The following is a 144,179-nucleotide window of genomic DNA, read 5'->3' as shown; positions in this document are numbered from 1 at the left end:
AATGGAACTGAACCATCAAAGTGCTGAAGTTCACACGAAAGATGCCATAAACAAAAATCCTCAAGTAAGCTAATAGGTTGGAAAAAAGATTAAAAGATATGTAAAAAGCAAATAAATAATAGGTGACTATCCACTGAGTAGAAGTTTACCAAATACACATTGTGGCTGCATAATAAATATTTGGCTAGCTCTGAATGCAAGTATCTTAGAACCAATTTCTTAGGTATAAGATTAAATCTGATTTTTTTTCCAATTTGACTGTGACAACTTACTTATGGAGAATTTGAATGGTTAAAATTAAAAGTTGAACATCGTGGTGCTGGAACAGAATTTTTTTCTGCAGTGTTGACTACTAATGGCTCTTACAGTCACACTGACACATTAAAAGCAAAGTTCACTTGCAGCAGGCATGTCACAACACCCCTAACATATTTATAAATACTAAAATGTAATTCAGAGGAAAAATCAATAACATATTTAGAAGATTGTTTATGAGATTAGGCATGTTGCAAACATCCTTTGACAGCTGATATTGAAAGTAGAAGTCTCCAAAAAATTGCTTCAACAATGCTAATTTTTTGGCTTCCATAGATTCAAAAGGATAAGGCATTGTCTTCTTAATGAGTACTTTTAAAGAACAATATTTTGAAGTTGTATAAATGAGAGGAAAATTTGAGTTATTTTTATTTTCCTTCCATTCTTTCTTCTAGTGTGTATACTTCTTAGAGCCGTCACTGTGTTGAGACCAAGCACGACTTGAGCAAAAGTACTGCTCACACCAATACTTCCATGCATGATTTTGCAATCTTTCCTCCCCATGACATTTAGAGGTGGCGAAGTTGAAATTCTGCTTTTAATTCATCCTCACAAGATATGGAGACTTCTCAAATAGAATTTTTTTCTGGAAAACTCTTGGCTTCCACTGAATCAAATAACAAAAATTAAATATAGCTCTTAATGCTTCTAAAGATTAACATTGTGATATAATCTAATGACTATTATCATGCCTTTTTATTAACATTTAATTTTTTATAAACATTTGCTGGCTCAAAACGGATATTATGTTCTTGTTAATGTTATCTATCTAATATACCCTCTCTTATTCATAATAACTGCTAATATTGTTTAGCTCTTTGAAAGTTCTTAATAATTTTTGTATGCCACATTAACAGCTTTCAAAATCAGCATTATTTCAATATATTATTGTAATAAATAAGTTTGCTTAAAATCCAGCTGCCTGAAGAAATGAATAGAGTTTTTCATTCTAAGTTGTATTTAGAATCCTCACCTGAATTTGCAAATGAATATATTAATGAACATCAGATGTTGACCATCAATTCAAGGGCCACACCATGTTCGCATCCCTGGCCCTGCTGTACTGATTACAGGTGGCAGGAGTGTGTGGCCTTGCCCTTCCTCAGCAGGCAGATAATCCAGGTGCCTGAAATAAAAGAGGTCTTTGGTTACTTTATCTTTCAAAGCCTGAGACAGGCTGAAACAAGGCATCATATTTTTTTTTCTGAACACTGAAGCCAAAGCTAAACTTCAGAGCATCTCTTTGTAAAAAAAGAATTCCTACATAAAATTAGGCAGAAAGAAAACCATATAAAAATGGCCTATGTCTATAAGTAATCCCCAGAGAGGAGACTTGAATCATCGAGAAACCTATGGAAAGCTGCTTAACCCTGCCAGGAATCAGCTAATGAAACTGAAACAGCAATAAGATGCCATTTCATGCCCAACTAGTTGTGTGTGTGTGGGGGGGGACCCTGATATTAAATATTAGACATTGGTGAGATACATGTAACTGGAAAACAATGTCAATTCAATAATACACAATAAATGTGAAGATTATATACATAGCAGCCAGCAGTTTCATTTCTAGCCTATACACTAGGGAAACATTTGCATAGGTAAATCAGAGGAAATGCAAGAGTTGGGTTGTATCCAAACAAGGAAATACTATATAGCAAGCAAAAAGAATGACGGGATCTACTTTGCCAAATTTGATCTTTAAAAATAATGAGTAAAAAGAGCAAGTTGTGGGTGATAACTAAAAATAATATTTATGTTGTGTTTTAAAAGATGGCAAATATGTATTTGTGGTTACAAATACATAGTAAATACAATACATAAAGAAAATGCTAGAAAGGCTGTGTAACAATTGTATGATGCTGATTACCTCAGAGGAGAAAACAAAACATAGCTATTTTTATTTTACTACTTATAAAATAGATCTAAGAAATAAAATATCTGGAAACAAAACCATATACTATTGCCCTCTTGTTACAGAGAGGAAACCAAGGTTCAGACTAGTGAAGTCACTGCCTCACAAAAGCACAGGTCATTAGGGGTGAAGCAGGGACTTGGCCTAAGGCCATCTGGCTCCAGCCCCTATGCTTTTAACACAACACACTGTGCCGAGTGGTTCAAGTGTTCCAGCACATACCAAAAAAAAAGCTCTTTCATTACTTCATAGTGACTCGACATGAACCCGTTTCTAACTGATTCAAAACACTCTACCCCTATAGCCTCAGGAATTAAACAGAGGAGAGGATATCCAGATATTTAGCTCAAAGGAAGGAAGAAATTACTCTTACAAAGAAATTAACAATTTACCGTGAACCGTAAAGTCTGAGGAACTTCTAGGCAGCCAGTCAACCCAGGGGGTTTGTTGCTCTGCTAATCAGTGTTTCTGTGTTAGAATCAAGCCAGGCGTGTCTCAGAAAATTTAGATGGCTTTTCGTGTTCTGAGAAAAATCAGTTAAAAATTTGGGAAAATGGGAAGAGTATTATAACTTGGTGAGATTTAACATTTACCAATCAGCATTGAGACTTTACTTAACTTAAAGTAATTGGCATACGTGAAGTACAAGCAAGCCTAAGAAATGGAGACCAGTACGATGGAAGGGAAATGCGGCTGTTCTGGGGGGGTCAGGACAGGGGTGCGAGGAGAGAATAGTAGAAATCCAATCAGTCTTCTTATTTGGAATTGATACTGTGTTTTAAGTATGTGTTTGTGGCCCTGTCTGTGATCATTTTATTCTTGTAAATAAAACATTATGTGCAGCATAGATACTATACAAATCCTATGAGTAATGTTCTAAACAAATCGGAAGCAAAATAAGTCCTTAAATTGCCCATTTCAACAGGTGAGTTTCTGTGATTTTCCTTCTTTCTTTCATTGTTGTTCAAGCACAGTTGTCTCCACTCTCACCCCACCTCAGCCCCCACCCCATCCATTCCTGCCTCCCACCCACAAAACTACCCCTTTTGGCTTTGTCCATGTGTCCTTTATATGGGTACTTTGATGGACCTTTCCCCCTTTTCCCCCATTAGCGATTTCCTTAATGATGTAGGACATCTATACGTTGCATTATCAAATGTTGCCCAATCATGTTTCTGGTGTTCGAGTATTTGTTACAAGCTAAAATTCTTTGGAAAGGAGGCACACTACTTTCATCACTGAAAAGAGATTGAGCTTGTGGTAGGTAATCCAAGCTGTGGTAGGCCAATCATAATGGCCCCCCAAAATGCCCGAATCTTAATCCTCCAAAGTATGACTATGTTCCTTTATGTGGCAAATGGGGAAACCACAGATGTGGTTAAATTAGAGATCTTGAGAAGCTCATCCTGAATCATACAACGAGGCCCAATATAATTACAGGAGCCAAACAAAAGAAGAGGGAGGCCACAGATGGGCAGCGAGAACAAGATCTGCAAGGTTTCACTGTTGGCTTTGAAGGTAATGAAAGGGACCACTAGCCAAGGACTACAGGTGGCCTCCAGAAGATAGAAAACGCCAAGAAAGGGATGTTCCACCGCGGTCTCTCAAACAAATGCAGTTCTGCGGATGTGTTCATTTTAGCCCAGTCACACTTCTGACTTTCAAACTGTAAGATAACAAACTGTGCTATCTTAGGCCAGTAATTTTAAGGTAATCTGTTACAACAACAATAGGAAGGTGATACAGAGTTTATATAAAACTCGAAGATGCTTTCAATTCACTCTTAACATTGATATTCTTCAACTGCTACATCAATGGAAAATGAAATATAAGTTTCCACATTTGCCATATTCATCACAAATCAAAAATCAAGAATATGGAACGGGGAGATTAACAATTACCATGTTTTTAAAGTTCTGTCTTAAAAGTGGCTTTTCAATCTTGTGTTATGTCTTTCAATATGTTAAATTATTTGATCTTTATTTTGTGTGAAGAGTTCCTTTTTTTTAAATGACTTCTATTCTCAAGTGACAACATCAGGTAGACACCATTTGTTTGTTACCATAATTTTATCAAAATATATGGGTTAATAATAATACAAAACTATGCATTTATTATTATATCTTTTTTAAACAGATAATTTCTTAAGATTATATATAATTCTGTCACAGAGAACTAGTTCCTTGTTTATTACTATTGTTGTGGCTCACTACAATTCTAAAATATGTAAATAAATTGCTATGAAAAATGTGGAGTCTCTTATAATTCCAGGAAATTCTGAGGCTTCCTAGAAATTTTAATTTACTTTTCCTGATACCTGAAGATAAATACATGTTCATAATTTGGCCACACGAGATAGCAGTATGTGGGGACATGACTCCTCTTAGAGATACAAAACTGGTATATCCGTCTTTGAGTCCATACATTCAAGGCTATGTATTCTGAAAACAACAGACTATCAGATTTGTAGTGTCATCCAATCAACACTGACAAAAAGCAAATTGAGTGCCATAAACAATAAAGATGAATCGCTGGAAAACTGTGATGCACCAATAATTATAATCATACTGATTCCATTGTCTCCACAGTATAAGAACAATAGTTAAAACATTTTGCACTTATGGTGCCACTGCTTGGAATAAGGAATGACTGGAGTCGATCTGAGAGAGCTAGCCATACTGAATGACTCTCTACTCCTGAAACTGATTTCGTAGTATTATCATGTGAGTCTCCCATTATTATAAATGGGAAGGCACGGAGTTGGAGTATCTATGTTACTGACACCAATCCCCCAATTCTTATGTTATTTGATACACTGAGTCATCACACACATAATAGCTAATGAAACATAAGCATAGTCTTTGAATGAAACATTTCTGGCCTTGGAATTGCTCATTGTGTTCTATTTTTAATGATAAAGTGAACATAATGTAAACCAATCACTGGCAGACTAAAGCTTTAAAGGGGCCACTGTTTACATTGTGTTCCTCATTTTTGTGGATCCCCAAATCAGAGTGATCATACACATGGCCAGAGATTTCAGAGATCGTAGGAAAATGATGTAAGCTATTCAGACAAAAGCTTGTGGTCTGACACCTGCTCTACCAGGGTGAGATGATGTCTTTCATGTCACAATGAAGTGTATACTAGGCCTGAGTGTTCCTTAGCAGCTGGGGTGGAGATGAGGACCTCTGGGAATGATTTCATGATAATCCCATCTCCAACAAAGAAAATAACCTTCCGTTCCAATGTCCTAATTAAGGCTTCTGAAATTGCGATAGTGAAGGAAAAAGCAGAATCTGTTCTCTTTATTTAGACATTCTGACAGAAAACTGTAGCAGAGCATCTGTTGTACACTAGCTTTAAAACAAAATCACAACAGAAACACATTTTTTTCTCTGTTACTGAGCTAGAGCCTGCGTTTTGGACCTTGACCAGACCAAGCCCCCAGTTGCTCTGCATTCACCTGGCTGTAGTTGGTGGGGTCTCTCCTGTCTCTGTCAGTCTGAAGAGCTTCTACACTCCTGACTTCTACCTCCTGTCGTTTCTCTCTTGTGCTCAGAAAAGTAATACCAATGAGACAAATAGCATGTTCTTTAATTTGAATAATTAAACTTTAATCATGAATATTTAAGCTGAAAGAATCCTTAGTGATTATGTGTTTCAACCACTTCCATTTTTAGAGTCAAAAAATAAAATCAAATTGATTTTGGCCTCAGTGCATATTACTTTTAATTTAGAGTCCTTTCTACTAATCAATCAATGTTATGTAAATCCTTATTTTCTATTTTTTCCCTTTATTTTGCTAAATTTCAGAATGTTAAAATCCAACATGGGCTTACATTCACATTGCTAACTATCACATTTTATTTAAAGCCACAATCAATCTTTGGAGAAGAAAAAAGCAAATCTTCAGTTAGGATTTAATTGCATAAGAAATCAACAAATATGAGGTTTTCATAATGCCATAATGGTTCAGTTTGTTGCAAATCATCAAAAATATATCTGGAGATGTACTTCATAAAATTAATTTAACTACAATGATAATTTTTCTGAGGAATTCTACAGAGAATACTTTTAAATTCATATGCATTTAATTTCTTGCATTCTCTCATGCCAAAGTTCATTCTTCAATGAGATGAAAGTTTGTGACCTAGCACATTTATGACCAGTGAAATGCTTTTCTTCTTTATAGCATTTGTCACTCTCCTAACAGTACACTATATGTGCACTTATTTGTTTAGTGTGTCTAAATTCCATATGGGCAGAGTCCAGTCTGAAATCATTCATTTGTTTTTGAATGATGAATGCAATGGGATGAATCACAGGAGTACGAGCTAATTTTTTTCTGCAAGAGAAAACTCTTTGATTTCTTTTTACAATTGTAGACTCAGGAGATATGTTGGGACTAATTTCATCTTCTATTGCATGAAGTTTTTGTGCTAGTGAAGGTAGTGATATTCATCACGGATTTTTTCAAGCATCTATTATGTNTGTTTAGTGTGTCTAAATTCCATATGGGCAGAGTCCAGTCTGAAATCATTCATTTGTTTTTGAATGATGAATGCAATGGGATGAATCACAGGAGTACGAGCTAATTTTTTTCTGCAAGAGAAAACTCTTTGATTTCTTTTTACAATTGTAGACTCAGGAGATATGTTGGGACTAATTTCATCTTCTATTGCATGAAGTTGTTGTGTCAGTGAAGGTAGTGATATTCATCACGGATTTTTTCAAGCATCTATTATGTGCCAGATTATGTGTTTTAAAGAGCTCTCACACTTTTTTAATTTAAGCGCAAATTTGAAGAAGACAATATAGAGCAGCTATGAGGAATGTTATAGGTTAATTTTGTCCTTCAAAGAGATGTGTTGTAATGCTAATCCCTAGTACCTAGATATGTGATTGTATTAGGAAATAGGTAATTTGAAGATGTAATCAAGCTAAAATGAGATCATACTGGATAAAGGTGAGCCCTAATCCAACATAATTGGTCTCCTTGTAACAAGAGGAGAAGAAACACAGGCACAAGCAAGGCAGAGAATCCATGTGAAAATAGAGGCAGTGATTGGGGTTATGCCTTGGAGGTCAAGGCATGCCAAGGATCACCTGCAACCACCGGCTAGGAGAGCATGGGATAGAATCTCCCATAGACTGTCTAATGGGAATCAATCCTGCTGACAGATTGATCTCAGACATCCAGCCCCCGGAAGTGTGAGAAGATACATTTCTGTTGTCTAAGCCACCGAGTTTAGGTACCTTGTTACAGAAACCCTAGGAAACGGATACAAAAAGTGAACGCGGTGTGTTGGAATCCATACGTAAGGGGAACACAAATGGGAGTTTGCATCCCAGCTCCTCTACTCCATGACTGTGTGACGGGGCAAGTTGCTTAACTACTTCTGCTCATTACTTTCTTCGCTTATGATAAGAATTGCTATACACACTCTAAAACTATCACGGTAAGAAATAAAATTAAGATATTTAATACAATATCTGGCAATGCTGTGTATTCAATGCATTTTTTTATCATTTTTACTCATTACCAAAAGCATTTAACTATGTCCAGCTTTAATACTGCTTAAGAGCAGAGTCACAGTGTATATTATTTTGCAATGAGTATTAGTTTACACTGCTGGTGCTGCTGGGATATGCACATTTCAGCTACCAAATAAATACTTTTTGATTGATTTAATGGTTTTGAAAGCAATTGCAAAAGTGAATAAAAGGCGTCTAAGCCGCCTTCTTTCTCCATATTTTAAAAAATTATGGGGAAAGAGATTGTTCTGTCAGTACGGATTTGCTTGAAATTCACAAAAACATGCAGCCATTTAGGAAAAGCATGGGAAGGTTTCAACTGGGCTTTGACTAGGGAGCATCTGACCAGAAGGTACCACTTAGAAATGGTGAGCCCCATCCTCACTGGCTGTCCAATTAAACCAGGCACAGGTTGTTCTTCAGAGTATTAGTATCTGCCCGTGGGTTTTTGAACATTTCTTTCTAGAAATTATAAAGCCCAGTGAAATTGAACATTTGTGAGTAGTGCTTGCTCATTAGTTCATTTCCCTCTCTGACAATATCATTTAATATGCATTGGGGAGGATTCCAGTCCCGTCTTGATTGATCATCTGTAAACTACTGGAGACAATTCCTGTTGGTGAATGAGAAACATAAATTCCTTTATCTTTATATTATATTTGTGACAAATTAAAGTGAAACATGGAATTTGCCCACTAAAATGGTGCTACCGTGGAGCAATGTGGCTATAAAACAGCATGCTAACAAGCATGACATGATGAATGGAATACAATAAACTGCCATGATTTCCATTACTCACCCAGCCAGTCTCAGGAGTCTCACCTACTGGGACACAATAACAATACTCCAGGGAGCCCAGTAAACCACACTGAGGGCAATGATCCTCAGCTTTCCCAGGATAGCTGTTCAACCAGGAGGGGAGGCATGCGGCCTCACAGCACACCATTTCCACACATTTCCTCCAACTTTATTTGAATGCAGATCCTGACAACCACAAAATGCGCGATATTGGCAAGGGGTAGGAGTAGTGTTAGAACATGTCTTGAGGTGGCATGATGCAAAAGGAAGAAGGACCAAGGACTAGGAACTTCCTCAGACTTCCCAACAAGGGGTGGAGGATGAATGACTCATCCCTTTCCTACTTTTCAGGCACTGCTTTAATAAGAGTTGGAGAGTAATTACTCTGGAGAGATTTTAAGTTTGAAAAGAGCACCCCACGTAGCTCAAAACCAATTTAATAAACTCCTTTATTTTGGATTCTATCAGTGCTTTATAGAAACTTGTGACTTGGCAAATGTGAAATATATAGGGGTAAATCCTCTTACGAAGTACTTCACTGTACTATAGGTTTTTTAAAATAATATAGGTCAAGTTTCAAGTTCTACAGTGAACTTGAAAATGTACAATTTCAAGAGTACCCAGCAGTATTGAAGTGTGTCACTCACACTGCACCAGAAGGAGTCCATCTTACCCCCTTCCTTAGACCTTTCACCATCTAAACTCTGTACATCATATCTCCCTGTCATATCTAAAATGTGCATTTACCTGGCCAATTTCTTCATTTTCCTAGAATATTAAAGGTATCTTTCAGTTGGATAATACAGCATTAACCATTCATTCTAAATTTTTTGCATTGACTTTATGTTCAAGTTTAGTCTAAGAAAGAAAGAAGGAAGCAGGGAAGAAAAGCCCCCTTTCAACGGATACTGGTCTCTCTAGTTGACTTCCAAGAAATACTTAAACAAACTGATGGTAAAGACATAAACTTCATAGCAAATTAAATAAATAGTTTGTTGATTTTAATTGTGATCCAAGTGGCATGAGGGTTGTCAAAAAGTCTTGTCGGAAATACTGTGACTTGTGTAATTTTTCCTTTAGACAGTGATGGCTAGATTTACACTTCCACTTAAAATAACACATAGAAAGAACATAAACAAGGTTCTCAAGATGCTTAGCATCACCTTATAAATTGTAGCAATCTTAGTATAGGAGAATCATATATGATTAACTCCTTTGTGTCTATTTACTGCTGGAAGAGAATTTCCTGGCTGCAATGCAAGAACGGAGAATCCAGAAAGAGCTCAGTGCAGTGTTTTAGTTGAGGAGATGAAGCCGAGAGTCCAGAGAAGCCAGAGGGCTAACGTGTGCAGGGCAGAATACTTGAGAGGAGAGAGCTACACGCAGGGAGACAACTCAGGAGACCTATAGAGGGATCCACTCTGAATATTTAGCTGAGTGCTGATCAGCACATGAATATGAAGAAAGTCCCTAGAGCTGGGGCAAAAGTGCTCCAGAAGGTTAGAGGGAAGAACCTGTAGAGCTCACACAGGGCCAGAAATAATTTGTGTACACAGTAGCAGAGTTAAATTCTTTGAGAAGGGCTTTGCCTCAGTCTAGAGAAAAATTAACTCTAGACTGAGTGTTGCTTTTGTTTTACCTAACAAACTTAAAAGCAAGACCTGATGATCAAAATGTTTCAAAGTAACTTGACCATATCCCAGAATGAAACTCAATGCATTCACAGGAATACAGAAAAACGAAAAATTCAGTACTAACAAGTTAAAATGCATACTGTCTGGCGTATGATCAAAACTATTAGGCATGCAAGAGACAAGAAAGTAAAATTCATAATGAAAAGAAAAATCAGTCAAAGAAAACTGACTCAGAAATTATACAGATGAAAGAATTAGTGGGTCAGGACACTGAAACAGTTATAACTGTATTCATATGTTCAAGAGGTAGGAGGAATATTGAACATGTAAGCATAGACATGAAAGATAAGAACATGAGTTAAATGGGACTTGAGAGATAAAAAGTACAAAGTCCACAATGAAAAATATATTACATGGTATTAGTGGCAACTTTAACATTGAAGAAGAAAGTGAATTTAAAGTTATTGAAATAGAAACTTGGTGAAGTGAAGTAGGGGGGTGGGGAAGAGAGAGAGAACCATGACTTAAAAAAGTAAAGTGGGGATAAATGAGCACTGCTTGAAAATTAGTTAGATAAATAGAAATACTTCTTATTATTTAAATCTTTTAAAAATATGCTGGGCTGCTTAAAGCAATAATAATAATGCAGTATAGGGTTAAAATGTGTGGAAGTTATATGTATGACAAAACTAATTTAAAGTCCACAAAGCAAGATATGAAATTATATAGTTAAATTGGTCTTCAGATAAAAAACATTCTGGATCATATGATAATTTATTCTTAAGTTTCTTTGAGGAAACTCCACATTGTTTTCCATACTAGCTATACCAACTTCCCTTTTATCTATACCCTACTCAATTGTCATTTCTTCCTTTTTGATAATAGCCATTCTAGCAGGTATGAGATGACATCTAATATCTCATTGTGCATTTCTCTAATAATTGGTGATGTTGAGCATATCTTCACGTGCCTGTTAGTCATTTGTATGTCTCCCTTGGACAAATGCCTACACAGAGCCTCTGCTCATTTTAAAATTCAGATTATTTCTTTTTTGTTGTTGAGTTGTATGAGTTTTTTTAAAAATATATTTTGGATATTAACCCTTTATTAGAAGTATCATTTGCGAATATCTTCTCTCATTTGGTTGCACCCTTCCTGGTTTGTTGGTGGCTTCTTATGCTGTGAAGAAGCTTTTTGGTCTCATCTGTTTATTTTTGGTTTTGTTTTCTTTGCCATTGGGGTCAAATCCACAAAAACATTGCTAAGACTGATGTCCCAAATTTTAGCACCAGTTCTCTTCCATATATTTTATGTTTCCAAGCCTTTTATTCAAGTTTTCAATTGATTTGGGGTTAATTTTTATGTATAGTGTAAGATGGTGGGCTAGTTTCATTCTTTTGAATGTGACTGCATTTTTCCCAACCCATTTACTGATGAAACTTTCCTTTCTCTACTGTATGTTCTTGGCTCTTTTGTTGTAAATTAGCTGTCTAAATATGTGTGATTTCATATCTGGTCCCTCAATTCTATTTCATCGGTCAGTCTGCCTGTTTTCCTGCCAATACCATACTGTTTTGATGATTACAGCTTTGTAGTATAGTCATGGAAATGACCTAAGTGTCCATCAACCAATAAATGGATAAAATGTTGTATGTATACACACACATATAATGGAATACTCCTTGGCCAAAAATACTGTCATTTGCAACAAAATAGGGACCTGGAGGGTATTATGCCAAGCAAAATAATCAGATGGAAAAGTAGAAAAACCATGATTTCACCCATGCATGGAATGGAAAAAGAAACAAACAAAAATAAAACAAAACCAAAATAAACTTACAGATACAGATGACAAATTGGTGGTTACCAGAGGAGAAGGGGGAAGAAAAATTGGTAAAGAGGGTAAAATGTATGGTGACAGATAAAAAAACTAGATTTTTGGTGGCGAGTAGACTATAATGTATACAGGTATTAAACAATATTTCTGTACACTTCAAAGTTATGTGGTGTTATATATCAGTTATCTCAAAGCAAACAGAAAAAAAAAACCAACAACCCCCTCATGTAAATTTGGTATACCTACTGCCTTATTTTCTTTAAGTAGTGTCTACCAAACAACATGTATAAAATACATAATTTAGTTAACCCCTAATAGCTGGCTTCCACTTTCATAATTGTAGTATAGTTTACCCATAAAAAGAAAAGATAAGCCCTGGCTGGTGTAGCTCAGTGGATTGAGTACGAGCCTGCAAACCAAAGGATCATGGTTCAATTCCCAGTCGGGGCACATGCCTGGGTTGCAGGCCAGTTCCCAGCAGGAGACTCACGAGAGGCAACCATACATTGATGTTTCTCTCCCTCTCTCCTTCCCTTCCCCTCTAAAGATAAATAAATAAATAAATTTTTAAAAAAGGAAAGATAATAATGCTCGACTTTTCTTAGTCAATGGAATTAAATAAAATTGCAACTTAAAATTTTAGAGGTGTGAAGTTTTTAAAAATAATATAAAATATTTGGGATGGGAGGCAATATGAATTCAGAGAAAATATTATGAGTTAAGAGGCGAATGTCAAGATTTGGTTGGCCTTCAGTACTACCAATCAGAACACCCTAAAACATGAAGCCAATTTCTCAAAAAGATTACTGTTTTTCTCTATCAGTCTACACTGATAGAGTCTACCATCCTCATTTAATAAAATATTCAGTCCATTTTCACTCTGGGTAGCCAAATTCCTCTTACAGCATGTATATTTCAGAATCTCACATTTCAAGAGACAAATGGAGAAACTCATTTGCCTGGAGGAGGGTCATAGCAGTAGTAACGTATCAGAATCCTAAAAAGATTTTCAATTTATAAAAGCCACTCCAATGAGAACAAGGTTTTGAAATTACTTAAGATGAAATATTTTTAAAGATAATGAAGCATTCAACTTTAAGAAGACTTAGAGATTTTTTATGGTTTTCTTTACCTATATACAAGAGTGATTAAATCTATTCTAAATGTATCTTGTGGTCAGAGAGCTAAAAAGAAGGAACCAAATGTGGACACCACAGCAATTTCAACTTAATATAAGAAATAAAATTTTTTTAAAGATTTTATTTATTTATCTTTAGAGGGGAAGAGAAGGAGAGAAGGAGAGAAATGTCAATGTATGGTTGCCTCTCATGAGTCCCCTGCTGGGAACTGGCCTGCAACCCAGGCATGTGCCCTGACTGGGAATCAAACTGTGATCGTGTGGTTCATGGGCCTGTGCTCAATCCACTGAGCTACACCAGCCAGGGCATAAGAAAGAAAATTTTAATAAATGGAACTGCCATTGGATATCTTAATATAGTGGATTGTCCATTCCTGTGAAGTTTAAAATAGAATAAATAATAATGTGATCCTCAACATCACAGAAGATCAATCTATAGGTGAGTAATTTAACCAAATGAATTTCATGGTTCTTTCTCAAGCTGAGATTTAATGAGTACTGATAAGATGTTTCTACAGTCATGGAGACTCTAAGAACTAGATGCCAGCTCCGTGATTTGTAAGTACAGAATGGGTTTGGAGCTCCTTAAATTATATTCCAGTCAAAGTCTTAGCATTCCCATCAGTATTAGAAAGCCTACCTGACTTATTGCAACATATATAATCTCTCCTTCCAATTTAACCAATATACTCAAAGATGATTATTTGCCAGTTCCAGATACTTTATTTCACTATTGAATTATTGTAATCATTAGACATTTCATTGTTTTATTATTCTGAACATGAGCGAGTGAGTCCCCCTTCTTGAATGTCTGTTCCTGTCTCTAAAATGAGGGATTTAGATTCCAATGTCTGTGCACCTGTGCACAAGGTGATGGAACCTCGTCACCACCGAAGGCCAGTCTACTAGTTAAAGAAAATCTATTGGCTTAGTCTTTGACCCCTGTTCAGAAATTCCTCTCAGAGCACAAGAATGCAAATCCCATTAGGTTATAATCAAATCAAGTTTTCCACGCAAAGTGCATCACACTGCCCGATCACTCATCTTATTCACCACACTTAGCTCTGAACGTCTTTTAGCTATTTTCAAACATTTAAGCCATCTGCAAGAGATGAAGATTTACCACTATTGAGGTCTTCTAAAAAAAGTGCTACAGGCTTTGAAGAAAACTGAAAAGGAAGAGTTCAAACAGCATTCTGAGCTATAGTAACATCACTAAAATAATTGTACAGTTGCCTGCGGGACAAAAGTTATTTGCAAGTGTAACTTTTTTTATTGTTGTTCAAGTGCAGTTGTCCCCATTTTCCCACCACCATTCACTCGCCCCTACCCTACTTACCCCCAATCCTGATCCCCTTTGGCTTTGTCCATGGGTCCTTTATACGTGTTTCTTGATGACCTTTCCCATTTTTTCCCTATTACCCTCTTCTCCCTACCCTCTGGTTACTGTCAGTTTCTTTTTAATTTCAAGGTTTCTGGTTATATTTTCTTGCTTGTTTTGTTGATTAGGTTCCACTTATAGGTGAGATCATATGGTATTCATCTTTCACTGCCTGGTTTACTTCATTAGCATAATGCTCTCCAGTTTCATCCATGCTTCTGATATGACCAAAAACAGTGACATAGCATATTTCCTTTGCAAAGATACTAAGAAACAATACCATCTGAATGTGTTATCATAAGCTCTACAGCAGCTTAAATAGTCAGAGAGGGCTAAATGGAGAAGGTAAAATTTGTTCTAGACTTTGAAGAGTAAACAGATTATTAGATTCTATTATTATCTAAATAAAAATGTATTTTTACTTCATCAGAAAGTACAACAAAAAGGAGTGATTGTGAGGGATTAGACAAAAGACAAGCTACGCTTTTGCCTTGGCAGAGGTCCAAAAGGGCATGGCAAGGAGCCCCAGCCAGAGCACACTGAAGTGCAGAGAATACCAGAAGGATGGCCACGCACTCAGTTCTCTTGCCTATGAAGCTCTGTATTTTCCTAAAGGAGCAAAATCTCACTCACCACCACACATCACCACCAAGGAAGCCCAGGAACAACTTAGGTTAAAAATGGAAGCAGTGTCCATTCTTCCTGTCAGGGAGGCAAGAGAGGACTCCAAGGACCCAGACACTGGCTACCATAAGCAGCTATTTGGTCCTTAAATCCAATGTACTGACCTGAATTTATAGGGTTGGGTTTGTTTTTCCTAGAATGATGCTACAGAACAGGACTCAAATCTGACTTTTATAACCATACCAGAATAAGGGCTATTAAATCACGTGGTTATCTGGACATTTAAAAACATAGTGATGAGTTCACAAAAAGAGACTGGAGATGATGAAAATGATCTTTTCCTGCTTATGAGTGTCACTCAAGTGAAATCTACATGAACTTCCTATGCCTCAAACAGCATGGGGAGGAGAGTGTCAGTAAACACACGTGCCATACATATTGCAATTTCTAAGTATCTAAAAGTTATTTGTAATTCACATGGCTTGGCATTTGCCTTCCACAACCATAAAAAAAAGTAATTTAATTGATTCTTCAAAAGAAACATAATCAGACTTCACTGGAATTTGTGCTGATCAAAATATTTGAGTCTAGAATATGGGTAATTGGAAAATAAATGATACAAAAGACATTTGTTAGTTGGTGTCAATAAATTCAAGTTGAGAAGTACTTGGAAAGAAAATCAGAACTTAATATACAAGAATTGGCACTGTACATGAATTCAAATTTAGTTCTCTACTAGTTTTTTTTTCTTGGTCCCTCTTCCCAGAGTTTTAATCTGTAGAAAATGTATAGAAAGCAAGTCAATAACAAATACTGCCCAACTGCCATTGTTTAAGCTGCAGTTTACTCATGAGCAATTGAATCTCATTATTTCAGCCAAATTATGTTTTACCACAGTGAGAAGCCAGAAAAATAATTTAAAATGTTTGTCTCCACTTCTGGTTTCAGTGACATGGAAAAATGTTGAGCTCTCAGGAAAAAGGAACATCTTTTTAGCCAAGAAGAATATTCCAGAGACGGTAACCAGAAAGTTTTGCTGACCTAGAAATTAAAGGGGAAAAATAGCATTTTAGCCAGTTACCATCCATATAGTTAATTTAGAGAGTGATTATTGCTGTTACAGAGAGTAAACAGTGAATGTTTCTAAAAGTTGTGTGTGTTTGGCAGAAAAAAGATGAGGAATGTTCTATCTTTCAGAACATTTGCCTTCAAACTACTATAAATGTAGTGAGGCGATGTGTCAAATTACTTGCATGGATTATCTGTTTTGTTACAAAAACATTGTGAGGTGCTTCTACAGATGAAAAAAACTGAGAGGCGAAACGATAAGTAATTCCCTTGCAGCTAGCTACCCAGTTAGTGAGATTTTCCCTGCTGTAATCCAAACTGGCTGAGAGTTAAACAAATAAATAAATAAAGCAAATAAAGAGGAATGTATTTTTTCATGAACCTCAGCAGTCCTGTGGCAGATTTATGCTCGGTAGGGCAAAGATACCACTGGATTAGGTCTCTTTTCTCCATCTCTGTGGTCCTCATTCTCAGGCAAGATTCCCCTGTGACAGCAAAGATAGTCACTGGAATCCTAGGTTCTACCTGTGAAGATAGACATTACTTACACTCCGAGATGCAGAGAAGTGAAATTATGCTGCATGCATGCTGCATGAAAATATACTGCTATAATTTTTCTCTGAAGTCTCTGTTTGGCATTAATAGAGATTTCAGATTCTATTAATGCCAAATAGACTCTGGCACTGGGTGTTGATAAGGTGGCACTTTCTCTACCTTATCAACACCTATTAAAAATACCACTGGTCCCTGCCACTGTAAACCAATCTATTTCAGGATATTTCAAGGTGCTATAGGAAAATATTTATTGACTTCAAAGTTCAAATATTATTCTCAACACAGAGATTGGTTCATCTATTTTCTCCTATCCCAAATGGTGGCTGGGTTTAGAGAACGCTCATGCATTCATTTGGGTTATGGGTAGAGTGGCTGGTTTGCTTGCCACCTTCATTGTCCTTTGTAAGGATGTTCTTCACCTGCTCAACCAAGGCTGTTGCTGCTCCACTCCCAGCTTCCTCCTGCCTCCTTCATCAAAGCTTACTCCACATTGTTCACAAGCTTGGGGAACGGACACAGGCGCCCTGGGGCCAGCTGCTTTCAACTAGACACCATCATCCATTGTTTTACTGCTCATTTCAGTCAATGGTGGTTCCAAACACTGTGTGAATCAGTCTCCTCCACCAATTCCAACTGGGAAGCAGAATACAAATTCTCCCTCTTTAGGATTCTCCCCCCAACTTGCATGATATTTCAAAAGGTACCTTCTCCCTTGCTTCAAATCCACTTGAGGGATAGACAGCAATGGCCATGCACTATTTATTTCATGTATTTCTCCCAGAATCTAAGGCCTTTTTTCCTTCCCTGTTTTTTGGTGAGGTAAATTTCTTTTATGTAATACCCTTTCCCTTCCTGGGAGACAGAAATGCATAAATGCAACAAAGAAAGAAAGCACATTTGGGAGAAGGGAAAATACATCATCAACCTGTAGAGAAGAGAGTTCTTTCTTGATGGCTTTAGTAATGTTAGGAGCATGACTCATAGTAATTCCATGTGGATTCTCTATCCAATCTGAACCAGTCATTCTGGAAAAGAAAGGGATTTCTCTAATTAGCCAGACCTGAGTCAAATGTTAGCATAGCAGAGGTGGTAGGAGTAACATAGAAATAGGATTGCTTCCATCCAAACATGAACAGAGTTTCAAACAGGAGAGTTTAAAGAGAAGAGATTTGGTGAAGCCTACACATAATCATAGTCTGCATAACAGATGGAGTGGAATGTCTCATTTTATAATTATTTGACATGAATTTCACTCTACATTCTTGGAAAAATCAAGATATAAAAGTATGTAAACCAAGATCTATCCATTTATCCATCATCTATGTATATCTATTTATCCCTTTATGTCCCAGAAACCTGACTTCTACAGTCCTAAGGAAATATAGTTCTTAAACGAAAGACAAAGTTGTAAGTTAATTCAATGCTTTGACTATCAATTGTCCCAGTTTCTAATGATAGGTTGTTCAAGCAAGTTTAAATAGTAGATTTCCCTATATGAGATTTAACCAGAAATCAAACAAACTTATACCTTAACTTTTTAGTCTAATTGCCAAGTAACTTATCTCTTACCTTATATACCTTTAACACATGTGCAAACTTAAAAAGCTATTCTTCTGTATTCAAAGACTCATAACTAAGGATACAGTTCAAATGTCTAGCATAGTGAAATTCTTTCCTGAGTAGTGGCAATAGTCTCTAATTGTAGCACTGAGGGGTTTTTGTTTGTTTGTTTGTTTGTTTGCTTGTTTAATTTTGGTGGATTTGGGGGGGAACTCTTGTTTTGTTTTTGTACCTATACTCTCTTCTGTAGTACCTAAGGAGTACAAATGCCTTTTGCTCAATTATATGCAATCTTTTTGTTAACAGAGAAACCCAGTTCTTCTTGACAACGCAGTAAAGAATTACAGATCAGCAAGTCTATTAGCATGCAAACAGGGTTTGTTGGTGGTACATTCTCATGGAAGAGAAGAGGTCTTGCCAAGGTGGAGAGAAAGGCAGGGCAAGGTAAGGGCAGCAAGAGGAAGGAGCCAGGGTAGCAAGAGCAGGGTTGGCAAGAACATCAGGTCTTTTGTTCTGAGGATGTATATAGCTGGCAAAATGGGGGTTAAGAAGCTACATACTGATTGATGGGTAAAAGTGGTGCCCGCTCTCCTGGTGAGGGGTGTGACTACCCAAATGTAAGTATGTGTGGAGGTCTGTTAGCCCAGAACCTTATCTTGCTCCGGACTCTGTTTGTTCATCTTGTTGTAAAACAGATATGTGACAGGAGGCAGTTAATTCAAATTAAGGCAGTTACCAAAAGTTATTTATGGGCTCATTCTGTAAGCATTAGGGACTCCCTTGTATAACAGATAGTGACCAGAGGTAGGCAATTAACTAGTTATTTTATCGGTTTCTCCTTTGGGCACTATGGATTCTTTCCCACCTTCCAGGTTTTGGGATGAAAACACATTTTCAAAGCTTTCTTTTCCAGATAGTGGAAACCATACATAGAATTTCAAGGACTTCACTCCTCCTGTGCTAGTATGATGCTTCTTGTTGGAACATCTAGCAACATTATCAGACCAGGCTCAGGACTGCTGAGATAGTGAGTGAGAGTAGGTGCCCCCCTTCTCCTTCCCGCCTTGATTTACTATCCATCTTACCTGAGTGCTAAAAGGCATTTCCTAGCAACTGGGACACTAGGACTAGCCACCAAGGGCAATGCAGTCTCAGAGTTTTTCCCATGCTGCTTCCTGCCTCATTTCTGCTCTCTTAAGGTTAGAAGTCAAAGTTGAGCTTAATACTTAAGACATTTTATAATTTGGACTTCATATATATATATATATATATATATATATATATATAATAGGATATATACTATTTCTGTATATTTAAATAGAAATTTATATATAAATATAAATACAATATATAATGACATAATCTAAATATATAATAAATACATTATATAAAATATATTATCTATTATATATATCCAAGAGATAGGACCCAGAAATCTATATTTTAAATAAAGATTTTTGCTAGTCAGGATATTTTAGGTTCCACTGCAATAACAAACAAACCTTCAAATCTTAGGGGCTTGGAACAATCAGGGTTGATTTTCTGCTTGACAAAATACACAACATATATCAGCTAAAGGCTCTTCTCCAGAAGAAAGGCAGCAATGCCACCATTCAACTAAACTGAGGAAAAGAGAATGTGTTGCACTGCTCTCTGGCTCTTAAACCTTCTACTAGAGGTTTGAGAGCTTCCTGTTTGTACATTTTTGGGTAAGAAGTATGAGCACTTACAAACGAGTATTGTGGTCCCATTTAAATTCAAGGTGATAAAGAACTACTTTGTGAATTACAATGTTTAACAAAGGTTGCAAGACGTGCCTTCAGTTTTCCTCTGTGCACTTGGATATCCATTACTGATGCTGAATTTGTCTTCCCTGTGTCCAGGTACAATAGTAAATCCAACTACAGTTTTACCTGCTGGAACTAAAAAGACAAAAAAGGCATGTTCTGCTCAATAATTTATTTGCTTTTATTGTATTTTGAATACTAAACTTATTCAAAAATCACTTAAAGTATACAATATACAATATAATCTTATTTTTAAGGAAAAATGTATTTCAGCAATCAAACTGGGGCAAAAAGAATAGCTGGGAAGTTAACTTTATCTGCTCAGCAGAATAAAACTACTAATGAATTACTTTTTAAAATTTTCTCTATAAATCAGTTGTTTGAAAATCTTTTATATTTCTCTACTGGGGCAATATTATAGTGATTGAGATTTCTGGCGACTAGTCAAATGCCTAATTAACTGATTAGGCTGTATGTTCAAAATGAAACAATGTAGAATACAACTGTATAAAATAAAATACGACACCTTTACAATGCTAGTAGTTCAATAAAACAAAAAATGCTGAAATTCAAACCGTATGTTTATTATGTATAATTTAAGCTAATACTGAGACAAATTCATTTAATTAGAGACAAGTGAAAAGGTAAGTAGAGATTTTGCAGATATTTTGAAGGAAACTTAGGAGTGTTTTCAAGGGTTTGTATGTTATTGGCAGTGGATCTTAATTGTTCCTAATTGCCCCTTCAACATGCATGATGGCCTTGCCTTTACGACAGGTGTGCCGCTAATACTACTTTAAAATTTCAAGCTGTGATTAGTCCACTGTTGAGGTGATGATTGCAAGAACGAGGTGAGGATGAAAAATGTAATGTGGAAGACAAAGGGAGAGAGAGAATATACTGTGCTGACTGGGAAAGAATTTTAACAGAAAAAAGAAGGAAACAACAAAACTGAAGTGTATGCATTTACATTGTGAAAAGTTGTCTGGTGGGGAATACCTGAGCTAATACTGGTAAACAAGGTGAATTAAAAAGGGAGAATAAGGTCTGTTCATGGTCCATATGAGAGAAAAATAACGTTGGGTGTGGTATAGAAATATTTGAGTCAGATAACTTACATAACCTAGGGCAGAAGAAAAAGGGGAGCATAGAATGACTTGCTTGCTTTTTAAAGTAGTGAGTCTGAGTGAAACTCGAGTTTGTGAGGTGACGGGAGCAGGGGTGAGAAGGTAAAGAAGGAGACAGCGAAATGGGCTGAGATATTTTCTTTAATGTTTAAGAATGACACAGGGTAAGTGTCATTGCTCCATTTGAGCTTCCTAAAGATGAGCTAGGAGTCCCCACAATCCTACACTCTCATAAGGAGCCTCCCCCAGATTATAGATCCATTTATCATTTGTTGGTCAGTGATTTCTGGCAATTTTCCGGTAGTTAAGTTTACTGAACTATGTTGCATTAGCCCTCCAAATTCTTTTCCCTCCTGCTTTGTCTCAACAGGCTAAATCCTGGGAATTTTCTCAGAGTAGATTGCAAACTAGGTGAGAATTTAGATCATTAACAAAAACAGCCATGGAAAAACAGGATTAGCAACAATGTAAGGAGGACAGTGCTTTGCTTCAAATGAATCAAGTGTAAATTGAATAATAATTAAATGTATAGTACAGGTCAAATGCTGTGCTATGAAGTTACACACATAATTTCTAGTTCAGATACAATTCCTAGTTCATATATAATTTTGCTTTAGCATTTAAGGGGTCTTTCAGTGATCATATTCTCAACAACCAGAGACAGGAGCCAGAACCCTAACTAGCCTAGTTTCAGGCCAGTTTCAAGACAAAGGAGACAGAAAACTAGAGCAGGATCATAACAGGTATGGACTACTGGAGAGGTAAGCCTCAGGGTCAACTCCAGGGTCTCTGTGTCTGTATTTCTGTCTTTCGTACTTCCATCTTGAATACCAAGGAAGCATTGCATATAAAACAGACCTTGGAGCCTTCATCACATTGACACCAGCCTTAGGTGCCAGAAATCTAAGAGCATCAGACAATTTATTTTGAATCAAAGCTTTGTAATAAGTAAATCCACCCCTTTATATATTATTCAGTCATGTATTGACTACCTTCTACATGTCATGAACTACAGTAGGCTTTATTGTTACATGTCAGTAAAAGGTATAAATGGCACAATACAATTCCAGATTTCAGTTAGGAAATGTGAGTTTAGAGGATGGAGATATCCAGGCCTTCATTCTCCTCTGAAATCAGACCATATGCATTATTTTCTCAATTTTCCCATCTTGATACATGTCCAGGAACAGTGGTGGTTTAACAACAACTAGTACAATTGACCAATACAGGTTGACTATACCTGAAATGAGTAGCCAGACAGCACAGACCGAAACCCTGAAGGGAGAAGGCAACAGCAGGGCCACACAAAGGAGTCAGTGCAGCACCTGGTTCATACAAATACAAGAACACATCCACATAAATTAGAAGGGATTAGTCTAAAACTAAAATAAGCCTTCTTCCAAGAGATTGTCAACAGCGATAAACACATTCATGAAATGTAATTTTATGCAATGGGGGGAAGTTCAAAGCATTATTTTGTATTTTTAAGAGCATATTTATATTAACTGTATATCTATGTTATATATGAGTGGCAATCACATAAAATTTTAGACACGACAATATCCCATGATACCCCAGTGTTTTCTTGAAGCATAGAGGTGTGTGTTGATTCTCTTCTGTGACGGGCAGTGGTGTGCAAGAGCCTCAAAAGATGGGTATTGCTATAGGAGAGTCCAGGTTTGGGATGAAGGGTCACCCCTTAGGTCTTCTTTGTCCAGAGATATTTTCTAACTTCTTCTATCATGGAACTGTACCCCAAGACATTCATTATTTTCCTGTATCAGGACCCACCGTGGTCACTTCTCTTGGAAACAGACATTTATAGGAGGAACAGCAATCTGCTGGAAGTCACTCCAACTGTGAATTAGGTTCTCTGAGAGCTATTCTCCTGCATGGCATCCCAGAACCTTTAAAGTAAGGCACAGAGGGAAGAAAGGCCAGTTCCAGTCGAGGCTTTTCTGTGAAGTCAGCTTGTATCCCACTAGGCTAATATTTGAAGATGGCAGGCACAGCATTAGCTCACTAGTGCTCACTGTGTGGCCCTCAAATCAATGCCATCAGCTTTACCTCAGAACTTGGTAGAAATGAAAATTCTTAGGCCCCGCCTCAAGAATGCTGAATGAGAAACCCTAGGATGGGAACCCAACAATGTGTTTCAACAGGCTTTCCAGGTAAGTCTAATTCATGTCAAGTTTAGGAAACACTGACCCACCTGGCAGTTCCACTAAGGGCTCACTCAATATGTACATTCAGTTAATGAGTTTCTGATGCTTTCCTGAAATCAGATTTGCATAATATCATGGAGGAAGATCTAGAATAAAATCTTTGCATGCTGGGAGTTGGGAGCGAGTGACAAAGGGTGAGCAGAGTGAGATGGAGGGGGCAGATGGACGATATAAAAAAAAAAGTCTCAAAAGAAAAGGTTGAGAGATTACAGGAAGTCAAATACATTACCCTTTTCCTAACATGACTCCAGCTTAGCTTCAGTATTTTCCACGACTGCACTTTACACGGGTGACTAATAGATGACCTCAGGATTAGGGCTGCACTGGGCACCATCATATCCTGTTTTTCTGTCTTTAAATACAGTAACAGCAAGTTAAGCTACCTTCCATATGTGAGCTTTCTTCTGCCCCAACTTATGTTTTTTTTTTTCCCTCTTTTTGTTATGAATTCTAATGTACTTACATCTTAGGTAGGAGAGTAACAGCCCACAACCAAATGATCATTAGGTCATACAACAAGATATGAGGAAGAATGAGCTACAGTTAAGCCAACATAATTGCATACAAGCAACACTCTCCAAAGTAGGAAACTATAAATCTTTGACTCAGGGTAATGAGGGACTTGGAGATGAGAACATTGGAGTGGCTAACTCAAGCGGTCTTAACACTCATAACGAAAGAAGAAATGCACAACAAAAATCACTACATATTACAAGTCTCAAGAAATCAGCCTTTCCCCCCAAATGCAAGACTTGTATGTTCAAAAGTGCATCATTATTGCCAAGCACTTAATTCCCCCCTGGCTTGTGGAATGAACAGTGGTCCTACATTCATTACTGGAACCAGTGTTCAATTACTAGGGTGATGGGAAGACCCATAGAATTACCCAAATTAGTAGAATTAGAAGAATTACCCAAACCCAAAGCTAATCAGTACAATAGTCAAATTAAGTCACAATTCATCCCGTTTATTAATATTTTCATTACAGCAGCCAATTGACTTTATACTTTCTGCAAATGATTTTTAAAACTCTCCAGTCTCTGTAGGACAGAGAAAGGTTTTTTGTTTAAGTAGTTTTTCCTACTGCAAGTCATCTAGAAAATTGACCTAGGCTGAGAGAGGAAATGTGACTGCGAGGGACTTAAAGGTCCATGCTAAAATGAATATGCTTATTATTTCTTATCTCTTCCTTGTAGAGGAGCAGAGAGGCCATTGCATTGTCAAAGTTTTAAAAAAGGACAGAGATAGGAACTCCCTTTTTGTTTGGAAATTGTTGTCAACTTGGGACTCTACAGCACAGTATTAAGTAACTATGGCTGATTCTATTTTGTACCTATAGTTCTCGTATCATTAAAAAAACACCTTCATAATTAGGACATTGGTGAACTAACAACTCACTGAAAAAAATATTTAATGAGTTTTTGCTAGACTCCTAAATATGGTCTAGTCATTATCCAAACAGGTCATGGTATCATCCATTCTACCAAAGAATACATATTCCATTGTAGGGGTAGGTGGGCTTAAGATTAAGAAATTTGACAAATCATAGACTAGCTAAGTGCCTAATTATGAGGTACAGATTATCAAATAAGTTGGGAACTTATGTAGAGATAAATTACATAGAAGAGAGAAGCTGAAAATACTGGAATTAAACTTATAGGTAAAAAAAAGGTGGGGAGGGCTACAGACAGCAACCTCACAGGGTGATCTGATCACCACCCCTAACTGGGCATGCCATGCTGGGTAGTCATGCCACAGGCGGATACTTTCTTTTCTGAAAGGTTTTTAAACCAGTTCTGTCCATTGTTCTTATACATCTAGGTTAACAGACCTTTATAATACTAGAAGTAATACCCCTCAAAAGGGGTATGAACCCTAAAGAGAGCATACCATCTGGTTAACTCTCCTATAATCCAATCCCCATCTTGCTTTTTCCAATCTTCTTTATGTTCCCTCCTTAATTTGAAATGCATGAAAAACTTTTATTTGGGGGGGTGGGGGGTTCAAGATTTTGTTCCTTGTCATATGTCTTTAGTTTGGCTCAGAAAAACTCAAGAAATTTCTGCAGGTTTGGATGTTTCTTACATAGACAAACTTGACTTGAAATGGAATTCTTTGCAAAACAAGAAAGATCCTCGTTTCCACCTTCTTTCCTGTACTTTTCCTGCAAACCTACAAAAACGGGCACCAAGATTTTAGTCTCCTTGTAAACCAGCTGGACCATAATCTCACTAGGGATTGGGCTTTATCATACTAGCTTATGACAGAATACCCAGGAAATCATTCAAAATTCTTACCAATAAAAAATCTAGGTAGAAAAAGAGTAGTTGGAGATTTTAAAAATCTCTCAAAATAAATAAAAATGAGGTAGAAAGAAAAGCACAGAGAAACAGAGGTAGAGAGAGAAATAATGAGAGAAAAAAGAGACAAAGAAAGGAGGAGAACCAAAGGAGAGGGCAAGATATTTAAAAAATTGCAGAAAAGGAAAAAATCGGGATATTTGAAATGTTTTGTTTTTTTTTCCTGTGAGTTTTTACATTTTGGAAGCACATAGGGCATGTTTGTGAGTTTGCATGTATGTTTATGCAATGGTGGCAGTTCCGTAATTGATCTCTCACCTTATTTGTGATTTGTTTAACTGTGATCGACTGTGAAGAGGAACAGAATAGGACACCCCCAAATCTGCCACTTTAGCATACGAATTATTTTGAGCTGAAGGCAATCAAGCCCTAGATGACTCAAGAAAAACTTTTAACTCTCTCTTACCTACCTAAAATAATTAAATAGGGGTCCTGTCTCAGACACAAAACTATGACCAGAGCTAACTTGCAAATGACCTATCTGTAGAGCCAAATAAACCCCTAATTCCCAAATATCTGATCTTCTTACTCTCCCGTGAAGGACCCACCTCCCCTTTGAAGTCCCAAACCTTTATTTCTCTCCTTAGCTCAAGGCCTTATAAGTCTTAACTGCTGGACTTGAGTCTTGTATTTTTATGAGTTCCCATACATTAACAACTTAAAAATTGTTTTTCTCCCATTAATCTGTTTATGTCAATTTAATTATTAGACTGGCCAAAGAATGTAAAATGGCAGGTGGAAAAATGGTCCTTCCCAACAGCTGTTTGTATTTGAAAATCGGTGCTATTAGGAAGACGTTTTCTGCTCAGTATAACAGGAAGAGCAGGGTCATATGTCTTTTGGTTTTACTATAGTGACAAACATAATTCTAGACCCAGTGCCTATGCATTCTAGCAGCTAACCTATTGACCTGAGTACACAGGGTCAGTGCAAGCTTTTTTTTGGCAGAGACAAATGAGGCTGAAGCTGTGAGGACAAAAGAAATCAAGGGACTCCGTCCCACCCCCCAAATGAAGCTGGCATGTGCTAGAAAGCTTGTGCTTATTAATTAAATACATTTACTTTTACATCTTTTTTGCTTAACTAAGGAGAAAATGTGCATTATTTTTTAAACCAAATATAATGAAAACACAAAAAGAAAAGAAACCATTTTGATTCAAATCTTGGCAAATATCCAACTTGCAATAGCTTGAAGATTTAATATTATTACATGCAAAAAAAATAAAGCCTAATGCTCATCCAAGCATATTTCAATCAAAACTCTCTGGGAACCTTCCTACTGACAATACAGTTTCGTACAAAATAAACAATAAGATGCAAAAACTCCAGTAAGCAGTTTAGGAAATTACATATCAAATATCTTCCTATGAGCCTGGGGGTCTTACTGAGCAGAAGTTTTGCCTAACAGGTCTCATTGCATATGCAGATTTAAATAATTCACTTGTTTAAGAAATCTCTTCTCTATTTATTCAAGCACTTCAGCAGTGGGTTGTTGCCAGTAGTCATGCCAAGAGTCAAAGGGAAAAATAAGGTTATTTTTCTAGTTTTGAAGGAAGGAATATGAAAATGAGTAGCAAGCCTAGGATTTTTGCAGTAAAGTCAGGTAACAATAGGACATTCACTTAAATCTATTCTCCATAAGGTAAGGGCAATTTCAGAAACTCAGTTTGGGGGCAAATTTAGCTACTTAGCCAAGTGGTCTGCAATTGTCCTATTATGTAGTGAAGATCCCAGAGAGATGCTGCCCAGGGTCAGAATACCAGGGAGTATAAGCAATGAAATAAGAAGACAGAACTTCCAAAGGTCGGTTCCCCTTTTCATTACTCCAACTGACCATGCATGGCATCCTGTACATCTGAATAAATATATGCACATAAAGTCTTAAGTGTGGTGTGTGTGTATCCTGCCAGACTTCCAAGTTGTTTAGACTTGGATCAAATTGAATCAATCTCCAGTTTTCTCACTCACTCACAGATTTTCTCTGATGATTTAGCCAATAATAAAATAATAAAATAAAAAGACAACAACAATAAACTAACCATATCTTCTCTGAGAGAGGAAATTAGAAAAATCAAAGTCTACAATACAAGCTGAACTGAGGCTGCTATTCAGAGGCTTTCTTCTGAAAGTTTGAATAGAAATGGTTTGATTGCTAACATTCTTAAACTTTCAAAAGATGCATTTTTATTTTAGTCCTGTTTTTTAAAGAATTGTTCAATTAAACATGTACTGGAGGGGATATGAAACACTCTTTACCACCTCTTTTTTAGATAAATGTGGCCTACAGAATCTAAAGCAATTGTTGACAATAAAAGCACATAATAGGTTGCGGTGTACTTTTGTCATTCCCAGACTCTCTACTACACTTTCTGTTTTTCTCTGTAAAATTCTCACAGGCATTCTAAGTCACCAACTTTCTTTATATAAGAAAATCACTATGCCTGGGACCATAGTCAGTGCAAAGAGGAAGAAATCGGCCTACCTCTAGTGAAGTTCACATTCTTGCTGCAATAAAATGACCTTTTACAATATAGGAGGTTAGCTTCCAGTTCAAGGCAAATCAGTGACAAAAGACTAGCAGGGAGGAAAAGGTGAATTTGATCCAGTGTTGGAGACCTGTCCTGAGCTCTGGGGTCAGGGAAGTTTCCTGAGAAGAGACTTGCATGGGGTAGATATTGATGAGGAAATAAACCTTTCATTGAAACAAAGAAAAATTAACAAGTCTAAAAGGATAAAAGCCAATTATTAATAGTGTTTTCCTCTGATAAGAGCTGTGAGATTACGGTGTTCAAATGAGAAGAGACTTCAAATTGGTTATATGTACATCATCAGTGATTGAGATTTTTATAATAAAATATTAATTTATCTAATGCTGGTACAGTTTTAAGAAAAAGAGTAAGTTAGGATTTACAGGCCAGGTGGACAGGTTGACCAACGTAGCAAGCACTAGATGTCTTCACACCACTATAAAAATGGTGAGCAGGGCTGGTGCCCAGGGTCCATTACGAGTGGTGGCAGGATGCAGAGATAAAATAATTTGCACTCCAGTTTAAGAAATGTTAGATGTGGAAATTCATCAACTAATATAAATCACACAATGACCCATATTCATTAAGTAATTCACCACTTTGCAACAAATATTTATTGAACATTGACTCCATCACAGGTACCGATCTTGAGGGAAATAGCTAAACTTTCTTGCAACGTGCATTCCATCTGGGGAAAAGGTATGGTATGTAATGAATGAGGTAATTTTTTAATCAGATGAAGTAATGTTCTATGAAGAAAATTAAATAAAGGGATGAAAAGAAGATAACATATGTGGCTACCGTTGCTGACTGTGAATGTCTTTCTGAGAGGGTGACATAGTTTGATATTAATGATGGTGAATGGTCATGAAGAAAAATAAAGTGACCCTCATCTAAGTAAGGTATAAGTGCCAACCAGATACACTAGGTCATCCATATACAGAGATAAAACCCGACAGCTGAAATCTCAAGACTTTTCAGAATACCCTGAAAAACAACACAAAACAAAAATAATATGCCTTTCTTGACAACTCTGCTAAGCCTACTCCAGGGCAAATTGTCCAGTTAATGACCTTCATCCCATCAGTTTATTCGAGGAGAAAAAAACAAAAAGCAAAAACAGACCAACAAACACAGAATTCTGTTCTGCAGATAGCCTACAGTTTTCACCTTTACAAGCTTAACAAGCTCTATCTTTGCTTGGAGAGACCATCTACACAGGATTGCTCTCCCTCAGATGTAAATAGATGCTCAACTACACTCCAATTACGTATCTGGCAGTTATTTCTTGATGGGGTTAAGAAGAAATCAGTCATGTCGATTTTTTAATTCAGAGAAACTAGATGACATTAGGGGGATGCAAACAGGTTGGTTGAGTAAAGCATGAAGTTATCTTTTTGGTATTTTCACTGGAGTTAACGTGAGAGTACAGGTCTTGTTCTCAGTCTCTAGACTGGCAATATTTTTGTTTAATTCATGGTTAAGTGTATCTTGGCATATTGATTGACATTAATCAGTATTACAAGAAAATGTTTTCACAGCCAAAATTCCTGTTTGTTACTTGGAATGAAAATTTATCCTCGTACAACATCCTCAACTCATCCACCAAGGCACAACTTGGTCAAAATGTTAAAATTGACCAAGAATACTGGTCAAAATGTTAAAATTGACCAATTTCACAGAATACGTCTTTGTACTTTATAGTCTTTTACTATGAATGGAAGCTCGACCACTAGATTTTGTTGCAATGAGTTGAGCAGTAATTCTCAGTTCCTTAAAGTAATGAATTTTACCAAGAAAAATGCCTTTAATTCAAACAAACCTGGTTTGAATCTCAATACTATAAATTACTAGTGACTTCAGGCAAGCTACTTAACATTTTTTATGAGTTTCCACACCCTGAAAATGGGAGTAACACCTACCTACTTCCTGGGGTTATTGTAATAATTAAGAAACATAATGAATGTGTGGATTAAGCATGTGACTGGCACACAATAATCAATGAATGTTATCAATTATTTGGTTAAAGTTAGTGGAGTGGCAGCATGCACTATTAGAAATCACACATATGGACTTAAGCAATTGGGTGCACACACTTAGGTTTGCTTTTGAGAGCTTTCTCTTTAAGTCTTGTAATGAATTTTAAAATGCTTTGTGCATTTCTATTTCTCCCCAGAGGAACCTTTGCTGATATAAAGTTTTTCTTCTACAATTAATGGAATATGTTGACCCTTCAAGGAAAGTGTGGTTCCACACGCCAACTAGAATTATTACTCCATACCACCTGGATCCTATGCTTTGATGTAGAGAGCCCACCTCACTCTCTCAATGCAGTTAATTAATGTTAATGTGGCACTCACATTTGTGACATACACCTTTAGAGGGTTAGAAATATCCCAAAATTTGCCGTATTTACCCATCATCTCTTGTAATAGACTATTTTCTTAACAGGTTTTCACAGAAGGATGGATGGTCCCACCCACCTATATGAATTGGTGTGATCTGATGTGGGGGTGACTTTTCCCGCAAGTCCCCCCATCCGCCATGGATGAAAGTAAACACTACCAAGACGTGATCTGCTTGGGGAGGAGAGATGTCCGATCCCTCAAAAGGGAAGGGCCAGGAGCAGTGGCCAGTTTCCCAGAGGGAAAAGGCAGTGAGCCCCTTTCTCCAGGGGCCTTTATTGGATTGTAATACACAGGAATAAAGGGTGGCAAGGATCAAAGAATAGATAACATTTCAAAGAAATCTGAGGGCTTAGTCTGAGTCAGATTCTGTGAGGAAGGGGTTCTTGCAGAAACTTTAGGGTTTCCTGCTCAGACCCTTATTATGAATGAAAACACTCTTAGCAGAGCGGGCACAGGTTTTGGGGGAATTCTTTGTGATGCCAGATTTTCCCCCCTGGGATCTGCTCTGGCAAAGCAAGGAGCTGCACCCCTCCCCAACAGGTATTCAGGCTTAAATGGATTCAGCCAGGACATGGGGACTCGGGCTATTTCACATAGCTGGGGCGGGGGGCATGGGTCCATTGCTCACTCTTTGTTGCAGCCCCCTGAGTCCCTCCATGATGGCCTCCCAAGTGATCATGTCTGGCTTAGTTGCTCCCCGCTGTGAGGAGACTCACCTGTCAACAACACTGACCATACTATGGGAGCAGGGAGAGGAAACTGAGGCAGCTTTTGCTAACAGAGACAATCCTTGTCTCCTGTGGCTCGCATGCCAGAAGTCACTCACTCACCCTTAGCCACAGGAGGTAGATTTACAATTCCTGAAACCAAGCAGATCGGTCCCTTTACTAACCCGTCCCTAAACCTAGAAATATGCTCTACAAACACAGACTCAGTGTGAGAGAAAATTTAAATTCACATCTGAGCTACAGTGTTTGGGGAAAATTTATGAAGAGTTTAGTATGGAAGATGATGCACTTACGGTTGTGGTTCTGTTTTATACACACATAAACACACACACACTATTTTCCCCCCAAGTCTTGCATGTTTTAAATAATTCTTATCAACAGTACGATTTTTGACATTTTCACCAGTCATAGGTAGTAGCTTTCCAAAGTTCATGATTAGCACAAGATAACTTACTTCATCCAGGGTTCCTTCTTGAGTTGATGTTATTTTATCCAAGGCACAAAAAATTGACCCTCCATTTAAATGTGAGCAGAACAGCCTATATTGGTTACCTAAAAAGGGATTTTTTTGCATGTTATAGATGACTTTTGTGCACCTTTATCACTTTCTTTGAACTTTGATCATTTAGCCTTATAAATAAAAAATACCCAGATTATAATTACTAACCAGGGGCATAATCTTTCCTCTGGGGCGGCCAATGTCAGAAGAGTGTTTGGAAGTGGGGCAGGCCTGGTAATCAGTCCCTCAGGAGGTGTCTGGGAGCTCCCTTAATCAAAAGATTAGTCTACAACGGCTTAGCCGTCTTTTGTTGAACTTCCAACATGTTTGAGATGTTACATGGGAGCACGTTTTCACAATATTAAAATGCAAGTAAATTCAATGCAACAATAATGCAGTCCTTTTAAAAAATCAATTTTACTAAACTAAAAAAAAAAGAAGAAGAAGGATCAGTTGAGCCTGCCTCTTGTAAGCCCCAATTTCACAGAATACTTCTTTGTACTTTATAGTCTTTTACTATCTCTCGCTGCACTTAGCATAGAATTGCAAATTCCTATTGATTGATTAAACCAATTTAGACTGGTTCACTTGCAGATGGCCCAAAGGGAAAAACACAAAAACAAACAAAACAGAAAAAAAAAAATCCCAGTTCTTTTACTTTCAGAGCCTTTGGATGCTTTGTAATACAAGGAACAAAGCTCTTTGGTTCCTTTTCCAAGATTCCATATAGGTGGTTATTGTTTTTTTTTTAATTTTCCACACAATTTGTAAACAGCTGAAAATAAAACAGGCAGTTTTCTTAGTAATTTACAGTCTCAGACCATCTTCATGCCTTTTCTCCCTGAGTTATTAATTACAGCATCCTAGAACAAAATCCTAAACACACACTCCTTCAAATGAAAATGACAAGCTTCACAGTTTTAAGAAAGTAGCCAACTCTCTTTCCTTTAGAACTTTACGAATTGTGGACACACCCGATCCAACTTTAACTCTTGTTCTAAAATGTTTGTGAACCAGGTGGGTTGGGGAGACAAAAACTAAAACTAAGGTGTGACGGCTCATACTCTGGTTGGCTCTGTCCACAGTGACCCCAATAAAAAAAGAAAAAAGTCACATTTTGTTTTAGTGCAGAAAAAGAGAAAAGAGCAGTTGGAAGTAAAAAGCTGTGGCAATGTTTCTATCCATGGTAACATTAATTTCTCAATCTCTAAACAATCAGAACATAGAAAATGACCCCTAGTTCACCACATGGTTCGTTCAGCCTCAGCATGTGACCCTCGTGAGCATCATACCCCTGTCTCGCTCGGGAAAGGATTGTTGCTCTTGGCAAATACATCAGTGCTTGGAGGGGTGTTCTTATGGATATATTTCTTGATGGTCCATGTTAGTGTTATCTTAAACTAGTCAAATGTATTAATCATTATTTACTTATATCACTTCTTGGGATAGTGATATTCATCTCTATTTTCTAACAGTCAAAGAGAACGCCATATATTTTATTAAGTTTAAAATGTAATTTAACCTCATAATAATGGGAGGGGGCAATAATATTCCAGATCATGCACTTCATTATTACACGGACATACTCTTACTTCAACTACTTAGTCATCATGATTTAACAGAATATTTAAATGTCCACTCTAAGTCTTTGTTTTGTCAATAGGTTTTAAATTATGCTTCTAGATTCCTTTCCAGAGTCAAAGCAAAGAAGAAGGAAAGGGAAATGGGTCCCTTCCTCCCGACCTAACCAGAGAGCATTCCCACTTCCAATATTTGACACATTGGGTTACATGTTGGAAACACAAAAATTAAATAATCACCACTCAAGACTACAGAATTTTTAATCTCTAATTCAACAATACATTTATTTATTTGATAGATGCTGATAGTTTTTCCCCCCAGGTTCCATTTATATGCAAGGAAAGAATGAGAACTTAATGATTAATCCTTCCCTCCCAGCTCCTCCCTTGCCCATTCCAGGGCATATCCCAGGATGTTTCTTGTTCTGTTCCCAACATCTTGTTTCACATGCCTTTTTAAAAGCACCTTTGTAGCACTGCAGTCATTTATTTCCTTATTTCCTGTCCTCCACGCTGCAATATGAGCTCATTGAAAGCAAAAACTTTTGGCATTTTTCACTGTATACATAATATCCAGCAGGGAAGAAGCGCCTAATAGGTGTGTAAATCAAGGTGCCAATTGAATTTGATCTAATCTGAGCAGGAGACCTCAAGAAATGATGTAAATTTCACTGAAAATAGGTAATCAAGTGGGAGAAATACTTTGCTAATCACACAGATTGTATATTCTCTTCACAAAAGAATGTGTGAAAGACAATTATCATATCTTTGAAATAGTAACCCTTTGCCACTGAGTTAAAGACCCAATTACCTGAGTGATGAATGAATTCTTTCCTTCATTCTTTTATCAAATGTTCATTATACAGATACTTTATACACAGGGCTGTGCTAAGCACCGTAGGGGTACAAAGAGGAGCAAACTGTGGTATATATCTCTGAGGTTCTCATGATGTAAGTAAGGAAATAAGACCTACAAAAAGAAAAAAAAAAACAGAGTCAAATTGTAACTCAAGGCAGAATACAGGTGGTGAATTAGTTCGAAGAAGAGAATGTATTCCAGGAGAGCTCAGAGGAAGACAGAATACTTGAGAACAGGGGCTTTGATTGAGTGGAGACTAACGAATGCCTTGGGAATGGTTGGGAATGAGAGAGCCAAACATGCTGTGTGCATGCACCTACATGGAAATACGAGCTGTGGAGGGAGCCTGCCTGGGCAGGGAGGGGAGATGTAGATGACTGCCAAGCTTAGAATGATCAAGAAACCACCTCAATAAGCTAGGCAGCCTGATGGGACCAAAGGACGTGGGTTCAATTGTTTAGAATTATAGTATGCTTTGGGGGTTATCACTCCTCCTAATACCTTCACTGAAACACACACACACACACACACACACACACCCCGATTGAGATTGAGAATCCCCAGGTCCTCACACCTTTCACCTCTGCAAACAAAGAAAACATGAGCATTACGCTTCGGCAGCAGGAAGGGAACAGAAAATAAAGTGTAAAAACACAAATGAACTCCTTAAACTTTGATATGAGTTAGCAAAAGAAGATATAAAATCTATTCTTTTTTGTCTGGTGGTTTGTTTAATGTTCACCTGCTTAGCTTGGAGGCAAGAAAATGAAACTTTCAAGGTTTCTTCATGTAATTCTAAGACACTGAAATCAAAAATTGTATTTCTTCTTTTGTTTTGCTATTTTTTGATATTGTGGGGGGAGAAAAACATAATTTTACTTCAGCCCATTTACATTTTTCTGGCTGTACGAGTAATCAAATTAAAATGAGACAGATTAAGAGGAAAAAAGGCCAAATTTATTATGTATGCACATACAGCTGTTCCTAAGAAATATGGGGCCTGCGGGTACATAAGCAGTTGAGGCTTATATGCCATTGTGGGGTGGTGAGCTCAGCTTCCCCTCAATGTATATAAGTGTGGGTATCTGAACGACCAAAGTAAAAAAAAAATGAAATGAATAAATTTGGCATTTAGATGTTTCAGTCATCTATTTTTTCCCTAACTAAAAAATATTGGCTGCTCATTCAAAATTAGATGTATGTGTTTAAAGCATTAATGGATGAGATTTTTCAATTTAAATACAGAGATCAAATCATCCTTAAAAAACAAAAGCTTCCATGGTGACATTATAAACATCACTGAATTTGTATTCAGTGTTTCTGAAAACAGACTGAGTGGGCAATCTGCTTGTCTTTCAAGTGGAACAGTTAATGCTCCTAAGACTCAGTCAGACCAGGTACATTTATCTGGAACAGAGTTTTTACCTTCCTGGTTCTCACCCTAAGAGACTCACTCTGTACCAGCAATGGTTGGGTCTGCTTCCAGGAAGGCACATGTTTAGTTCTTTGATGCTACCTTGCCTATTACTGTTAAAACAAAAACTTTGACCAAATAGAAAACTTTGACACATCAGAAAGAAGACTTTTATGATCTGCAATTTAGGACAGGTCAATTTTTTAAATTCTTCTTCCAAATCTAAACACTCTCCCTTTAAACATTTCTCTGTTTTCTTTTTTGTCACACAGGTTCTTTTTCTTCTCCTTTCTTTTTAGCTTATACTATATCTTTCCCAGGAGCGTGCTGGTAATACAGCAACCAAGTCTCTGGAAAAGAAACAAACAACAGACCTGATGTGTTAGTGTTTGTGGCATTGCCAATTTCCATGGTGTAAATGCTCTCATAATGGCTAATTTGGCTTGCATGAGTATGTAATGAATAAGCAGGCTCCAGTGCACACCACTAATCTCTCTCTCTCTCTCTCTCTCTCTCTCTCTCGCACACACACATACACACACACACACACAAATGCACCCATAAGAAAGATAAATAGATCGATAGAAAAGAAAACCCTCTAACCAAAGAATGCACTCAAGGATTTCTCCACTTATTGAAGAGTCATTTTGGTCTCCCAGTTTTTGAAGTTTGGGGTCAGCAATGTTCTGCCTCTTTTTCTGTACAGTTGTGGAAAAAATTTAGATCTCAGGTAGGTTCTTACATTTTTTTCCTTCTAAGAAAACGTCAGCCCTGGGGAAGATGGGAAATCTGAGGAAGTTTATGTGTGTGTTTTCATGAGTTGCTTTGAGATTCAGAACTTCTGTTCTTTGCCACTTTAAAAAATATTTTTTCTTTTTAAGTCATCAGGGAACTGGAGATGATGAGCCTAGGACTCAGTTTCAGCCCTGGGGCACAACATCATAAGATTTAAATAATGTCTTACAGGTTTTCATACTTTTTCCCCCCAGAGAGTTCTAAGCATGTTGAGATGTACAAGTTTTGCTCTTAGTATTCATTTCCCACTCCCAGAGAGTTCTAAGCATGTTGAGATGTACAAGTTTTGCTCTTAGTATTCATTTCCCACTGGCTTTCTTTTCTTTCAACATTTTCTCTCCTCTTTCATTCCTCTTCCTTCTTTTCATTCCCTCTCTTCTCTAAACCAGAATTTTATTCAATCCCCTTTTCCCTGTGCTTTTCTTCAGTCCTCTAACTTGCCTTAACTCTGATTTCACTCTTTTAAAAATCTTCACCCAAACTTTTCTTCAGGTACCATCATCACGCAATAATTTCTTAAAGCAATGTATTGAAACATTTTGGAGCAAGGAAAAAGATCCCTAACATAAGTGATGAGAATAGCCCAAATAGGAGTGGAAGCCACAGAAGGAGAAGAAACATTCAAGTCAAAATCTTAAACAACTTTTGGGGTCAAAGACAATGTAACTGTGGTTGTCATTAGTATCACTCACTACATAGTTCTGTTTTCTCTGTTTCCTCTTCCTGACACGTGATCATGTTGCATTTCCCTCTTACCTACAGCTGGGTGTGACTGTAGGGCACGCACAGGCATGGAAATGAGAGTGAGAGCAATACTATTTCAAGACAAATGTTTCAAGAGCAGCTGCCATGACAATTTACAATGTTCAGTCAAGGTAGTGAAGGTTATGTCAGCCTGGGTCCCAGAGTGAGGATAGAGCAGGGCAAAACCTCCAGAAGACTTGTAGTGGAAATGTAAAATGAGCAAAGCCATAAAATCTGTTTTAAGACTGAGATTTGGAGCTTCCTTGTTGCACGAAGGGGCATAACATAGCCTATTCTGAAGAGTAGAGTAACTAAGAGTAGAAAACACAAAATAAGCTATTGGCTTTCAGAGGTAGGAGTATAGAGGCTCAAAAGAAAATGAAGAATTAGGTTAAATTATTGTCACTTCAAGGAAAACTTGCCCAAGACGATAAAAGATGGCTGAAACTAATCCTGTATTTTGGATGAAGGCAGAGAGTGCTAATTCCTGTTGTCCATGCAGATGACATGTTTAAGGCCCAACAAATACTTCAGAGCCTTTGCAAATGTTGCTGTAGCCAGCCAAGAGGAAAATGTGTCTTGTTGAAAGCGTTCCCATCCATGATTGGAAAATCTTCACTAGATCCAAACCTAGACCCGTGCCAACCTAAGACGTAAGTGAACATATTCCTTTCTTATGATATGGGACAGGCAATATTCCTTCACTGTTTTCATGCTTTATTCATTAAAAATGTATTTATTGAATATCTACTTGAAACTAAAGTAGACTTTTTAATATTATTTTATTATAGTTAATAAAAATATATTGGGAAGCATATCAAATAGGAAATAAGAAAGACTGGAACCTGCTCAAATCCTGCCAATAAATAGCAATATTTTCTTTGGTAAATAAACCTAAGCCTCAATTTTTCTCATCTGGAGAATGAAGGATAGACTGGAAGATCACATCCAGACTGAATACCCCCTGATAGCACGTATGGAAGCCACAGCCTATAAGGAATATACTGATGCACTTGATCCTCAAAATGACTGTGGTTGGCCAGAAGGAGACGGCCTTTTACTATTCCAGGAGGGACTGTCAAGAACTATGAATAGGATGTGATTTTACCCTATTTGCCAGCTAACAAGTTAGCCTGCCCCAGTTTCATGAATATGGGCACAAGATATGACACTCCTGAGTCAGAGACAAAAGGCTTTATTACTCCCAGCAATAGAAGTAGTGACGAAATGTAGAAATCAACATTTCTTGTGCTGGTTCCTTAAGCCCCAATCCCACAGGGTGATGTAATGAGGGCCGAGTGACCCTACATAGGCACTGAGTTGCATTTTAAGAGAAAAACTTTCAGCTTTGGGAAGTCATGTCTTTTATAATGGACATTAAGCAAGCCTGCCCTTAGCCCCAGAGGGAATCATTATCTTTATTACACTGGGCAGGAAGCATGCCAACCCTTTGTTCTGGAAGGAGACTCTATGCCTGTCTTCCATGGCAGTAAGTAAACTTGCCTTTTGTTCAGGAGGGAAATAGCAGCTCTGTTTTCCAAAGCAGTTCCCTATACGATCATCCCTGGAAAGATAATCCAGAATAAAATCAGTGTGTTTGCTTCTAACACATGCAGAAATATGTGAGACCCACTGAGAAAATAAGTCTCCCCCAAATAGTAGCCATTGTTTTTACATCATCTTGGCTTCTGGAAAAATTTCCCAAGAGTATGTTACTCCAGCAACCACTTTGATTAACCTGGAGTCAAATTTTCAATTTATGTCATATGACATTTAATTAATGACTCCAATGGGATGCTAAGCAGGAGGATGGTATCAACTTGCAATATTTGACCTCAACAATATACCCAGGTTCTCAACCCCAGACAGTTTGGGCCACATATGATTAAAAGGAGACCATTAAAGTCTACCTTAGAAAGCCAAGTAGCTCTCCTTACACTTCTGAAGTGCCCTTTCCACTTGGCCCAGGTTGGAAGGCAGGCACAGCAGATTGTTTTAGTGATTGCACAGACTCCTCCTTGGTTTGCAACAAGGATGCCTACGGCAATCCCATCATCCATAAACATGGCTGATGGATATGTCTCCCAGGCAAGAGAACAAAAGAAAAAATAAACAAATGGGACTTCATCAAACTAAAGTTTTTGCACAGTAAAGGAAATCATCAAAAAAATTAAAAAGACAACTCACAGAAAGGAAGAACATACTTGCTGATATATTTGATAAGGGATTGATGTCCAAAATTTATGAAGTACTATAAAACTCAATACCAAGAAAACAAACAACCCAGTTAAAAAATGGGCAAAGGACCTGAATAGACACTTCTCCAAAGAAGATATGCAGATGGCTAATAGGCACATGAAAAGATGCTCAACATCACTAATCCTCAGAGAAATGTATCATCGTACCCCAGTCAGAGTGGCTATCATTAATAAATCAACAAACAACAAGTGCTCATAAGGATGTGGACAAAAGGGAACTCTTTTGCACTGTTGGTAGGAATGTAGACTGATGCAGCCACTGTGGAGAGCAGTATGGAGACATCTCAAAAAATTAAAAATAGATATGCATTAAGACCCAGCAATCCCACTTCTTGGAATATATCAAAAGGAACCTAAACATTAATCTGAAAGAATATAAGCACTCCTATGTTCATCACAGTGTTATTTACAATCACCAAGATATGGAAGGTGCCCAAGCGTCCATCAGTGGATGAGTGGATAAAACAACTCTGGGACATTTACGCAATGGAATACTACTGTACTATAAAAAAGAAGAAAATTTTACCCTTTGCAATGGTATGGATAGATCTGGAGAATATTATGATAAGTGAAATAAACCAGTTAGAGAAAGAAAAATACCATATTATTTCACTCAAATGTGGAATCTAATGAATGAACTGAACTAATAAGCAAAACAGAGAAAGTCTCATAGATGGAGAAGATGGCAGTTAGTGGGGAGGGGGGAAGTTAGGGAGTAAAGGGATTGAGCAAAATGGATAAAGGACTCATGGACATGGACAACAGTGAGGTGATTACTGGTGGGAGGTGAGGATAAGAGAGTTAAAGGGTAATGGAAAAAAAGAATTAAGATTATATAGAAATATATAAAAAATGGCTGATGGATTGAGGCTGATCTGAATGCCTCCTAAGCTTCAAGTGGTATTATTGAGCACTTCAGATAAAGTAAGGGACAAATTTTGCACTTGTTTTTTGACTGAGAAATTCCAAAACCATATCTGATTATGAAATTGCTAGGACAATGACAAACTATAGTATTGTAAATGATATATTTCATTTACTATCTAAATATTATAATTGAAAGCTTCTGCCAAGGCTACTAAGTGCAAGTCTTATTCTTTTGTAACCTTTGGGTCTCTTTATTTTTAAAAAAATGAGAACAAATGTTTATAAAACATCAAATTGGGCAAAATCCCTACTTGCAGGCAGAATAGTTATTTTTCTTACATGGTGTGCAGATAAGCAATGCTAATGAAATAAATTCCTGCCACTTGCTTGCCATTGTGTCTGAAATTCCACCATTAATATAAATGTGTTTATATCTAAAAATAAGATATATCTTTTTATTTTATTTTTCGAAGATTTTATTTATGTATCTTTAGAGGGTAAGAGAAGGAAAGAGGGAGAGAAATATCAATGTATGGTTGACTTTGGTGTGTCCCCTGCCGGGAACTGGCCTGCAACCCAGGCATGTGCCCTGACTGGGAAATGAACCTCAATTGCCTGGTTCACAGGCCCGCGTTCAATCCACTGAGCTACACCAGCCAGGGAAAGATATATCTTTTTAAAATATTTACTGTATTTTTCCATTACCCTTTAGTCCCCTTATGCTCCCTCCCCCCACCCACAATCACTAACTGCACTGTTGTCCATGTCTATGAGTCCTTTTTCCTTTTTGCTCAGTTCCTCCAAGTTATAGCTCTATATAGCTATATCTTGTCTACATCTATATATAAGGGAGAGATTCTTATGCAAAGCAAATATCCTTAATAAAAGAATAGCTCTCGGTCAGTGTTTATTATCCACACATTTTCAATTAATATGATGCTTTTTCCACTGTGACAGCACCCATTTAAAAGAAGTTTCTTATAAAATGAAATCCATAAGAAATCAGTCTTGAAGAGAGCATAATAAAGAGAGAAAGCTCTAATGGGGTAAATATAAAAATGGAGGGATGATGGGCAGGGAGGAAAAGAGTGAAAATTGCACTCTAAGGGCACAAGGCTTCAAGAGACAACCCCCCAGGGCCAAAAAAAAGATATTGTGGAGATCAGATTGTGTCAAAATCTCAGTTTTGCCTAATAATGCTCTTTTAAGACATAAGGGATTGTAAACGACTGCAGACTGGAAGCAGAGCCTTTTCGGTGATGGAGTGTACCATTAAAACACACTGGCTCCTTTTATTTCAGAACAACGTTGACCCAGGTCCAATGAGATCCATCAACATCTTATCTCTGCTGACTCATTTAGCAGCAAAAAGAGGTTCACAAATCAATTCAGAATAGAAAAACAGGAATGTGCACAAAATGACGAAGAATTGAAAGAGACATCATGTAAGACTTCTAGTACCCTTTAAAAAAATTAAAACAAACAAAAAAAGAAAGAAAGAAAGAAATGCCTGTTTGGAACCACTGGGGCAGGATGGGGGAGTCTCAGAGCACACCACCCCTGTACCAGGTGCACAGTTAGCAAAAGATATAGCCTTTCATCTCTGGGAGCGATAGATGGGTGATGGTGAAATTGTACAATCTGGAAATGGTTTTCCCCACCACTGCCTGAATACCTGGCACTTGCATCCCACATCCATAGCCCAGATTTTATATCACAGAAGCTAAAGGGAGGCAGCGGGGCTCAGCTGTCAGCCAGTGTTGACACCACGCAGCAAAAGCTTTTAAGTGGACAGATCTTCCCTGGGATTGTGCCTAACTCAGTCATTAGTCACTCACCCTCCCTGGCTTATCTGCTTTAATTTGTTTATCTTGTTTGTTCATTAGTTTTGTCTAGATTTTATATTCATTATTCTGCATCGTATCTCTGACATTTCAGTTTAGAAGGTGATTGTTTACCATATACATTGATTCTCCCAGGCCCTCAAATATTCCACAATCGATGCTAACAAGATAGTAACTATGGATAGTCATTATTTGGCTATTTTGGGACACATTCTCTAGCTCATTTTAATGCATTCTTATGCTTCCTGTCTCCTGGGGACACTCACATATTCCTTTTGAACCTTTACTCTTTAATGCTACCCAGACAGCCTTTGTACCTCTTTGGAATGAATAAATACAGACTATCTCTGGTGATTTAAATCTCCCTCTCATGTGCCTTTAAAAATGCACACTTTGCTTTTTATCAACCCCGTATTGTGCACTTTCAAGAGAAAACACTGCAATTGGCATAGGTTCCCTTATCAGCCAGTATTATAGATGAGGGGACCAAGTAGGAACAGGCTTGTCTTCTGGGCTCCTAACAAGTCACAAACACAGAAGGAATGTATTATGGATGTTGTAGATCATTTGTCTGGCGTGTTCACTATTGTAGTTTTTGTTGCTAGTTTATCTATTTACTGCACCTGGAGTTTCCATGTGGCCTTTAATTGGGGCTGAGCAGGAACAGTTACTCCTGGGGCCTGAGAAATATGCAGAGCCTGGGAGTTTGCTGTGCCTGGTGCAACCAAAACCCTGGTGACAAAGCAGAGAGCTCGGACACCACTGGAAAGACTGCCCCTTCTGTTCTCCTTCTTTGTGCCTTTCTGGCTTTACTTGACAGTTTTTTCCATAACAGAGTTAGTTAGCACTTGTGTAATTGTCACTGCTTCACAGTTAAAGTAGTCTGTGGAAGCCTTTTGGGATGTTTAGATATATTCCATATATTGGCAAAACTGACGCTGCTGCTTTCATAATTATAATATAATATAATATAATATAATATAATATAATATAATATAATAATAAGCTGATATGAAAATAGAGAAGCTAACTTTCAATGGCCATGGCTTCACTAGTCAACCTAAAACAGGTTCTGCTTCATGCTATTCTAAAAAAAAATCTTACCTGTTTATGCCAAAATGGTAAGACATACCGACCAAGCAGTGAATGTACTATGCATATGGCTTCCACAGGATTGTGCAAGCAGTCAAGTCCTTCCGCCCATGTGCCAGACCATCCAATGTGTAACACAAGGTCTGTTACATTGTGTCTCATTGCACTGCACCCCGAGATTTGCTTTGGAAGAAACAGAAGGTGGAAGAAAAGGAGGGGAAAAAGAGTCTTTCTCAGCATCGTGTGAAGCCCATGCACTGGTGATTGAATTCTGAGCACACATGAGCCACCTAGCCATAGCCAAGCTTTTGTTTGCAATATTCTGTTATCATCTCTCCCACAACAACCAAATTATAAAAACGCTTTCAAGGAAATGATAAACCTCAACGTAGAACACAACTCAGTGTATGAGGAATCCAGATTAACTCAGTTAGATGTCTAGTCCGGGGAACAAAATATTCAACCTTTAAATAAATACACAATAAAAATAGCACACTCTTACTATAGGGTTACTGGACTGTAGCAGTAAATGAACTGAATAAAATTTTATGGCTTCTTAACATGCTGAGGTTTTTGCAGTGTCTTCCATCTTGGAGCTTAACAACATTTTGCAGTCTGCTATCAGTGAAACTAATAGTGCAGATGAAAATTTTATGAAAAATGGGGAATCTGCATTGGTTTTATATTATGTCGGTGAAATGAATAAAGATCATATTTTGGCATTAACAGCTAATGGTGAGAAAAGGAGTGGGGGCTGGTTACTCCAATTTGGCCCTGAAATTGATGACTTTTAAAGAGTCGGCTGTAATTATGATATTTGAATGTCATTATCATTAAACTGATGAATTATTTAGAAAGAAGGTGAACAAGGCAAACAGTCCCTCGGTGTGTTCATGCATTTAGTTGTATTTTGCCAGTTGAGGTGCTCTTTTCAGAGGGCGGTGTTAATCACACGGATGGTGCAGGGACGGTGTGCTATTGTTTCTCTTAGCAAGGTCAAAGTTTTCTCCTCCAGAGCATTGGGGGATAAGAATAGAGGACCAGGGGAACTAGCAATTGCCAAATGATCAATTATATTGCAAATGGTGATAGGAAACGGTCCCTGCTTTTTGAAGTGGATTGCTTTCTGTCTTCCACTTGAATTGTTATCATGGCTTCCTTGTTCACTTTCTAGCCTGCCATATTGACTTCAAGAAAGCTTTTTGATAAGAAAAAAATAATTTCAGAAAAGACTATTAGAATAACATCATGTGGATGAAAAAAATTCAGATTAAAACATAAGCAACTTCAGCTGAAAACATTTGGCAAATGGCAAATTAGTAATGAGCAACTTTTATTTTCTCATTCCTCTCTCTTCCTCTCTTTCTGCACAAAGGTTGTTTTCAGTGACTTTATTTTTTAGAAGTCTACAAAGTAATTTTCTCTCTAGAAACACTTTAAAAATTGTTTCATTTACCTGGCTTACGTTATATGTCACCGACTTCAAAAAAACCTTGCCAGTGAGAGTTCTTCATGCCAGGCTTTGCCTGGTATTTACTGCATGTCAAGGTACATAATTTTGCATGGCATATGAGATGGAACAGACAGAATATATTTACTTCTGATGCTATAAAACATGTTAATTTTCTTGTGTCCTACAACAGGGGTGTCAAACTCATTTTCACCAGGGGCCACATCAGTCTCGTGGTTGCCTTCAAAGGCCCGAATGCAACGTGAGGACTGTATAAATGTAACTATTCCTTAATGTTTAAGCGAGAGCTCAGCACTTCCACTGGGTAGAAACAAGGTGCCCAGCCAGATAAAACAAGGTGGAGGGCTGGATTTGGCCCACAGGGCTTGTGTTTGCCACCTGTGTCCTCCAGACTTTTGTGTATTCTCATAGCTTTTACTATGAATACATTGTTCTAAATCATTCCAAATGCTATGTTGGTAATGGACATCCTGTTTTCCCCCCAAAACTTGTAAAATCACGTGATTCCAGTGATATGACCTCTCCCACTGCCTTTATTTTTGTCATTTTTTATTGGGGTTTGAGATCATTTTCATTATGTGTTTTCCTTGGAGTCAGGTCCCCAAAGGAGAATAAGCAAGGAGATGCTCTCTAGGAGTGGACTTTGAGTTGTGTGATTTTAGGGAGCACTGTAAATATAACTTCCTCCTATGTTTTGTCTATTCAGTTCAATTCATTCAGAAAAGGTCCAGAAATGCAAAGGTCCAGACAATTTCTGAATAGTATAATGAATATGCATTGAATGGACTATTGTTTTCTACTTTAGATTAAAAAAATACGGAAATGGAGTCTACGAAGTTAAGAGACATTCAACATCCAAATAAATGTTCCATCAATATGGCAAGAATTAAAACAGAGAAACACAAATCAAAACCATACTGAGATACCATCTTATACTTTTAGAATGCAAATCATCAAAAACACAACAAGTGACAAGTGTTAATGAGGATGTAAAAAAGATGGAACCCTTGTGCACTCTTGATGGGAAATGTAAACCGGTATAGCCAACCACTATGGAAACAGCATGGAGATTCCTCAAAAAAGTAAAAATAGAATTACCATGTAATCCATTGCTTTCACTTCTGGGTGTTTATTCAGAAGAAACAAAAACACTAATTTGTAAAGACATACACACCCCCACATTCGCTGCAGTACTATTATTGTGGCATAATTTAATACAGTATCCAAGACCAAAAAACAGCCTAAATGTCCATGAATGAATAAAGAAAATGTGTATGTGTATATATAAAATATTTTTCAGCCACAAAAAATGAATGAAATCTGGACATTTGTGGCAACATGGATGGGCTTGATATTATTATGCCAAATGAAATAAGTTGGAAGACAAATAGCATATGATCTGTCTTACATGTGAAATCTAACGCAAAAATAAAAACACAAACACTAAAAGCAAAACAAAACAAAAAACTGAGCTTGTGGATATAGAGAACAGATTGGTGGTTTCCTGAGGTGGGGGACAAAACGGGTAAAGATTGTCAAAAGGTACAAATTTCCAGCTATAAAATGAGTAAGTCGTGGAAGGTAATGTAGAACCTGGTGACTATAGTTAATAATGGGTTGCATATTTGTGTGTGTAGCTGGGAGAGTGGATCTTGAGAGTTTTTATCACAGGAAAAATTGTTGTAACTATGTATGGTGATAGATTTAACTGTACTTAGTGTGTTGATCATTTTGCAATACATACAAATACCAAATTATTGCATTGTATATCTGAAATTAATAAATGTTATGTCAATTATACCTCAATAAAACAAAACAAAAAATAATTGTTTTCTTGCATTAATCTTTTTGTAGATTTATTTTCCTATAGTTCAGTCTTCATTATTTATGGTAAAGAACTTTTGGTACATTACCTTGAACAAATATTCTATTACCCAATTATTACTTGGTAAGAGAATTTCTCAATTTTTTTAAACCAATGTTCTTTACTTATGTCCCTTTTTTTGTAGTAAGGTAGATTCTTTTATCTCTTTAAGCAAGGTCTTTTTCTTTCTAGTGCTTCAAATATTTTATGTGTTCACATACATAGAGACCCACTCAAATGCACACATACACTCTTATCACAAATGATTATCAAAGAGAGGCCAGTTAATTTATTAACTTATTCAGTGTTATTTACATTAGATGAATGAGATTTTATTTTCTCCAATAGTATTTACATTTCATACTGTTTAATTTATAATAAGGAGTAAAGATCAGCCACACATTTCATTCACATGTGAATTTTTACACGCTGGAGCTTACACAAATTAACAAATGATTAGCTTTGACTAAAGAGTAAAAGCTGAATATTTAAAATGTGGTAACACTTTGTTCCTTATTACCGAACATGAATTTCTGTAAGATGTTTAACTGTTGTGTGTCTCTTTTCTCTATTTATTTTTTATTAACAAATGCCTTTAGCAATGTTATAAATCACTCAGTTTTGATTCTAGACACAACCCAAGGCTAGTTCTACCTGCACTTTCGACAAAAGTGAAACCACATGCTAAAATATGAATACTTTACACATGGATGCCAACCACTTAGTGCTTGAGAGCCATTTATACACCCAATGGGTTTACAATCTTCTGCATTAACATTGTGCAGCCAATACATCAAGTTGGGAGACTAAAAACACTTCCTAGGAAATAATATTTTGATTCCACTGACATTATTTGCAATTGTTTATTTGTTATATCCTTACTGTTTTGCTCTCCATGCTCATTTATATATTTACTTTTATTCAGTCCTAATTTAGTGGCTCAAATCACATTACCTTATTCATTTCAAAGTTGTGATAACTGACTTTGCTAACTTGAGAATTATAAAAGAAGGAACACAATTTTTATTTACTTCTCACATTGCTTGATGTGGAGTAGGGAAGACAAGAACAGAGACCACATCTTTCTTTCTGGAACATTTCAGAGTCAGAGTTAAAAAAAGTATTTCTTTGGGATTTCATCAATCAATATTTACAAGATTTCCATGAAATGGTTAGAACTGAGACGCCATGCTGAACAAGTCAAATGTGGCTGAAATTCACCCGGGGACGAATGTTGCAGGTATTAAATTATCCATGGGCTCCAGTCAAGCAATTCAATTCTCAATCTGCTCAAAGCCCAAGGAAATAAAAATCACATAAGGAATTCCAGTTTGAAAGAATATTTTCTTTTTAATTTCTGACGTACAATGGCAGGCCATCTGACATCATGTCACATCAGCTTAACTCCCTGGCTGCAACAGACCTGTTGTGCCTTATCAGTGGAGGAAACGTACAAAGAGATTCTTGTCCTCCATCAGATTTCTCTGGTATCAGCCTGGACAGCAAGCAGTCAATCCCAATTGAGCAGGCAGATGGAGACAGAGCAGATTAATAAGTGGATCCTCTTTATCTGAAGAGCTGGCAGGCATCATGGTTCGCCAGGCACCTGAGTTATATTTTTAAATAGGTCAGCACATGAAGCGTTTACAAAGGGGAAATGGAGTTAGCTGGAAGATTGGCACCAGTGGGGAACACAATGTGGGAGGTGGAGCTCGAGGTGCGCTTTGATGGAGTCTGAGGATTTGCGACAATGGGGGATAGAAAATAAGGAGTTGCTGTTTCTGTTCTACCGTCTTATTTGAAAAAAAAATGGAATGTACTGTGGAAAGCATACAAAATGTGTCTGGGTAAGGTCTCTGAGCCTGGTCAAGCATTTAGTTAAAAAATTTTCCAACAGTATCGTCACTGCCCCTACACAATTATCGTCAGGGCAAAAACCAGGGGTTTTGTTTGTTTTGTACTTTGTAAGGCATAAAGTCCACTGAAAACTACCCAGGAAGTAGAGGAGTTGCACCTAAACAGAGACAACATATAAATAACACATTTGTAATGATCCCCAAGATTTTCAAATCATGCTACCTATAAAAAGATCTTTTTATATCGTAGTCAACAATGTGATCAATAGCTTACATGCTGAACATTAACCTGTATCAGCCAGGAAGTTTTAGTCCCTACAAGAAACAGACAAACCTTGAGACCACATTTTCCACAGTATGGCTTCCCAACAATGAAATTACAGTGAAGTCCAAGTTCAGTTCTTAAACTGCGGGGCCAAGGTGGTCAACTTATAGTACTTACTTCCAAATTTCCCATATCAAAGAAGTCCAAAGAACTTAATAAGAATTCATTATTTAGCTACCAGTTTGTGTGTGAATACGTATTGTATAATTAAAATAAATACATTTTCCAACACTTTGAAATTATACTATTTGTCTTTGACTCCTTTCTCACGTGGTGGTAGGGGAGCATTCTTGAGACTGTGCCACCTTACCCCAATTGAACAAGGCAAGATTGAGTGATTCACACTCACAGGGTTTGCCTCAACACTTGATTTGACAGCTGGAAGTCAAACTCCATTTGCTTGTGTTGTTTCCAAGGATAGATAAAAAAGACATCTGAAAAGAATAATTTGGGATCTCTCGGGAGAATAGTGTATTGATTGAGATAAAGTGTGCAAGGCTAAAAGGGTGAATTTCTCCTAAAATGAGACTCAGGAAAATTAAGTAGCAAGGGAGCAATAAAATAACAAGAAATGCTTAATTTGGAAATTTTTCTTTTTCTTGTGCACAATTTCACAACACATCATCTGTACATTGTATTGTGTGTTCACCACCCCAAGTTAAGTCTGCTTCCACCACCATTTATCAACACTATACTCCACCACCCCACCCCCACCAGCCATAATTCTACACTGTTGTCCTTGTTAATTTGGAAAGGTTTTAAAAGTCTCCCACAGTTCTTGAATCTTCTAATCTCAGTGCCTCAGATTTAGTTAGTGATTATATGATTACCTGATCTGACAGACCAGTGTGGTGGCAGTTTGCTCTAAGTTCTCTGTGGGCACAACCATATTCTTCCCTTGGAAGATAGGAGAATAAGTATTGGTATTATATATCTAAGATATATTGGGATATAAAGAGAGTCCAAATATTATGGACTCTCATGCCATTTGAGAAACTGAAGAAAACGGAGGAAGTGGAAACAGTCTTGGCACTGACAGCTGAAGCCATCCCCTAATTCATAGAGGAGAAAGGACCGGGAAGACTGCTGTCACTGTGGAGCGCCATCTTGGATCAGGGGGATGCCACAGAGCTCGGCGGGCAGCCTAGTAGGATCACTAGATTTAGAAGTGTCTCAAAGATGTCCACTTCTGATTAGAAATGAAAACAGCTTTATTGTTTTTCTACTCTTTTCATGCCCAGCACAAAACTTTTCTCCTGTTTTTGGTTCTCATAAACTACTTCTCCTTCTCAAACTCCATCTCAATCCTTGAGCAACCTTGCTCTTGCATAGACCAATAAAGGATGGACTCCGTCTCTGGGGAAAAAATTCCTATTCTAATTTCTGATGTGAATACAGCTAGATAGACACAAGCTAAGAAAGAGCCATACAGCTTTTAACAAAATATAATAAAAATAAAATTTAGAAGTAAAAATGAGATCCCCACTACTGTAACATAATACTTTCCATTTCCTGCAGTCTCAATTGTTCAATTTAATCAGTGTATCAGACATACAGTCAGCTCCATGGCAAAAATAGAAAGGTGACGAAGACATTACACCTGTCAACAATGTTTCAAATTTTATACGTGAAGAAACTATTCAGCTATAATTATAGAGATGTATTAAATATTACTTGATCTGAGAAATAGTCTACAGAAAAAAGAGGAGGATATTTTAATAGTTTCTTACACTAGCTGAAAATATTTCTCATATTTTAGCATAGGCTTTATGTTTATTTTTTATTGTTGTTTAACTACAGTTGTCTCCATTTTTTTCCCACCACTTCCCTGCGCCCGAGCCACCCCCACCTCCTACACTAGATCCCACACCGCTTTGGCTTTGTCTGTGTGTCCTTTATACATCAATCATGAGATACGTAGACATTGTGGTCATATACCATCCTTTTCTTGGAAACATTCTTATTATAAATATAGTTCTCATAAACATCTTTTAATTATTATTCTTTTATTCTCTTGTATTATATTTTTATACTCAATCACCAATAATAGATTTTGGTTTTCCTATAAAGAAGCAAATATCGAACCTTTAAAATACATTTAGCTTTCTTTAGTTTCTCACCCTGGTAAGAACTGGCTGGTGGCTCAGAGAGAAAACAAACATTCCGAGGTGGCTTTGACTGAGAGTTCTAACATCACCTAGTGGGATTTATTTTATGTATTAATACCCTCACTCTGGAACTTAGAACAGTTTTGCTAGTTTTCTCTTCTTATTTTATCTTTTATCTTTTCCAAGTTTTAACTTCTCCTGGCTTTACTAATTTAGTTAATGTTAAGGTTTTGACACCACTGCTCTAGCAAACTCTCCCTCTGAACAATATTGAGAACTTCCTCTGCTTGTTTTATACAGGGTAAATACCAAAACACCTAGCCCCAAACTTACTTGTCTCCTGTAGCCCCCTGCAGTAGGGCAAGACCATAGGTGAGTTCAATTCTTACAGTAATTATTCAAGCTGCCTTATTTCCAGGAAATGTGTGAATGGCACAAAAGTGTTCAGTATGTAATAAACCTCAGAAAAATTTCCAGGGAATGTCTATACCTATCATTGTTAGCTCAGCTGAAGGTGCTAACCCATTGTCACTTATCATGAAAAAAAAAAGGCTTCAATTTGCATTCATCTCTCAATGTTCCCTCTTCCATCCTTTCACCTGGCCCTCCTAGTCATACTTACACAGAGAATGAGCATGACTTGCTTAGAGTAAAAATCTCTATCTAACAGTATACCTTCATGTTGAGAAGATTTGTAACTATTCCTTAATTATGTTTTAGGACATAATATGCTTTTGCAAGATATACATACATATATATATATATATACACACATATATACATATATATATATATACACACATATATACATATATATATATATATCAAACAGAAAAAAATTTTCTCAGCCTCTTAAGATCATTTTTTAAATACTTTGTCCAGCAATAATGGCTCCTTCCTTTCTCTTAACTGAGGGCAGAGGTTGTGAGTTGTATGTGTGTGTGTATTCCCCTAAGTATCAGATTAGCACTAACTACAGTAAGTATTAGTTGGTGGGCGGATTGATGTTAAATGTTGGATATACCACTAAGTGTTTTTAGTCTATTACCACAAATGACCCTAAAGTTGCACTTTCTACTTACAGATTCCCTAAATATTTTACTACCATTCACAATCAATTGGATGACCACCAAGAAGCAGATGCACTTATAGGAGCTCTTAATAAAATTAAAGTTGTCAAAGAAAGCTGTTTTTAAGGAACAAGAAAGAAAGGCTCATGATGTGACCAGAATCAGCTCTGTTACACCAAAATAGGCAGAAACCACAGCATGAAATCAATCCTGAGGCCACCCCACCCCAGAAACTGTGGCAGCCTCCACTTCTCACTAACTACTGGTGTTCACCTTCTTCCCAACATAGAAGCCACTTCATTATCTCTCTGTCTTCTGCCCTTGATCAGTGATTCCATTTTACCCCAACTTTGTTGGCAAAGGGCCAACATCAGATGTTCATTTGCTTAATTAAAAGAGTGTGGTCAGTTTATTCCCAAGAGAAGAGAAAAAACCCAAACATGTCTAAAATGGCATTATTTAAGAACACAGTCAATTCATTGTTTTTTTTATAAAGTTCGCACATGTATGCATTAGTCATTATGGCATGGCACTGGGCAGGAAGTTCCTATGTAAGCAAGCTCTGCTTCACAATAGATCTTTAGCATGCAATGGCCTTTGCAACTTTGATTTTATTGGGTGCTTATTCATCTTTTGTTTTATGAGTCAGTCTATGTCTTTGTGATGAACTGATTAAGCAACTGGTTTTGAAGTTAAATTCATAGGCAAGTCACCACTCCAACCATATCTTGCTAAGGCCTCTGGCCAATACAACCTCATCTTTTCTCTACTATATACAGTGTCAGGGAAAATCTTGTGGAAAAACTTAGGGCTGCTTAATAAATTCAGCAGTTGAAAATTCTAGATGATGACTGAAAAAAACAGAATATTATGTGAATATCTTGGTGGCCATCTTCACGTATGTGAAGTGTTATCTATGTTAAAGTAAAAATTAAAGACACTATGTACTGCTCCAGAAAAAAATATATACATTAGTCCTATGAAAAAGAATAAGGATTAAGATAAGAAATAACTTCCTCAGCATGAAACAAATTGAGGAAACATTGTGATTTTTATCAACAAGATGATTCGAGAGAAATTTGGATGAAGATCTGCCTGGGGTATTAAAGTGAATTATGCATTTGCAGTGAGACTGGCCTTGGCGACCTGTACAGTTATAATCCATGATGTTAGCATAATGTGAAGCATTATTTGACATCTAATGATTTTCACCATCACAAATTAAACAATCAGTCTGGTCAAATCACCAATTTAGTTGTTTTCTGCCTTCTTCATCTTTCCTCTTTTCTTTCTTTTCTCCTTCTATTTCTTTCTTTCTGTTTGTATTTGTTGAATTTTTTTAGTTCAACTTACGCCTTTTAATAATGGTTTTATTAATTGATAGCTTATACATAAGCATAGGTACAGATGCAAATATCCCACAAAGAGAATTAGACCTAACTTGGGTACCAGAGGATACCTTTAACCCTTCTATGTTAGGCTACCTTCCCTGGTTTTAGTGTGATGTTACTCTTCTAATATTATCAAAATTCAGAATAGTTCACCTTATTTTTCCTAAATAAGGAATTAAAATTGCTTTAATTGTGTTATGTTTAATACATTAGCTGTTAAATAAATAAGTACTTTGATGAAATAAATACTTGCTGGTCACCAGCCAAAAATCAGTTAATCAATGGAAAATCTAACTCTTAGTACTAATCAGTTTAAAGGGCTTCATTTGCTTTTCACTATTATTATGTGGAAAGGTATTATTGCAAACACTCAAAGTCCCTGATGCTAAATGTGGAAAATGACTCCCCAGGCAAAGGTATTGAGGAGAATATTTTAAGAAGGTAGTGAGGAGAATATTTTAAGAAAATAGGACCAGGTCCCCCAGGAGGCCAATAAAGTTTTGTTGCCTCAGCCTCATGATTCAGTGTTTATCAGTGAGATCATTTGAGTAACAAATGCAAGAGAACAGCTGCAAGTTTGCATGGGGTGGAGGTAAATTTAGGTGCTCAGGGAAGCTAATTGCCTTAGTGTGTGCCAAACTTTTCAGGTGCTAACAAGATCCTGCTCAAGGACCCTGGGGGGAGCTGGAAGAAGAACCTGGAATGCACTTGAACTCAGCTACTGACTCACATCCTAAAACCAGTCATAAAAAAAAAGACCTTGATGGAAGTTAAAGATAACAAAGGTTAATCTATCAAATGTCAACCTGTAGAGATAAAATAAACTTGATTTAGTTAATTTGACTAAATCTTTCCGGAGAAATGTAGATTGTGTCTAAATCAAATACTTTGACCAGGGTGGATACTTAGAACAAGATTTAGAGTTTCTAAAATCTCTGTTCATGTCAAATGAGTGATAAATATATGTTGTCCACAATTTCGACAGTATTTTGGGAAAAGAAGCTTCTAAATTGGACATAAAGTAAAAGTCATTTCAGTGCTTTAGTGACTTTGAATGCATACTGCTTGGCTATGTGTGCTTGTGAGTGTGTGTGTTTAAACTTTCTGGGTAAGAATTAAATTAAAAAGTACTCAATGCTTAATTCTATATACTTAACAGTTAGTTAAATATCTTCTCATAATGTTCTGAGGAGATAAAGAGAAAAAGCAACATGTTGAAGAAATCAACTAGTTCTCAATTAGATAGTTCAGTGACATGGGAAAAATAGATTCATTTCTGAAGTGATTAAGTTGTTTGACAGTATCTGCCACCTATTGGTTGGCATAGTACCTGTTCCTATTGGTTGTTTGGTGATGGGACTACCCATATGAGCCATCCCTACCTGTGCTATCACAGGTTGACTATGGGTAAGGCTTAATAAAAAGACAGATTTCCAACTCTGGGGTCTTAAAAAATCTACTTACCTATTACTATCCTTCCCAGCTTTAGTACTGGACTATTTTCAAGTAATAACACACATAGATGGTATTATCCTGTAATTTTCCTCCTATGCAAATGACACACCACCATTTCCATCAGTTCTTTACTCTTAATTGGTTCAAAGCTTTTTTAGTGAGGGCTAGAGGGCAATGATGAGCCTGACATTTTTTAAAGCTGACATTTGAGCCTGATCTACTGCACACAGCCTTAACTGGTACTTCCAGAAAAGGAAAAACACTTTCTAGAATTTTTCTAAGTTTGCACATTCCCCAAATGTATTTGCTAAACTTTCTTCTCTATATTTGGTCAAAAGCTACTTCTTCCTAGGAGTCCTCCTAGATTCCCTCACTCATTCTTGTGGTATATTGTTTTGTTCACATTTAAAGTAATTCACCCCCAGTCTTAAAGCTGCCTATATTTTCCTATGTCCCTCTGGGGGCTCCATGGGGTGCTTTCTACTTCTCAACACAGGGCCAACAGTTTCTAAGTCTCTGCCACCTTCTATTCATGGAAGGCCATAACACTTAGGCAACTTTTCTTCTTTCCAGGTTTCTACACTAATCCCTTCTCTCCCCATGGTTTTCTTTTCTCCTAGGCCTGATGTTGGCAGCAGACACATTTTCCTTAGGTTCTGCTTTCTTGTGGCTTGTTTATTCAAGCACACTAACCATTTTTGCATTTGAGGTTTTACTGGTTATAGGAAGGCAGATTTAGGGAAAAGTTAAGAAATACATAGGACAAGTTTATCCTAATTTCTAAAGCTCTTTCAATCCTGCCCACTCTTTTTTCTTCCTGCTGGTTGTTTTGAATGAGCTTCTGCGATGGTGTGGAGACAACTTTGCCCCAAAAGTCCCGCCGTCCTGTCCGCCATGGATGAAAGTGAAACTACCAAGACATGATCTGCTTGGGGAGGAGAGGTGGCCAATCTCTCAGAGGAGGAAGGCCAAGAACCCCTTCCTCAATGGCTTTTATTGGGTTGTAATACACAGGAATACAGGTGGCAAGGATCAAACAGTAGATAACATTTCAAAGAAATCTGAGGGCTTAGTCTGAGTCATGTCTGTCAGGTAAGGGGTCGCAGAAACTTTGGGAGACATACACATTTCCTGCTCGGACCTTTATCATATGAATGAAAGCACTCTTAGCTAAGCAAGCTTCACAGGACTTTAGAAAATCTTTCTTATGCCCGATCACCCTGGATCTTACTCTAGCCTGCAAGGGGCTGCACTGCCTCTCCCATCATAGGTTTTAGGCTTAAGTGGATTAGAGCCAGAAATGGGGACTTGGGCTATGTCAGAATAGCTGGGGCGAGGGTCCATTACTCCCTCTTTGTTGCAGCCCCCCAAGTCTTTACATGATGGCCTCCCAAATGATTGTGTCTGGCTTAGGTTTCTCCTCCTCTGAGGAGTTGTACCCATCTCTGACTATCTGGCCATGCATTGGGGGCAGGGGAAGAAGCAAAAGCAGTGCTTGCTACCAGAGACAAGCTTTGTCTCCTTAGTGCCTCTTGTTCCAGAGGTCGCTCACTCAACCTTAGCCATGGAGGGCAACTACAACTCCTGAAACCAGCAGAGCAGTTCCCAACACAATGGGATTTAATTCCTGAAAGCAGGGATTATCAAATCTCCGGTCTAGTTTCTGACTTGCCTGTGGGGCAAGCAATGTGAGCCTCTTCTTACGGAGGGCCTCATTTCCTCATCTTTGGTCTCAAAGTTGTAATCCATGATGCTCCCTTTGTTTCCAATGATGAATTATACTTTCAGAAAACCTTCATTGTCTGCTCAGCCTCTTTCTCAAACTGGAATATTCTCAGTTGAGAGTTTCTTCCTCCTCCTCTGAAGGGTAAGTTCTAAAGAGGAGGCATCAGATCTCTTTTGTATCTATATTTAATATATTTAATAGTTTATCATTATATTATACATAACAGGTTTGCTGTATATTTACCGAATTATATGATTTGGGTGTAATTAATATTCCACAAAAAGTAACATGATATTCCAGGCTTCTCTTCTGTCCTGTAGGAATGCTTTGTCTTGGAAGATGGTGCATGGCTGATAAATGTTGTGATATTTTAGGACTCAAGAAATGAGCAAGTGCTCTCTGTGGGGCACATACGTGGTGAGTTGGTGGTGTGATGAAGAGAGATGCTTGTTGGTGTTCAGCTTACTGGGAGAGTCTGAGAAGTTTAGGTTTGTTTTGTAACATAAAGTTTTAGGACACCAAATAGACCACAAGGACGATGGTTTACGCCATTGGGTTGCTTAGTGACGAACTGGAAATAAATCCTATATACTAAATTTAGCTCATGGCAAGTATTCAATATGCTTCTTAATACATAAAAACTAAAATATCTCAGGTAGAATTATAAAATAGAAATATTAATATGTGTAGGTTGTGCACAATATTCTGAGACCCACGTCTCTGGCTGAAGGATAATGTACTGTTCAAAAGGAGCGGGATCAATTAGAAAAGCCCTATTAGACCCAAATCTAAATCTTCCATTGATTCCATTTCCTATTCTCTCCTCACTAGAGATGAAGAGCAGCTGGTTCTTGCCCTCCATTTAATAGATCATCATATCTCAAACACAATTCTCAGAGCACCCTTTAGTCTCCTCTTTGCCAAGCTAAACAACATCACTTTCTTAAACTTTTCTTATGGGACCTATTTATCTTTGAATCACCGTACATGTACTCAAAGTATATCATCTTCCAAAATCCACAAGTTGAGCCTGTTAAATTTAGGAAAACAGAAAAGAAAAAAATGTATTGTGACAACAACTGGTATGCCTTTAGTATTCCATTATCAAGAAAAAAATACTTGCACCATGGACACATCAAAGACAATTTATCTTGAAGGAGATACATTTATGTTTTCAAACACATTCTCACAATACACTTGTCAGATAATGAGAATTGTGGTTGCCTTGGCCATCACAGTGGCCTTTCTGGCCCCTAGAAACAGCTCTGCATGAATGTACCATGTGATGATCCATTTGGATCAACAATAGGATTAGGTTGGACAATCTATTAACTTAAAAAAAGTAGACTATTTTTAGACCAGTTTTAGGTTTGCAAAATATTAATAAGAAAGTAAAGAGAGTTCCTATTTCCCCCTTTCCACCTTCATTCACAGTTTCTCTCATTATTAATGTCTTGCATTCACTGTGGTACATTTGTTCCAATTAATGAGCCCAAATGACCTTTTCTCCATTTAGTTACAAGCTATTTCCTACCAGAAAGCTTGAATCTGAGCCCCCTAAGGCTATTCTGAAAGGGAGGATGGGCCAACACAATGGCAGTAAATAGGTTGAATCCCATTTTCCAACCGGATTGTTTAACTATTTGGATGAAATGTAATGTTTTCTGAAGCTGCTTCCACACATCATGGAAAAACAAGTCCACTGTTGATTAATAATGACTAAGTACATGGATGAAGACATACTAAGCACACAGATGAAGACAACAGTAACATATATCATCTCTATTTGTTATACTGGCATACCCAAAATATGCTATATTATGAAGTTGAACCCTAAAGTCTAGATCTCTCCAACATAATTTTATGACCTCAAGGTGCTAATCTAACCATTCATTCTGAACTTCAGGTACAGCAGAACATAAATATTATTTTAACTTCCTGAAAGCAACACTCTGAACTATATGAAACCTTAAAACTACTTATAGCTCTAAAATACCTGATTTTTTGTGTCTTTGAAGAACATTACTGACTTAGTTTTCACCAACTCAACCAACAGACATGCAGCTGGTATTTTACCGCCATATAGTCTTCTTGGCTGAAAGGAACTATTTCCATAATTGAATCCAATAATTTATTCCTGGACTAAGAAAATGCAAAATTAGACACTTAAAAAATCACAAACCATAAAACAAGATGGGGAAGGAAAATAACATTTCCCACTTGATCATTACACTCTATTTTGGTGACTGTCAAAAACAATATATAATTTACAGTACTTTATATTTAAGCATCTGGCAGTTTGATTAATTTTATTAATTAATTTCTTAGAATTTTATCAACTGTGCTTCACCATAACTTGTATTAAAAAAAAAGTACACAGTGAAAAATAGCTTTGAGAGGAATTAAAGATGTCATTGTCAGAGATTTGATGTTATTAAGTTATCATCTGGAAAGGGCAAGTTGAAGCAAAATTAGAAATTTAAGAGACAAAAAAAACCAATTTTCAAGCTAAATGTTCATTTCAATGATATGTAACAAGCACTTAAATTTAAGGTGTTCAAAATTACATAGCTTCTGAAAGTTACTAAATTATTGGCTTCTTTAAAGAAATATTTGCTGGGAAATACGTTCTTATATTTTGGAGCTAGTCTTTAAATTCCAGTTAAAAATGTGGGTGCCTGGTACTTTGGATTCTGCCTCCTGCTTGGCACTCAGTGGGCTAAGTCCTGCAGGACCTGCACGGAGAAATTCTGCTCAAGCTCTGGATCAGCTCCTTGGGTCAGAGATCTTCCTCTAGGGGGAGAAAATCAATCCATTTGCTGCACTAGTTGTTATGCAGTCTGCTATCTGGACATCATACCGCTGATATGTTGAAAACATCTCTCAACTGACAGCTTTCTGAAACTGGTTTTCCCAGTTATCCAGCTGATGAGCTTATAGCCACCCCACATTTTCCTGACCACTGCAATTTCACAAGCAGGGTCTAGTGAGGCAATCACCTGACCTCAGCAAAACCACTGCCGAAAGGAAATTTCGTGAACATTGTTGTCAGCACAGCTGGATGGACTCACATTGCTTTCCTTTGCAGATTTGTGAATTCCAGCAGCCAGCAATGGTGTTCCTGGGTTCTTGCTGGCATGTGTCTGCATCTGGCTCACGCTTCTTTCTCAGGTGGTTAAGCAAACTGCCCATTTCCGGAAAAGTTCAGCAGTACAGGAGAAAATTTGCATGTGGCCTCTGTCTCATGACAAGGAATTGCAGAAATGACCTGTTATTTCAAAATTGGGGTAGAAAAGTATGCTGCAGGGCAAAATCCACACACATAACTCTTTTTGAGTGCCCACACACGCGTATACATGCTGCTTAGGTCTGTGTGATCAATTGAATAAAGGTTGCATAAATTTTCTTATTTTATTCTTACCCATATACATTGCTACATAGTGTAAGGCAAGATTACCATCCAGAATAATAGTATCTTACTACAAATTTTGTTTTGAATAATCTCACGTGTGTTTTGAAATATCTTTTATATTGATGAGTGCTTCCTGAACATTGAGTTAGGAATGGTTATACACACAAACTGAGGGGAGGTTAAAAAGGGCAAAGACCCCAGAGACTCCAGCAAAGGGAAAGAAAGCCTAAAATCCACTCGTGCGGGCAAAGAGGAAGGAAAAGTTGGGAACCCGGACTGATGGAGTGGTACAAGCGTTTGCAAATTTTGAGATTAGTATTTATCTTCTCCCACCTCCCTTTGCTCCCATCAGCTCCTTGTGTCCCATCTAAACTCCAAGTTCCCAACTGTTTTTTCCCCCTTAATATCATAGTCTGGCTGCAGAATAATCCAATGATTTCCTTCTGCCCCGCAGATTCAACAGTTCAGCCCTTTAGTTGTACTATAAGAGATGAACTTATTAACCAATAAGCCAAAAACAGTGATTACCTAACAGTGCCTTAGAATCTTAGATTTCAGTGAGATGTTTATAACTAAAGAATAAATTGGCAGAGACTGAGGTACCTTAATTGAAATAAACAGTGAGGGAAAAATCAGTCTTCAGTGCTGTGGAGGGAGGGAAACATTGGTCAGAGAGACTATGAAATCAAGACACAGGCGTCCAAAATTATAAGGCAATGTCCAGTGTTGTTAACAAATTACAGGTACTGTAATCAAGAGGTGCTCACTAAAGTTGAAATAATTGGTTTGATGCTTAATAAAAGGAATCTGTCTTATCTCATTATACTAGTAACCAGACATGGTCTCCAAAATAAAGACAAAACCAGATTCATGAGAAACAAAAAGGAGCTTACGGGCAGCCTTATGAGATACATGGGTGTTAGGGGATCGTTTCACTATCCAAAGCCAACACAGTGAAATGAACCTTGACCACCCATCAACCACCCATCCGCGGTTCTAAATCATATGGCTCACTGTGCAGAAATGGAACAGTTGCAATGTGACTGCACTCTAACTGCATTTGGAAAAAATATACATAAACCCTGAAATATCTTGCAGTCAAACAATGGCTCTCAGGATCCACTTTCCATCATGAGACCATCCGAGACCACCTGCGAGCTCCAGGACTTCGAAGCACGGGGTTGGTTACACTCTTCCTCAGATAGTTAAGAAATCTTGTGCAGAGTTGTAAATCAGGACAGAAAAATACTGCTCTTGTTCTGGGCCTGAACTTCCAAGGAAAAAGAGCTAGAATAGCTAGCCTGCCTCTGCCAACAGGGCTGGTGATATATTTTTCATCTAATCTATATTTGCTTTCAGTAATACAAGGCCAGTCTCCCTGAGTTCTCTCACCCTTTGACCACTCCAATCGAGGTCTCTTGAATATTATTCTTCATATATGGAATGTTCAATAAAGTAGAGTGCCTTGGCCCATTGAATCATCTTGGGTTATTTGCTCCCCAAGCCATTCCAACCAAGCCTCTATGAGGTAGCTCTGGAACCCCTTGGAATCCTGGCCTGGGATGAATTTACCTCTTTATTGTTTGGTCCTTAACTCAGCTTATTTTATTAATTGCAATGAACAACGGTGCTGGACCCTGCATCTTTGTTTTAAGGAATTCAAGTAAGCAAATGAGAACATTTGATGACTGACCACTATAAATAGGGCACTCTACTGGAATTTGAATTTCTTCAATATAAGCAAAGCAATTAAATAATAAACACACAAACATTGCTTTCCTGGTTCTAAAGTTGGACTAGAGGAGGTATGTTATAGGTAAAGTTAATTCACACATCCTATTCTAAATCACAATCAGAACTCTAATTAAAAATCATCTTCTGAGAAATGAGTCCCTCTTCTCACTAAGATTCAGATTTTCCCTCAGGTCATTGTCACTGCTCTGTGTTCTAGTGCATTCTATTCTCTCTCTCTCCTCTCCCCCTCTCTTCCCACCCCTCAGATCCAATTTGATGAAACATCCAATAACTTTCCCAGGATTGATATTTACTTTTTTGTGCATGCCCCTCCTCCATACTTATATGGTGAAATTTCTGAGATCAGGAATCTAGATTGACACCTTCTGGTACTACTCAACCTTGACATAACATCCCCAACCAAATGAATCAGTAATGCTCTCTTTTTCAGGCTGCTACAAGACTAGCCACTTTTCAGACTTCAGGTCTCAATTTAAATGTCATCTTATCAATGAGGCCTTATGGGGCAGAGTATATCTGAAACATTGCTCAGCATTGCCAAGGAGTTAATCTACCTTTCAGCATCCCATTTGTTTGCTTCAGAGCAGCTCAGTTGTAATAATTTATGTGTTTCTTTATATTTTTTTATTTTTCTACTGGATCAACATATATCCATGAAAGAAGGGACTTTGCTGGTTTTATTCCCTACCATACAAACAGAGTTTAGTTCATTCTCTACCACATTCATTCATTCAAAAATGTTTATTTCAGTAAAAAAGTTGCTGCATGAAATATCTGAGATTTTCTTCCAATGTTCTCCTCCAGGACTTTAATGGTGTCACAGCTTATATTTAAGTCTTTTATCCACCTTGAATTTATTTTGGTGTATGGTGTAAGTTGGTGCTCGAGTTGCACTTTTTTTGCACCTAGCTGTCCAGTTCTCCCAACACCATTTGTTGAAGAGGCTGTTATTAGTCCATTTTATGTTGTGGCCCACTTTGTCAAACATTAATTGGCTGTAGAGATTTGGGTTTATTTCTGGGCTCTCTGTTCTGTTCCATTGGTCTATGTACCTGTTTTTTATGCAAGTACCAGGCTGTTCTGATTAAAGTAGCCTTGTAATACAGTTTGGTATCAGGTATTGTGATCCCTCCTATTTTCTTCTTCTTTCTCAAAATGGCAGCTGCTATTCGGGGTCATTTATGGTTCCATGTAAATTTCTGAAGTGTTTGTTCTATGTCTGCAAAGTATGTCATTGGTACTTTAATAGGTATTGCATTGAATCTGTAAATTCCTTTGGGTAGTATGGGCATTTTGATTATGATAATTCTTCCAATTCATGAACATGGCATATATGTCCCCTAGAGCAAGGGACACAAAGGAAAGAATAAACAAATGGGATCTCATCAAAATTAAAAGCTTTTGCACAGCTAAAGAAAACAGTATTAAAATAAAAAGCGGACCAACTGTATGGGAAAACATATTTGCCAATGATACCTCAGACAAGAGTTTAATCTCAAAAATATACAAAGGCCTTACATGACTCCACTCTAAGAAGACAAGCAACCCAATTAAAAAGTGGGCAAAGGACTTAAACAGACATTTCTCCAAGGAGGATATACAGAAGATCCAGAGACACATGAAAAGATGCTCAATATTGCTAGCTATCAGAGAGATGCAAATTAAAACCACAATGAGATACCACTTTACAATGGTCAGAATGGCCATTATAAACAAAACAATAAACAAGTGTTGGAGAGATTATGGAGAAGAAGGGACACTAATTCACTATTGGTGGGATTGCAGACTGGTACAACCACTTTGGAAAATAGTATGGAATTTTCTCAGAAAACTAAATATGGACCTGTCTTTGGACCCAGCAATTCCATTGCTAGGATTATACCCTAAGAACCCTGAAACACCAATCCAAAAGAACCTATGCACCCCAATGTTCATAGCAGCAAAACTTACAATAGCCAAGACCTGGAAGCAACCTAGATGGCTGTCAGTAAATGAATGGATCAAAAAACTATGGTACATTTACACAATGGAATTCTATGCAGCATAAAGAAAGAAGGAGCTCCTGCCCTTTGCAACAGCATGGTTGGAACTGGAAAGCATTATGCTGAATGAAATAAGCCAGGCAGTGAAAGACAAATACCATATGATCTCCCCTTTAAGAGGAAGCTAAACAACAAAACAAACAAGCAAGCAAAATAAAAACAAAGACGGTGAAATAGAGAACAGGAGGACAGTGACCAGAGGGGAGGGGGGAGGGAATTTCAGGAGAAAAAGGGGAAGGATTTACTGGAACTAGTATAAAGGACACATGGACAACAACTAAGGGGGGTGGAAATGGGAAGGAGGTGAGGACCACTGAGGGGGTGGGCTGGGATGGGAGTACAAGACAGAAAACTGTACTTGAACAATAATTAAATTAAAAAAATTTAAATGTTTATTTCAATTTTATATTTCAAATATAAATAACAAATATTTGAAAAAAGATTTATTATTGAATTATATTTTATCCATCCATCTGGATTCTCAAGATGATGATGAAGAAGATAATGATAGAAATAAACCTTTGGGGAAATCTCATATATGTAATAAATTAACTCCAAATAGAGTTTTGATTCCCATTTAAAAACAAAATTAAAAACTTTAATTAATTTTAAATTAAAAGCAACATTTGCTAAAACAATTAGTACATTTAAAATAGACAGAAATGAGTGTACTTTTTGGTGAGTTGGGCACAAAAACGATGTTGAATAGAGGTGATCGATTTATTGAGTTCCATGGAATGAGTCAGTCCAGGCTTTACAGGCTCTGGGCAGGTGAGCATGGCCTGGAGTTACAGTTGACTAATGAGAAAAGGTGATATTAGGAGTAGTTCTACTCAGATCATTGCCTTTATTTCAGGTTGTGTAATCTATTTCTTGACTGTCAACCATCTTGACATTGGAAATAACCATCCCTTTTTTCCCTCCAATTCAGTTGACAGGCATGACTGTTTTTATTCCTGCTGCCAGTGGTTAAATAGCTACTTGCATGGAGTTCTTGCCAAAATGGTAATGTTATCAGGTACCACCCGGGTAACCAACTTCTAAAACCCATGTATTTGGCAGCAGTTTGGCAGCAACGTTTCATGTCTTTCTCTTTCTTTTTTGTGCTTTGCTTTTATTTCTGTCTATAGAAAAATGACGTCAAAGGGAAAGGACCTTAACATTTCATCAGAATAACACACTAACTTTCTTCCCAGTATTTCTTTGGTTATAGTTAAATGTCCTCACAATGGCTTTCACAATATTTTTGAACCAATATGGAAAGATCAAAATCAAATCCCCAGGTCATGTATATGGGGTCATTTCCATTGCTTGTCTCTTATCAGTATAACCTTAGGAAAAGCCAATGGTTTGATTCAGTGATTACCATAATTGTCATCAAAGTAATCAATGAATCAGAACTATACGTTTAGGAGACTCTTAGGATACAATGAAATACAAGAAATTGTTAGAGAGCTCAAGGAACTCAGAAGGCGTGGGAAGGAGGTGCTTTATTGGTCAACTAATGGTGTGGACTATATAACCTTAGGACTGGAGGCATCATTAGAAATCATCTAATCAAGACCCTCACTTTATAGCTATGCAAGCAGAGCCCAGAAAATGTAAGTGACTTGTTCGAGGTTATTAAATGTGCCAATGGCAGAGTCAGAGCCAGGGCCCTTGATTCCCCACCAGGTATCAATTTAGAAGGAATTAATTGACATCCACCGAACACAGAGTGGGAACTGGGACAACACCTTGGGGAGTACAGAAATGCTTCGGAACTGCCAAATAGGAACCTGGAGAAGGGAATTACAATAACAGCCACCATTTATTGAGAAGCTATTATGTGAGAGGCACATTCTTGACATTTTATAAAGTGATCTCTAATGTTCACAACAGCTCTGAAAAGCGGATATTTTTCATTTTATTTTCAAAATGAGGAAATGAATTCAGCAAAGTTAATGAACTAGCCTAAGGTCACAGAGTCAGAAATATGATTCACAATGAACTACGCTGAACCAAAGCTCGCATTCTTTCTGCGAAACCAAATTTTCCCAAGAGAATATTAAAGGTGTAGGGGCCATGTCTGATCTGACCAGAGGGCTCCTCTAATGGAAGCATGTGAAGGGTAGGGTCAAATGGTCCCGTGATTATAGGAGACTCGCACGCTGCACTAATGACTGAAGACTTCAGAGGATTCATTAACTAACTAATATCAGTTTTGAAACTCAGTGCTTCAGGAATGGGCCTCTTGTAGTGAAGGCCAGGTGATCAATTTGGTTAGAAGACTGATGAAGACGGATACCAATAATGCAGGGCCCTCCTGTTTACTCACAATGCTACAACATATTCAGACAGGAGGACTTGAAAAATGATCCCAAGTCCTCAGCGGCAGTTTTCCCTCCTGTATGGCCAGTATTGATTTTCAGTGTAGACTTACTGCTATCGGCTGCTGATTGGTTACACACCTGTTCTGTTGGAGGTAGCCATGCCAAAGCCGATGTTCCAATTTTGTAAAGAACTCCTTTATGTGTCTAAGATAAACCTAGATTACCCTTCAAAGATACAGTTCCCTGGCATCATGTGTGTCTCTCCAAATACTTCAAATCCAGCATCTTCATTAGTAAATCCAATATTAGTTAACCTAATGTCAGTGTTGTAGAAGGCCCTGGAAATTTATATTTTGTTCAACAGCAAATACGTCTGTTCAGTATTTCGCTAGTGTTTACCTTTCACCCTCTATCTTCCTACCACTCATTAACAGGTGTCAGCCATTGCTAACCACTCAGAGAGCTCTTGGTTTTGCTACTCTGGCTGCATGAACTCCCCCTGGAACTCTCCTGCTCAATTTTCAAATACCCTTGAAGACGGCCTCCTGCAGTAACTCACCCTATTTATGCTACGGCAGAATCCTGTGCTGAAATATCTCAGATCAATTATATTTTACGACTATTGTTGAATTGATTGCATGGTTACCCTCTATACTGAACATTTCTCATAGATGCAATTTTGATTTTCAACTTAGGTTTGATTGTTCCAAGCTACAAAAGACTAAGGACTGCTTTATAAGTATTTTACAAGAAAATATTGGAGAAAGAAAGAATAGAAAAAGGAAGAAGAAGGTGGAAGAAGAAATAGCTATGTGTGGGTGAATTAAATCTACAAGTAATTGTGATTGTTCTGGGATTTCTAGTTTATCAATTTGTGGTTGATTAAAGAGTTAGGTTGACCCTGGCTGGTGTAGCTCAGTGGATTGAGCGCGGGCCTGCGAACCAGACGATCGCGGTTCGATTCCCAGTCAGGGCACATTGCCTGGGTTGCAGGCAGGTTCCCTGCAGGCCAACTCCCAGCAGGGGACACACGAAAGGCAACCATACATTGATGTTTCTCTCCCTCTCCTTCCCCTCTAAAGATAAATAAATAAATAAAATCTTAAAAAAAATAAAATAAAAAAATAAAGAGTTAGGTTGGTTATGTTACCTCAACAGAGAGACCATTTAGTTACCCAATCACATCAACCAAGAAAAATATCTAAAAAACTGTCAACCCTTGTGCACAAGGATGTGTTACTTGTGCACAAAAGCACATCAATCATGTATAAATATTAAATAAATAAAGAAGAATACAGATTCAAGTAAAGTTAGATCATTGTTTACTCTGAAACCATTAATATTCTTAGCAGTCACCCAGTGCCTAGCAAAAGGCTGGGGACATGCTACACGGGAAGAGATGATAATGGCTCACTCATCATATTTTTTAACCTCTGTGCATAGCACAGTGTCTGGCACATAGCAAATTTTAAATTGAAATTTTGGTAAATGTTAAAATGATATTCCATACTTTATGCCTGTTGACAGAACCCTGGTTTCCTTATTTATAGTCTTGTGACCTCTGTGAGCCCCAGTTTCCTCTTCTGGAAACAGAAGCAAATACATATCTACTCACTTTTGCTATTCAGATTACCAAAGATGATACATTTTAGGAGACTTGATATCAGTTGACCACAAAGCACAAATGCCTATGAAATATTTGTTATCAATTACTATAGGAAATGTTCTTTTAAAAACCAAGATTTATCAATATGTGTCTGATTGGATGCAATTCTATGAAATCTATTACTAGAAAATTACTGTTCCATTGCTAGTTTATTCATTTGGTTTAGTGTTGATCTGATGAAGCTATTGTTGTGGGTTTAATTATTGAACAAGTACCTTCGTATTTTCTCAGGAAGACATCTTCTTTGTATATAACTGATGTCTGTCAAAGGAGAAACCAGGGAGAAAGTAACACTCATTATATACAACCCATTGCTGCTTAGAAAGGGATTACAGAGGGAGAAACTCATCTTTTCATTCTTCCTCTACTCTAGGCACTGGCCTTGGTGATACGCACATGGTCTCTCATTTAACCACTGCAAGGGAGTGATTAGAGTCTTCACACGACAGAGGAGGAAACTAGGGCTTAGTTAGCCCAGGTAATTTGCCTAAGGTAACTCCCATGCTAAGTGCCAGAGTCAGTATTAAAACCAGTGTGTCATACGGGTTATGCCAAAAAATCTTCCATTTGCCTCTGTACCCTCACTCCACCTTCTCCATCTTTCTTTCAGCCCTGCAAGGCTGATATGTGATGGAACACATTAAGAGTCTCCCGTGACCTCTGATATCTATGGGGTTTAATTGACAAAAGCCTCCAAAGGAGATGAGAGGAAAGAGGAGGGAGAAGGAAGCGAGGTATTTATTACCCAGCTCCTTCCCTATCAGATCTCTTCTGGACATCTGTGTTTCTCAACAGAAGACCACTGCTTTGGTGGTTTGTTTAACACAACAGTGTGCTTCTGCACCCTGGTAACTTCTTCCTGTCCTTGTCCTTCAGGCCTAGGGGTGATGACACCTCTCGGGTGCTCCTCTTAGGTGCCTGTACTATTTGCGTTTCCTCTGTAGCAGCCCACACCTTTGTGTTAGATCCTTCTGGAATTATGTAATCAGAATACACCATCTATTTCCTACTGATGCTCTGACTGAAACAGGTATATCTGGAATGTGTTACTTGTGCACAAAAGTTGCATGAAAATTCAATCACACAAATTCGTAGTGACACATTCTGTTGCTAAACCTATGTATCTTGAAGTGAATCAAAGTTTAAAACCATTTGTGACTTAGGAACTTGTAGCTCAGAATGCCTGCTCTCCTAGAACTATGTTCCCCAGACAAAAAGCAAGCTGTGAGTTTTAATCATGAAAAATGCATCCACTGCAGAAACTGAACACTAGTTCCATGAAGTTTATGTGGAGAATGTTTTCAGTCCACAAAATGCATCGGAGCAGTGAGTAAAGTTTTAGAGGGAAGGCTGAGTTTGGGGATGCTGGGGGAAATACAAATTGGGGATCATACATTTTGCAATGTCTGTCTCAGACTACAGCAAACAAATGTATCCTTTGGGAGTTTACAATAATGTAGAAAAATCATTTTATCTACTGTTAAATGCTTGTGATGATCACTTGCTTTGTAATAAAATCAATTTCTTTAAAAAACTGAAAAAAATATTTTTAAACAAGTTTTTCTAACACAAACTACATGTGTTCCCTGGTAAAAAAGTAAATGAATAAAGAGAAGTGGTTCTTGGATAAGCTGGGTTTTTTTTTTTCCTTTGTTTGTTTATCTCTTCTTTTCTCTTTCTTATAAAAGTCTTTAGAAAAAGGGGCAAAAGCATTAAGTGAAAATTATTAGTGCTTATTAGATACACCATTATTAGTTTCAGGGGAGTTCCAATTAAGCTTAAAAACAGGTAGGTTTAATGTAGAGATGGCTATTGTAATTCACTCATTAAGGAGTAAATATTTGGACTTTGCCTTTGAGGATTTAGACAAATTCACATGTTGAGCTCCTTTAAAGGAAGGAAGGAAGTTTATTTTCTTAGATTCATGTCAAGAAAGTTAATCATGTTTTAATGCTTCTTAGAAATAGAACCCAAGGCTAATTATCTAAGCCAGTGTTATATTTTTATTTAAAAATTTACTTGCCTTTTGAGTTATTTTTAAAAGCTATAAAATCCCAAAAGACAAAAGCAAGAAATAAGTAAATCTGAATTACTTTTAAGAATGTATATGACAATTGCAATAGTATTGCCCAGTGGAGCCGCCATGCCCGCCCACGTCCTCACACCTGGTGCTGGACGCTCCCTTTGCAGGTACCCATCCCCTTGCCAGTGTTTTTGGAGACCTTCCTGAAAGTTGAGCTCAATGGTTCTCAAACTCCAGTGTCCACATGGAAGTTGTAGAGGATTTATTATAAAGTCTCCTGAACTCCCCCTCATTGATTCTAATTCAATAAAGGTCTAGGGACATGTGTTTGAATTTCAGGTTCCCCAGTGCAGATGTTTGGAGAACCAGACCACCGGTAACTATGAGTCCGTAATCCCTAGGAGATTAGGTTCATCTTGGCCACAGGCACATGTGAGTGGACCGAGGTACTTTACCCAGCACAAGTCTTGACTCATCAATAAGACTCACCTTCTGCAAATGTAGCTTTATCAGAGTGCCCTCATCCTAAACACTGGAATTCTACTTTGTTCTCAAGGAGTACAAAGTCACCAACGGTAACTGTAGTATGTAGTCTGATATGCCCAAGGTACCTCTGGGACCAGTGCTCTGCCTTACTCTTGCCAGTCTCTCTTAGAAATTGAAGTTCTTACTGAGAACTTGGTAGCTGCTTCAAAGACTTGGCTCATGCAAGTCTCTGCAAATCATATCTTCTCAGTTCTTTCTTCCCTTGCTTTAGCATTAGTTCATGCCGGGTTCTCTCTAGAACTGTTGTGAGAATTAAACGTGGTAATATACATAATGCACTTAACACAGTTCCTGGCACATAGTAAACACTAAATTAAATGTTAGCTACTACTATTGTCAAAGAGATTACTTTACTGCATTAGGCTATTCTCATCTTGTGACAGAATGGACTCTCTCTAGCTGGATCTGGTGTCACTTTGTGTCTCAGCCTAGCAGAAATGCAGAGCTACCCCTGGCCTGTCTCACGCCACCTCAGACAATTGGCTGATTGAAGCCTCAACTACTTAAGATCATCAATAATGTCTTCATATTGTTATCCTTTGCATCGGCCTGAAAAGAAAGCTAGTAATCCTTTATTAACTTAATAAATGAGCAAATTGATAACCTTCCTAAAATGTCAAACTGGTTGTTCATGTGTTTCTTCGTTTGTTGGTTTGTCAGAGTTATTGTGCTATCTTAAATTATTTGACTAGAGTTATTGATTCCTTTGACCAAAGAAGGAAAGTGAAGAAAGCTGAGGTGAAAACGATGAAGAAGAAGAGCGTCACCAAGAGGAGAAGTGGCAGAGACTGCCCCTGACCCTTAGTCACTCAAGGAAGGTCTTTTTATGTCTCTGGCGTGGACATGAGCACTGAAAAGCATGGGCTCTGCATAACCAGCTTGTGCTGGACTCCTGAATTGTGAGCTGATGCATGACCGCAGGTGAGGCTGTTGCTGAATTCTCTCCTTTGGAAAGCAAACTGTCGTTGTTCACGCATTTCACCACTGTGTAGATCCTTCCGCAGACCGGGCTTCAGAGTTAGAGCAAAGAGTGGGTGATATCCTGACCCTGCATCCTGACCGAGCACAGTGACCATTTGCCTGCCCCTCTCTTCAGGTCTGAGTCTGTGATGTAAGCTGTGGTGAAGATCACATTACGGATCCTGGGGATTTCTGAGAAGTGTTGATGCTATCTTCTTCTCATACTTCGGTGACTCTGAATGGCCTTATTCTCTCCCCCTTGCTGAGGAGGCAGCTGTGTGGTGGAGATGTGGGTCCATCTGACTTTGCAGCAGCCTGGGAGGCCTCCCGTGACATGGAATAATGTTCCAGAAATCCGAACAGAAGGCAAGGGCTGCAGATCAGCAGAGCATTTGTGGTTCTTGGGGCCCTGGTCTGACTGGGACATCTCTATGCAAATGAACACTGCAGATGTCTGGGCAGCGTAATCCTGCATTGCAAGAAAGGCTGAAGTGAACATGAGCTCCAGACTGGCTTTCATTCAGAATGAAAATAAAATTTGACCATCTCAACTTTTATTTCTCATTATCTCCCCAAGACCTGAAACACTTTACTACAAAAATGGAGGGTGGCGCGGGGGGGGGGGGGCGGGAAGAGGTGAGAAGAGAGGAAATCAGACCAGTCTATTTCCCCTCCGGAATCCCGTTCAGAGGATTTGAGGCAATGGCATTCCAGCTCAAATAAGACTGATTAAAATAAAATTACGCAGTCTCCTGACCCATAGCAAATTTCATGAGCTGCAATTTGTCCAGCAGTTGAGCTGTGAGTACAATCTGATTGGCCATAATTTAGGTTTATAGTTCCTTTCCCCGCTTCAAACGCAGTAGAATGCAGCGATCCTGAAATAAAGAACTAGAAGGGAAAAGGCTTAGTATAAGCTAAGAAAAAATACAAAGGAAAAAATTAAATACAATCCCATTGTTTGTTTTTCAGAAAGCTTGAGTTCTCAATGTCTCTGGAGCTTTGCAGTGGGAGACTGTCCTTTCGTTTGCGCTTGCGCATTCCAGTCTCAACTTCCTAGCCGTGTTTGCCCGGATACACTGCCCTTGTCTTTTTCCCCTTGTAGTCTCTCATTTTTAGGTCTGTGACTCATGAGGATGTTCAACTCTGAAAACGCTAAAGCTCCACCGGGCCAAGCATTTCCCCACCCGTTACCCAGAGGGAACGGCTCTTCCTCTCCAAGTCCTGCCCTTCTGCCTCCTCCCAAGGTTATCAGTGATCTTGATAACCCACGGGTTTCTTTTCCAAAGGCCCAGGAAGGTGCAGCAGCAGCTCTGGCTGGAGGAAACTGGAGAGTACATTTGGACTCCTCCTGTCTGGGACTGATGGGATGAAGCTTTTCAAAATCCAGCAAGGAACATGTATGCTAATGGAAAGAGAAATAATAGGCAGCAGGCATCCGTTTAACTCCCTTCTTACCAAGCAAAACCACGGAGGTTATATAATATACAGAGTAGGCCTTCTCTGGCTTCAGAACGTCAGCCCTGCTACTCAGATCTCTCAGATGAGTTAGAGGGAGATGTGCTGCTTCGAAAGGTAGAGTAGAGAGAGAATTTGAAACCCAGGCAGGTGTTTAGACTTCTCAGTAATGCATCAAGGCCTGCACCATGATTATATACACTTTTGGCAACAGAATTTCTTTAATTCTCTGTAAGATGTGGAGATACTCCAACTCGCCCTTTTCCTACCTGAAGCTCAGTTCCTGGGAGTTCAGGAACGAATTGCTTACCGGGCTGTCGGGGCTAAGAGCCAATGGATGGGAGCACAAACTCCTGTCACTATGCTGATCTCCTCGGAATTCTAAGAGGAGGGTCAGCAAGGCCTTCCTTACTTCCCAGTTAGAGGCATGTGTGGTATTTCTGCTGACACGTAAAGAGTTTTGAAGAAACAACTCCAGTCTCACTTTACTGTCCTGGGAGGATCTGGCTCTCAGTAGATGCTCAACCAAAGTCTGTGGAAAGAAGAATGAGTGAGCGGAGCTGCTTCCTTGTGGATCTGACTTTGCTAATGGGGAGGGGAGAGCCCTGAGGGCACCTCACTGCCAGGGAGGCAAAGCAAGGACGCTGCATTGTCTGCTTTTGGGACTTTGTGAAACCATCTGTTGCTAAGAAAAGACATCTCGAACTGCTGGGCTAGAACAATGGGTTCAGGAGTTTTTTCTCTTCCCTTCTTTGCTCTCTAAATGAAAACAGGTTACTTCTAAGGGAAGAAAAACAGCTTGGATTCAGACAAGACTCGGTCTGAATATTAGCGCCACAGGTTGTGTGTTAACTGGGACAAATTGCTTTGTATCTCTGAGGCTTAGTTTCCTTTTCTACAAAATGAGAATAATAAATTCTACCTTGCAAGAACATTAGGAGGATTAAATAAAATGAAGTATCTAAAACTCTTGGTACCTAGTAGGATCTTAATAAGTGAGCACTGTTATAATAAAAATATATGAAGAGCATTTGGTGCTTCTCTGCAGAAATCTCTCTCTCTCTCTAATTCGCTTCTTCTCATATATTGCTTAAGGCCACTCTAAAAAAGGGGAAAGTTTATTGAACTACCAATGCTTATTTTAAAGTATCGAATCACAAGAGAGTCTAAAATGAGAATCCACCATTCTTCTTATGTTTCAGGATTACCACTGAGTCTCATTAATTTGATATTCAGGAGAACATGGAAATTGATTCCAACTGTAAGTTATTTAACTTTTTTTTATTATGAAGAGATCCAAACATATGCACAAGTAGATAATTAAATCTCTGTTTCTATCCATCTTCTCTGGATCATATGGAAACCCAAACCCTAACAACCCCAGAGAATCTTAGATTTTCATTATTTTAACGCATGATGATAAAGAAGACCTATACTTACATTCTTATTTTATAGTTGAGAAAACAAATTCATAGAGATTGTAAGGTATCCAAAGTCACACTTCAACCTGAAAAAAACAGCAAGCCCAGGACCCAAATCTGATTACCACTTCATAACATTTCTCTTTTATGACACTCTCCAGTAGATAAAAGTGGGGAGCAGGACTCTTAAGAAAAAAATCACTATGCTAGGTCGGTGAGTACCTCTTTAGCCCTTCCATCCTCTTATTGGAGCACTTCGCATAGTTAAGGATTCCATTATAAACACTTTCTATAGAAAATTTTACGTTGTGTAACGGAAAATAAATTTCAGATTTTACAGCAGGCAATTTTCACATTAGCAAGTCACAAAAATGCACTGCTTAGGTGATACTAGTTCCCCTCAGATGCCAGCTAAAAGGTTTTTCCCTCTTGTTGTATTCTTTAGCCAACATGAATGGTGAAGTCAGTTAAAAGAAAGTCTCTCTGGATTCCTGAACATCACAAGGAGGTACATACCTTTGGGCAGGAATGATCTGTTACCTTTTAAAAAAACCCAGGGGAATTTGGGGTTTTTGGAAGACTGGACACCAGAGGGTGCTAAAGAGCTGCATAATTTACTTTTGGGTCTTTCTCCACCAAGTTTCTATGGTAATGGGGGTCAGCTGGCACTAAGAAAGGAGGTTGGGGGTGTTTAGTTCCAGGAGATGTGTTCCCTGGCCCAGGGTTTGTTGGAGGTGTACCCCCATCTGGAGCCACAGGCCACATTAATGGGTCTCAGTGTGGTTGGCCTCTTGTTGCTGCTGACTTGACTATTGGTTTGGTCAATCCCATTGATTGTGAGGAAGTCAACTGTTAAAAATAGAATCAATGGTGCTACCACCAGTCACTAGCCACTTACAGACACACATAAATACTGAAAATGACTGCCCAGAAGCTGAGTTCCCAGGCTTCTTTTAGCTTTACTTTAAATTTGCTGCTTCTCACTACCTCAGCAGAAGAGAGGGCTTCAACGAGCTGGAAACAGCCCAGGCTGCATGAATTTCTCAAGAAAGATGTTATTAATAAAATGTCAACTCCTATGCACTGTGCCTCTTTTACAAAACTTCCCTCAATTCATGTGCTGCTTTGGGCCTGCTCTATATTCCTGGAACCCACTCTCCTGATTTTCAAGAACAAATTGCCCCTTTCCTCATGAGATCAAGTTCATCTCCTCACATGAATATAACTACTGAGGGCTTAACACAATGCTTGGCACAACACGGAATGTCAAGTAATAACAGACTTTGATCTCAAGAATCTTACAATGACTTAAATAGCAAAATTTGTAATGAGAAACGAAGACTATTTCATAAACTGCAGGTCTGGTTGGTATATGGAGTTTGTGCGCTAGTGAAAATCAGTCTAACTTATACATTAAGTGTATGGGAAATGTGTGTGTCTACACATGTATATACAAAATGTGGATACACTCAGTCCTTGAACAATGTAGGGGTTAAGAGCACTGACCTGGATGTAGTAGAAAACCCACTTATAACTTTTGACTCCTTCAAAACCTAACTAAAGATCGCCTACTATTGAGCAGAAGCTCCACTGATAACACAGATAATCAATTAACACACATTTTGTTTGTTAAAAGTTTATATTCTGTATTCTTAAAACAAGATAAGCTAGAGAAAATGTTAAGAGAATCAGAAGGATAGAAAATCCCTAGACGGTACTGTACATATTTATTGAAAAAATCCGCCTGTAAGTGGACCTGTACAGCTCAAACCCATGTTGTTCAAGGGTCAACTATATATGTATACATATAGAGTACACACAAATATTTATACAATCAACACATGAACGACTATAATTTGTGTGACTTGAACACTAAGTAAGAGGCAATTTTGAGAAAACTTTGGTATCATACTCTAATCATTTGATATTCCCTTATAGAGTCATTTAATTCTACGTCTATGATGGCACACACATTTCAATGATTTTATTCACACAGTATACTCTTCACTACTCATTTATTTATTTATTTATTTATTTATCCATTCAGGTTCGAATTTAACAACATTTGGGGAAAATCACCATCTACTGGCCAAACATCTGCCTTAGGATACCACAATGAATAAGATGTAATTCCTGACCCCATGGAATTGACAGTGCACCTGGCAAAACAAGTGAACTGTTTCATAGACAGACCCTAAAATAGAGGTACATGTGGGGTGTTACAGGAGAGATGCAAGTCTATCAATCCTTGAAATGTGAGGTCAGATGAAACACCCAGGAAGAGGTGGCATCTGGACCGAGTCATCGACAATGAATTGAAGGTAACCAGGTGATAAAGGAAGTGGGAGGATATCGATGGGGGCGGGGTGTCAGTGTGTAAAGGGCCCCACGGTGACACGCGTCTGCTACATGCTGGGAATAACAAATCATTCAGGATGAAGAGATGAAGTGTCAGGGACCAGCAGAGATGAGCCTGGAGGGACAAGGAGAGAGGATTGATTACAAAGAAATCTGTGTGTCATCCTAAACGGTTAGGGGATTATGCTCTTGGAAATGGGGAGTCATTGAAGTATTTTAGGGAGGAGATCGGTAGGTTCAGAGGTGGATTTTAGGAAGATCACACTGGGTAGACTGATTAGAAGAGGACAAAGCAAGAGGCAGAAATAGCAGTTAGGCAACTGCTTCAATAATTCAACCAAGACTTTACAGACAACTGCACTCAAGTAATAGCAGCGGCAATGAAGATGAGTAAAGGTTTTCTGAGACGTGGAGCTTTGGGTTGCTACTGAAGAACTCTGGGGCACCGGCGAGCAGTGGGAAGTCAGCAATTAAGCCCTGGACTCTGGATCAGTCCATTCTCTAGGTGACTGGTTGTGCTATTCTCTTGAAAATAGGAGGCCACAGGCCTTTTGGAAGATTCACTTTCTTGATGAAGTTTTCTGTGCTTCACATTATTACATCTTTGAATTTATCTCAACTAAATCATACCACTGGACACCTACCAAACATTATTTTGTATTATTCTTTAATTGTGTATAAAGGGGGGGGATCACGTCTCCACATCAAGAGAATAACAAAGAAGAATCCTCTACTTTTTGCTTATCTGCACAGCTGGATTTTTTTTCACTGCAGCACCATAATCATATTCAATATTTGTCTGATTTCAGCTTAGGGCTAAGGTTCAGAGTGGGTGATTATTGGTTACAAAAAAAGACAACCTTTTAACCATGGGATATGTATCTGCAAGTACCTTTTAAGGTCTTCCTAATGGACTTCCAAGTGGACTCTTTTTTTCTCATGCCATCCTGACGTTTTACACGTCCCATACTCTTGTGTTCTTTGGATTATAAAAAAAGAGGAAAAATAAGTTACAGTCAATAATAGCTTGGAGAGCTTAAATTCAATAAATACCATGTATTCACAAATCCAACTAAAGTGATGGTTTGGGGGGACAATTTTAAGTTTCTTCCCCCATTTTCTCACAAATGCATTTGAAGAATTCTTCAGTGTTGCATCAGCACTTACTGGCAGATAGCAGTCTCCCCCACACCTCTGCACTGTGTCCCTCCCCCACACCCTTGCATTGTGTCCCTCCCACGCACACCCCTGCACTTTGACCCTCCTCCACACTTCTGCACTGTGTCCCTCCCCCACACCCCTTCACTCTGTCCCTCCCCCACACCCCTACACTTTGACCCTCCTCCATACCTCTGCATTGTGTCCCTCCCCCCCACTCCTGCACTGTGTCCCTCCCCCACACAGGGCAGCATCCTTTCCTTAGTGCTCTGCTCGCTGGCCTTGTGGGTGGATTAACTAGAGGCATAAAATCACAGTCAGAATCCTTTCCTTCTGTGGGCAGAACTATAGATGATTTTTCCGGTTAATACAGAGACTAGGAGATTGATACGCAATTTAAGTTCCCCAAATAAAAGTTTTTGCCTAATAATATGTTAAGCTATTCTTTTCTTTGAAAGGCTAAAAAGTGTAAAAAAGGAAGCAAAAAACCTTACCTCAATCTTGTCAGCTATTATAATGCTGTTAACTTTTTTGAGACTACCTTACAACTATCTTCTTGTCTCTAAGACGTATTAGACATCTTAAAGAGAGAAGTAGGTGTGTAAATTTGTGTATACATATACCAATTACTATTTTAAAATGTGAACATACCCTGATTTCCATTGTATAATCTTATTTTCCTTGGTCAGAAATGTTAAAAATACCTCTCCATGTCAATAAATACCTATCTACACCAGGATTTAATGACTACATAGAATACCAATGTGTGTGAGCACAAGGCAATTTATTTAACCAATGCCCATTGGAAGGTTTTTAGTCTTTGGCTAAACTTTTGCAAATCTACACTCTGATGCCATGAACACATGTGTACACTCACATTTGTACCCTTCCTCACAATATTTTTAAGACTAATGTTTGGTTGTGAAATTTAAGAGTCAAAAGATGTACATAGGTTTTAATAATAGATTCACTTTACCAAATGTTCCTCTGGCAATGTTGAGTCAACTCACTGCCCCATGGTGAGAACACACCGTGAGGACACACTCACAGTGCTCCCACAGTCACAACACAAAGCCCGGTCCATCTCTTTATCAGTTATTAATTCAGTGTCTATGCAATAATAATGTATAATTTTCTCAAAATTGGAATATTTATTTAATATTTTAGTCATATTTTGTCCATTTATCTTTCTCCCTTTGTATTTGTCTCATTTTATTTGTCTCTTTCTATAAGAGTACCTTAACTATATTTCCACTAATGTATCTGTTTGATCCTGACCACTAGTTTTAATTTTTATTAGTTTGCCATTTGTTTATAAATAGTAGAACTGTGACAGAAAATGCATGTTTTGTAAAGGGTTGAAGGGAAGGAATCATCAATGAAATAAACAAAGTAGGCCTCATTTTTTTAAAATGACTCTACATTATTAAAATTTTCTACATTCCCTCCACGGTTGAGTTTTGTTTTTTTCATTTTTAAAAATCACTTTTGGTGTCAACTTTGTTATTTTCATGTCCATAAAACATTATTTTTATAGCATTTGACAAATTTCTTTTTTGTGACTAGCTTATTAAAGCTATACCCTCTTTCTTTTTGTTAATTCTTAAATTGTGTGTCTTTAGTTTTTAACATTTTCTTTGTTATGTAAAGTGGAAGTTTATGTATTTTTCTTTATATAAAGAATATCTTTCTGGTTTACTTATCATTTAAATTTACAAAACAATTATAATCCTTTTATTTCAGTCTCATTTTTATTTATTCTTTTCCTTTTGCCTCAACAGGACTAAATTATTGCTTCATTTGCTAACCTCTTGAACTGATTAACTCATATATTTTTTGTTTACTAATAATTCACTTTTATAAAAATTCTTTAGTTTATTTGATCAGCTTTACTGAGTCATACCTGACAAGCAATAAATATCTAAACTCTAAAGTCGATATGCTGTGAAACAATGACCAGAATCAAAATCGTGGATGACTCCATTCCTCCCATAAGTTTTCTCCACCCTATCTCCTGCCACATCCCACCCCATCCCCATGCATTTACGGACAACAGCTTTACTTTCTGTCATTTTACATTATTTTTTAGTTTCTAGTATTTTATATCAATAGAATCATACAGGAGGTACTCTTTTTTTTTTTTTCCTTTTGATCTGTTTACGTTGTTTCTGGTTTGGAGCTATTACAAATATACTAAGAGCACACATGTACCCATCTTTGTACACATACATTTTTTGAAAAATACCTAGGAGTAAAATGGCTGGATCCTGCAATAGGTGTATGTTTAACTTAAGAAATTGCCAGTCACTTTCAAAGTGAGTGAATTATTTAACCTTCTCTTGGCAGTGTATTAGAGTTTCAGTTTCTCCATATGTTTCACAACATTTTGTATGCTCAGTAGTCTTATTAGCTTTTGCTGTTTTAATATGTACATAGTGGTATCTCATCATGGTTTCAATCTGATGAAATTCGACATGTTTTAGTGTATCCCAGATATTCTGTGCTTTTTTTATAGTTGGGATATTTTATTTTCATTGGAATTATAATTCTTATATAATATCCCAAGATTATAATTTATACTTTTTCTATGGAGACAATAATAGTATTTATGTCAACTGATTTCAGGGAGCCATGAATTTAAATATAATTATGTGAAACAGTGGAAGGAATAAAATTAAATGGCTTATGCAATTATCATACTTATTTAATATTATCAATGAAAAAATGTCTTATTTATGATGGGACACTGAAGAGAAAGAACTGGGGATGTTCGAGAAACTTTAGATTCCAATTGTGAGTCTGTTTACCCAATACTTCTATTTGGATAGCACACCTTGAAAATTCCCTCTCAAGAATCTGTATACATGTTACCATTCTTTTGAAGGACTAGCTCAGTACTACATGAAAAGTTATCAGTCTTAAAGCATCCTAAAATTCTTAAATTCCACATTAAATACTACTTAGAATGATAAAGTCATAAAATAATAGTTGTATTAAAACAATAATTACAGTAGTTGATATAAAGGATGGCTTATTGAGGGCTAAAATGTCTAAAATTAAAAATCCTAAACCTGTTCATTAAAAAATTATATTTCTACATTTTGTTACATATATTTTTTCCAACAGCTAGGACTTACCAGCCTGTATCTGTAAGTGAAGATACGTATCTGAGGATAGTAACTACTATTTCATAGAATCACAGATAAATTTTGATAGCATCAGTTTAAATAACTATTTAGACAACTGGTCATTAAGAAATGATACAGATATCATTAGAAATATCATACACACACACACACACACACATATCTTCTTCAAAGAAATATAGGTTTATGAGACATCACAGTCATATTCCTGAGTACCTGAGAGAGAATCATTACATTGATTGGGGACACTGCCCAAGTTTCCTCATTATATTAGAGGGAAAATGCACTTACATGTTCTCCACATCTCATTAAAGCTCATAGTCCATGATGTTGGATTTCTGTTCTCTACTTTAATAAGAGGTAAAAAAAAAACACACACACAAAAAAAACATGGCTTCAAAGGAACTACTTATGGTTCCAATTGGGAACGGTGGCCAGGAAAAGTAGTCCTGTAGAATAAACTCTTAAGAAATTCTGGAAGAATTAGGGAATTTAGCCTGGAGAAAAGAATACCGAGGAAGGGTTTATTAGGAACTCCTAGGGCATTGTCTCTGCATCTAAACCAGATGGCTGTCCTTACTTTTCTTGTTTAGGCCGTGTGTAAATGAAGTCATTAATATGACCTGATGGCAGCTTCCTTTCTGTCCATTGGCCTTATGGAGGCCGTTAGAACGTGTGTAGGCTATACTCGTCTGTAAACTGTACCTTGCCTTGGATCTGAGTGACAAGTGTATACAAAAAACACAATGTGAAGATTCTGTTTGAACAAAAAGAATAATCCTCCCCACAGATCCCTGAGGAGCCTGGGACAATAAGCAAAACCTTAAATCAACATAGAAAATATAGTCTTGCCTTTTAATATATACAAGTACATCAAAGACTCTTTATTTGATAAAACAATGAGTTACCCCAGTGAGATCAGGACTACCTTAGCTAGTGTTAATAGACAAACATTCCCACACACATAACCACTATTTTAGTCAGGATGACTCTTTTCATAGTGGACATCTTGATCCCATTAAAGAAAATGTACTGAATAGTCATCCCTTTACCATTTCACAAACATTTTCTTAGACCCTACTAGGTAGTATGCACTGTCCTGAGAACCTAGCATATTGTTAAGCAAAAACACATGTAAATTTTTCTCTTGAAGTGTAAATCCAGGCAAAATAATGATCAAACTTTTGCAGAATTAAATGCAAAACTATCATAAAAATGCTATCAATGGAAATGGAAGAGGCCACAAGAGTCCAACCGAAGGAACGAGCCTGGGGGCGTAAGTCGTCAGGAAGCGACGTTTGGGCGAGGATCTGAAGACTTGGCCAAAGTAAAGGTGAAGCAGGAAGATTATTCGAAGTAGATGAAACAGGGGTTTCAAGCACCCTGCAGTCTAAGAGATTTGATTTAAGTAAATTCTAACCCTATGTAAGTGGTTAATCTTAGATGCTACCCAACACCCATTCATTCACTCATTCCACAGTGCTTATTATATCTACTGTGTGTATGTGGAGGCACTATATGCTACGTTGGGAATAGGGTGATGGAAAAGGAAGAGAGGTCTGGGTCCTCATGGAATTTTTAATCTGAGGGAAGAAACAAATATTAAATTAACAGAAACAAAATTTAATGAATTATAAAAAGTCCCAGGAAGCAGATGGCATAATGCCTTGCCTCAGGTATGGGGCACAGTTGTGAGATGAGGACAAGAAGAATCGTTAGATGAAATGACATTTAAGCTGAAGCTTGCAAGACAAATAGTAGGACTGATTCTCCCCCAAACAGGAGGAAAACATCTCCAGGAAGGGGAAAATATCGATTCAAAGTTGCTGAAACAAGGGATATCTTAGTGCATAAGTGGGAAAAAAAGATGACGGGGAAGTTGGAGCAGAATCAACAAAGAGATGGTCAGGAGAGCTGGCCTAACCTTGGGAGCAATAGTAATGAGATTGGTCTTTATTTTAGCATTGTTAGGCAGCTACTGAAATTGTTTAAAGAGAAGAACATACAACAAGATGTGTGTTTCAAGAATATTTTATCACTGCTGCATAGAGAACAGGTTAAAAGTGGGCAACTGTAAAAACAGGTGATCAGTGTGGAGTCTATTGAAGTTATTATCCATGTGAAAGAGAATAGCTCAGAATAGAGAGATACGGCAGGATAAAACTTGATACCGTGTGGGTAACATGTTTGGGAAAGATTCACATCTATTTTGATGCCATAACCTAGACCCTGTCACCTTGTTGCCAGCGCAAACAGATAACAGTCTGTATCATATTCGAGTTCTCCTTGTCATAGTACTGCATGACAGGGTTTATAGTTCTACTGATCATTGTTTAGTGATCTTATATTTAGCTTCGATCCAGATGTAAGTTGCGCTGATGGACATATTTATATCAGTTCANTGAAAGAGAATAGCTCAGAATAGAGAGATACGGCAGGATAAAACTTGATACCTGTGTGGGTAACATGTTTAGGAAAGATTCACATCTATTTTGATGCCATAACCTAGACCCTGTCACCTTGTTGCCAGCGCAAACAGATAACAGTCTGTATCATATTCGAGTTCTCCTTGTCATAGTACTGCATGACAGGGTTATAGTTCTACTGATCACTGTTTAGTGATCTTATATTTAGCTTCGATCCAGATGTAAGTTGCGCTGATGGACATATTTATATCAGTGCACCAAAGTTTAGTCATAAAAGTGCATTTTCTGGACCAGGAATCACTGCTTATCTGAAATAGGAAAGAGGGTTTCTTTTTTTTTTTTTACCAGTAGAGGTCAATATCACAATAGCACATTTTCAAAAAGTGTTGTATCTGATGGTAAGAGCCTTCCATACTACAAGAAAAATGCAGTTTAAATCTCAATAAAAAGAATTTAGGTCAGCGATAGAAGAGGATCTCAATAAGAATTAAGAAAATGAATACTTAAAGGAGATATGTTAAGAAAGTTTAAGCCGTGATATGGACTATGAACCCTAGAAACACCTAGGGCTATTATTACATGGGGTTCTGCAAATTGTTCACTGTAGTTTTTATGATTGAAACTTCCTGGAGTTATGCAATGAGCAACCGGATCAAACATTTGTCGCTGTCTTGATCTTGCTCTGCCCCTTGTCTGCTCTTGACTAGACTAGTCATTTCACCTGTTGGATCTTTGGTCTAATTTTGAAGAATTGGGCCATATTGCCTGAGTATGTTAATCTAGCTCTATGATTCTATGATTCCAAGCCAATATATCTGAAGTAGATAATAAGTGTTGAAGCACTTTCTTTCTAGGTCTGAGGTAGATTTTCTTTCTTCAATTTTCTTTCTAGGTCTGAGGTAGATTTCTGTTCATTCATGGGTTTTTCTAAAGGTATCCAAACCAGACTGGGAGGTTTAACAAAGATGAATACCTGACTTCTTCACATCAGTCGACCTCAGTATGAACTCACTTCCTAATCCTGTGGTTCATTCAGGTGTGCTTTGTGTCTCTGAGTCTCAGATTAGCAAGTGTTTTACATGATGAGGCCTCAGTAAATCTGCCAACACAGAAGTGTGCAATCCCCAATTCTTAAACTCAGTTTTCCATACAACTTGACGAGATTTGCTATAGACCAAAATATATTTTCAGCTGTTACAGACAGCCCTTAAACATTTGCAGCTCCATGTAGTTGAATATTCACACTGTGTTTTTAATTAGGCTAATGTGTGCTTGCTCCGATGTATAATAAAAGACATGATCCATAATTATAACCCTTTTGCACTGCCTCCTGTTAGAGGGACTGGTAAAAAAAAATTTTGTTCTATCTTTCAATTTGTTAATGGGATTATGATGAGCAAAAAAACCTGATTACCATGGCCGAGCAGGCATGCCTTAGCAAGGTGAAAGGATTAATACTACAGGTCATCAGTAATTTAAAGATGTCAATTGCTAGGCTCTTTCGTGGGTTTCTGAGAAACCAAGGATCTAGAAAATGTTTGCTTGTAGAAGATGAGCACGTCAGCCACCCTTAATAAGTGCAAAGAGAAAAAGCATCCTCGCGCAGCCCTACAACCGAAAACTAACACAGTGAAAGGTAATAGTACAGTTGGGAATCTATGTATTGGGAAAAAAAAAACAACAAAAGAGAAAAGGAAAGGTATTTTTTTCACTTTGTAGAGTTTAAAACATATTCTACATTGTGAATCTTATTCTGGGTTTTCATCATAACTCTTATTATCTAGCCCCATGCTCTGTTATTGGTATTTTCATGTGTAAGATATTTTCCCCTAACTGGATTTCATACTCCACAAAGGTCGGGATTTCAGCATGAAGCAGTGGACACCGCCCACATTGGGTGCAGGGCACGGCTCACTGGTAATTCGGATATGAGCACCTTCACTTCCCATAGATATGCAGACCAAGAAAGTCATTACAAGTCAATCTTAGTGGACTTAATGACAGATTAACTTTATTTTAAAAATGTATAAATTACTGTTCAGTGAACTATAAGAGAAAATATTGCTTCCTGTGTCTTTTGACAAATACCTTTTTGTTTTCTGGATTTTTTAAAATAGAGAGGCTTTTGTGGGTGCTTACCAACTTCATAAGCTATTATAATGTCATATGCCAAAGCTGTTCATACTATCACGACCATGCAATTCTACTCCACTAGATGACATGATGATGCAAGCAAATCTTGGGTTGCATGGAATAAGCATTTGGAGTCTAAAATAATTAGTGGTATTCTCAATCCATATAAAAATCAATTCTTCAATTGTTTAGAGGCCAGAAATTTTTAAACCCCTGCACAAGTTATTTTACTAAATTANTACCAACTTCATAAGCTATTATAATGTCATATGCCAAAGCTGTTCATACTATCACGACCATGCAATTCTACTCCACTAGATGACATGATGATGCAAGCAAATCTTGGGTTGCATGGAATAAGCATTTGGAGTCTAAAATAATTAGTGGTATTCTCAATCCATATAAAAATCAATTCTTCAATTGTTTAGAGGCCAGAAATTTTTAAACCCCTGCATAAATTATCTTTCCTTTTCCTAAGTAAGAAAGATTTTTTTTTTTTTTTTACTAGACTGAAGAATAGCAGATGGGGAAAGCAGAACAGCTGGAAGGCTCCATGCATGTGATGGACAAGAAAGCACATGTTGGAGACAGAAGAATAGAGGAAGTAAATACTAATTATTTTGAATATGTTTTAAACAATTACTATTTAAGAAAATAAAATTCTAAAAATAATTATTTAACAATAAAGGCAGTGACAAGTATCTTCATGTCAATAAATCAAGGAATTTATAATTTATTGCTCTGACTTCCTATAAGTAATAATAGATCCTTATTCTAAGACTGTTTTTCAGTTGTTTTTGATGGATCTTTGTTGTCTTAGAGGAAGATAAAAGCACAAAACTGTGTGGGTTATTTTTTCCAAATTAATTTTTGTCAATACCGTCTGTTGTCTTTATTACACAATATAAGAACAATTAAGTCATTTTTAAAAAGAAAGTAACATTTTTAAAAGGAAGATAACAATTTTAGGTATTGCTTTTCTTTAAAAACAGAGAATGTGGGACCTAATAAGAAAATATATTTTATTACATTTGTTATTGATGCTATAAAACACAATTTTAACAGCCAGGAAATGTAATGCAATGGATCATATGTTAGAAATACATTAATTTGAGTTACTGCATTTTTCATATGTAATTTGAAATTATGTATAGACATAAAAATGTCTTATTGCATGAAATAAATCTATGCATTACTATTTCATTACATTAAATTAAAACCATGTCTGTAAGAGATTTACCCTAAAATTTCCCTGAATATATTTCACAGTGTCCTGGAGGACATTCTCTTAGACTGAGCTGACCATGGTCTATTATTCAGGATAATTTTCTCGAGAATCCCAGCACTGGTCTACAGTTTGTTGCTTTTGACCTATTGTTCCTTGAAACAGTCATCAGACTGAAATAATGTTGTCCGTAAAAATGACCATTTAGCAGTAAAAAATAAAGGACTTTACCGAGGACAGAATAATCAAACACGAGACAGCAGTTTAACAGCCCTTTTTAAAGGCTACTTTGTTTTCAGGAAGGAGATGCTGCCTCCCAGATCCATCTCCATCAGTCAGCATGTCAAGAAATGATGGCAAAAGAAAGAACGTGTTCCTCATGTATCTGGATTCCTTCTGTACAGCCCGATGAACTCAGAAGAAAAAGAACTCTTTCCATCAGCAGGGTCAGAAGCATGTTTCAGATTGCTTTCTGAAGTACTGGCATCCCTTTAATCTAGCTATAATGAAACCATTAGTCCATTTACAAAATATCCTGATTCTAACTATATATGGGACCCAAATAGCCTAATTATTTACTAGGTAAATGCAGCGTGCTCTGTGCATGTGTGTGCAGCTGTGAGTCCCTGTGCTCCTTTAAGCCCCGATGTTTTAATTAGTTGCTAATCCCTCCTTTAGGCATAATTTCAAGAAACATGTTTAAGCTGATATGGCACGGATCTACTTTCATCAACCTGGCTGCCCAGAGCAACACGATCTTGGTACCCGACATTCTATCTCTGCCTATCTGAAACTTTCCTAGAGTTAAATCTGCAAGAGAGTAGAGTTTCTTTGGCTTCCAACTGACTGAAGAATGCTTCATATTTTACTGTCCCTTTTTTCATGTGATGATGCAGTCTCCTGCTCAGGTTCATAACCTTGGAGGTCATCTTTCATCCTGAACACCCTTTGATTATAAATTTACATCACACAAATCTCCTTCTATCATCTCCAGAACATAGCAAGGCTGTGACCAAAGCTGTCTCAGGAAGATGCCAATTCAATAATTCATACCGTTATTATATCTCGGGCTGGTCACAGTAATTCATCCTAGTTGTAACACCAGTAACTCTCAGCCCTGTATTTTAGTAGTGCCGAAGAAGTCTCCCATTTATTGCTGGTGCTGTCGCTCTAACGTATCTCATCTATTTGTCTAATACTGTTGAATTATGCATCCAAGTGTCTCCAGTCCATTAATTATTTATATAGCTTTTAGCACCTCAATACCTAAATTCTTCAACAAAAGAGAATATAATCAATGATTATGAGGACTGCAGGTGGTTATCATAACCCAAGGAGCAGCTTCGGGAAAGCTAAATGTTGACCCTATTTCTGTCAAAGGATCCACACAGAATACTACAAAGCAATCAAATACATAAAGAGAGTAGGTGTAAAACCAACCAGATCAAAAGAAGACTCTAAAGTTCCAAATATAATGGAATAAAGGAGAGCCATTTGAAACTTCTTTTTAAAGTTTTGAAAGCTCTACATTAAGCTAAGAGGGAGAATAAAGTGGTAGGAAAATAGGCTGTTGTTTATTCCATTATTCAACAGATATTTATCAGGCAGCTGATGTATGCTGGATGTTATTCAGGAAACTGGAGATCCAGCAGTAAACAAAATAGACAAAGTCCATACGCATTAATGGACGTGAATGAACAAAGAGACAACTACTATGTGACGATTCTTTAAGGAGACCCACTGAAGATGGAAATACCTTGGCTATAGTTTTTGAATCCCACTCTCACTTTCTAATAACCCTAATAGAATGTTCTCTTTTGTTCTTGTGGGAGCGTCCTGTTTATTTGTATCAAGGAAGAATATGAGCAAACAACGGTCCAGTTATGTAAAATAAATGTGCTGTCTTGTTGTGTGCAGGTCTATTAGACAAGAATGGACCAACAAATGAGAAAGAGGCTATGTAAGAAAGTTTTGAAATTCAATATTAGTCAATGTTGAGTTTAAAATGCTATACAGTAATGGGGAAGAAAACAATCTACAGAAAGTAAATGAAAATCATTAAAAGTTTTCCTTTTGATGTACGGTTGTGGAGAACTCTCAAGAGAAGACTTAGATTTTTCATTATGCCTCAGATTCAGATGAAAAATAAAGTAAATTTTTATGGTAAAGTGTAGACAGTTCTTTCAAGACATATGACTGACTATTAAAGTAGAGTCAAATGAAGCAATATGTTTGAGAATGGAATTTTTTAGAATGGGAGAGAACTGAGCTTTGTGTTCTTTGACAGGGAGAAGTCAGCTTGAAAGAAAAATGATGGAACAAGCAGCGGACTACATTATTTTAAAAAACAAAGTCCTAAAGAAGTAGTAGAGAGGGGTGCACCAGACAAAGATGATATTGAGCGGTATACTTTATTAGGAATACAGGAAGTGTAGATGGGAGGGAAAAAGTGTTCAAGAGGAGAAAAGGGCTTTGACATTGAACTCCCTTTCCATCATCAGATGGCTTCAATGTCTCATAAAAGAATTTCGCACTATCTTTGTTGAGAGTATTGTGTGAATTCACATGAAGATATGGTAGACTTGTAAAGAAGAGGAATGAATGGTTTGAAGCAAGGAGTGTGTAGCAAAACTTCCACACAGAATATTTTAGTTCCCGGCATCTTTGCTGACCCCACAATAAGAAAAGGCATTTTTCAGAAACATAATAATAGCAGTAATATAATAAAAATGCTGATAGTAATGTTGTCCAACTGAAGTTTTAAAAAGCTGTCTATCTTATGGTGAGAAAACATTCAGTGGACATTTACCTTTTGTTATAGGCTATTTAGCTATTTGATATGGTATTTATATATAGTTAGAGGATCTAAATTCTAGTCTGAGCTTGAAAATTGATGGTCACTTTCTCTCAACCTCATTCTGTCTGCCCCAACTTCTAACCCAGTGCCACACACTCAGGAACTGCTCTTTCAATACCCAGAAAATTCCCTATTATCACCCAACTCTTCTTAAAATTATTTGTACCTCTTCAATAACTATAAAATGTTAACTTTAAAAAAACACGCCATCTCTTAGGATTTTAAGTGGTAGACTTTCATCCTTCTATATGGATTCTCCTAGGGCCAAACATCAGCTAGAAGTTCCCTAGGTCCACATGACTGTTTCCTGGCTGCTAGGGACCCACGCGTTCCTCCCTGACTTCCTATTCTTGGCAGCCAGTCTCTAATTATATGCTCTCATCTTTCATCGTCACTCATTGATGTCCAAATGACACCTACAGTCAATGAAGGTTCTGTTAACATTTTTGGGCCCATCTGTACTCTCCTCTTTTACCTGTAAGAGTAAGAATTCAATATTCACAACTATGCTCACTTAAAAACTCTGAGCTTTGAGTTTGATCCCAGTTAGATTTTCCATCCACTTCTACTTTAGTGGTCCAAGATGAGGGCCACATTTGAGTTTGGAGTGTACACTCTTTGGTTTATCTCAAACACTATATCCACAGGTTTATTCCTAACACCATTGATCATATTATTACCCCCAAATATCTTATAGGTCCTGACTATGCACTAGAAAATATTATTTACCCCCCTTAGCATGGAGTCTAAGGCCCTTCACAATTTCACTTTGACCTTCCATGAAAATGCCCTTTTCTCTAGAAATGAAACAGTTCACTTTATGTTCTCTGAGTAAACTATGAAGCTTGCGTGCCTCCATGCCTTAGCAAATTTTGTCTCCTATCAGGGCAAAGATTTTACTCATTTTTCTCTCTTTCTCTATCCCAGTTCTTCTGGGCCCTCCTCTGGAACCTCGCATTTACCTTTCCTGAGATCTGCGCTTGTGACCTATATACACATGTGTTTCACCATGCTCTCACGGCACTTGGTTTATACCTCTCTCCCCTTTATTATAATGAATTATTATTATAAATAAAGTAGGTGTACAATAGCTATTTGCTGATAACCTCTTTTTGTTTATGTTTCCATACTTATAAAAAGAGAGAGCTAGAATAGATATCATCTAATATTCCTATTAGCTCAAATGTGTTATGATTTACTAGTGGAATATCAAAATTTCATTATTTTGTACTTTCCAATGATTGTTTCTAAATATTTTGTATGGCACTTACATTGCAATGCCTGACCAGCTTCTTTAACCTGGGTCTTATTTATTGAGAACTTGCTACATACAAAGTACAATGTGTGTAGTATGTATGTGTGTATAAAATCATGAGTCATAACCTCAAGTGGATTATGAACCAGTTCAATGAAATTCTGTCCCATTGACATTTATGAATACTGTCAATTCTTTCTGTAAAACACAGTTATGAAGTCCTATAGGAGACTGAAAATTACTCTTATCAATTGAGTTGTATACTTCCCAAGACTTAGTTATATTTACCTCCAAATTGGTTTGTGCTCATGTATTATTCTAAGTATATAATTTAATGCTATATAAGATAAACTGGTGAAAGATAAATACAAAAGATATTATTTCTAATAAAAGCAATTTTATTTGAATGCTTGTGATATATATACCTTAAAATGACCCCCAAAAGTCATAGTCTTGTGTAACTCCTCACATTTAGTACAGGTGAAGCCTGAGACCTGCTTCTAGCCAATAGAATGTGGCAAAGGTGATGGCCTATTTCTGCTGTGATTATATTGTATTATATTATGTTATATTATATTCTATTTATTTATTAGCACATAAGGATAGTGACTCTCATGCTACAGTTACACTGTCCTTAAAGAAGCAAAGAGTATGTTATAAACAACTCAAGGAGAGAGCCATGTGGCAGGGAACTATAGGCAGCCTCTGTGACTTGGGAGTCACCACCAGCAAACAGCCAGTAAGAAGCAGGGATCCTCAGTCACAAAACCACATGGAAATAAACTTGGCCTATAGCCTGAAAGAGCCTCAAAGAGCCTCAAAGAGGATTCTTTCAGGGTTGAGCTTCAGATGAGAATGTGGCCTGGATAACGCCTTGATGCAAGTCTCTGAGCAGAGGATCCAGCTAAGCTGTGCCAAGGCATTCTGACCTTCAAGACCTGGGACATAATAAATGTGTGTTATATTAAGCTGTCAAATTCAGGGTGCTTTGTTATGCAGCAATAGAAGACTAACTAATACAATGCCTTAGAAAGATTTATTAACGTCAATTTGTTAGTCACCAAAAGGGCCACCATGTAATCCTTTTGACAAATTCAGCCCAGGCTGGACAACAATAAATATTTGAAGAAAAAATGTAATTGTTGCCTGGCTGGTGTAGCTCAGTGTATTGAGCATGGGCCTGTGAACCACACGATCACGGTTTGATTCCCAGTCAGGGCACATGCCTGGGTTGCAGGCCAGTTCCCAGCAGGGGGCCCACAAGAGGCAACCATACATTGATATTTCTCTCCCTCTCCCCTTCCCTTCCCCTCTAAAGATAAATAAATAAAAATCTTTAAAAAATGTAATTGTCAATAAGTATTTTTTCTTTAGATTTTTGCAAAAACGTATTTAAGATGTTGGTCCATTTTAAAGAAATTCAATACAGAAATCATAAATGAAGCATTAGGGAATAGTTTATATCAAAAATATAGTAATGAATTACAATCACCAGATGGATACTCAAATTAAAATCTTGGACAATCCCAAAATATTTTTAAATTATTTTATATATCTTTCGTTTTAGGTAGAGTAACAAATTAAAAAGTAGTATCTTTTAAAAAGTATTCCATACTCTTTCAATTAGCAAACCAACCATGGGTATTGATTATGTTGGATAAAAAAGCTTTGTCTATGGTAAAGAGAAGACTCTGGCTTAATTAGTGACCATAGGATGAACATCACTATAACAACTCTCCCATCAGCATTCTTGTGGGGAATAGAAAAAAATTCTGGCTGAGACTATCAGAGAAGTTTTCACAGAAATAAAGGCCTTTGATATGAGCAGTTCATGTGAAAAAACAAATGAGTAAGGCCCCAGTGAGTTATGATGGTGAATAAGAATCCCAACATGGTGTCAAGTTCAATGATAGACAATGCGGGCTTCAGAGTGGTGAGCCTCTAGTGTAACAAAAAGAAGTCAGCAAGTAATCATCGAACAATGGAATGTGTTCTCCTCTTAGTCTAACAACTCTGGCTTTCAGTTTGCAGAAAATAATGTTCATTTGAAAAAAAATCAGAAAACCACTGAGTTCACGATATTTTCAGGAAAATCCAATTTGGAGCTTTTCCTATAAATACGCTAAAATGTAATCCAGTTCCCCAAAAGTACAATTTAAATTTAAAAAACCTCAACACCTGAGGAAAGAGCTCACTAATATTATTCCAAGTGGAAAGAAAGTCAGATCATCCTACTCAGGTGTCTACAGTTGAGGAAAGCTCAGCTAGCCAAGAACTCCATTAAAAAGTACAGTATCTAACCTTTGGTTATTGAAATTTGTGTTGCTGCTACATTATCCTTACACCAAATGGCCATTATCCCAGCTCCTGGTTCTCATAGGCTTCTGTTAGCTGCTTTATCATCTTGCAGTTTGTACTACTTAAGCGGGCCGTGATGATATATTACAGTCAGCCAAAGTGTAGAACATTCTTAGATTTATTTTGACACCTAAAGCAACTTTTCATTAGGCTGGTAACAAGCCATATAGATGCCATAGTCCTCGCAAAAGCATCATTAGGATGTCTAAAAAGTGCTGACATAAATGTGGACATTTTCAAGAACTTATTTAAGAAACTGATAGGGTGGAAGCTCTTAATTTTCTCAGGTGGCAGTGGCGGGGGAATCTCTATGCAAATGGCAAACAATGGTGCCCATTTTTCTTTACACAAAAAAGTTCTCATTATGCACGTTTAGACGAGTTCCACCCACCCTTCTCTGACTGACCTTTTATGCAATTACGGAGCACACGGGGATGCTGCTGAGCAATACCAAGTGACTCCAACAGCTGCCCATTCTTGGAATGGCAAGTGTTTCATGGGACACATAAAAGACTCAGGATGAGATGGATAGGCAGAGGAACTCCCTGAAATGTATTATTAAGTAATGGAACTTAGAAACAAAGTCAAAGTCATGAAATTTATTACAAATTTATCTGTAAATTGTTTCACCACCAGGTGAGGAAAAGGAAAGAAGGTAACAATCCACGTGGACCAGTGTGCCACCATTAGTTAGTAACGTAAGGGGATTCTGTACAAATCACTGCAACGATTCCACTAGAATTTCTGTAGAGGGTAAATTAAGTGTCATTTGCTTTAAAAAAAATAGGGTTGTCTCATAGTGTAAGTAAAATTATTAGAGATATATTTGAAAAATAATCTGCCAGATTAAATGATCAGAAGAGAGACCTAGCATCTCCTGTCTGTGTATATGCATATATTCATATTACATAACAGTAATCATGGCTGGGCAGCCATGATTCAGCCTCAACTTTATAGGGATTAGTGACCACATGTTTTAACTCTGCTACTTCTGCTAAACCAATCTGGTCATTCTTTAACATTATTGATATCATCAAACTTTGAGCCATTTTTAATTATTTTCTTGGACATTTTGCCTTCCATTGTACCAAGTCCTCTCATATTTTTTCAAAACTTGGCTCAACAGTTTTGAGAAGCCATTTCATTTTATTTTCATTTTTCTATTCAGTGCATTTCAGTGGCTATGCACGTAGTTTGAGTAATTTTCATTATTTAACACTTACCATTCTATAACATATAATTTTCTCCAATTTTCTCTGTGAATGGTTTGTCATGCTAAATGTGGTACTTGCTTGCTTAGTGGAAAGTACCTGAAGCATTTCATCCCCTACCATCCCCCCATCCAGAGTTTAAGCAAAGTGCCCACATTCAGTTGTTATTGATTGCTATTAGCATTAGTGATAGTAATTAGCAACCAATATTATCCATACTGTACTATTCTGATTATGCTGACTACGCTGTGATCTGCGTTTTGGTTCATTTATGGAGTCAGCCACAATGCTAATGACCACACTTTTTCTCTCAGTGTTTAAATACCAAGACTGCAGGTCATTTTCCTCTGTCATAATGATGTATCTGGTATATTGCACCATCTATTTAGCTACATCATAACTGGATAAATGAACATAATCGACAAATAAGTTTAAGTTTCTTGCTAGAATTACATGTGGTAAGTTGAATAATTATCTGGTGCATGTTCTTTAATTTATTTATCTTGTCATTCTTGTCCCAGGTGACTGAGAACTGACCAGAGAAAAAAGAGAACAATTTCTTGGTACAGAACAAATGAAACACAAATAAGATCTGGGGAATCACATCCAAGAGATATGGAAAAGTTTTGAAAGGCATTTAAAAGATCCTTCTATGTGCAGTTTTTCCCTGTAATTTAATCTCAGTCTTCATATGCGGTAGCATATAAATTTTCTGATTTCCTGTGTGTCTCTGGGTTCCTCTATGGATACTCACTCTTGTGAGAGCCCACAACCGCCATTGTGTCTGACCTCCGTGTATTATTCCTGCATAGCAGAAGCGTCAGGGTCAATGCACGGCTCATGGGAAGCTCTATCTCACCAATACAAAGAACTCCTTCTTTCACAAACTAACACACTGCACACATTCAAAACGCGCACTTTGGGGAGTAGCTTATGGACCAGGGAGACAGTGAATTTAAAGGAAGAAAGCACCAGCAGATGCGCTCTGACCCTCTGAGGAGGATGCTATTGGCCAGGGCAACAATGACTCTCCTAGATAAACCTTCATCTCTACAAAATTGTCACTGAGTCAATTCTCAAAGCATCTCATGAGCAGACCAGGTGCTCACCACAACAGGTCAGCTTTTATTTTTTGTTAATCAGTTTTTATTGTTATTCTATTATAGTTGTCCCCATTTACCCACTTTGCCCTCCTCTGCCCATCCCAGCCCTGGCTCCCGCAGTCGATTCCCACACTGTTGTCCATGTTTGTGGGTCATTCATACATGTTCTTGGACTAGTCCCTTCCCCTTTTTTCGTTTTCCTCTTGTTTATTACTTATATTCTTCTACAGTGTTATAAAATTGGGATCTGCTCATAATTCATCCTTGTTCTTTAAAATTATTAAATCAAAATAATATTTTTCACAGTCAGAAGAGTGAGGTAGCTCATATGCTTCATGTGGTTTATATGTTTTATCTTGCTGGCAACATATGAACAATAACAAAAAAGACAAAATTATAGACTGTGTGCATATGTTTGCACTCTTTTAAAAACCCAGACTATATATCACTTCTAAACACTTCTAATTTTCTATTACTTTTTTTAAAGATTTTTTATATTTATTTATCTTTAGAGGGGAAGGGAAGGAGAGAAGGAGAGAAATATCAATGTATGGTTGCCTCTTGTGAGTCCCCTGCTGGGAACCGGCCTGCAACCCAGGCATGTGCCCTGACTGGGAATCGAACCACGATCATGTGGTTCACAGGCCCACGCTCAATCCACTGAGCTACACTAGCCAGGGCGTAATTTTCTATTACTTTATTTTCTTTTCCCAATATTAGATGCTTATTTAAAAAATGCCTCTATAGGTGTAGGTGTTTTGTTTCTGAAATGAAGGAATATTTAATCAATACTAATAAAAAATGAGAACTTTGCACTGAAGAAATCCTAGAAAGTTGACCCAAATATAAAAATAAAATGGTTTATAGGCTTCAGAAATTTTTTAAAATCAGCGAAAAATTGCAAGCCTAATACCTGTAAGAAGGAAACCTAGAGAGGTGAAACCAGTTTTCAACAACAAATAGGCTGATGGGAATTAAAACTCAAATCATCTTAATATCCAGTCAGATTAAAGTCATTTGGAAATACTAGTCTCCATCTAGCCATGGAAATGAAATGTAAATATTTTCTGAGGGAAAGTAACATCTTCCTTCACCTCGAAGTATCAATATACAATGGCTAGAACTCAATCAAAAATATTCAGGAAAGCAAAAGATAAGATAGCATAATTTAAAAATCAGGAGAAGCTAGACTATAGAAATAAAACAGATTATCCACAACAGAGTTCATGGTCGTACGCTAATTCATACACTATAAAATAAGTAAGCTTAAAATATCCATGAAAAAATAGAAAATGATTACAGAAAATCCAAAAGCTAAAATGTGAACCAAATAAATTATATCTGAAAAAACAGCCAGATTTACCAGAGAACTGTGCTATACATACATGCATACATGTAAATGTTAATTCTAGAAATGAGAAAAAAAGTGAAGACTTCAATAGAAAAGCCTAATAGCAGACTAAATATATGAGAAAAATTATTGATCATTATAAAATATTAAAGTTAAAGAAGATTAATATAAAACAAAAACCATCAAAATGCATATGAAACTTGGAGAAACATCCCACTGTTTTCTGCCTTCATGGCTTCTGACCAGAAACTAGAAATGAATTTTACTGAGGAGTCCTCATATATGATGAGTTACTTTTCTCTTGCTGCTTTGAAGATTCTCTTTGTTTTTAATTCTTTTAATATAATATTTAATTATATTAATTAAACTATAATACATAATCAATATTATCTTTATTATAATTAATATAATAATGTTGTGCTAATATTATGTATTATTAATGTGTTTAATAAATCTTTGAGTCAATCTTTCTTATAATTTGTTGAGTTTCTTAACTGGGTAGATGAATGTTTTTCATCAAAGAATGCAACTTTTGGCTATTCTTAAAATATTCTTTCTGTCCCTTTCTCTCTTCCCTCTCAGTCTGTTATTCCTAAATACATATCTTCATTTATTTGATTATGTCCTCAATCTTTGATTTTCTATTCATTTTTTAAAATTTTAAAAAATATTTTTTATTCTTTAAATTAATCGATGATTTTATCAAAGCAGCTTCACAGCAAAATTGAGGGGAAGGAACAGATATTTCTCATAAACACCCTATCCCCAAGGGCTGAGAATGGGGTTTTCCAGAACTGGCACACAGGACAAATAGTACATGTGATCATTGTCTGGAGGTGGGGCTTTGGAGATGGTCCAGTGCCATTCTGCCACTTTCAGCAGCTATCAGTTTGCTGGCTTTCCTCTGATTCCAAAACGGTTGCCCCTCAAGCTATCACAGAACTAGGGGTGGGAGGTGTGAGTAAAGCAAGTTAAAATGTCATAAAGCACACTATTATTACCAAATTCAGCCAGTTTTCTTTAACGAATGATATGTAGTTTTTGAAATCCTTTGGTTAATTTCCCGAATTTCGAAAAAGTTGATTTGAAAGCATTTTGCTGATGTTCTCATTACTTTAATGGATATGTTTTTTGCAAGTTTTTACTCACCAGGTTCAGAGGTTCCTACTAGAGTCACTCCTCCCAAGACCAGTAAATATTATTCTTAGTGATGAAATATTAGAAGTTTTCCCCCTGAGGTCAGGAAACAAGATAAGGATGTTTACTTTCATTATGAATATTTGTCATTATATTGATGATCCTATCCAAAGCATAGTGCAAATAGTAATGATGATAATAATAATAATAATAATAAATGTATAGAATGGAGAAATATATATAAGTGTTTATGTATAAGGAGTTGATTCTAGTTATTTACATTTATCATGTTCTGTTAAGTCACCATGGATACTGAGCTAGCATATATTGAACCATTAGTCTACAGAAAATATAGGTTTAGGTATCTGAGAGCCTCTATTCACATCATTTCATTACTTAATTAATCCATAATCTTGTTTTATATGTATTGCCATTTAAAGCCATGCTATTTTGTATATATGTATTCATTTGTGTGTATATATAGGCAAAGTAGATTAATAATAATACAATAATTACTATAAGAATAAATTCTAGTGATTCATGTACTTACAACTGTAAAGTTACTTTTGCCAACCCATATATATGTGTGTGTATATATGTATATACATTATTCATTACATTGTACTCATTATCGCTACTGCACAAAACTTACTTAACACATTTATCTTTTCTGTAAGGACATCACACTCTAATTACACTTAAGAACACCAGCACACTTCAGTGCTAGGCTCTGTGGCCACTTGAAACAGTAAAATCTCCAACAAAAATGCAAAAATTGTGGCACCAGACTGCCAGAAGGACACTTGTTTACAACATGACAGGTGAAACAAGAGGGCAGAGTCCCACTTCGTTCGGCCCACGTGGAAATGTATGTGCTGGTGGCTCAAATTTTCATTCATTCAGGACAAGTTCACAAGTGACCATGAAAGTGAAATGAGTATCTATTACAAGATTAAAAAATAAATTGCAGTGAGTATGTGAATCTGCAAATGTGGAATCTGTGAACGAGGACTGACTGTATACCCACACACAAATCCAGGTGAAGGATTTCAATCGATCAGTAAAATTTTCAATTGATAAGAAGACTTGCTAGATATATAGTTGATTTACAAAAAATGAATTTTTTTCTAAATAACTCCAAACATCAATTAGAAAATATTTTTAATTACGTTATTTTCAATCATCTCAATAAAACATCTGATTCCTATAAAAATAGAATGAAAGATGGGCAAGAGTTTCTCAGAGATAATAGGAAATATTATTACATTAATGAGTTGGAAGAGTTTGTATTTTTAAGTCAAGTCTCCATAAATTGATGTATAAACAATGCAATTGTGCCAGCACAAAGCAAATTTAAGTAGTTTATTTTTGTGGAAAATGATAAACTATGTATAGAAAGGCAAAGGGCCAAGACTCAGGATTAAGTTGAAATAAAGAACTAAGACGAAGATCCTATACAACAAGATAATCAAGCCTTCCTAAAAGGCTGCAATAATTATTTAATATAGTTTGATATTAGCACAAAATCATAAAAGATCATTGGAATGAAATAAAGTTCATATTTCATATTTATACCTGATTTATGAGAAGTAGTCCCACAGAACAGACAGGAAAAGACAATCTTTTCAATACATAAATTGACTGAGTACATTCAAATTTAGAAATTTTTTTTATTAAACAACCTCACAAAAAAAGTGAAATGGAAGATACAGAGTAGGGAAAAATATCTATCTTACACATGGTGTGCAGTTAAATCCAGTTGTAATTGCCCTCATGAACAATGTAGGCCTGAGTGGCACCACCCACCTGTGCAGTTGAAAATCTGTGCATAGTTTTGATTTCCCCAGAACTGAACTACTAATAGCCTATTACTGCTTGAAAGCCTCACTGATAATGTAAATAGATGACTTAAACATATTTTGTATACTATATGTATTACATACTATATGCTTACAATAAAGTAAGGTTGGAAAAGGAAAATTTATTAACAAACTCATAAGGAAGAGGAAATACGCTTATAGTACTGTATGTATGTATGGAAAAAGACCCCTGTAAAGTGGACCTGTGTGGTTCGAGGGTCAACTGTACCAAGACCTTTCAGTCCTGTATTTGTAGGAATTCAGTGGACAATAAGCCATGACAGTGTTTGATTCATCAGAAGGAAAGATACCCAAGGTCAGCATGCAAACATACATTTAACCTCGTTCTATTAAATTCAAAATATTTCTTAGCAGTAGGAGGCAATCAAAAGGTGACCGAGTAAATGTCCTGGTCTCAGTAGCTTGCAATGAAGTCACCAATGCTCCTCTTTGCAGGCACTATGGTTTCTGCCACATTCGAGTGGCTAAACTCTTTTCTTCTAGCCCCTTCTCTTTCCCTTCATCCCTTTCTCCTCCTTAATTGTGATTATTTTTCTCTCCAATTACACTGAGATCTCAAGTCCTTGAAGCTTGCTTTTTACTGTTTAGAATGAAAAAAGCCAGAGTCTGTTTCCTTTACATGACTGGCTGCGAAGGTAATAAAACGAATGCCCAAGGGAATTGCACATTTGGCTGTATATACAGAATAATTCTCTGAGACGTTTTCAAAAGGAAAAGCACCTAAAATGTACCATTTAAAAATCATCCTCTAATTCTTTCTTGTCTTTTAAATTTTCCCTGAATTTCCCCCCTAAATACTTAAAAGCTTTTCATTGTCTCCTCTTAGAGGATCTAGAGAAATAAAAGTGTTTTAAATGGGCTGTTTATGTTTCTACCTTAAACTCTCACTTTTATTTTTTTTTTGCATTGATCCATATCTGCGTTTCCCTTCCCCAACCCCATCCCTACCCTGTATACGTGGTTGAAACCTCTGCATTGGCTGCTGCGAAACTATCCCGAAGGCTGGGGCAGTGCAGGTTCAATCCCATGCATGGCGTGGATTAAAATTTATGCGAGTTGTTAAGAAGAATGTTGATTTGCTATTTTCCCTCTGGCCACATGGGCCTGAGGAAGTTAGGAAGAACAATGAAAAGGATGACAGAAATAAAGCTAGACTCCTGTGATCCCTTTATGACTTCTTGTTTCTAGGCCTCCAGCCTTCTCCCTGCACCCAAAGGAGAGTGTTTCCTGTGATTCAGAGTGCCTGGTTGTGACCAATAACAGAAAGTGCCTCTGAAGAAGAAACTGGAATCAGTCATTTGCTGGATCTTATTCCAGACTCTCCCAGAAGTAATCTCTTGTTGAAAATCCAAATAACCAGTTTGATTTGCAGAGTTTCCAGCTATTGTGTAAGTATCACTCTGTTCTTTGCTTATAGACTCATCAACGAGGATTCAGATGAAATAAAATGAAAACATTTTGAAATGCACAAAAGATTTGCAGGTTGAAAATGTTATCATTATTAGGGTAATTATTAACACTGTCATTAATATACAAGTGTTAGTTATAGTATAGACACATGCTCAATTACAAAACAGAATTGAGCATAAGTAAAGTCAGGCATGACTTCAAAGGCTTCTTCAGTATCGGGGTGTACAACACAGACCCTCAAGGCAGGAGCCTGTCAGGGTTCAGGACTCTCAGTTGAACAGAATGCCTCCCAAACTCCCTCAGGCACTTCCATAAACAGAGGGGCTCAGCCCAGGCTGGACTGGGTGGAGCTTACATTGGAGCTCACACACTCCCCAATGCTAATGGGGAATGTGTCTCCTGCATGGCCATTGCAGGAGGAGAATGACAAGAGAAGTTCACATACCACTCTTCTATGCAGGGGAAAGCAAAGGTCTTCATCCCTAATTTCTAGGACAACTATAAACCTGTCTTTTAGTTTTGTGTTTCAATGGTGATTTTTTATTAGCCTGTAAACTATAACCAAATGGCTTTATATTTTAATATTTTAAATATTTTCGGTCCTTATATATTGATAATGGCTCTTTGAACATAGTAAGTCTCCAGAATTATTTATCAAATGCTCATTCTTGGCCTTCTGTTTACTCTTATTGTGTAAGAAATACAAATTGTCAGGGGGCAGCCCTTACATTTCTCAATTTTGACTCAAATGCAAGCAATATAAAATCTTTTATCTGAGTTTTAGAAGCAAAACTTAGGTCGCCACCAAGGAGGTTTTCTTTCTCAGACATTATATTTGCATGCTACCTCTGGTATACATTTCAGAAGGAAGAAAACACAAATAAGTAAGAAGATGCTGTATCCAAGAGCTCTGGGAGTGATGACTGACCTAACGCCAGTCCCAACGCCATATTTACAGTCATTCTGGCATAATCAGGCACTAAGGAATGATTCCGTTTTCTAGTTTGTATCATTTAACCATGATACCTTTCCAAGGAATCTCGGAATCTAGTCTGGTAACAAAATGTTGTCTAATTGGCAAAAATTAGAATGAGTAGAATTTGATGAATCTTATACATAGTTCTCCTTCTTGAGCGCTGCTAAATAAGCACCAGCAAGTTCTTATTGTGAAATTAACTGAGTTTTCAGTCATGAAAACTTATTTTCTCTTTTAAGGTCAGTTAAGACATAAAAACAGAGATTACAGTTTTCATCAGTCTGACCCAATTGGTCTGATTGGTTGGGGAGAGAGCTTATTCTTATTTCCTCGAAGAACTTTATTTAAAATGTTACTTACTAGGGTAGAGACAAAGGTTGTTCCTGGATATGACTTCATTCCCTTATTTTATAGTGTATTATGACTCATTTAAATAAGTGCTGACTCACTTAAATTTCTGAAGGTTTCCCTTTTCTCTGATTTTGTATTTACGTTCTCATGCTGGAGAGCACTTTTAACATCTCTAACCCCCTATGTACCTAACAAACTTGTGTGAAAAAACAAACCAAAAAATAGGTCTGTCCTATTTTACTCCTGCAGAATTCATAGACATTCATTTTTCTACTAGGAAATTAGCGGCTACTGGGTAGATGACGTGCTTCCTCCAAGACCGATCCCTTCGCTTATCATCTTCCGTAGCGAGAGATACCGAGGTGAGCTTAATTCTACTTACATAATTTAAAGCCCCAGAGTGAGCACGTATGTATTCCCTGTGGAAATTTTAACATTTTATTAAACAAAGTACACTCTGATTAAACAAAGCACACTTCCACGTATCCTGGCAGGAAATTCACCTTGGATCCCCAGTCCTGCCCCCTGTATGGAAGGACTAGTCCTTTTTCTCCGACATCTGAAGCAGTAACGTGGCGATGTCCACGAGAAGAAGAAATATTGGAGAATGAGGGGAAAATGTCTCAAGGAGATCATTTCATTTTTAACTGCAACAATAATTCTTTTCAAAATGACTTAGCTAAATGTCTTATTTTAACAAAGTTTCTTTCTGGAGAAAAGCTCCAGATTCTAAAAGCTTCACGCAGTTATGCACTGTGCATAACACCCATGGCAGAAAAACAGACTTATCTGGAAAGAATTGCAATTTCAAAGACTCAAACCTTTGTTTTAGGTATTAAATAAAATTTTCTAGTAGTTCAAAAATGATATAATTTACTATTGTGAAATAGTCCTGAATCCTTCCACCTCGAATTAGTAATAACTTAAGTTCTCCCTATTTGAAAATAATGTTGATTCCCAGTGAAGAGAGGATCATTATCAATTATTTTCTAAGCAAACTAAATCCAAAATATCAAAACCAGTTATGTAGGTATGTGAAACAATCTTCCCTAGGTTGAAAGGTTTCATAGTTCTTTGCTTGTTTTTTGGTTTGATGCTAACCGTATCTTCTGAAGCATGCCTTCTCCAGAAAAAGCAACCACGCTATATTATTATGAAAAGTCTATCTTTCCCATGAAGTCCTCTCTAATATTCAATTCCCATTTCTGTCTATTATGTTGACTAGATAGTCAAGGTTATATAACTCTTAGGAGAAAATGTTTTATCTTTGAGGTTCCCCTGGTACCTGAATATTCTGACATCTTTTTGGCTGAACATAAACATATAAGTCTATCCTACTCTTAGGCTGACTACTTCCAAGAGGTAACAAGTAAACCTGTGGTAAATGTATTATTACTGCATGTAACATAATTGGCTGAGAATGCAGAGCTTGGTCATCTACATATGTATTAAATGTGTGTGAAATGAGACAATTGCCTTTCCAATTTTGCTTGTAGTGTTAAAAGCTGAAAATATCTTTTCTAACAATATTGTAATTTTATGTTTTGTTAGGAATTTTCATCCAATATTGACCGAAAAGATCAATAGATTACCTCAGCATGTTGTGCTGTGCATTTATTTAGTGTTGCCACCGATGCAATAAAATTAAATTACAGTACTTCATCAGCCCAGGCTATCCTGTACTTAAATTACTTAGAGTGTCATTTCCAACAGCATCAGGTTTATCCTGTGAAAATTGTGAAGACAACAGCCTAACAAGTGAGACAGGTGGGAGTCTGCAGGAAAGGACAACGAATAAAAGCTTATGAAATATGTAGCAGAAGTATAAGGCCTCGATTCACTATCCCTATTCCAAGAAGCTTCTTAATCCTGTTTTATTTCTTATAGTTGATACTGTCACTGGTATCAAGGTTTCTAAAATTATCAGTGAAAATGCTACAATTGTCACCACCAATATTAGACTATATAGATCACACAGGTGAGTGTGTGTGAGAGAGAGAGAGATACGATGGGAACTCCAGGTAGTTAGATATTGTTGAAGCCTGGCTCATAGTAAATGTTCAATAAAATACACATTGTTGTTTTTGTGGGTGTGTGCAGAAGATGGAAAGCAAGAGAAGAACCTGAGCATGTTCCTTGATAGCTCTTTTGTTGATGTGATCGCCTCCTGTCTTAAATGTGGGAGTAAGTTTTTTTTTCCATGTATTGTTAAGACCATAAGGTCAAGGTAATCTGAAAAGGAACTCGAGTTTCATTTATGCAAAGGAATCCACAAAATTAGATTAATATTTATTTTAGGTCTCTTCCCTCTCCTCTTCTCTGCCTTCATCCCTATCTCCATCCCTTTCCTTTGCACACCTTTCTCTTTCTCTCTTCATTTCTGTTTTATTTTTAAAAATTGTGTAGATACCACCAGAGACTGGGGCTCTTGCTTTTTACTTTACATATGTAAAGAGAGATAAGCTGTGTTTCTAAAATCCTAAGATAACATACTAGCTTTCTCTGGAGGTGCTCAGGGTAAGGCAGAGTTATCTTCTTTGTAGAAATTAACAGATTAACTGCCCCCAAGAAACTTCCAAATTATTTTTCCTCTGGCTTTTATCTAATACCTTAACTTCTGCTCTAATGCCCCAAGTCCCCTAAATCACACTCCGATCTTATGCCTGCTCTCTCTCATCACCATTTCTGCTCTTTGGCCTACAATCATTTGTACCTTGGGTACTCTTTTTGGTCTCTGTCACAGTCCTGCAAGCCTGTGCACAATCACAGTTACAGCCACAACTTCTGCTCCTAGTCCAGGCTCCATCCAGCCTTAATACCAGAGTCCATGATTTTGATCATTCTAATGTCAGTTACATGCACGCTCTTGTCACCACACCCCCTCTGTAGAACCTTTTTGGGGGGGATATTTAGAATTTCTAGAGAAAAACACATGCTTGTGCTGATGAATGCCACTAAAAATTTATATCTGCAACCTAAGATGGAACCCTCTAGTCTCAGACATTTCAAAACCTTTCATGTAATTTCTCTCCCCCTCTCTTCCTCTCTTTTTTCCTCTTCCTGATATTCTTAAGAAATAAAAGATTATATTTAGTTATCTATGTTTCCCGTTGAAACTCTGGGAATTAAAAGTGAACGAACTTGCCTATGAACTCCTACATATTAGAAAGAATTCTTCACTGAGCAATAAATGACAAACTACTTGCCACTTAACTCTTTTCCAATACATGCACTAGCTGGACTTGGGTCTTTGGGAAAGACTTCAGGTGAGAAATGGAAGCATGGATTAAAACACTGAGTGACCACTACCAAATTTCATTTTCTTGGCCGCTGTAACAGTTAGCTGTCTTAGCTGAATTTCCAAACCCAAGAGAATCTGAGAAATTTCAGACTCAACTCATCTGGCTTTTTGACAAGGCTTCAAAATCATTGGACTTGCATTGAATGTAAACTCTTTTGAACACTCTGAAAAAAGGCTGAGTTTTATGAGAACCCAGCTTGTCTATCTCCAAAGCATTGGGAACACCTGATTGGTTAAAAGATTTCTTAGTCATTAGAGTTAATTCATTTTATCAGCCCCCAAACCAACACTTTGAATTATTACTATGTTTGATGTCCTGGATGTAGGTTCTGACACCTGAAGGGGATATGCCTTAGTAAAGTTTCTTTTTTTTTTAATTAGAGAATGATCACAGTGAGAAGGAAGGCAGAAAAGGAAATCCCAGGAGAAAGAGCAGTTTCAGGACAGGCAACTCATGAACTGCTGAGGATCTAGAGGGCGATATCTCAAATACTCCCCAAGCCTTCATATTCTTAGGAAAAAAACCATCCCTGAGAAGTATGCGCATCCTACTAGAAAGACTGTTGCACATATACCCTACTCTGCCTCAGTGATTCCCTTGATCACCCTGTATCATAAGCATCTCATGTTTGTGTCTTCACTAGAAGATGCTTTCCTTAAAGACAGAGCCTGTTTTTTTTTTTTTTTAAATGTGTCTCTAGTCTCCAGTGTCACACCTAGGAAGTGTTGAATTAATGGTTTTAGGATGAATGTAATTAAAAATTTATAAAAGCCTACCCAAAATTCACCTATTGGGTTTACTTCCTGCTTTGTGCCTTCCTTAAGTAAAAATCCCTCTGGATAAAATAACATACGAATAATCTAACTTCATCATAAATTAGTTATTACTTCATTTGCTCAGAGCAGCAACTGAGATGAAGACAAAGAGGGGGTCCAAAGGATCCAAAAGGGAAGAAATGACTGCAAAGCAGAAGAAGAAACACAAACATGGCCGATTTCATAATGGGCCTTACACACATCTGGTAGCTGGAAGAATGTTAAACGGCTGAGAGGTCACTAGCATCCCAAGGTAATGCAATCAGAGAAACAACCTTGAATTCTGTATTTTCTGAGGTGCTGCAGAAAGACAGGAAATCTCAATTAAAAGCAAAAAATGATACTTAACGCACAAATTTAAGGTGGCTTCATATCTGAAACTGCAAACTTACTGCAATAAAATCCACCCCTTTCCCTACCTGAGCTTATTCAGTTCAAGGTGAGTTTATTCTCATATAGCTCCAAGGCTGATCTTTTGGATTGATAAGGTCTTGGTTGGATTTCCATGCAGGAGAATGAAGTTGAGGATCTTGTGAAATTAATGTTTCTCTGTCACTCTGAAGATAAGTGCTTGGCTGACCCCAGAAGTGCAAAGCTGACTGTAAAGTTCACCTTCTTTCCATATCCCAGTGTTGAAAGAAAGCTAAAATTGTGAATAATTCATCTGGCAGTGATAAGCAATGTGGCCTTATTGGTGAGGGCTTTGTGATGCTATCACTACCCATTCTCTGCATGGAAACCTATCGAGAGGTTTTACTTCATGTCTATTCCACTTAGGAAGCAAACAAAAAAAAAAAAGCTAATGGAGGTCAAAGTGCAAAGGTTCAACTGGAATAACTTAGGTCATTTGTAAAAGTCTGATATTATTTCATTTTGTATCTTGATTATATTTAAAATCCTGGTTTCTCTGCATGGAATTTATTTCTATAGTTTAGTGAGTCTGTTAAAATACTGCAGTCTGCTGTGGACCAGGCAAACCCACCAACAGTGTCTTTCCACACAAGCGTGTTGACCTTCAGTGCACTGCATTTCACATTTTCAAATTCCATTTCCCTAAATTTCTTCAATCTCCTTCATAGGAATTTCCCCTCTGTTTTTCAGGAATACATGTGCTTTTGTACCTGTTACTAAGAAACTTTCAGTAATTGATCAGGAACTTGAAAAACAAAATTAATCAGAAACACTGATCCTGAGCACAGAGTGTGATCAACTGTTCCGTCCCACGGAACAGTCAACTGGGGTCCCGAGTCTACCTGAAACGGATGAATAGGGATGGGAACAAGAGGCGCGAAGAAAGGCAGCAAGACAAAGGATTCTGATCATGCTGCAAATTTTATTTTAGGCGGGGCTGTTATATAGGGGGCAGGGGAAAAGGGGAGGTGGTTCTGATAGGTTGTCCTGTGCATGCTCACTGCATGCTCTTGGCGACGGTTGGTGGGTGGGCGCGTGATCAGCATCTTGACTGGTAGGTAGTACTGGTGATCCAGGGATGCCCCCAAGGGTGGGGCCACCTGGCTCGGCTGCAATATCCTGTTTGGGTTGCCTCAGCGAAGCTCTCCTGGTGCGATCTTCTTGATAGATTGCATCCGCCGTCTTTAGGCCCCGACAATCAACTCCCCCAAGCAGCATATTAAGACCAAAGGGAGTCAAAGAAGAGTAGGGAGGCCCAAGGGAGTGAATTTAGTTGCCAACATGCTGAGTCTAGAATAGCTTAGAAATGGGTAATAGTTATATTTTCAAGGAACATTTATATCTAATGAGAATCAAAGCCATAAGTTATAGAAAAAACAATTGTGATACTTAAATGTCTGCATCTAAATAGGAACTTTTATGTGTATTTTTCAGAAGCATTATGCAGTTACATATAAGTTACATGTAAGTGTGTGTTGGTGGTGATAGGTATGTAGAAGAACATTCCAAACAAAAATAACATGACATTTTAAAACAGTGAGGGAAAATACATCATAGGAAGTACACGCTTCATCTTTGTTGAAGTGTCAAGTAAAAAAAAAAATGGCCGTAAACTGAACTAGTCAGGTAGGTCACATAGGACTTAATAAGGACTGTATGCTGTGCACAGAATTTTATTCTGTAGGTGATGGACAGCCATGAGAACAATGACTAGAAATGTGGCCAATTCACTCAGCCCATTCCTTTCAGGCAAACCTTGCTCTGTTCACAGGCACTTTCATTCTACTAACAGAGTCTGCGTTCCTTTAGCAATTCTGTGTCCTGATCTCAAATTTTATCAAGTAAGCCATGAGTATGAGGTGTATACAAATTCATTCATTTTGTATTTGGATAAGCCCACCAGGACGATGTGATGGAATATATATTGTTATTCCCTGAGTCCACAAAATAACCTTATGAAAATAAAAATCGTTTCTATAGATATATAAAAATGAGGCCAAAAAATGTAGGAAAAGTCACAAAGAGAACAGAAATGCACTAAAATTTAAGTCTGGATATTTCACAATTTTGAAGAACACAATTACAGTAAAAATGTTGCCTTTCATGATGTTCCTCTGAATGAGAATCCCTGTCCCACTTTTTAATCAAATTTTAGAAATACTTAGAAACACTGACCGACATTCTTCAAGGGTTCCTTAGGGCTATGCCATTCAGAATCCATGTGATGCTCTAAAACAGTGTTTACCTACTTCCTGACTTGTACCTGCAAGTCTTTCCGGTCTATGTGAGTTCATTTTTTTTTTTTTTTTTTACTTTTGTCACTCTTACACACCACTCATCTAAACTTCTTCCTGGTCTTAAGTGTCTCCATATCTTCCTGGCCATTCTACCATAGTTGTTTCCATCTGCCTCTGAGTCTCTTTGGTTTTCACCTTCGCCATAGCTGTGAATCCTTATTTCCCTAAAAACCAGCAGGAACTGCACCCTTCAGAGGTATAGAATTATAATTTAAATCTTAAGTTGTCTAGAAATATTCTAATAATCACAATCACATCTTTTTATAGTAGTATTTAAGAAAAGTATTGGTTTATGGCTCCTGACTGGAATGCTTATAAAAACGAGAACAAGTTACAGAAAGAACAACTCAAATTTACTTAAACAATAAAGGGGATTTATGGTCCCATACACCTGGGAAAGCCAAGAACAAAGCTAGTTTCAGAATATTTGATTCAGTGGCTTAAAGATGCCAAGAAGACCGTCTCTTCTGGTCTTTTTGCTATGCCTTATATAATGTCAGGTTTATTTTCATAATGGCAAAATCGCTGTAGCAGTTTCAGAGTTCGTACCTCCACACCAAGCTGTCTAGTGGATTAGATTTGGAATGCACTTAGACTTTTAGGTAGAATCATCTTGCCCCATCGGAGTACTTGACTCCAAGGAGCTTGGTGCACTAAGCAAAATGTTTCAAGCTGGGCCATCTCTGAGGCCCTTACTGTAAAAGTGCATATACCAAATACAGCCTCTGCCTTCAGATGATTCACAAAGACAGATTTTGGAAGGGAGGCGCTATTCATGCTCTGGTCCTCAGGCTGCATGTTCGTAAGTAGCTTGGCTGTCCTTTTTGCGATCATGGAATATTGAAAGGGGGTCCCTGGAAAGTCCTTTGTGTGAAGCTTGGATTGTGTCATATTATGTTATGTAATCTACTACCTAACTTTTATTATGCAAATCTTATCTGGAAGAAAAGGAAGTTGTTTCCTTTAGTCCTTCTGGACTCCATCTGTGTAGAGTTTGAGGCATTTGGTTCATTTTGCAGGCAGAGAAGTTAGCTGATTGCCTCCTACGTACCACAGTGGTGTGGAAGTATCTCCCGCCCTAAATAGTATGAAAACGGCAGAACACAAGACATCTGACACTGGACAGGTGATAGTGACAGCAGTTTATTCATTAGTCACTGATACTTTCAGCCTTGGAAAGGAGGATACTGCATGCCACGCAGGGTCGTACAAGTTGCAAACTGGGAGCCACAAGGGATTGTAGAAGACAAGCTTTGTAATAACAAAAGGGTGAAGTGGTCCCTGTGGAAGGATGTAACTGACTTCATTGAACGCTTTTGAGGGCTGGCAAGGAGGTGTGGCCCATTAGGTTGAGGACTAGGTGGGGAGCAGCTGCCCTGACTAGTAGAAGAACTAGTTTAGTGGGAGCCTTTTCCACCCAGAGGGAGGCACAGCTAACTAGAACAAGGGAATTCCCATTTAGCCCTTTGGGGCAATGTAAGGATCAAAGATCTTACAACACAGATGTCCTCTGTGAACAAAGATTTTATGATACAAGGGGTTCTCTGCTCACAAAGATGTATTTTAGCCCTACTGGCGTGGCTCGGTTGGTTAGGCATTGATTCCCAGTCGGGGCACGTACCCAGGTTGTGGGTTTGGTCCCTGGTCAGGGTGTGGGGGAGAGGCAGCCAATCGATGTTTCTCTTTTTTTTTTTTTTTAAGATTTTATTTATTTTTTAGAGGGGAAGGGAAGGAGAGAGGGAGAGAAATATCAATGTATGGTTGCCTCTCGTGCGTCCCCTGCTGGGAACTGGCCTGCAACCCAGGCATGTGCCCTGACTGGGAATCAAACCACGATCCTGTGGTTCGCAGGCCCGCACTCAATCCACTGAGCTACACCAGCCAGGGCTCGATGTTTCTCTTGCACATCGATGTTTCTCACCTTGTCTTTCTCCCTCTATGTTATCTCCAAAAATAATTAATAAAAAATTTCAAAGTGTATTTTAATTCTTACTGCTTCCAAAATAGCCATGATCAGCCTAAGCTTGCATCTTTGTTTCTTTCTAAAGCTGGCAAGTATTCCAAAATACTGCTTCTTCTTCCTCTGCTGTCGTTATGCTTGGCAGAGACATGATCTGACTTCCAATATACAAAAGTTGTGGTTCAAACATGGTTTTTACTATCAAACAGTAAGTGTTTCAAATACCCCAGACTGGAATACAGAGGCCTCCGCTCTCTCACACTACATATCCCCTGATTAGCTTGTTTTACATCTTGGGGGTAGTAATTTGCAATAGTTTGCTTCTGGTACTTTTCCAAAAAAACAAAAAGAAAACTGAGACTCTTGGTTGCAAGAAACAGAAATCAACTCTGGAAAATTTTTGCACTAGAGACATTATGAGTTCCTGATTGGCTCACGGAATCAAAGGGAATGCTGGAGAACCAGGTTCACAAAAATGGGCTCTTCCTTTTAAGGAAGGGTCAACAGTAAAAATCGCAGGCACATAATAGCACAGGAGAAGTATTGACCTTGATACTGTTGGCCCTCCCACGCCACCATTATGATGAGGAGCCCGCTAATGATACAACGTCTGGTAAATTCTCAACTCTGCTGTCAGCACCATTCCCTTAAGGACTTTTTGAATTACTACAGGTTTTTAAATGTGGTGGAGCTTAATTCATCAATTTTACTCTTGTATTAGGTTTTCTGGTATAAAGTTTAAAATAATATATTTGCTCAGCATGAGCTCTTAAAAATGGTTTCTAATATTACCGCACTATTTTTATTGTTTTTATTTACATCCGTGATTCAACTGGAATTTGTTTTTCTATATGCTGTGAGGAAGGCAGGTCTATGCTCATTGTTTTCATACGTTGATGTCCAATTGCTCCTTGTCATATTTGTGGAAACAAACAAGCAAGACTACTCAGTATTACTATAACAAGTGCACCAGCCCTCTCACTGCATTCGGCAGAGACTCAAAAGCAGGCAGAGGACTGGGAAGGCTTTACAGTAGAAAAAGGGGAAGAACTGGGGCAGGCTCTGATTGGAGGCTGTTGCCATGGGAAGGCTGGAGGCAAGCAAACTAGAAGGAAGCATCCTATGTCCTTAGAGAAACGTATTTGGTTTTCTCCAGTGTTCATACATGGGCTGCAGGGACCAAATTTAGGAAAGCTGCAAGTTAGTGATTAAGTAACTGCTGCCCGGAATGGGTCCATGGCTACAGAGATTGTGGTTTGATTTCCTGGATATTTATTTCCTATTATTTTTAATATTATCATCATTATTATTTTATCCTCACCCAAAGATATGCTTTCGCTGCTTCTGCAGAGAGAGGAAGGGCAGTGAAAGAGAGAGAGAGAAAACAAAACATCAATATGAGAGAGAAACATTGATTGGTTGCCTTCGCCTTCTCATACATGCCTGACTGGGAATGGAACCCAAAATTCGGGCACGTGCGCTGACCGGGAATGTAACCTGTGACCCTCAGGCCCATGGGACCACGCTCCAACCACCTGCACCACACCAGCCAGGGCCCTTCCTGGACATTTAGTCCAAACACTGTAGTTTGGCTTCCGGGCTAGTTGCTATCAGCTGTGGGTCGAAGTTCTATTTTAATATGGAACTTTGTTTATCTTTGTTCATTGTTCAGTTTGCATATTCAGTCTCTTGTGTTTGAAAATATCATCCACTTCTCTGCATTCCAATAGCACCTATAAAATAAATGGACTATATTCATGTTCTTCTGGAATCTTTATCACGTTCCATTAGGCTATGAGATTCTCTTTGAGCTAATGCCAGATTATCGTAATTATTATAAATTCTTAATGAATCTTGATATCTGGTAGTTGTCCATTCTCCAGCTTTGTTCTCCCTCAAGATTCCCTTTTTTATTCTTAATTTTTCACATTTGTTCATTTGAAATTGAGAAATAGTCTGTCAGTTCTCATAAAAATAATCTGTGAGAATTATAAATACTGTGACTTTGATTAAAGCTGAATTATGGGATGATATTTTTCGCAATATTTAGTCTTCTGATCCCAAAGCATAGCATATCATTCCTTTTATGTGGGTCTTCTTTCATTTTCTTAGTAATGGTTTGCTTTTCTTTTTAGGTACTTAATGAATTTGGTCTATTTTAAATTTTATTTAAAAATATCTTCTTTCCTAATCATTTTCTTAATGTATTTATTAAGTCTAATAATTTATCTGTAGAATACATAACTATACATATCTGCTTACTTTCTGTTACTGAGAGGGGTGTGGTAAAAATCTCAACCTATAATTGTGTAGTATGAGTCTATTTCTCCTTTTACATTTTTTAAATCAATTTTGAGAAAGAGAGAAACATCAATTTGTTGTTCCACTTATTTGTAGTTTTATGGTTGACCCTCGTATGTGCCCTGACCAGGGATTGAACTTGCAATCTGGTCCTATCAGGATGATGCTCTAACCAAATGAGCTACCAGCCAGGACTTGTCTATTTCTACTCTTTGTACTATACATTTTTGGCTTTCAGTATTTTGAAGTGGGCCTCTGCTTCTGCTTAGGATGTAGAAAGATTCAAAAAAATCACTCCCATCTTAATATGGAATAAAATTCAGATAAACTATAAAATTATTATCTTTAGCCCTGGATGGTGTAGCTCAGTGGATTGAGCATGGACTGCAAACCAAAGGGTCGTCAGTTTGATTCCCAGTCAGGGTACATGCCTGGGTAGTGGACCAGGTCCCCAGTGGGGGCCACATAAGAGGCAACCACACATGGATGTTTCTCTCCCACTCTTTCTCCCTCCCTTCCCCTCTCTCTAAAAGTAAATAAATAAAAATTTAAAAAATATTTAAAAAATTATTATCTTTATGCCCACTAGGGTACTGAGTTGGCAAGGCAACCTGACAGTGTATAATATTAAGAGAAAAAAGCCTCTCCAGTGAGAACTGGGATAGGTGATCTGTCTTACCTATGGCATAGGCAGAGCGTAGGAAGAAGGACTCCTTGTAGGCCTTAAAACAAACAGATAAAAAAACAGCTAAAAATTTAAAGAACTCCTAATGGCCGAATGTTGGTGAGCATGTCATTGTCAAGTGTTGCTGGGGGCATCTGACCAAAGGAAATTCTGTGTTCACTTGCAAGCCCCACCATATACACTCAGGAGCAAGTCTGGGACAGAGCTGGAGGCTGAGTAAGCCCCCTGGCGGTGCAGGAGTGGATGCGGGCTGCAGTCGAAGGGCATATATAAAGTATCCGCATGTTCTCTACCACAAAGTGAAAATTTTATGTCCACAAATAAGGGTTAGAAAAGCCACTTGCACAGAGAGCACAGGCCACAAAAGTGCCACTAGTAGATGGGCCATGGAAAACTCTCCATCCCAGAGAGAGAGAGGGCCAAGGAGGCTTCTTGGACCAAATCTTATATTGAAAATGGATACACTAGTGCTTGGGGTAGGGTGGGCAGAAGGGGGGAAGCAGCATGCAGGACTCATCAGATTCAAAGCAGCTGGCTTTCAGGGAGGTGGGACAGAGACGCTGAAAGAGCCCCATCCCAAAGCTGGTGCCTAGGGCCTTGCTCAAACTGCAGCTGGACTGAAACCACTGAGATGCTCCCCGGTTATATCTGCACCAGCCAGCACGAGGCCGCAGGGGTCCCGTGATGTTTGCAGATACGTGGTTAGAGTGGCACGCTGCAGGCGTTTTCACCAAGATTCCCCTGGGCATATGTGCCAGCCGAGCATCCAAAAAGGGATATTCATTCACTGTAATACTGCTCCCATCATTTGTTTAATGTGGAAAGTTCCAGCTCTAGTGTGCTTTCTTTCTGAAGTCCTCTGCTTCATCCACAGGAAAAAGGCTGTCGTTCTTCTGCACTACAGACCTCTCTCACAGTTCTGTTATCCTTGAGCTGTGAGTGATATTTGCATCTCAAAGACAGAAGTTGAACACCTTTCATCCTTCAATATTTTTTTTATATATTGGCACACTTCGGTGTTATCTGTCATCTACCAATGAGCAAATCCATGGTTATGTAACTCCTGTCAATTTTCTTGATGTTTCTCAGTTTGGGTTTACAAATCAGTAATAAACATAGCCTTATTTTTAACATCCCAGGTATTAATTGTTTTTGTTTTTAATCTCTTTGTTCTTTTCAAAATGTCTCTGGTTGACCAATGTGAATCCCCAGAAGTCCTGAGGTGGCTACTACGTTAATTTGAATTCCCTAAGTCTTAGGTGATCCATCCACATAAACAAGTTTTTCACGATTCTGTCTAATTGTAAATTATTTCAAGGCACCCAACAGAGACTTGAAAGGAATGTAAGACAAAGGGAGCTCTCTCTGGGACAACAAAAGTGTTATCCAAAGGTGTGTGCTTTGGGTTAACAAAGTAAAAAACAAAATCAGTACTGCCCTGGCTGGGGTAGCTCAGTGGATTGAGTACGGGCTGTAAACCAAAAGGTTGCCAGTTCAATTCCCAGTTAGGACACATGCCTGGGTTGCAGGCCAGGTCCCCAGTGGGGATCATGTGAGAGGCAACCACACACTGATGTTTCTCTCCCTCTTTTTCTCCCTCCCAACCCCTCTCTCTAAAATAAATAAATAAAATCTTTTTAAAAAGTAATACTAAAAAAAATTGGTACTCATCTTTTCTGGTTACTGAAGTAAACACAAACCAGTTCTTATACCCTCATACTAAAGGGACATTTAGACAGAGGCATATACTCAGGTAAGCTATCTCAAAGAGGTAATTAAGATTATAAAATTATACAAGCCAGGCTAGAAAAGAGGAAGGGTAACAGGCAAAGTGGGATAAGGCTGTCGAAAGCCACAGGTCCTTGGAGAACTGGGTCATTTCCATCAGTCCAAAGAAGAGACTGTTGCTGTTAGTGTGATCTAGTTAGTGTCAGTGTGGCTGCTCTGGCCAAGTGCTAGTCTGGAGAAAGGCCATTAGGGCCCCCCTAGGACTTACTCAGGAGCTTCTAAGAAAGTAAAAATCTGACCCTTTATTCTACCAGGTGCAAGTAGGTATTTAACACTGAACTGCCCAGGTACATCAGATGTAGTCAGTACTTCCCTGGATGAAAAATAAAAATAAAACATGAAATTCACCAATTCTTTAAAAGCACACGGAACTCATTTTTCACATAGAGCGTTGATAGCTGAGTTCAAATTCCATATTATGTGGAATTGTTCAAACAACTCAATATCTAGACTTCATAAGCTTTAATCTAGGAGAGAGTGTGATTACAAAAACAGAAAAAGTCACATCACAAAATGATGCTTTCCCAGAAGGGAGCACATTCCAGGAAGGACTGTCCCATCAATCCTTTGTCATCACAACAGAGTCGTCCCTGGGCACGTGGAGGTAGGGATGAGTTCAAGGAAGGTGCACCTGTAGCTGTGAATGTGTGTGTTTATGCATGTGTATCTCTTTACCTTCTCAATTAAAACAGAAATTTTCTCAGGGTTCACTTGAAACCAATTCTAATTTGATTCACATAGAAAAACATATGACAGGTGACTTACAAAACCATATTTTAGTAAAAAATGATAGTCATAAAAATATTTATGAATCCTACACCATTTCCTGCCATACAGGCCCTTTAATCTTCTGGGAGAGTTGGGGATGAATATGGTAAGAAATTTGCATTGGTTTTTAATTATTGATCTGCTGTTGCTTCCAATGCTGGCATTGGTCTGATGCTGGAGTCCCCCCTTTGAAAGACAAAACACTGAACAAGAGACTTGAAATGCCCAGGCCTTCCCCTTTGAGATAAAACACATACATGGTGATTATTCCTTTCAATTTGACTTCCTAACTCTGTATCTGGCCTTTGCCTTCTTTAGAAATTCTCTCCTAAAAGAATTCTGTAGGACGGATTGGGTTTTGTTTCCCATAATCATAACTCTCCAACGCCCTCCTCTGTCTTTGTCCTTAACATCCGACACTATCATGATGATCTCTTATTTTTATTTTTTTTAAACTGGAGCTGTCAACCCATTGCTCATTAAGAAAATCTAAAATACACTCTCTGTGGGAGTCCTACAAATAGAATGACTTGCGAGTCCTTCCTCCAACTCCTCCCCTTCCCACCACGGATTTTTACATTATTCAGGTCTCTATGGCATACCACTATTTTAAATTTTTAATTTTTTCCCGTTTTTTGTGTCTGACTTTGAAGATCTATAGTTCTTTTCAACATTCAAGGTCTTTGGTCCCTTACATGTTCACAAAGCTGTGCTTTCAGGATGAATATTAACCATCAAAACTCGCCGAATCCCATGGACAGTCGTCGTTGTGTAGTCAGCTTTGTTTAAATGCTTCTTGCCCACACTGCCTTTTGGTTTTCAGTGGCCTTACCGTCTCTGTGACCAAAGAAGCTATTTGATTGAAAACCTAACTGTTCTTCAATGGGGACATGTTATATCCCTGAAAGAGCAGAACTAGGATTTCCTTCTTGTTCCCTTTTTCAAAAGACCACAGAGGTCGGAGCAGTGTGTCATCTGCAACAAAATGTGGAATTAAAAAACAATGCATAACTTTCCGAATAGAATAATTACTTTAAAAACGACAATCAGGAAAAACTGTTGGCTCTAGATGGATGTGTCGCACTAGCGATACTTCAAAAGATGATTACAGGTTCCTGAGTAGATGGGGGAAAAAAGACAGGGCATTACCATCAGGCACTAATTCGATTCCTCACTCATTCACTCCCTTATGCATTCAATTTCATTTAAATATATTCTGAGAATTCACAGCAGAAGACACTTCATTAAATGCTATGGGGACTACGGATTTTCAAGGAAGAAGAAAGAGATCAATAAAAGAAAAGCAGAAGAAAGAGAAAATTAAAAACAAGGGGTGGAAATGAACATTTATGGAATGATCCCACATTGCTACTTTTTCTTAATATTTTTAATACGTGACTTTGTGCCAGACATAATTCTTTGCACTTTTAAACCATTAGTTCTTTAAAAATAACTCCATAAATTGCTATTATAATCACCATAGCGAAAAGGTGAAACTGCATAGAGGTTTCATGACTAGAATGGGACTATCAGGATTATAACCTTGGCTTCTTATTCTGAAGTTCATGTGACTTCAGGCTCCCTACTATTCAGTAGGAAACCTCTCGTGTCAAACAAGTAAATGATCAACAATAATTTGTACCATTTTTGCATAGGCAATTGAGAGATTTATTCCTTGAAACTGGTTTTGCTACTGAATCTCGATGGTGGCTTCAGGGCACTTGCCATTTGGGAGTTCAAGTAGAGGGTATAAGGATCCCTAGGAAAATAAGACAGAGGGTCAAAGACAAATTGGTCCAGGTCCTCTATTTTGACCAGTCATGATAAAATGGCCTCTTCTCACTCCCTTTGCTGTCTTGAACTGTTGTTAGCCAGTCATCTCCTCTCCTACCCATCACATGCTCCACAAACATGAATGGCTACCATGTGCCAGGAATGGTGCATATTCACCCCTGCGGGAGACTTCATATTACATGAACACTCAGGTAATTTTAGAATCAGAGTCAGCATCCAGGTAAGCATTGCAGGCTCAGAACTAATATAAATGCACACAGACAGGAAGAAGTAACAGTGGGAATAATAAGGACACAACCTCATAACCTGTTCCGGGGACAGGGCCGCTGAAATGTGAAGTCTGGATCAACTAGCAGAAATACAATTTCCAAATGAAGAGCAGGAGCATGTTTCTTTGCTTCTTGCCTTATGGTTGTATTTATTGATGTTTGTGTGCCTGGGTTAGTGACACTATAACTGCTTTACAAAAGGAGTAAAGGAGCCCTAAAGAAATTAGCCCTAAAGAAATTACTGTGGACTGGGTTTAACTAACTATGAGAACAGTAGGCCAAGCAAAGTCACTGACAAGAAGTAATTCTCCAGTAAGTGCTGCCTGGAGAATCGTTTCCCTTTCTGTCCCTGTAGCCCCGCCCCTCTCTTTCTGTACTTTCCCAGATATGCTTCTCTCTTTATTTCTGTCATTTTACGTTTCTTGCTCCCCTTACCCCAACAACAACCCTTACGCATTTACTACCCTTTATAGACTGAGTAGCTCATTAGGAAAGGATGAGTGCACTTAAAAATAATTTACCAAGGACAATCAGTTTTCCCAACCAGAGCATGTTTACTGATACTATGTGAATGCACATGCATGCATACATACATAACATTTTAAGGGTCTTGTGAGAGTACAAGAGTTAGACATCATATAGCAGCTCCTTGCTCCAGTTAAATTTGTTGATCAGTTTTCCATCCAATATACACCTCCTTGTCTAAAGGCCTGCGTTCATTTTGAACTTTTATTCTACATTGCCCTGCTGTACACTTAACTCCATTGATAAAATGCTTCACCATCTTTAGAGGACCAGCTCAGGGATCAGTAAATATTTAGTGAAAGGATTTGTTAAATGAATAACAATGCTTTACTCTGAGATAAGCTCTCATTTCTTTTCCCTACGTGTTTAAAGATTTCACAATCTACATAGAAACTTCATGGAGGAGGAGAAAGAAGAATGGTTCCTAAATGTGATCCTGGTGGGGATGGAACATCTGTCACTGATCACACCAGGAATCTTACCTGGTTCCGTTGGCTGTGCCATCCTTCCCCCATTAAGGTTGGCTCAACGGATGAACCTGGAGAGCATCATGCTAAGTAAAATAAGCCAATCAGAAAAAGACACGTCCCATAGGATTTCATTCAAATGTGGAATCTAATGAACTAGCAAGCAAAAGAAACTAGCAAGCAAAACAGAAACAGGCTTAGACAGAGACCAGACTGACAGGTTTCAGAGGAGAGGAAGGTGAAAAAGGTGAAGGGATTAAGTAAAAATCATCAAACCAAAGCAAACAAAAACAGCACCTCATAGACAGACAATAAATAGTATGATGATTCCAGAGGGGAACAGGACTGGGGGGAGGTAGAAGACAGTAAAGGAGGGATGAGTGGTGATGGAAGGAGACTCGACTTGGGGTGGTGAACACATGATACAATATACAGATGATGTATTATCGAACTGAACACCTGAAACTTACACAATTTTATTAAACAATGTCACCCCAATAAATTCAATTAAAAAGAAAAAAAAGGATGGCTGTTCATTTTATTCCCCCATCACCATGAGCCCAGAAGGAACATCTGCTAATTAGAAAAGACACCGATGATTATACAGGTTATGGACATTTGGGAATAATCTTCAGAACTTGGTGACAGATGAGGTAGAGAAGAGGAAGGAATAAAACAGTCATAATTACTGGGGTGAGATCTCAGGGAATACTGGAAGGGCATGCTGAATCTGGGAGTATTTTGGGTCATGGTAAGGAAGGTAGATGATATTCCTTCTCCCTACAAAGGTGTCCTGGTAACATCTTTGGGTAAAGATATATGAAGCTGGATTAGTGGAATGGATGAGATTAATTCCGTAACTCCAATGATAAATTTAGTTTTTGTCTTTGTCCTCTTTCCCTTTCAGTCTTATTTAGACAGGAAGCCCACCGAACCGAAACAGGCACCTCCGCCTACCGTACAGAGCTGAGTGCACTGTCAGCTGTATGAATCGCCCTCTTCTTCAGGATAATAACAGTATAGATCATTCCTGAATTCTGGGGCGGCAGATCTCATGTTCATTTATAACATTCTGGACATCCAATTCAGTTGGCACCTTCATATTTAAACACCTTTGCATTTGTAATAATAATAATAATAATAATAATAATAATAATAAACTGAAGATGGCAGGTACATTTCACATTTGAGACATGGGGTTCAAAAGTCCCGGGGAGAATTTTCTCTCCTGTCTCTTTACTTTGTATTATCATGATGATTTGTTGGATGTATATTCTTTACTTTGACTAATTGGTGGAATTTATTCTGTGTTTTGAGGGAGTTTTCTTATTCCTCAACTTAAATCCTTTAATTCACTGTTATCTGCGCCATATCCCATGCATGCACATAACATAAATTCTAGAGAAGTTTCTTGAGTTTGAAGAGGGTTTATATACCTTTAAACTCACTATAACAACTCCAAATGACCTGACTACTTGAATTAGATTAAAAATTAATCCAAACAAAGGAGTTCTATCTCTGTATATGAGTATCCTTGAGTAGAATAATGGCTTTGTACTTTTTTTCTTTATTTGAGTAATGGCTATCACTTTGGTGAACTACCACTGAAGTTTTAAATCATCAGACATTACTAGCATATCTCTCTCTTTATGAAATCAAAACAGTCAGTTTGTGAGAAGGCCTGTGAGTGATGATTTGATGTTAAGGAGACAAGAACAACCTCTCACACTCTTTTACTGAGTTGAATTGGATTTCAGTCAACATGGTATTTGTATGTAAATATCCTGAAGTCCCTAGTTGGAAAATAAGTCCAAAGCCATTCTCTTTAAAACTTTATTCTGTATGGAAACCATTTTGGAGATATCTAAACTTCTTCAAAAGAGTCAGTTTTGAGAAGGAAAAAAATACCCATTACTCTGAATTGTGCATATCAACACATATATGACATTATAAGACAATTGCATGGGTTTTTTTTAAATTTCTCACTTGGCAAAGTAAGGAGTATGTTTAAAATGTTCATATGTGGCTACAATTAAAGCATCTTAAATACATTCAGGCAACCTAAAAGAAGTAAGCAGTTTGTACCTATTTCTAATACTAACAAACAGCACAGAACTAGGGAATTAAAATAAAAGCATCTTTTATGACCCTTATCTTAAAAGTTGAGATTATATGAGGTAAATCAGAGAAGCTGTTATATGTATACCAGAGTAAAGATTAATTATTGTGTTATGGCTATAAAATAGGAAATTGGTTTTGGTTTCAAAAATTTCTAGCCTGATTTCCAGCAGGTGAAAAACAATAGCTAACTCTCATTTTATGTTCCTCAATATATGTGTTCGGCTTCCATTGCAACTCAATTGCTCATCAGAAAAGACGCAATTGATGGCTTGGTCTGTTTCTGCATTGTAGTGAAGTTGCAGCTTTATAAAGTGAGAACTATCATTTGAGCTTCTCACCACCGAGAGTTAAAATAAATTAATCTTGTCAATTTCAATGTTTTCTCTTGTTTTATTTTAACTGTAAACTGTTCTGTGGAAGAGAAAAGTACAGTGGCATTGAAGGTTCATCAAACTGGGAGCTAAAGGTTAAATGCCTTTCTCAAACTGGGCTCATTGAGAGGGAGAAGACACACATATCTGCATGTAACACACAGATTAATCTGCATTTACTGGACACCTAGCTATTTTGGCAGCTAAGTGTTTGTGATTAGAATATTAAAAGCCATATATCTGTTTCTTCAAAACCGCAGGAGACAGTTAATGTTTATATGTGTATATGTATGTATATAGACACACACACAGGGTGGGCAAGAGTAGATTTACAATTTTGAGTATGTGAAACACAGTTTATTACTGTACTTTGTTTACTAGGTGTTGTATTAATTTTCATATGAACAACCGTACAAGTCTGTGTGTGTGTGTATGTGTGTGTGTGTGTGTGTGAGAGAGAGAGAGAATGAAGCATACAGAGCAGAAGTAAAGGCTTTGTAACTTTTCATGTAGAGAAACTTTTGAAGAATGCTAGTGAAAAGTACTACCCCTCTAGTTCTGTGATGGTGGCTAATACATTTATGATTTCAGAAATATAGATTAATAGAATGCCATCTTGGAAGACACTGTAGAGAATCTTTTCTTCAGTGTCTTCTTTCTTCAGCCAGAGAAGTTCTCTGCCAGAGTCTGCGGACCTGGCTAAATGCACAAGGTGAGCCGGAGTGTATCTCTCGGTTTCCACACCAGCATTCTTTCCCTTGTACTTACTAGAGATTTCTACCTTTGGCTCTAGAATTGTAGAGACTTTAGGTATCCATTTAAAAGGGGAGAATTTTGTATTGTTATTCCTCAACATTTTAATGTTAAATAAGTTTGCAGATATTTTCAGTTTTGACAATTGACTAGCAAACAGGTTCTCGAGGGAACAGGATGTAGAACTCACATGCGGATGATAAGGATTCTAAAAGGCAGAAGAGGGTACTTACATTTTCCTTCCATTCTAGATGCAAAGTGAACAAACTGATTAGTGAACTCCTATGATTTCAATATGGTACATAATCATGGTGAATGTGTTAATTTGTGTGTGTGTGTGTGTGTGTGAATTTTCTGACCAACACAGAGGAACAAAGCACTATACTTAATTTTTTTATGTATTGCATATTATGGGAATCCATTTAGCCTTTAATGGTCCTTTGAGGACAGGCTTCATAGTTGTTGTACTATAATACATCCAACTATATGCAAGAAAATTAGGCTGCTGATTTGGGACAGGCGTGTACACAATTATCTAAGTTCAAATGCTTTAACCTGGCCTGTCTGGCGTAGCTCAGTGGACTGAGCGCAGCCTGCAAACTAAGGGGCCACCAGTCCGATTCCCAGTCAGGGCACATGCCTGGGTTGCAGGCCAGTTCCCAGCAGGGGACGCACAAGAGGCAACCATACATTGATATTTCTCTCTCTCACTCTCCTTCCCTCCCCCTCTAAAGATAAATAAATAAAATCTTTTTTAAAACCTTAAAAAATAAATAAATGATTTAACCTGACCTGTTCTTTATTCTCCGATGGTATTTTTGGATTAAAAGTAAATACACCTTTTCCTAGTTTGATCAGAGTTCCTGAAGACCATGAAAATACTGCCTGAGTGGAATAAGCAGAGAAGTCAGTCAGGGACACAGCATTTGATGCATAAGAATCAAGTAAAAATGAACAGACACTGAAGGGTGTGAAGCGGTAGTTCTGACTTAACTCAGTTCAAGCAGTCCTTGTACTTCGAAGGACAATGGGAAGAATGGGAAGATTTCCAGAAGAGCTCAGCTCCTGCTCCTTCAGGCTCTTTTGTAGAGTTAATCACAAATCTCCACCCTAGTACCTCGGTTCTGTGTTCAGAACAAAGGCAACAGCTGAAGCCTGTAGATCACACAACTTCACCCCCAAAGTAAATAAAGTGGCAGTTCCTTTAAAAGCTGAACCTTGCTGCCTCCAAGCAAAGACCCTAAAGACAGCTTCCTGCTGCGGACCCACCTTCACCAACACCTTCGTAGGAAGCTCAGATATTCTGTTCGCCTCCTTTTTCCGCCACCTGCTACCCAGGTAAGATGCATAACTCCTTTAAACAGAGCCACTTTAAGGATTAAATGAGATAAAAAGTAAACGTGCTTAACATGCACACGCACAGCCTCATGAAGGGCAAAGGGAACCTTCTTGTAAGGAAAGGTTTTCATTTCCCTGTTCCACATAGCAGTTACTGCTCTTTATTCCGTAGAGTTCCTTTCTGCCCATTTCAGCTGGGAGGGGTGACACACTTTTCTACCTCTTATCTTTTTTTGCTGTCTCAAGAATATGCCCAGAGGCCCTTTTCATGCAAATCCATTTGCAGCAACTCCTTTAGGAGAAAGTATCTTGGTAGGCAGAAATTATCAACAAACCTGGGGCCCCAGTGATTTTAAAAGTTCTTAGGACTATTATTAGTAGATCTATTACTTTCTGACATATTTTTAAATGTATGGCATTTTCTGCCTAACTACCATTACTCTTTTGTGATAACAGAGTCATCTTAAATATAAATATGTTCTTAACGTGTTGATCATCATACAGAAGAAATTTAGTAACAGTTGGAATAGCTGTTTCTTGAAAGATACTGAATTGATTCCATTGATCCTCTGCTTCCATCCCCAGAGGTCTCCTCAAGCACAGGTAGACTCATGGCCATCAAGTGCTCCTGAAGTTCCACAGAGCGATTCTATTTCAGCGCCACTCCAAATGACTTAAACCTACCTCAAGCACTTCCCGTGCTTGATAAGAAAACATCCTCCTTCAGATTTTGTTGCATCTTTTCCTCGTATCAGACAAGAAGGGCCCAGTCATCTTTCCAGGGGCCAATAAGAAACACAACTGGAGAAAGAAGTATTTTGAAGTTCCACAGGCAATAGACTGACTTTGTGACCTCCAGAAGGCCAAGAGTCAGGATTTGTAACAGAGCCAGCAGAAAGAATATCATGGTTAGACTGGAGCAACACCCTGGCCTCTCGTTCTGAATCACTTAGTCTCATGTAAAGTTTGACACTCTGAGATACTCTGAGACCTGGTAAGAGAAGAGGGCTAGGTGGGGCATGGGAGGGGGCAATAGGCAGGGTGGCTTCCTGATGGCCCTGGAATTGTCTTGAGTGGGTGTTGACTGCTCTGTCCATCTGCAACTTCCTCCATTGCAAACAAAGAATCCAATCTGACTTCTTACTATTTCCAGAGTGCAACATGAAGTGAGTATGTTAGCTCTTCACTTGCCTGTATAACCTGCTTTTCATGAGCTTTTCCTCTGCTCGGTGGAGTTCGGTGACTGATTTACCTTTATTTCTCTGCAGCAATCAGCATGTTTCCCTGCAGCTCAGCAGAGGCACAAACCTGTGCCTCCTGACTTTTGAACTGGAGGTCAGACTTTCATGGAGGTCCTAGGGTGAGCTGTGCACTCTGTGGGTCCCTGGGAAGATCACAGAACCACCAGATAACGCCAACCACACAGTTGGAAGCGCTAGCAAGGAGCCGAGAGTTCATGGCCCAGGGAATCAATATAACACATTTGAAGTTTTCAGCCTATACAGGCATTAGTATTGCATTAATGAAAGAGTAGAATGTTGTGATTAGGAAAATAAAGCAGAAATCCAAAGATTTGTTGAAGCATATCCTCTTATGACTGATTAATTAGGAGTAAGAACACTCTGAAATGCTTGAGTTCATTTACCTACAAATTATTAACCTTAACTTTATGATATGCCAATCAAGAAAATTAGGTATTATAGAGATTATAGGGAAAAAGTCATTTGAATTCACTTTTAACTTTTGAAAACAACACATGGTGTTTGAAATTCTATTATTAATTCTGTGTTTAGTTGACTAATATCAACATGTTTCGTAATTCATGCTCTCCTCGCGCCCTCAGAATAAACAATCCATAAACAAAAGGACAGTGTCTGGTTTGTTCACTTCATGCAACTTGGAACTAAGGTTCTGAGACCGAAAGGAAAAGAGGTGGATGGGACAGGTGAGGAGCAGGTAGGCAATGCAGCTCTCTAAGGAGCTTGGGGTTGCCTTGTGAGCAACTGCCTGCCTTGCTTGCTCTCTTCCAAACAGAAAAGAATGCAACCTAATTTACTATTTCTTAGGGACGGCCACCTAAACCATAGAAGGGGCTCAGTAAATTCACATTCATTGAATGAATACATACACGAGTAATGTATTTTACTTTTTATAGATGGAAAACCATCACTATGCTACCAGTTAACAGAGAAGCTGGTCCTCGGCAACACTTTGGATTCCTTGGCTCTTGGTAGATTACTGTCCTATTGCTGAGTATTCCCCTTTACTAGTTATTATCAGTCTTCTTTCTGGTCCGTAAGAGCTTTACCTGTTTCTTCTCATCTGTTATCCAAGTCTGCTCACCTACAAAGCTGAGACACCTACCGGGAATGGACGTCGCTTCGCTTCTTCTCACATGGCCATTTCTATATTTTATTCTATCATCGCCCTATGCGGCTTCTCAGGTCCCTACGCCTTGGTCTTAAGTATTACTGGCCTGAAACCTCTGTCCTTTGAAGTAATTCTATCAGTGTCAGGTTGTAGGGGACCGGTTTGTTTAAGTCTGGCCAACACGACTCAGCTCTGTATGCAAAACCTACAGAAGTGAGGTGGTGGGCAGGAGCCAGACCTTCAAACTGAGTTTTCCCGTGGGAATCAGGCCTAAAAAATGCATACAGACTTTTATGGCTTGCTCTTGCTAAAACTCCATCACCCTGGTCTAAAACAACAAATATGTATTGTCTATCTTCAAGGTAATATCCAAAGCTTGTGTGAATTTGCCCAAGGACAGAGCTAATCAGCTCATTGCCTTTCCCCTCTGCATGTTATTTTCATTTCCTTGACTGTACCTGAAATATAGACAATAATATTCTATGTAATAGGTAATAAATCTTTCTCTGATGTAAGGCCCAAAGAAAACAATAAAAGCCTATATAGGCAAGGGTTGGGACGCTCCCCTCTTGAGGGAGTGCCTGAGGCACCCATAGGCACTCTCCCCTTGAGAGAGTAGTCATGACGTTCCCTTTTTCCCCACAGGATCGTTGTCGCCTGTGCATTCATTCTCGTCGTCAGCCACAACAGGTGGACTCTGCTGGATGGAGTCCGCCACATCCGGTAATATATTAAAATCAGTCACAGTTCAGATGACTTTGTGCCACTTTCCTCTTTGACTGTGACAAAGGAGACTCCGGTATATCACTGTTTTTTTCACAAACCGCTCTCCTTCTTAACCCCAGCTACCCCTTCCTTGCCTCTTAAGTTCCTAGTCCTGAGGACGGTGTGTCTGCACAAAAACAAAAACAACACCCACACCCACACATACACACTTCTCCAGACATTGCCATCTACCACTTCCTCAAATAATGTCCAATTAATCCGAGTAATATCATCTATCCAAAACCAAAATCTGTTTTAAATCTCTCCATTTCTCTTATCTCTTAATCATGCCCCTAGGTCAGGCCACCAACATATCTTGCATGAGTTCTATAGTAAATTCTCTGTTGCTTTCTCTGCATTTTCTCTCGGTCAGTCCGTTCTCAGTCTCCAGCTAAGAGATCTACAAAACACGAATCTCTCACATCCCTCATCTCCTACAGAGTCATGCTAGGCCGGTCTTGCTGTTCAGCATCATATTAGCCCTGTTTTTCCATTCCTTACCATGCCCTGGCCACTGTGGCTCCCATCATTTCTTAGAGAAAAAAAATAAGCTCTTTCACATTCTAAGACTTTTGTGCACATTCACTTATAAAATGGGGATACTAGTTGTATATATCTTCATCTAACACCTTTCTTTCTTCTTTTACCTTTCCTGTATCCACATCTTTTCCTATATCCACATTTACTCCTATACAGCCTTTATTTATTTTCTATCACTGCACTTGGTTTTCATCATAGCATTTACTTACCGATTATTTGGTTGCTTCACTGGAATGTAAGCTCAATAAACAATGTCTGACTGTTCAACATTTATACCACCAACACAAAATATTGTGATCAGCACAGGTTGATGTTCAATAAACAATGGCTGAATAAAGAAATGAATGAACAAATTTAAATCTAGCTTGTTTTGGTGGGCGTTCATGTAGGTTTCTCTTAATTCACACCAATCAATCTTTAGTCTCATAAACTTAGGTATTTTATAACCTGGCTATGGAAGAATCCACACACTCCTCCATTAACCCAACCAAAACATCTCTCTTTAAAGATGTAATGGTTTTCAGCTATTTTTATGTTTTTCTTTTCCAGTTCTGAATACCTGAATATTTGGCTTGACAAATAGGTTACACACACACATACATATACACACACATACATATATCCCAAAACTGAAAGTTCATTATTAAAAATGTATACTTATTCTTACATGTTTAAACTTCAGTCACCCTCAGAGCACGCTCCATTTGATGCAATACTTCTGTCAAGACGTTTTTTCCACTGCTCAAAACAGTTTTGAGGTCGATCAATTTTGATGCCCTTTGGTGCTTCTGCCATTTTTTTCACCTCTTCCACACTGGCAAAATATTTTCTTTTGAGAACATTTTTTCCCCATTTGGGGAAACAAAAGTTGCTTAGGAGGAGATTGGGTGAGTAGCGAGGGGCGGGGCATGGAGAGTATGCTGGTTTTGGTGAAAAACTGCTGAGCACTCGCATGGTGTGGGCAGGTGTGCTCATAAATCACCCATTATGAAATGGGTAAATGTGTTGAAAGAGTCTTCCAGAAAAGTTCACTGAAGCTGGATGCAGCCTCTCACAACAATGCCAGTTGGTGCAGTGATACAGATAAATCTCTAGAACACTCACCAAGTCAGGGGATATTGTACTATAAGGGCTCTGTCCTCCAGAAAATAATGATGATTTTGGGGGGTCCATTCTCATACATATTATTTAAGGGGCATTTTGTGTTCTCTTTCTCTCAGGTGACACATTGCTTAAAATTACACTTGTAGAGAAAGAACACACAAAAAAGGGGAAAGTGACAACCAATTGCTTTTCCAAAATGTCTTATGTGCCATTTAGTAGCATTGGACTCTCTTTATTTCAAAGAAGACACAACCAGTATTTTAACATTTTTATCCCAAAGGAAATGAAATATTTGGCCAAATCACAACTTGTACTTCTTTTTGTTGTCACTCATAAAGCAGACCTATCAAAGAAGTTAGAGGGCTAATCACACTAACTGTGGAGACAGAGAGAGAGAGAGAGAGAGACTCGTTCGCTACCATTCCTTCTTGCTTCCAGACAACCACTGCATCCCATTCTTGCACTTTTGCTTCCTCTGAGTATCCATTTTATAATTTGATTCCATAGGATTTTGCTTTCAGAGATTATTGAGATAAATTGTCATAGCTTGGTACCAGGAACAGCTGGGTTAGAGGCTCAGCTGTGCCACTAAAGCTGAGTAGTTTCCGAGAGTTTTGTCATCTGTAAAATGCTATCACTAAAACCTATCTTCTTGGATCTTTGTAGCAATTAAATGAGATATCGAGTGACCAGTACCAGCAGAGTGGCATAAATGTGCTAAACCTTAATTTTTACCTGTTTTTATTGATAAACACATTTCAGTGAGGGACCCAATGACCAGAAGAGCCTTTCATTATCAAAATAATTGATTGCAAATCTTAGAATATCAGGCACCACCATGAAATGTTACTGGGGGGCAGGGTGGATTCTTTAGGTGGATTCTTTAGTTCAAGGCTCATTTCTCCTCTAGACCTTTCAGGACTTTCTTCGTTATTTCTCAATGCTCTTGTCTATACATCATGCAAGTAATTTAGCCCAAAGCAGAGTTCATTTTACTCAGCAGGTCATAGATAAAATGTAGTTAATGGGTTCAACACTTACTTAAAGGAAACGTGTTTGGCTACATGGGTGATCAGAGTTGACTTGCAATCATGATTGTACATTTCATTCATTCATTGGGAAATTCTTGCTGTAATGGCAGAGACATTTCGCCTCAAAGCAAGAGACTATGTATATAAATGTTTATGGCTGATGACCCCAATTTATGCTCTTGCTTTCCTACATTCCTTTGAGAAGAGATAGAACAAGAATGACAGTGCAGGATGAGCCATGCTGCCATTCATTTATAGTGCTTAATTAAATGCCCTATCCTTGTATTTTTGTCTATTATTCTTGGCCTCTAGGGACACTGGGCCGTATGAAGCTTTAAGTCACAATTCCAGTCACTAAGTGTGTGTTGGAGCTTGTAATAAGTTTGTCTAAAGTCTTCCACACCTCTGCTTTCCATAGAAGGCTCATTTACCTTTCTGAAACAGAACAGAGCTGTTTTTAGATTTCCCTGATTTCCACAGACAAGACACTCCTGGGAGCCCACTGTAGAAAGTGTTTGCTAAGGCACATTCTTAGCTGACTGGCTGATGAGGGAATAGGGAAAAGCAGCTAGAAAGCCCATGTCCTATATGCTTCATCCCAGCCTCGGAGTTATTAATTGTACATCACAGCATTCTCTTTTCTCTAAATACATGTCTAACTCATTTATTAAAACTTCATACTAATTACTTCCATTGCATCCCTCGATGAGTTGATTCCATATGCAATGTATTAATTATCTGCTCTGAAAAGGCTCTAACACAAATTCCTCTGGTGTCTGTCCATTATCGCTTCTTAAAACCATGCCCCTTCATTCTTTTACTTGATGATTATTTATTCTGGTTGCTTTCTCTCCTGCTCTGCCTTTATGGGGACACAGCAGTCATGTGAGTAAGAGAGATTTGCAACAAAATACTGCCAGAAGTAAGTCCATATCCTTGCATATGGTCCTCTGTTCCAGCAAACCATACGGTCTGCTGAACATTTTGTAATAGGCTACTACTTCATCTCTAGGTTTTTAAAAGCACGAGAACATGAGTGACTGAGACCAGATTCTTGGGTCAGTACAATTTAACATAATCATCTTCCTGGACTGATGAAAGAGTAAATGGCTGTAGCAATAAAGGAGGAAGGGAGAATGAAGACAGTAGGAAGACTGATAAACAAAGGAGAACTCTTCCTGATAAGTAATATCCCATGTGTTTTACTCTTGAAAAAATAAGACACAGCCATTGAAAATTCTTGGAGGGGCCACAGCACACCGCATGTTCTCTGTCCATCGTGATAATGGTTGTCACCAAAAACAAAATTAGAAAGGCTTCGCCTCTAGTAAAAGAGCAGCAAACAATCAGCTTCTTGCAGTCATTTCCTTTGTTTTCAGAAGCAATATGTGATTTTTCACTCAGATCAAAATGTATAGACTTCCTAATGACTGAGCTGGATGCTTACCTTCCTGGTATATAAATAATTTTAGAAGACTGACAGGCAAGTCTGCTTCTCAATTATCTAAGTGGTTTGTAAATGTGACATAGTTTTTGATATTTGGAAACTATCAAATATTTGGAAGGCCGCTATTCTGAAAACTTGATTGCCATTTTATTTCCTGGTAATGCAGGTTGATCTATAAATATTATTTCTTGTAGCAATTGATACTGGTTGGTCAGCATGTGGCCAACAGTCTAGAGAGTAATTTAGCCATATTAGCATGGAGAGTAAGCCAGAACTCACCTTTCCCGTTGGCTTAACCACCATGTACGATTATCACAATTCATCTCTGCATGTGACTGAAATGGACAGATATATCAGGCAAATTTCAGCTGCAAGGAAAATATGACATTTAAGAACTGAGGATATGTAAAGGCACTGTATAGGAATCCAAACACATGGCATCTGTCTCTGATTTAACTTAATCCCTTCAAACTTCAGTTCTATAATGTGTACGATAAAACAATGCCTGCTTTACCAATAGTTTGAGGATCAGTTGTTTGACAATCATAGTGCTTTAATACTAGGAAAATTAGTAGTTATTATCTAATATGTTATATTATTATATTGTTGATCAAATTGGCCAATGTCTACTTGAAGATTATTCCTATATTAATGTTCTTTTTCCTCTTTATTTTGGAAGTATAGGTGCTAATTATTCAATTCCAGGAATCTATTGTTTGATTCCTAATCTATTGTAGTTTATTTTGTTGTACCTATTCTGTTCTATTCTATTCTACTCTATTCTATCTACATTTTGATATTTTCTTGACGATTTAACTAATCTCATTGGGTACCTGAAGCCTATAAATCAATCCTGGAAATATCTTGGAGCTCACATTTAATTACATGGAAATAGTTCTTCTCTATTCTGTGAAATAACTGGACATTTAAAACACCTCCCCAAAGATTGGCATCTTAAAACATGAGACTGCCTTGAAGGAGTCCTTCGTAAGAACTTAGGTCTGGAAATGGGATCACCAGTGCTTTATTGATGTTACAGGCCCACAGCAGCCTTCTAGAGAGATTTTCCATGTTGTATTTCACTATTATAACTCCATCATGGTCAATTAGCAAGACAGACTCCTGGCTTTTAGGCTTGAAAATGAGGCTTCTTGATTATTTATGTTTCTAGGATGTTATTGAGTAATTCAGCTTAGTAAATAACTTCAATGTGTTCCATCATGATGACTGTAAATCCAGGTGTTAATACTCTCAGATGGCCCATCATCTCACTGGAGATACCCAATAAAGCAGCCATTAACCGACCGTATATGGTGATGTAAACTATACCACTTGCTGAACTTCCCATTATCAGGAGTACCACTGTGGAGGTGGAGGAGATTATCTAAGTAGGGACTTGCCATGATCATAAAGAAACCATGGAAAAAAGGATATTTCCTTTACTGTGAAAACTGTGTGTGAATAAGGCATCAAGCCTCAAAGGTAGGTATGAAGGAAAAATTGAATAGGTTGCATTATAAAATTAGAAGGATAAAGTACTCTCACACTACAGACATCGAGCAAATGTGGGATGTAGCAGCGTCTAGTGATGCTGATTTGTTCCAGAGGCTATTCAGTTACATTCCCTTTGGCAAATCTAACATCACAGAGGATTGAAAATCAGACTCAGGAGACAAAGGGTGCTAGTGCTTCCATCCATTAATATACTCAGAAAAGCATAGATGCCCCTCGGTAAATGACTGGATCAAAAAGCTATGGTACATTTACACAATGGAATTCTATGCTGCAGAAAGGAAGAAGGAGCTCCTACCCTTTGCAACATCATGGATGGAACTGGAAAGCATTATGCTGAGCGAAATAAGCCAGGCAATGAAAGACAAATACCATATGATATCACCGTTCACAGGAATCTAAACAACAAAACAAACAAGCAAGCAAAATATGACCAATGACACTCAAATACAGAACAGGCTGACAGGGTCCAGAGAGGAGAGGGGAGAGAATCATAGGGGGAAAGGGGATGGACTCACATGAATAAGTATAAAGGACACATGGACAATAACTAAGGTGGGGGGGGTGGAAATGGGAGGGAGGTGAGGAGTGCTGGTGGTGGGGGACAGGGCTGGGAATATAAGACAGAAAACTGTACTTGAACAAGAATTAAATAAAAATAAAAATTAAAAAAAAAAGAAAAGCCTCTGACATTATAAGAATTTAGGTCAAAAGTTGTCAAGTGGTCCTGGCCAGGTACTGGGTAGTTCAATTGATTAGACCATCATCTCATATGAAAAGGTTGTGGGTTCAATCTCCAGTAAGGGTACACGCAAAAATGAGCCAATGAATGAATAAATAAGTAGACAACAATAAATCTCTCATATTTCTCTGTCTCAGATCAATAAATATTTTTTTTAAAGTTATCACTTGGTTTTATGCTTTGGGGAGATGAAGAATAAAGAACCCACATGTCCTAAACAAAACGGCACGTAGAATATGGGAACAGAGAACAAAGGCTAGACTATGACCCTAGAAATATGGCTTCTAGTCATAGTTCTTCCTTCAGACCAATCAGCTGTTAGAAACGTGTCAGTTTACGTTGGTGGCTGGTTTCTTCTAGCTGAGCGAAGTTGGATTTATACAGACAGGGTTTGTGGGTGGTTACTGTCTTAACTTTAACCAGGGCAAATGTTATTGATTTATTTATGTTTCAAAAATGTTGAACCCAGCCGTGACATCACAGTTCTCTACACAGCGCCTGCTGCATGGAACAGCTGCCTGCCCTGTGAGCAGAAACAGGATGTGGAAGAAAACTCTTGGGCTGTGACATAATTACAGGACTCCATGGTCTTTTCAGTTGTCAGTCTTGGTGGTTAGCAAAATTACTCAATGTCCTACCCAGGTGGAAATCCAGGGCATTTGCCAATATTATTTGAGCCCTAAGAAGCGAGAATTTGTGTTGGCCCACTCCATGTCAACACTGCTTCTTCCCTCTCTTCTTTTTCCTTTTAGCCTTCTCCTCCTTTTTCAATTATTTCTATCACTGGACACAGGCTTCTGAAATTTCTGACTCAGAAGAAAAAAAAAGTATCTTTTTTAAAATTTTGCCCAGGGAAAACATCGTTGCTCTGTTCCAAATAGCCTCAAATATTTGAATATCCCCTATCATTAGCTGGCATATCTACACTTTTAATCATGAAGAGTAACAGACCGGCACTGCCTTAGATGCTGTGGGAAACTAAAAGAAGCTGCAAGCATGGTCTTTGCCTTACCAGGGTTTATAATCTTATGGAGGAGAGAAAAATATATACAACACACCCCCAAGGAAACATAAAGTACTATAACAATATACAATCTTTAAAATAGCATCTATCCTGCAAACTGTTGACAGATTAATCTTCCCCAAGCACTGCTTTTATTCTGTCCTCGGCCTCTCAACAGCCTTCACAGCCTTATTTCTTATCACATTAAGTCCAAACCCTCTGCTGTTTTTCAGGACCCCCTTACTCTGACTCCACCTAGTTTGTCCAAATTTATGTCCTAGTCTTTGCCCACCAGACCAGAATGTCTCCAAACTTTGGATCAGGATGTCTTCCCCAGCTTGAATGTAGAAAGTACGGCCCCAATCCCACCTCAGCTTTCAGATCCTTAAAATATTAAAATATCACTCTGTAATTCAATATATATGTAAAATAAGAATGAAAGATGAGTATGACCTACTTCACAAAAAAAATATTTTCAAGGGGGAAGTTCGATTTAACCTTTCTTTAGGTATTCATTGGTATTTATTTAAATACCAATATGGTGTCAATAGCCTTTAATTATGTATTTTTGCTTCCTGGGATTTTCACTTACTACTTGAGTGACTGTGAACTATAATCTTAACCTCCCTAAGCCTGGTTGCCTGAACTATGAAATTGGAATACCCTGCAGAATTACTACTGTGAGAGCTAAAGATATATATTTAAAGAACTGGTCATTGGGCTTGGTTAGTTAGCATCCAGTAAATATCCTTAAATCACTACAAAAGTAAAAAGGTGCAACTACAGTGATATCAAAACTGACTGAATCTACTGTGTTTATATATTTTGACATATCAACAAGATGACACATTTCTTCAATTTAGGAAAACAAACATTTTGGGTTTCATGTTGCATAGCAGAGATAATAAATACTTGACAATTGGTTAAAACGTAAGTTTTCAAGTTCAAATTTGAGTGGCAATGTAATATAATGAATGAGAGGCCCCAATCTGGAGCACTATTCCTGAGTTCAAATCCCTGTTCTTCCCTCACTTACTGTGAGGCCTTCAGCAAGTTACCTAAACTCTCTTTGCCTCAGATTTCCTCATCTAAAAGTAGATACAATAGTACCTATCTCATAGGGTTGTGATGAGAATTATGTGAGTGAAAATTTATAGAGTTAATATGGGTAACATAAAATATTTATGCTTAGGATGGTAATTAGCAAGTAGCAAGCACTACATCAGTATTCGTGAAATACAATTCTAAACATATATGACTTTCTTTGACCAGCATTTCAGTTCTTTTATCTCTTTGGACTCATTTTTCCCATCACTGAAATATTAAAAGCGATCAGAAAAAAAATCTACAGATCATCTGATGCAGAAGTTTTTCCCAGAAAACAGAATTAAATTACAAATATCTATGGCAAGCATAGACCAGAGTACGTTGGTCTTCAATGCTGTGTACATTTAATTCAGATAATAAAGCCTGGCCACAGGGCAACTCGAGGAAGAGCAAGGCATTCCAGCAGGTGCTCTCCAAGTCTGTGTGGGACCTGGAGCCTCACTCATCATCCTTCCGGATGGAAGCAATTGTTAGCATTTCCTTTGTGTTAGTTCTAGAGAGTGGACAGAATCTCTTGTGGCTCAACCACAAGTCTTGGGATAGGCACTCAGTACAGACTGCCAACTGCCCCAACTCTGATGTTCTCCACTACAGTCATTCGATTCTCCCTCTTTTTCTCTTTTTACGAGGACCACTTCTCTAGCCATGAGCAGTAAATTCAATTTCCTCTCCGCATAGTCTCTTACTCGTAGCTTCTGCACATTAGTTTTCCCCTTCACGACCCACTGCCTTTGTGCCTTGCTACTCTGCGTCTCACACTCACACATTCTAGGTGGCTCTGTGGGCAGTGCTCTCGGGTGTGTTGCCTCACGGGTTGTGGGGCCAGCCATAGGAGTTCCCTGTGGTTCAGGAATCCTCCAAGTCAGCTTTGATCCAGAGGAGGGCGCAAAGAATTTGCAAACATTCAAGCCAGTACACATAGATTAGTTCATGCTTGGGTCCATGAGGAAGAGAGCAGGCAATTTTAGGATATTATAGTGAAGCGTTAGACTCTTAGGGCTAGTAAAGTAGTCTGGGCATCAGGTGCCTTACAAAGGGGTTAGAAAAAACAACTTAAATCTGGCCCCCGATGGCCAAATGGTCCTTGCACCTTCACTGTTCTTTTCTCCATCTCTTTTTCTTTATTTTCCTATCTTCTGAAACTTTTTTTTTGCTATAGTTCTGGGAATTAGTATTCACAATTTGTTCACAACCAGATTTTATTTCCACACCAAAGTACCAGGCATCTGCCATTTAGTTTAGCTATTAAAAACTTCCTTCCAAAATTGGAAGCATGGCCAGTATGTTTAACAGGATGTTTGAGAGAAAGATCGTCATATCAGAAGAGAAAGTGCAAGACATTACACAAAGGCATTTGACTTAGCTTGACCAAATGCACTCCTAAGTCTGGGGGTGCATAGAACTGATTGAGGGTGAACAGAATTTTGCAGTAGACTATCGTTTAGGGCAACCTCTTTACTTCCATGATGAGTATTGGGAGCAGTAAGAACAATCACATGGGTCTTTGGGAATCTGACCAGTTTCTGCACTTGATTCTCGAAGCCAGGCCACATCAAGTACATCCAGATTGGAATGCTGATGTCTTGCTGTTACATTGCAAAACTGCTCTCCAGTTTTTAAGCAGAATGTGCATGCCCATGGAGAACTGATAAGGGAATGCAAACGATTTTATTTTTCAAAATAGTATTTATTTGCATAATAATATACAGCGATGTGAAAGCTTGTTCTGGCACTGCCTCACAAAGGCCACATGACCTTTGGCAGTTGACCCCTAACTCAGTCTCCAGGAAGGCCAACTAAATAATTCCTGCAGTTCCTTTGGTTGCCATAGCACAGTGATTTCATTAATCTCCAAACAAATAAGGTTGAGCTAATTCTCAAAAACTCTTAACCTTTAAAATAAATGTTAAGGATATTATATAAAGCGATAGTACTTTGTCAAGGTCTTGCTGAGTTATTTTACGTGCGCCAGCAGTCTGGTCAATTTTACAAAAGGCTGTAAGTTCTAGGCTTCATATGGAATTCCAGGTCCATATTCAGGCCAACACACCAAACCTGTCTTCTGACTCCTGTGCATCCCTGTGTGAAATTGTGTCTGTGTTTTGCTGATTAGGTGGCTGCTGGTGTGTAGGAAAGAAACATGTCCAGGAATCTTCAATGATAAACAACACAGCCTGTTAAAGGGGTTTGGGGGCCACCACATCCGTCCTCATGATCTTCTGTGGTTGGCTTAGGGGCCCAGAAACACTTAGCCTGGCAGTTGTAACTATACGTGGCTTTATTCGAGTCAGCCATTAAAAAAAAGGAGGGCAAAACCCATGTTCTATTCATTGTTTATATTTCTGGTGGTGAGAAGATAAATTTTAAAAATGCCCTAATAAAAATTGAAAGCAAATGGAGTAACATCCAAGGAAAATGTTGGTCCTGTACTAAAAGCGACTTCTCCACATCAGCTCATCCCAGATGCACAGCTGGTCGCCCGGCAACAGCCACCGTCAGTCTGTAAAAGGCTCCCTTACAGGCTGTGCAGCCTGTCTGCTTTGCAGCCCCTGTGGTGCCTTAGCCCCTTTTTACTGTTTCTGTGTTTATCCCAAAGAAAAGTGCAGCGTGAAGCAACATATCTACTGTGCCTAGTGATTCAGTTGGGAACTATAAGACTATGCTACATGCCTTAGCTTTGGCCTTTTATGGCACAATAAATTTGGGGTTTGTTAATGGATCTGCTATAAAAGATTAAAATTCATTTATAAATATTGATTCACAGTCTATTATGTTAAGATTATCTACAGATTAAAAATGAAAACTATGTTAAAACAACATTAAAGTATTAGATTCAGATCTTTGCTGCCTGGCACAAATCATCTTCAGTCTTGAGAGCAAAATGAAAGAACAGAGAAGCTGTTCTCTTGTTGGGGAGAGAAAAAGAGGAAATCTCAACAACCTGGTCCAATATGCATCTGGTTAGAGAGTCCTGTGATGAATATTTCTTCTTGTTTGACCAAGTTGAGATTTCTGTGGTTGAGAGGAACAAGTGTTATTTGAACAGGAGTTCCAATCACAATTTAATGGTAATAATCCAGGACAACCTCACTTGTTTTTAGATTAATGCTGCATGGCATTAGTCATTCAGCTGACCTTCCAATAGAAACAGAAATCTCACACATTCTACCCAAAGGGCAATTATTTTCATTCTGTTGACTTGTCAAAGCCATGGGCGTAGTCACAGACTTCAAACATAATGGAGCTCTGTCACCACTCACCAAGGCAACATAGATTTACTTTCCAATCTTTTCCCTCATTTTTTTATGATTAGCAAAAATATGTCAATCTTGACTTTACTGGTTAATCACCAAGTTGAGGGTAACAATGCCTGGCACACATAGAGCATTTTATACTTACAAAAGGGATTTTATAGATGCTGTCTCGATGATCCTCACAATGTTAATGTGAGGTGGGTGGGGCTGAGTTTAGCCCATGGTCTGAAGGAATGGGGCAGAGAGGATGGAGTGCCTGACTCAGGTCATCCTGCCATCGTTTGCATCTATTGCCCCTTAGCTCCCCACACCTGACCGCTCTCATTTTTGTAAATACATATTCAGAAATCTATTCTTGGTCAGATACCTAAAAATATCTTCTTCCTTAAAATCTAAAACTTCACTGGAGAATTTCATGTAATGATGGCTACATTAATATTATCTTAATGACAGTTGGTTACATCTGATAACATGACGACATGAATCTAGGACACTCAAGGATAGCTTGTGTCTTTTGTGTGTGTATGTTCATTTAACACCTAGACTTTTAAATTCATATTGACTTAACCAATCATACAGACTCTCTCCTGGGTTTGAGTGTGTGTGTGTGTGTGTGTGTGTGTGTGTGTAAACAGAGGAATACTAATGCTGCATTTTCTGTTCTGTAACAAATATGATTTATTTTAGATAAATTTGCTTACTCAATTAATGTTGTCCTTGTTTCAAACAGTAAATTTAAAAAGCTATACCTAAGACAAAACTTTCCTTAACCAATCATACCAAATCTGGCCCTCCACAGATGTGTCATTCAGTGCTGTATCTTTCTACAGGTACATCTATGTGTATTCTGTGCCTGATCCTTTTACAACAAATACATTATGCTTTGTGCAATATTCTAATGTTTTTGTTTGATTTTTCAGTCAAAAGTATGTCTTGACAATCTATAAATATACACATTTATATATTTATTGATTGTCACCACAATGTGCTATAATATGAATGTACCACATTTAAAGTCATTTCCCTGCTAAATTAATATTTGTATTATTGCCAGATTTCCCCCGATATAAACAATGCTGGGTGAACGAATATTCTCCTACATGACTCACTTGGCGCATGTGCTGATTTTTCTAGGGCAGAGCCTCTTACGTGCTGATGGTAGATCATAGAGTATGCAGGTGTTTTTTTTTTAAATTTAAATAGCTATTGCTCAATGTACTTCCCTTCAATGACTGTACCAATTTACAATTCCATCAGCTGTAAATGAGAGTATGTATACCCCCACATAGTTGCCAATATGTGATTCTAACAGACCTTCTGATCTAAGCACTTAAGAATAGTTGAAATAACAAATGTACAAGCCATAAGTACCAAAAGCCTACTATTATGTTTGGTTCCCAAGGTTACAGAGATGCAACAGCTAAATAAAAACCCGGATGGGGAGAGCAAGGAGATGCTTTAATTAGGTTGGAGTGTGAGCCCAAGCTGAGGCTGTTTATCTGGGAGACAAGACTTAAGAACAAAAACACGCAGCTGTCCTCAGATGTTTGAAAGACTCATGCAGTGGAGCTTCCAGAATGCAGAAAAGGGCCGAAGTCCAGAAAGAGGAAGGACAGAGGCACATTCAGTTCAAACCAGTGGAGCTTCACACATCAGGCAGAACCTTCACTTGAGTGGCCTGGACATAGCAACAACCCATGCAATAATTTATATGATCATATACATCCTTCTATAGAATTTGCAAAGATATTTTCACCTCAGTAGAGAATGTGGTTAAGACCACATTCTCTTTCTACTCTGGCTTTTCTCCTGGCAGTTTAGCCTTTTGTCGGGTGACCTTAGTCGCTGCAGGCTTTCTTGGGGCACAGAAATTTGGGCACAGGGAAGTTAGTTTGAAGATACATTGGGTGTGGATTTAGTGGGTTACAGTTACGTGATACACAGTCACTTCTGTGCATGGTTAAATTACCCCTAGCGAGGTTCCACAGGCTAGTACATAGGCAAGAAATGAATCTGTAGAGCTCAAATAAAAATGATTGTAAGGCTATACTTGATCATAAGACTATTATATACATAATAGTCTATGATTCGGCTGTCCCTTCCCTAACTTTAAAGCCTGACAGACTAAACACCACTGTTCGGCATTCAGCTCTACCTGCTGGCTCCCGACCTGGCTCCACACAGCCTTGCAGTCCCATTGGCCTGAGTGCTCTCCATTTACTACATTCAAACCCTTTCCCTAGGTGGTTGCCACAGTCCATCCCGTCTAACGTGGCCTTTCCCTCTGCATCTGTACAGGTTCTTATTAATCTCTTGATAATCTGACACAAAATACAAACACTGCGGAAGATAACATAAAACTCTTAAATGTCCTACTGAAAGGATGTTTATCATAAATTGGTCGATGGATGTTATCAATTCACAGAGAACTTTAGGTTTTTCACTACATCATACATTCATATACACAAATTTAAATACCCTGATATCTTATAGCTTATATGTAGAAAAAACTTGAGAGATGTTGACCCAATTTTTACAATAATCTTAATCCATGTAAACTTGAAGATAATAAATTATGATGCTAAATAAAATTGAACAAACTATCAATGATTTTAAAAAAAACACATTTCCGCCCTGGCTGACGTAGCTCAGTGGATTGAGCATGGGCTGCGAACTAAGGGGTCACTGGTTCAATTCCCCATCAGGGCACATGCCTGGGTTGCAGGCCAGGTCCCCAGCGGGGGCCACATGCGAGGCAACCCCACATTAATGTTTCTCTCCCTCTCTTTCTCCCTCCCTTTCTTCTCTCTAAAAATAATTGAATAAAATCTTTAATTTTTTTTCATCAAACATTGCTAAAGGAAAGACTGAATTACCTTTCTAGTCACTCCATAAAAAAGTAACATTATAAAATTACCGTCGCATGGAGATGTGATCAAAGGGCCAGCCATCAACATTTCAGGAAAACAGTAGATAAGTATATTATATAATTAATAAAAATATTGTAAGAAATATAGATATGCAATTTTCCAAATTTAGTAGTTTTTTAAAAATGTATAATGTGTTATATTTCACTTACCGTTGACTTTCATACTTCATTTAGGATTTATATGTATTAGTCTTTCCCTTAAAGAAGGCCGCCACAACACCCAGGCCCTTAGCTCTGTAAGCCTTGGGTGTTTTCCCGGAGAAGTAGCTATGTTTTGGCGTTTCGTTAGCATGTGTGTTCCTCCCTGAGGAGACAGTGGGGCTTGCACATCTGAAATAAACTGAAGGCTGGATTATTTTTAGTATGAAATTTAATTTTAAAAAAGCGTGAACTAGTTCAAAAATCAAATACCCATGATTTTTAAAGCTGCTCTATATCCCCATTTCTCAACATGAGAAAGAATATCTTAAGAGAATAGATTAATTAGACCCAAATAGGTTTTTTTTTATTAAATAAAGGGCAAGAAGAAGAAGGAGGAGGAGGAAGAGAAGAAGGGGGTTGGGGGGAGGGGGTATGCTATCATCTATCTGTACAGAGAGCTTTTCTAGACTGGGATCTACAGTGTCTCTGTAAGAGGATACAGATCGCCTATGTGACTGTACAAAGCAGAGATGCCAGAGTGTGCACACACAGCAAGCTACTAAGAGCCCTCTTTTCCTCCAGTTTAGATATTACTCGAAATTCCCCAGTTCGGAGTGAAGTAGCACCCAGTTCCCCTGGCATTCACTCTAGTTTGCCTTTGGCAAAATGCTACTTATGTTACTTCTTCTTCTACTTAAGGGGAGCAAAAAAAAAAAAAGATTTTCCAAAGTATGTTTGAAACGGCCCAAGGGCTCTTGAATATCAAATAGCTGATATTAAATACCATGAATGATTGAAGTGTAAATGAATAAAAAGAAAATTTTAAAGTATTTTCCTCTTTACATTAAATTCCTTTAGAAAGCTAAGAGAAAAAGGGGCTAAATATCTGAAAAATGCTCTGAAATATTTGATGAACAAAACCAAACTATGCTTATCTATGCACAGAAAATGCATGTGAATACCGGGTCGGGTGAAAGCAGGTTTACAGTTGTGAGTACGTGAAACACGGAGTTTATTTTTGTATCATTATTTATTATTTTACTATTTTCCATACAAACAACTGTTCACCTTACTTTTGCACCACCCCGTATGTAGAAGCACATAAGTATACGGGTAAAGACACAACGAGGTTGTATTTATTTTACAATCTGGAAAAACTTTGATAGTGAAAATTTTGTAATAAATGTTGATAAAATGGGAAGTGATTTGCTCTATTGTTCTGTTTCACCTCTGAATAATGAGATTGTTCCACCTTTTGTTGACAATGGCATTTGGAACTCCCATAAGTCAGTCTCCCCAGTCTGATTTGTCTCTCCACCACACGTGTCGCCCCCCCCACCCCCGGCCAGCACTCTTGAAAACCCGCTGATGAGCAGGAGGGGGCAACTGATTAGTGGGCTGGACCCCTGAATGCAAACACTTCAAGTTTTCTTTTCACAAAAGGGCAACTTGGTCCATGGGATCCTTAATGTCAGCAAGCAGGTATGCAAATATGTCTGCCCTCATGGCCCACACACATTAAGTAAAACTACAGAAGGCACTTTCATTAGATGATAAACCCAGCTGAAGTTCAGGTTCATAGAATTTCCCAAAGAATT

General features: G+C 37.9%; 1 long non-coding RNA gene across 1 annotated transcript; it reads right to left on the bottom strand.

Annotated features, from left to right (window-relative positions):
• Window positions 1-72,099: 72,099 nt before the first annotated feature.
• On the bottom strand, window positions 72,100-138,121 carry LOC118978216 (uncharacterized). Its single transcript, XR_005064660.1, has 3 exons — window positions 137,717-138,121; window positions 74,356-74,422; window positions 72,100-72,348 (listed from the first exon to the last, which is right to left on the bottom strand). It is a non-coding gene; the product is annotated as an uncharacterized LOC118978216 (long non-coding RNA).
• Between the last annotated feature and the right edge of the window lie 6,058 nt (window positions 138,122-144,179).

This window comes from Sturnira hondurensis, unplaced genomic scaffold (genome assembly GCF_014824575.4).
Source record: "Sturnira hondurensis isolate 20B ecotype Veracruz unplaced genomic scaffold, ASM1482457v3 Scaffold0001872, whole genome shotgun sequence".
Classification (NCBI taxonomy): domain Eukaryota; kingdom Metazoa; phylum Chordata; class Mammalia; order Chiroptera; family Phyllostomidae; genus Sturnira; species Sturnira hondurensis.
The sequence above is the reverse complement of the archived record's forward strand: the minus strand, read 5'-3'. Positions and strand labels throughout refer to the sequence as shown.